General features: G+C 42.1%; 3 protein-coding genes across 12 annotated transcripts; 2 read left to right on the top strand and 1 right to left on the bottom strand.

Annotated features, from left to right (window-relative positions):
• Positions 1 to 2,016: 2,016 nt before the first annotated feature.
• On the top strand, positions 2,017 to 64,163 carry PLCD4 (phospholipase C delta 4). 4 transcript variants are annotated; one of them, XM_042453667.1, is made up of 17 exons: positions 2,017 to 2,148; positions 26,054 to 26,194; positions 30,839 to 30,891; positions 32,563 to 32,805; positions 35,545 to 35,773; positions 38,303 to 38,432; positions 39,896 to 40,127; positions 40,515 to 40,716; positions 43,101 to 43,245; positions 44,659 to 44,811; positions 45,285 to 45,464; positions 50,208 to 50,364; positions 51,738 to 51,854; positions 52,730 to 52,908; positions 58,654 to 58,789; positions 61,424 to 61,573; positions 62,974 to 64,163. In XM_042453667.1, exons 3-17 carry the CDS (start codon positions 30,870 to 30,872, stop codon positions 63,075 to 63,077), a joined length of 2,379 nt encoding a protein of 792 aa, XP_042309601.1. In that variant the 5' UTR covers positions 2,017 to 2,148; positions 26,054 to 26,194; positions 30,839 to 30,869; the 3' UTR covers positions 63,078 to 64,163. The 4 variants fall into 4 exon arrangements, with proteins under 4 accessions (XP_042309601.1, XP_042309615.1, XP_042309595.1 ...); XM_042453681.1 differs by having other exon boundaries at positions 32,647 to 32,805; XM_042453661.1 differs by having other exon boundaries at positions 26,054 to 26,190.
• An 8,879-nt stretch (positions 64,164 to 73,042) lies between these two features.
• On the bottom strand, positions 73,043 to 92,384 carry ZNF142 (zinc finger protein 142). 4 transcript variants are annotated; one of them, XM_042453607.1, is made up of 10 exons: positions 92,367 to 92,384; positions 90,961 to 91,048; positions 90,064 to 90,366; positions 88,719 to 89,438; positions 86,718 to 86,996; positions 85,018 to 85,830; positions 83,544 to 83,721; positions 77,847 to 81,084; positions 75,341 to 75,446; positions 73,043 to 73,547 (listed from the first exon to the last, which is right to left on the bottom strand). In XM_042453607.1, exons 3-10 carry the CDS (start codon positions 90,272 to 90,274, stop codon positions 73,063 to 73,065), a joined length of 6,030 nt encoding a protein of 2,009 aa, XP_042309541.1. In that variant the 5' UTR covers positions 90,275 to 90,366; positions 90,961 to 91,048; positions 92,367 to 92,384; the 3' UTR covers positions 73,043 to 73,062. The 4 variants fall into 4 exon arrangements, with proteins under 4 accessions (XP_042309541.1, XP_042309549.1, XP_042309558.1 ...); XM_042453634.1 differs by lacking the exon at positions 92,367 to 92,384 and adding an exon at positions 74,306 to 74,352 and having other exon boundaries at positions 73,411 to 73,547; positions 90,961 to 91,789; XM_042453615.1 differs by lacking the exons at positions 90,961 to 91,048; positions 92,367 to 92,384 and adding an exon at positions 91,079 to 91,788.
• Positions 92,385 to 93,555: 1,171 nt separating this feature from the next.
• On the top strand, positions 93,556 to 104,663 carry LOC121923391 (mitochondrial chaperone BCS1). 4 transcript variants are annotated; one of them, XM_042453791.1, is made up of 9 exons: positions 93,598 to 93,684; positions 94,153 to 94,171; positions 96,993 to 97,391; positions 98,960 to 99,099; positions 99,301 to 99,495; positions 100,667 to 100,730; positions 101,947 to 102,116; positions 103,458 to 103,575; positions 104,275 to 104,663. In XM_042453791.1, exons 3-9 carry the CDS (start codon positions 97,072 to 97,074, stop codon positions 104,525 to 104,527), a joined length of 1,260 nt encoding a protein of 419 aa, XP_042309725.1. In that variant the 5' UTR covers positions 93,598 to 93,684; positions 94,153 to 94,171; positions 96,993 to 97,071; the 3' UTR covers positions 104,528 to 104,663. The 4 variants fall into 4 exon arrangements, with proteins under 4 accessions (XP_042309717.1, XP_042309725.1, XP_042309707.1 ...); XM_042453773.1 differs by lacking the exon at positions 93,598 to 93,684 and adding an exon at positions 93,704 to 93,970; XM_042453783.1 differs by lacking the exon at positions 94,153 to 94,171 and having other exon boundaries at positions 93,556 to 93,684.
• Positions 104,664 to 112,876: the final 8,213 nt, after the last annotated feature.

A 112,876-nucleotide genomic window follows, 5' to 3' on the forward strand; every position in this document is an offset into this window, starting at 1 on the left:
TAACCTTAGTACGCGCTCGGCGCGTACTTTACACCCGTTTGTAATGGGACTTCTTTTCCCACTGTTCATTTTCCTGCTCCTATCTCTTCTGCCAGACTGACCAACTACCCCTTTTAACTGTTGTTTGTGTCTCCTGGTAACTAGATTGCCACCCCCAAACTGAAAATGCTACACATAAGTGTTATACTCAGACCCATTGACACCTGCTTTATGTACATTTCTTTGCGCCCTTACATTGCACCAAGTGAATGGTGCTAGGAATATTTGGGGAGCAAAGGATAAACAAACAGCTTTCATCTGGCTCAGAGATGATGCAAGCCTAATTCCTTATAATAATAATAATAATAATAATAATTTGTTTTATTTATATACCGCTATTCCAAAGATCATAGCGGTGAACAGCAAGTAAGCTAATTCGCAAGTAAGCTAATTTGCCTCCAACAGTCTGGGTACTCATTTTAGCTCCCTCCTCGGAAGGATGCAAGCCTGAGTTGAGCTTGGGCCCTTTTGCTGGTCTTGAACTCGCAACCTTGTGGTTTCGAGTGAATGGCTGCAGTACAGGCATTTACCCACTGCGCCACCAGGGCTCCATTATGAAGCCTGAGCTGTATAGGACAGTTTGAAATTCAACCAAAGGGGAAGAGACACCTCTTAAATGGGATGGGGGGGGGGGGGAGAGAGCATGGGCTATTAGCTTGCAAAACCCATGCTTCTTTTAGCCATTCTTTACATACTCACTCTTATATGATTGTTAAACCTAATTTTTGCTAAAGGAACAGGATCTACGTACACAAGAAGGGATATCTGCAGCCATAAAAGATACCGATTATGCATTTCTATTCTGTATATGGAGATTTAGCACATGAATAAGGATGATGAAACATAAGTATACATGTGGTGAAAAGAAAATTATTATGAAATGAGCATTAAACTTGACACTGGAGGTCTTTGATGTAGGGCACAGCTGTGGAACCTGTGATCCTCTAGCTATTTTTGCACTTCAACTCCTATCAGACCCATCCAACCTACCTACTGATGAGGGAATCATAGGAGCAATAACTCATTATTGTCCAGAGGACCACAGGTCCCCCACATTTATCAAAGAGCAGTTCTGTTACTTTGTTTAGGGATCTTCAGTAAAGAAAGCAGAAGAGTTGTGGTTAGCAATGTCTTGTATATAGCTTGCTTGTGGTATATATAGCACAACTACATGTCAGTTTCTGTACTTGCTTTAGTTGTAGGTATTATATGTTTAAACACAGATAAAAATCTTCCTGTGACTACCTTTGAAAGAACTTCTTAGTCAATACAAGCCTATGCCATAATAAATTTGCCAGTCTGTGAGGTGCACTAGACCTCTTTGTTTATCTGATGGTACAGGTAAAACCAAGGGTGTTTACAAAATTAAACAACAAATTCTACATTCGTTTCCACCAGATTAGTGTGATGTGTCTCTTTTTTGGGCGGGGGGGGGGGGCAGATAGTCCTGCTGTTATTCACTAATGTATATTAATTCTTGAATGTAGGCCCATCTAAAGTAGCACATAGTTCAGGCAGAACTAAAAGGCTTATTCCCAAAAGCTGATATCAAGGGTCAAAGGCAAGCTTTCTGAGAATTTGCTAATTCTCTGCCTCTGGGAAATGTCAAGGCACTGTCAGAGCAGAGCTGATGGGAGCAGGCATATTGGATGATACTCCTCCTGGGCAGCCAGTCAGTTGGTGTGGGTAGCAGGAGAGGCTGAGTATCTTTGTTTGATGTCAGGACAGCTACCTCAAGAGCAAGATGGACTACCTACTTTATGGTTAACCTCAAGGGATAGGTTGATCTGTCTGAGCAGCTTTTTGTCTCCTCCAGCTCTCCTGTGCAAGGCTGATGAGCTTTGCCAGGTGGCTGTCTGACAAGTGAGCTTTTGGCTCTGTGCCTTTGAATAAGGAGGCAGGCAAAGCATTAGGCAGGGGTGAGCTGCTGTGAGCTTATTTTATTTTTTCCTTCTTGCAAGCTCAGCTACTGCATCAGTAGCTGAGTGCCAACAGCATGAAGTGATAAGGCAAAGCCAGAGTATCCAAAACAAGAGCTGCCATGGTGCCTCAAGACATGGAGATACTTTAAAACAGCATGTCCTGAAACCTGGGATCCTCTGTCCACCGGTAAGCGAATTATATTGCAAAGCATTGGTGCAATTGAAGAAAACTGAGACTTTTGCTGTACAGGGGGGAGGGGGGAAAGAGAGAAAGAACCAGTGTTTGAAGAGGGGAAAAGGGGAAATGCTTCATTTTCTAAAATGAGAGTAGCTGACTCAAGTATGCATGGAAATTACATCCTTTATTCTTAAAATCGTATGGTATCTCTGGATGTACAGGATTTGTTATAGTAGCATGATGGTAAAGGAAAGAAACTCTGGATGTGTTCAGGGGCATGATTATTTCTTCTATGTGCCTGAGGGAAAAACAGAAAACAGTTTCTGATTAGAAGAAGTTAAATTTTAATAAGGGGGGTACAGATACAAGCATGAGCTGATGAGTGTGTGTTTGGGTGTCACTTGAACTGCCACAAAGAGATGGAAGTGTATATGTATTTACCTCAATGGATGCTTGAATGCTGTTCTGTGGGTTCTAGGTGGCAGAATGTTGTGCACTGTATTCAAGGGTACTAGTTTAAAATAACTTTAACTAGATTTCTGACATGACTATGACAAAAATGGACAAAACAAAGTTCAGGTGATTAAGTGTCAGGTAGGGATGGGTTGAGTACTGAAAGAAGTCCCTAGCATCTGGGCACTGGGAATATGTCAAACAGGGTGAGATACTGAAGCACATCACAAGAGAACAGACAGTATTACATGGACCATTCCACAAGGAACAAGGTAGCAGTTCCTCTGAAGGAATACTTGGTTTCCATCTTTGTTTGCTCATATGTACATTTTATTGTTACTATGAGTGTGTGTTTGATTTGGTAACCTGAATCTGAGCCCCCATCACTAAATCATTGTCTCATAAAAAGCCATTTTTTGTGGAATTATATTTTGCAGGAGCTTTAAAAATTTGCAGTTTTGCTTGAGTGGTTGTTCTCAGTGGGTCATTCTGCTGGCTTCTCCATTTGTATGTTTCAAGAAAAGAAAATATTTGGGAGTGGGGCAAAGGGGGGGAAAGGTAAACAGGTCTGGTGAATGAGAAATGTGAGAGATGGGGAAAGGATTTTTCAGAGAATCAAGTCTGAGACAGTGGCGTCACTAGGGTTGGTGTCCCCCACTGCAGTAACTCATGGTGTCACCCCCCCCCCATTGACCTCCTCCCATACCACACGTCCACATCCATACAAAATCCTTAGTAATGTTTTCTGTACTAATTTCCTCATAAATCGTAATTCTCATATTTCACTGAATGTAATGGTAATAGTTGTAACATAAACAACGAGCAAAATTAAAATTATACTTCTAAATTACAATATCATACTAATAGAATAAATGTGTTTACATTTACATAGTTTCATGTGGTTAAAGTTAAAATTTGGTAAAATGTGGATTTAAAGATTTTTTAAAAAAATTAAATGTTAAAAAATTAAAAATTAAATTTTGAAATTTTAATTTAAAAAAAACCCCTGGGGCCTCTGAGGGCACAGATGACCACTCAAAGACACACAGATGTTTATCACACTATACTCTTAAACTGCTAGTATTCCACTTTGACTCCTCTAGCTGCCTCCTGTTGCATTCTGGGATTGGCAGTTTTAAGGAGGAGTATTTAGAATTCTCAGGCAGAGATCTCTGCCTGAGAATTCTAAATACCCCTCCTTAAAACTGCAAATCCCACAATGCAACAGGAGGCAGCTACAGGAGTCAAAGTGGAATACTAGCAGTTTAAGAGTATAGTGTGATAAACATCATAGTTACAGGTAAGCAACCTGTTCTTCTCTTCCCACTGAGCATCACCCCACTCATACCATCTCTTTAGCATTTTAAAAAGATACAGGTGAATGCCACAACTCGTTTTTGCAAAATGCAGATGTTTGAGGGGCAGTGGTGTCATGCCTCTTAGGGAATCACCTGGTATGGTCCACACCCCCCACAACCTCCCTAGAGACATCACTGGTCTGAGGGGATAGGGGAAGAAACTAAAACCAAAGAGTGCTCAAGGCAGGAAGAGAATATGAGTGGGGAATGGGAGTCCTGGTGGCACAGTGATTACATGTCTGTACTGTAGCCAAAAGTTTGTGAGTTCGATCCCAGCAGGGCTCCAGGGTCCACTCAGCCTTGCATCCTTCCACAGGTGACTAAAATGAGTACCTAGCTTGTTTGGAGCAATTAGCTTACACATTGTAAACCACTAAGGGAGGGCTTAGTTAACTGATAAGTGGTATAGAAATGTACAGTGAGTCTTTATTATCTGCTGAGGTTTGGTTTCAGGATCCCCCGTGGATAACTGAAGTCCCATTAAATATAATGACATAGCAAAATGATGCCCCTCATATAAAATGGAAAATCAAGGTTTGCTATTTGGAATTTATACTTTTAAAAAAATATTTTCAAGCCATGGATGCCTGAATCTGTGAATTAAAAAATCCATGGCTAAGGAGGGCTGACTGAACTTGGCTATTGATATTGCTATACAAGTTTTTTAGACTAAAAGAGAGGTAAATTTCCAGAGGGAAAGCTATGAGCATTACCAAAGGACTAGCAAGCTAAATGACTATTTGCTTGTAACTTGCAAAATTACTGTATATACTCATGTATAAGTCTAAAAATTTAGGTCAAAAATTGACCAAAAAATCAGAGTCAACTTATCCACAGGTCAATGTAAATACTGTATTTTAACTGTTATTTAAAAGAAGGAACCATCTCCTGGTGAAAAGCAAGAGTATAATCAGTCCCGGAAGCACTGCCCCCTCTACTCTCTCATCCATCCAGCCTTAAGAGTAAGCACAAAGAGTTATGTCTGCTGGAATTTTGTAAGTTCTTTGACACTGTTTTGCTTTGCTTCATCCTTTAGATCATTTGCTATAAGCTCCTAAGTTTTAACCTTGACTTATCCACGGGTCATATCAAAATCCATAATTTTGGCCCCAGAACATGTCCTCAATTTATACATGAGGTCGACTTATAGTTGAATATATACAGTAATGTTGCTTTTCAGTTTGTAAGCAAGTGTTGATGTTTCAGAATTCAGGTTGATCTCATCAGTGTTCATTCAGAAGTAAACTGCCTTTTTAAAAAGAAAAAGAAAAAAGTTCTAGCTATGTCCAGGTAATGGTCAGCACTGCATTGATTTCTATGAGCCAAGTCCCTTTTGTTCCTTATTTTACAGACCAGGAACTGAGCTTGCATATAGATGTGTCAATGATTCAGAATGTTATTGTTGTCTGTAACTGAACCCCAGTCTCTCAGATCCACAATCTAGCCTCCTGAGAGAAGAGTCCTGAGCACTTTATCCCTGCTCTAAGTAAGGTGCCTGCATCTAGTATGGAGATGCTGGGAAATATAGTTTGGCCATCACAGGAGAAGCTATTACCTCCCTGTAAAAATTAGAATATGATTTATGCTGAGGCAGGAATACATTAAGGTATTTGTAGGCTTCTTAAGCATCTTGCCCCCTTTATCACAGCTGAGCTCTACCTGAGCAATTCCTGTGGGGCCAGGCGCATCCCCCCCCCACTTTCTTTCTTGTGTGTGAGAAGGAGGGGAGCCAAGTTGCTCCCTCTTACAAGATTGAGATAGGGGATTGCATTACTTTGCCAGACCGCAAAGAGATTAAATGTAAACTCTGTGGTTTAGAATAAGTTCCTTGCAGCTAGTAGGGAAACAAGAAACAAAACAATTTAAGGGAGAAACTTGATTTCGAGTCGTAAAAATGAATTTGGCAAGCCATGTGAATTTGTATAAGAATCAATCCATAATAAATTAATTCTCCCTCTCTGTCTAGGTGAGGGGCATTCCATTTCTTCCTGTCCCGTAGAATCATAAAATCATAGAATCGTAGAGTTGGAAGAGACTACAAGGGCCATCCAGTCCAACCCCCTGCCATGCAGGAACTCTTAGGACCTTATCGCACTCACAATTTTAAACGTTCTGGGGACTGGAGGAGGAGGCTCATGTGCGCGCGCGTGCTGCAGAAAATGGAGTTTATTGCACACGAAGACGTCCTCCAAGAGGCCCTGTTCCGTCCCCCGGCGCGTACCCGTTCGCGTCCAGTACTGACGGGCGTGATTTTTTGCTGACGGAAGGTAATCTAGCCCACATTTTACAAGCTTGTTTGCAAGAATGTCATGGGAAACCTTATCAAAGGCCTTACTGGAATCAAGATATACTATATCCACAGCATTCCCTTCATCTACCAAGCTGGTAATTTTATCAAAGAAAGAGATCAGGTTTGTCTGGCATGACTTGTTTCTCTGAAACCATGTTGATTTTTTGTGATTATGGAATTGCCTTTTATATGTTCACAGACTCTCTGTTTAATGATCTGCTCTAGAATCTTAATTGGTATTGATGTCAGACTAACTGGACAATAATTGTTGGGATCCTCTTTTTTCCCCTTTTTGAAGATGGGAACAACGTTTGCCCTCCGCCAGTCTGCTGGGATTTCTCCTGTTTTCCAGGAGTTTTCAAATATGATTGCCAATGGCTCTGATATTACATTTGCCAGTTCTTTTAATACCCTTGAATGTAGTTCATCTGGTCCTGGAGACTTAAATTCATTTAGACTAACCAGGTATTCCTGTACTATCTCTTTACTTATTCTGTACTGAAATTCCGCTAATCTGTCCTCTGCTCCATTATCTCCAGGTTGAGGACCTTTTTCTTTTTCTGAGAAGACTGAGGCAAAGAAGGTGTTGAGTAATTCTGCCTTTTCTCTGTCCCTGTTAGCATTTTGCTTTCTTCTCCACGCAGTGGCCCTACCGTTTCCTTCTTCTTCCTTTTGCTGTGGACATATCCAAAAAAGCCCTTTTTATTCTTTTTAACCTCTCTAGCAAGTCTGAGTTCATTCTGCGCTTTAGCTTTTCTGACTTTACCCCTACACATGCTTGCTATTTCTTTGAATTCCTTGTGATTCCCCCTCCCCCTTTTCCATTTCTTATAATATGTTCCATTTAAAACTTAGCTCAGTTGAAAGTTCCTTAGTCATCTGTTCTGGCTTCTTGAGAAACCTCCCATTTTTCTTTCTCATTGGAACTGTTTGAAATTGTGCCTTCAGTATCTCCCTTTTGAGAAACGCCCATCCGTCTTGAACTCCCTTCTCTTTTAGTATTCCTGACCATGGAATCACCCCCAGTATTTCTATAAGTTTACTAAAATCCACTTTCCTAAAGTCTAAAATGTGTGTCTGATTATGCCTGGCTTCTCCTTTCCACTGTATAACAAACTCCAGGAGAACATGGTCACTTTCACCTAAGGATCCCACCACTTGCACCCTATTAACCAGTCATCCCTGTTGGTTAGGATCAGATCTAAAATAGCTGACCCCCTTGTTGCTTCTTCCACCTTTTGGACAATGAAATTATCTTCAAAGCAAGTGAGGAATTTGCTAGACCTTGAGGATTTGGCTGAGTTTGAATTCCAGCAAATATCAGGATAGTTTAAGTCACCCTTCACTACTACATCTCTCCTTTCTGAGTGTTTTTTCATCAGCATAATGCCGTTATCACTGCCCCTTTTGTCTCACCTTATGCTGTATTATTGATTTGCTTCAATGTGTGTGCGTGTGTGTAATGCTATTGCATGTGTGTAATGCACCAAGGGAGGGACAATCAGACCACACCCAATAATCAACTAATCAATCAATCAATCTCACAATGAAGTAGAATGAGACATCCACACTCAAATTTGTTACGGAATGATGGAGAGAAAGGGGTTCATTAACTGATTATTTTCAGCATGGAGAAAAACCCCACACTCTGTAGCCAAGGGTCTGATTAGGGGAATTTTATTATTCTTATTATAGAATCATAGAATCATAGAGTTGGAATAGACCACTAGGGCCATCCAGTCCAACCCCCTGCCATGCAGGAAATCCAATTCAAAGCATCCCTGACAGATGGCCATCCAGCCTCTGTTTAAAGACCTCCAAGGAAGGAGACTCTATCACCCTCCGAGGGAGTGCATTCCACTGTCGAACAGCCCTTACTGTCAGAAAGTTCCTCCTAATGTTCAGGTGGAATCTCTTTTCCTGTAGCTTGCATCCATTGTTCCGGGTCCTAGTCTCTGGAGCAGCAGAAAACAAGCTTGCTCCCTCTTCAATATGACATCCCTTCAAATATTTAAACAGGGCGATCATATCACCTCTTAACCTTCTTTTCTCCAGGCTAAACATCCCCAGCTCCCTAAGTCGTTCCTCATAGGGCATGGTTTCCAGACCCTTCACCATTTTTGTCGCCCTCCTTTGGACACGCTCCAGTTTCTCAATGTCCTTTCTGAATTGTGGCGCCCAGAACTGGACACAATATTCTAGGTGGGGCCTGACCAAAGCAGAATACAGTGGCACTATTACTTCTCTTGATCTAGACACTATACTTCTATTGATGCAGCCTAAAATAGCATTGGCCTTTTTAGCTGCCGCATCACACTGTTCACTCATGTTCAACTTGTGGTCTACTTGGACTCCTAGATCCCTTTCACACGTAGTTTCATTCAGCCAGGTGTCACCCATCCTATATCTGTGCATTTCATTTTTCCGCCCTAAGTGCAATACCTTACATTTCTCCCTGTTGAATTTCATTTTGTTAGCTTTGGCCCAGCTTTCTAGTCTATTCAGGTCATTTTGAATCTTGATCCTGTCCTCTGGGGTATTAGCTATTCCCCCTAATTTGGTATCATCTGCAAATTTAATAAGTATGCTCCCAATTCTGTCATCCAGGTAATTGATAAAGGTGTTGAATAGCACTGGGCCCAGGACAGAGCCCTGTGGGACCCCACTGGTCACTTTTCTCCAGGATGAAAAGGAGCCATTGTTGAGCACCCTTTGGGTTCGGCCGGTCAACCAATTACAGATCCATTTAACAGTTCCTTTGTCTAGCCCACATTTTACAAGCTTGTTTGCAAGAATGTCATGGGGAACTTTGTCAAAGGCCTTACTGAAATCAAGATATACTATATCCACAGCATTCCCTTCATCTACGAAGCTGGTAATTTTATCAAAGAAAGAGATTAGGTTTGTCTGGCATGACTTGTTTCTCTGAAACCCATGTTGACTTTTTGTGATGATGGCATTGCCTTCTAGATGTTCACAGACTCTCTGTTTAATGATCTGCTCCAGAATCTTTCCTAGTACTGATGTCAGACTAACTGGACGATAATTGTTGGGATCCTCTTTTTTCCCCTTTTTGAAGATGGGGACAAGGTTTGCCCTCCTCCAGTCTGCTGGGATCTCTCCTGTTTTCCAGGAGTTTTCAAAGATTATTGCCAATGGCTCTGATATTACATTTGCCAGTTCTTTTAATACCCTTGGATGGAGTTCATCTGGTCCCGGAGACTTAAATTCATTTAGATTAATAAGGTATTCCTCTACTATCTCTTTACTTATTCTGAGCTGAAATTCCTCTATTCTGTCCTCTGCTCCATTATCCTCAGGTTGAGCACCCTTTTCCTTTTCTGAGAAGACTGAGGCAAAGAAGGTGTTTAGTAATTCTGCCTTTTCTCTGTCTTTTGTTAGCATTTTGCCATCTTCTCCACGCAGTGGCCCTACCGTTTCCTTCTTCTTCCTTTTGCTGCGGACATATCCAAAAAAGCCCTTTTTATTGTTCTTAACCTCTCTAGCAAGCCTGAGTTCATTCTGCGCTTTAGCTTTTCTGACTTTACCCCTACACATGCCTGCTATTTCTTTGAATTCCTTTTTCGTGATTTCCCCCTTTTTCCATTTCTTATACAGTACATGTTCCGTTTCAAACTTAGCTCGGTTGAAAGTTCCTTAGTCATCCATCCTGGTTTCTTGAGACACCTTCCGTTCTTGAGACAGCTCAAATATTGCAAGAGGGGGCCTGCTACGACGACCCTGCGGAAATCGCCCTCCTGTCGTGTATACCAAAAGACCAGGAGATCCCAATAAATGGAGCTGAGACAGATTTCTAAAATTAATATACTATTTATTTATAAGGGGAAACTACACGCAATTCACTAACATATGCACACTCATACAAGGCTCAGGAAATCAAGAGTGGAAACAGGGAATAGTTCAAGGCAGTACTAGGGCTATACTTACTTCAGTAGGCTTCTTCAGGAGTCCAAATTGGATATGATGGGGATGGCATGAGGCTCAGTCACAGAATGACTAGGACAGGAGCCAGGAGCCAGGTCAGGGTTCAAAGGGCCAGAGCTTCCCCCTGAAATCCAGACTGGCCCAGTGAACAGGTAAATCTGATGATATTTATAGGCAAACTCTTGCTTCTGGCAAAGGTGCTTGATGGTGAGTACAAAAGGTGTTGGGTTGTTTGGCCATTGTAAACAACTGGCTTTGCTTTGTCTTGTTGAGGCACAGTGGTCTGACAACAGTGGGGGAGATGGTAGATGAGTTAAGTTAATCACTGGCTCATCAAGTGTGAGACCTAAAACAAAAAGTTTTTTTATGGTTTTCCCTTTAGCAACTCCCAAACCTCTCTGTGGGGAATTTCCAAAGTGTTGCTTCTCAGGGGTCTTGTGAGGTTCACTCATCTGCCTACCTGACCCAGTGCTTTCAGGATTATGGCTGCTAGCCTGGCAAGTCAGTTTGAGGTCATGAAGGAACTCCACACACACTCCAAAATTTATTAAAATCCATATGTGGTAACAACTCCAAATGACTGTTCACAACAGCACCAGGAGAACAATGACAACTATGTGATAAGGCTGAGACAAAAGAAGGGCCAAATCACTGCTATGTGGATGAAATAGCATGGTGTGATAAGGACGAGATTCTTGCTATTCTGATCTTCTGGACTGTTCATTTACCTTACCCTGTCTGGAAATAACTGTACAATGATGGCTTTTTCTAAACTTTTGTGGATAGGGATAAAGTCTTAGTGAGGAACAATCCTGTTCATCTCCATACCAATCACTGTGACTTAATATATTATGGCATGTTCATGTGATAATTATTTTATCACTCAAATATCTTTGTGAGAGCAACCTCTGTGGGATTAGTGAGCTTTCAAGTCACAACAATCCCTAACTGCAAGGGTGGGCCACTGTCGCTTTGGTGAAGTGGTTGGACTGCAGTTCCCAGCACCCCTCAAGACTGGCTTACTGTCTCAGCTAATGGAAGCTGTACTCCAGTTGGTTCACTATTGTCCAGCCCTGCTTCACAGGTTATTTCTTTATTCATTTGTTCCTGTGTTCTCCTATTCAACCACCAACTTTAGCCCAGCCTCCAGAGAAAGCAAAGCTCCTTAGACTGGGAGGAAAGAAGAAAACAACTCTTGCCACTGCCACTGTCTCGACAGGGGTTATTTTGTGCTTCTTGTCCTCAGTTTCATCCTTGAAATTATAAATAAATATGTAGTTGTCAGTCAATTAATTATTTGTTATCCTTTGATAACTTGCACTGTGACATCACCTGGATTAAAAAAAGCTATAATCAGCAAGAGGCAGAATCCCACTGAGTAATGGTTGCTGAAGGGAGCAACAAAAATGCAAGAAGGCTCTCTGGGTCAACCCAAAATATTTCACTACCTGATTCAAAGGAGAAGATGGCATAACCCCACTCTCCAGTTCAGCTGCATAAGCCTAACCAGACTGACAGTTCAGTCTTGTTTCAGGCACTGGGGATGGCACAGGATTTTCCATCTTGTATCAGCACAGCTGGGTCACTTTAGCTTATGGGATATGATGCCAGCTGCCTGGAACATAAAGTTCTGGCCTCCAAAAAAGGAGTGTGGCAAAGAAGCTGCCATGTCTTGCTCCTTCAAACCTTCAAGCATCTGACCTTACTTAATCTAATAGTAGGACTGGCCCTAAGGATTGTTGCCATGATATTTTGCTTGTGGTGGGCTTCCCAGAAGTCTTTGGACTGACCAGAGTTGGAAATAAGCTTCTTAAGGAGGTGGACCCTTGGTCTGATCTAGCAGGATTCTTCTTATATTGTAAAACACTTGTTAATGGTTGTTCTCCCTTGTACACCAGGCATCTCTCTAGCAATAAACAAAACAAAATAGGAGGCTTACACTGTAACTAGTCCAAAATAGGAGAAAAAAAACTGGTAGGTGTACTATAAATCACTAAGTCCCACTGTAAATAAATACAACAATGCTATAATATTTCTAAATGAATATGTATGTATAATTACTTGATTTGAATGAACATAAATTGATAATACAAATATTATATGATAACAAAAACATAATTGAAAAGTCCTAAACAAAAACACCTTGCAAGGATGTAAAATGCTGCAAAGACTAATTCTTCTATTTAGTCCATGATTGATAATGAGGATGAGTATCCCAATGATGCAAGTTCCAGTCTAACACAAATGGCAATGTCCCAGTGAACCACAATAGATCTCTGGTAGCCTCAATCAATCAACTTGTGAAGATTTTGCTGGGTTGGAATTTCAAAACTGTAGATACTCAAGGTGGTAGTATGTAAGAAGTGATTGAAGCAATGGTAGCATAAATATAATAAAGCTTGTTTTCTGCTGCTCCGGAGACTAGGACATGGAGCAATGGATGCAAAGTACAGGAAACTGAAGATGAATCAACAGTGCGATGCGGCAGCTAACAAGGCCAATGTGATTTTAGGCTGCATCAATAGAAGTATAGTGTCTAGATCAAGGGAAGTAATAGTGCCACTCTATTCTGCTTTGGTCAGGCCTCACCTGGAATACTGTGTCCAGTTCTGGGCACCACAACTCAAAAAGGATGTTGAGAAACTGGAGCATGTCCAAAGGAGGACAAACAAAATGGTGAAGGGTCTGGAAACCATGCCCTATGAGGAACGGCTTAGGGAGCTGGGGCTGTTTAGCCTGGAGAAGAGAAGGTTAAGAGGTGATATGATAGCCCTGTTTAAATACTTGAAGGATGTCATATTGAGGAGGGAGCTAGCTTGTTTTCTGCTGCTCCAGAGACTAGGACCCGGAGCAATAGATGTAAGCTACAAGAAAAGAGATTCCACTTCAACATTAAGGAGGAACTTCCTGACAGTAAGGGCTGTTCAACAATGGAACACATTTCCTTGGAGTGTAGTGGAGTCACCTTCCTGGAGGTCTTTAAACAGAAGTTGGATGACCATCTGTTGGTGCTTCAATTGAGATTTCCTGCATGGCAGGGGGTTGGACCTTGTGGTCTCTTCCAACTCTATGATTCTATAAAAGAAATTCCACCTAAACATTAGAAGGAACTTACTGACAGTAAGAGCTGTTCAACCCGGAACACACTCTGTCAGACATCTGTCGGGGTTGTTTCGTTGTGTCTTCCTGAATGGCAGAGGGTTGGACTGGATGGCCCTTGAGGTCTCTTCCAAATTTCTGAGTCTCTGATTTTGCTATAATGCTTGCATGCGTGCATGACAGCTTCTGTCAGATTATGCTCCTAGCCAAACAGCCTGTGCCTGACAGCAGACAGTCTGTGTGAGTGAGTGTTCCTGGGAAAAGCCAGATGTGCATGACAAGGATAACTCTTGGGGCAACTTATGTGGTTGTGCTGCTTAATGATATGGAGGTTCTTTTAGAAAAAATAATGTGAGGCATATGGAATGATCAAGAGGCACTAGCTGAGGGTTTAGAAAGACATTGTGGGAGTGGAGGGAGAGAGGAGGCCTAAATGTGAGCAACTAAAGATACCAGCAAAACATCAGAGAACCCACGAACCAGACCTGAGCATATTATTTATTATTATTGATTAGTTTGTGAAGGATGCATGGAAAAGACTGACTCACTCATGTATTTATATTCTTTGCATATCACATTTCTTGGCTGGAGCCCTGGACTGCATTGGGATTTACGGTTTTGCTTGCACCATCTTTATAATACTAAATGTGGCAAAAGAGTAACCCGATGCAAGACAAGGTTCTTGTACCTTTAAAACAGTTTCTTTAAGAAAATAATTTTGGCAAACTCAGCCATTCTTGTCCGTGAAGCACTGTGGAATGATAGTGGAACTCCATGATCTACCTGTTAAAGACACAGGAAAACGATAATCCTCGCAAAGGACTCAGACTGCAAGAACAGAGTATGAAGTGGTTATAATGTTGGTAAATGCTTGTCCTAAGAGCCATGCAATTTATAAAGGGATATCCAGGATTCATTAGGAGTTGAGGCTGCAATCCTGTGTATAGGCTATTGAAATCCTATTTAACTCTGGCAGATTTAAGGACCCAAAATAGCTTGTGGTTTGTAACCAGGGAATTTACAAATATATCACTCCTTCCTTCTAATGTTCAGAAGTGAGTGATGTTGCTAATTAAGCTAAAAGGGCATCATTGATCACAGAGGTGGAGGTATCAGCAGGTTACCAGAAAGCCCATGGTTTACAGCAGGTGTGGACAAGTATCCATGCATCAAGGCTTCACCCGTGTGTGATGTCACTTCTGGTCACCAATTTTGGCTGGTTTTGACATGTTTTTTGGTGAGCAGGTTCAGAGCTTGGGGGAAAATTTAATTGCTGAATTTAGAGGCAGTTTTTGTGTAAATTTACAGCGCTTCATAAATAAAGGTTAATAATAATAATAATAATAATAATAATAATAATTTGGGACTTGGGGGGGAGTTGTCCAAAGTGTGGCCTACTGAATCCCTATTCCTGTTTTGCAGGAGAAGAGGGCTATTAAGAGGTAGGATGCTCCAAAACAGCCTAATGTGAACTGAGCATACTCAATGATCATAGAATGTTACATTGCTGATTAGGGGAAACAGAGAACTGCATGTGAAGTGGAATCAAGTGTCCTCAGAAAAGCACATCATGTAACATTTGGTTGAAGTTCCCACTTGTAAATTTAAAAAGTACAGTAATAGGATAATAAAATGGAGCTCAATTCTGCTTTCCATGGCTTCATCCCATTAATATTGCAATTAATCAAATAGAAGTGAAAAGCATGTGGCTCAAAGAAACAGCATTCTGAGAAAGAATCATTTGCTGAATCATGAATTATAGCAATAGCAAGTACATTTCTATACTGCTTATCAGTGCACTTAAGCACTCCTTAAGTGGTTTACTGAATTTTATTTTTTAGAGCTGGGTCAAAACTAGCAATGTCATTTTGAATCCTGATTCTGCCCCCTGGGTATTAGCTGCTACTTCCAATTTGATGCAACTTGGATAAGCATGTTATCTGTTCCATCATTCAAAACATTTGCTTTCTTAGGCTTTTCAGGTTAGCACTGAATTGGGCTTAAATGCATTCCTTAGGAGAGGATGCCTTGTTCCTCCACGATCCTTCAAAGGGAGTCCCCCTTGTAGTTTAAATGACTCCTGGGGTGAGCAGAATGTGTTTTTCTCTCTGCTCCATGGGGAAAAGCAATATTTAGCTCCAGTGGGCAAGGATTTGTCCCTGCAGATTTCCTTCTATTGCTGACATCTTCTGGCAGCATCTACAGGCAAACTCTGGTTCTTAACAATTTATTAGTGCAGAGAAAACAAAGCTTTAAAATTATTTTTAAAAACACATAGGATTTTCCAGTATAATGGTGGGTCCCTTTCTTCCTTCAAGGGCCCCTTTCATTTAACCCATTCCCTTTTTCTTTAACCAGTTCCCCTTTACCATCTTGGACAGCTTATCTACAAATGGAATGTCTCCTTTACAAATTGAGAGAAAGATGTCACAAGACTAAAGGCAAAGACAAATAAGGATTTGTCCTTGGGAGACCATTAATGGTGATGCCTAATAATGTCTAATACTGTGTAGGTATGGGTATATCGAGAGAGAGAGAGAAGAGAGAGAGAGAGAGAGAGATCGAGAGAGAGATCAGAAAAATGCAAAGAAAATAAACATTGCTATGTACTGTATATGCATTATCCTACTTGTGAGTATGTATTTTCCCTGGAAAATGATTAACCATCCATTATGAAGCCAAGCCCTCCCTCCAGTCCATCTGCCTTGGTCCAGGCCTTGGAGGTAGAGAGGAACTGCTGGACCTCTTACCCTTTCCCTCCACCACTCCCTTCTCCTTCTGTGTCATGTCTTTTTAGATTGTAAGCCTGAGGGCAGGGATCCGTCTAACTAAAAAGATTGCATGTAGAGCGCTGTGTAAATTTACAGCACTTCATAAATAAAGGTTAATAATAATAATAATAATATGACTTCTATCCAAGAAGTTCAGAGCATATATCGTCTTTGAAGAAAGTTCAATAGTTCTAGAATCTCACAATTCATTCTTGTGAGTACTGCATATGAAATGTTTCACAGCATCAGTCTTTAATACAATTATCTTATTCATTTCCAAATTACAAGAGCCAGTTCTTAGGAATTTCTACTCATGGTGAAGGTGTGAGTTTAAATTATGTTCCCCTTAATGGAGATTTGGATGCTTAGATTGTACTGTTCTGATTTCTAAATTGTACAAGTAGAGCTAAAGGGCTATTTTTGGCTGCATTACTTTCCATAGCTGGCAAAGCTGGTAGGGCAGAAAAATGAGGCAGAGTGAGCCAGCTGTCATCAAATACTGGAGACGTGTGTGTGTCTTCAAGTTGCCTGTAGATTTAGGGCGAACTCGTGAATTGCATAGGGTTTTCTTAGGCAAGGAATACGTAGAAGTGTTTTGCCAGTTCTGTCGTCTACAGAACCTGGTATTCATTGGCAGTCCCCTATCCAAGTGCCATGTGAATCCAAGAACCATATGAAGATGAACCCCAAATTCTAAAAAGTAAGGTAGAAGCTACAATAAGAGAAACTAGTAAAAATAAATCATCAGGAACAGATGATATTCCAATTGAATTGCTGCAATCCACACAGATTGACTCAAATCTAGTGTTACCCAAAATATTTCAACAAATATGGAAAACAAAACAGTGGTCAACAGACTGGAAACGATCAATATATATCCCCATCCACAAAAAAGGAGACACAAAATACTGCAGCAACTATAGTATCATAGCATTATTTACAAAAGTACACTCAGAATTCTACAACATAGACTCCAACAACACATGGAGAGAGAAATTCCAGAGGTGCAGGTATGGTTCAGAAAAGAAAGAGGCACTAGGGACCACATTGGAAACATATGATGGCTAATGACACATACCACGGAATTCCAGAAAAAAATCAGTTTGTGCTTTATAGACTATAGCAAAGCATTTGACCGCATAGATCATGAAAAACTATGGAAGCCTCTTAAAAGTATGGGAGCACTACATCTTATAGCCCTGATGAGAAATCTATACTTATGATAAGTGGCCACTGACAGAACAGAATATGGAGAAATAGAATATCAATAAACAATTGGCAAGACTGCATTCTGTCACCACACTTGTTCAACTTGGGGGTCGTTCCCACTACAAAAAGCCTCGAATCCTGTTTCAAGCTACAGTATATGCCCTTAGTTCCCACTGGAAATTAATCCTGATGCTCATTTGATCGATTTCAGGGGAAATAAAGCAGAGCAAACACAAAAAGCCCGGGGGGGTTTGGTAGGAGTTATTTTGAGGTTCTGTTGAAAAGAATCGGTTCTGACACGATTCCTAACAGTGGGAACGCCAGGTCAGAATCTATTCTTTCTGAGGGGAGGAACAAATGGCAGAGGGGTGATGTTTTGACAGATCCACTGTTTTCCCCCTTGCAGCGCTGCATGTGCACTTGTGTTTTTTAAAAAATTAAATTGATAGAATATGTGATTGATAGAATATGTGATTGTTTGATTTTGTAACTACTTGCAAGGCAAATAGTTGCAAAATCAATCGATTGAAAATTTTATATATACAGTATTTTTTTTTAAAAAAAAAACATTGTCCTCCCATTCATCCTCCTCCTCCTCCGTCCTCCTGGTGCTTTCCTTCCTTCCGCGCTAGGTTTCCTTGCTTGCCTCCCCAGTGCCTTCATTCCTTCCCTGCTTGGCTTCCCCAGTGTCTGCTCGCTGTCTCCAGCCTTGGCTGCCTCCCCCCACTGGCTTGTGCTCCATCGTCGGCTTCCCCCATCCCCGTCTTGAAGCGGTGCAAATGGGGACAAAAAAAGAAAACCGATTCAAGTGGCAAAAAAAGATCCCCCTTTTTAGTGAGAACAAGGGAACTTTTGAAAATGGTTACAAACATGGAGCAGACCTGAATCACAACCCGTGTTATTCTGCCAGTGGGAATGAGCCCTTGTATGCAGAGAACATCATATGAAGAGCAGGCTTGGACACAGAAGAAGGAGGAATGAAGATAGAAGAAAAAATATCAAGAATGTAGGACCATGGTGCCAAACCTGTGGCATACGTACCCTCTCTGGCATGAGAAGCCATTTCTGAGGGCACACAATGGCCATAGCAAGCAGGGGTGGCTGGCAGGGCATGCGCGCTTGCCCAGCTCTTTGTTACAGCTTGGTTTACCTCAGGAGAACCAGGCCACAAAGGAGGGGCAGGGAGTATGCACAGCCGGCCCAGCTCTTTGCCACTGCCTGGTTCTCCCGTGGAAAACTGAGCTGCGACAAGGAGGGGCAGTGTGTGGCCTTTCTGAAGGAAGCCCTGCCCCTTCCAGCCAGAAGTCCTGCTCCTTCGAGTCAGAAAGCCCGCACCTTCTGAAGGCCTCCACTGCTGTGCTATGGGATTCTGGGAACTGTAGTGAGGTGTAATGAGGCCATCCATGGGGGTTTCTTGGCAAGGTTTTTTCAGAGGAGGTTTGCCATTGCTCTGAGGCTGAAAGAGTGTGACTTGCCCAAGATCTCCCAGTGGGTTTCATGTAGGCTTGCCATATCCCGCCTGTGGGCGGGACTTTCCCGGTTTTGGGCAGGTCCGCACGGTCCCGCCCCGGGTTGGCCCCGCCCCCGGGATTTCCCCCACCCCAGGCTTTGTTGCAAAGTGTGCAACAGCGGTGGCGGGGGAAAGAGAGAGAGGCCTCTGTAGGCCTCTCTCGTTTGGCAGGGAGGCTTCCCTCCCCTCTTTGGCTCCGGCTGGAGCCGAGGGAGGGAAAGAAGCCTCGCCTGCCGAGGCCAGACTTCTTTCCCCGCCTGAGCTCCGCCGGCAAAAATGGAGCCCAGGCGGGGAAAGAAAGCCTCCCTGAGGAGAGGATTCCTTCTCTGCCTGGCCTCCATCCTTGGTGAGAACAGAGCCCAAGCGGAGAAGGAATCCTCCCCTCAGAGAGGATTCTTTCTCCCCTGGGCTCCGTTGGCAAAAACGGAGCCCAGAGGGGAAAGAAAGCCTCCCTGGGGGCAGATTCCTTCTCCGCTTGGGCTGCCTCCAACGGAGCCCAGGAGGAGAAGGATTCCTCCCCTCAGAGAGGCTCTTTTTCAAATGTAGGACCCAAAAAAAAAAAGTCCTACATTTGAAAATTTTGTCCTACATTTGTCCCGGTTTAGAGGTCTGGACTAATGGCAACCCTAGTTTCATGGCCAAGCTGGAACCATATCCACCATCTTTGTCAGGGTACCTATAATTGTTAATGCACCCATTTATTTTCAAACAGTTGTGCCTTCAGCTTCCATTCTATGTAAAGTATATCTGTTGATTCATTATTCAGTAACTGAGTCAGCTTGTCTGATTCTATTGCTATATATAATTTAAAAATCCAGTTTTTCTTGTTTGGAATATCTTTGGCCTTCGCTATCTGAGCAAACACAATTTTAGCTGTTGTTAAGTAACAAAGTATTTTGCCAAATTTTCTTTCTATTCATTCTTCAAATATGTCTAAGAGGTAGCATTCCCATAACATTTGTATCTTGGTGTCCAAAATATTGCTTATCACATCATCAAACTTTTCCAGTATTTATTTGTCATCCAGCAAATCCACCAACACTGAAGGAAAATTCCCGGAACTTTACATTTCCAACAACTATTATCTGTCTTTTTGTATATCTTAGAAACTTTATCCAGAATCACAGACCAGCAAAACATGTTTTATAAAAATGTTCTTTTAAATTTTGAGAAACTGTATATTTTACTCCCTTATTCCATATTTTCTCCCATTGTGCCAGGTAAATAGGGTGACCTGTATTCCTTGCCCTGCTAATCATCTGATCCTTAACTACCTTTTCTTTCATATCAAATTTCAATAGAATTTTATATACAGTGCACCTGCGTTATACGTGGGCGTGTTATATGCAGCTTGAGCATATGTGATCAAGCCGCATAGGAGCGTGCAAGGTGTAAGTGGCGACGCATGCGTGCGTACCACCACACCGCTGCGCGCACGAGCCGCATTCACTTGAATGGGGTTTGAGCGTAGGCGGAATTTGCCTTACGTGGGGGGGGCGGTCTGGAATGGATCCCCCACGTAAGGCGAGGTTCCCCTGTACCTTCACACTAATTTTATTCTAATTCCCACACAAATCCTTCCTTAATTCTGTTTTGTCCACTTGAAAACCTCTAGATTTCTCATCCATTTTAAACCTTCCATAATTGCCTATATAGATATCACTGTAAATGTATACCTTGTTCTTCTAGGTCTACTTGAGATTTTAATATAAATGCCTTCCCCCCCTTCCCCCCCCCCCCAAAACTCTCTCATATGTTGATCAATTATCCACTGTTAAAGTTTCTCTTCTGTGAAAGACTTCCAAAGGATAAAACCAGAGGCGGATTTTGGGAGCAATTCTAATGCTGTATTTTTTTCCAGATTCTTAAAAATCCCTCTTCTTAAACAATTATTATTAAAGTCTTTATTTATCTCCATCACATTCCAAATATGTGTGCCAACCAAATTGAAGACCACCTCCTCCTAATGACTTCACCATTCTCAGAGGCAGCATATTCCATCGCTGAATAGCTCTTACTGTCAGGAAGTGATCTGGTCTATATCAGCACTGCTCATATGAGAGAGCAGGATTTCTTAGTATATCACTGCATGATTTGCAATAGATTTGCAGGGGTTTCTTAACTCCCAGCTATTTATAACAACCATTTTCTAACTTAGAATTGTGTGTGTGCATTTGTGTGCATGTCCACATGCACACAGAAGTCATAATTGTGTATAGGTCATTGGTATCTGCTTCTGGGCTCCCAAGCCACTTACTCTGACTGATTGGGGATCTAGTAAAAGGCATGAAATTGATGCTGCAGATCTAAAGTCGTCTTGTGTTTGGATTATTTTTCTTTGAATTAGGTGTTTCAAGGCCATTGCAACCTTCCAGTTGTCACATTGCACAGTGATCTCATCTATGTTTGGGGGTTAGTGCATGGCAAGGTTCGTGCCCTTTTCCTGTCCTTTCTGTTTGGGATATCTCTTCTGTTGGAGAAGTGGCTATGCTGTAAAAAAGGATGAGCTTGTGCATGGAGACTGCAACTGCTCATGGCAAAGTAGTACACTGGCCTTCTCTGCCCTCACCCTGCCTCCTGTCATATATAAAAAGGAAGAACTGTGTGTTCCACAGGCTTATATTTCATTCCAGAATGCCATTGCATCATTCTATTAAACACACACCCATGCTTTTGATGTGCCAGTGCGCTTCCTCAACCCACATTTTCAATGCCTCTATGCTCTTTCATTTCTGAGTGGTCACAGAAAAATGCCAGACTGCATTAGGATGGGAAGTGTTTGAGTTTTAAAAGGGATCATCAGAAAATGTCAGGTTTCTTTATAGATACAGAATGCACCAATGTTCCTTCAATTACCCACTCCTTATCCAGACTGGTGTATTGGTTTGAGTGTTCAGCTAGGACTCTGGAGATCAGAGTTTGAATCTCCCACTCAGCCATGAAAGCCCACTGGGTGACCTTGGGCAAGTCATAATCTCTTAGCCTCAGAGGAAGGCACAAGCAAACCTTCTTTGAAGAAATCCTGACCAAGAAACTCCCATGATAGGTTCATCATAAGTGAGGAATGACCTGAAAGCACACAAACATCAACAAACCAGAATTGCTGAGTTGGGGTGCCCAGGGATAATGTGGGTGTCCACCATAGTTAAAAGGAGAGGTGTGATAGTATATTATTAAATAGGCTTCAAACACCCCTTTGGATTCAGACAAGGCAAGGACAGCCTGGTGAGAGCCATGACCATTTTCTCTCTATTCTGAGATGGGAGCTAAAAATACATTTGGAGTGACTGTTCCTCCCTATCCCTTTGCATGCCTCCACACCTGCTCCTAACTAAGTGAGCCAGGATAAAGGTAATGATCTGAAGATTTTTTTTATTACCTTAGTGAGAATTATTGGAGGGCACCTGTTCCTCCGTGGAACTCAATATACTGTATTTTACTGCAAGGTTAGGATGTATGCTCCATGCTCTCCTGGTGCCATTTTGGCATGTGAGCATTCTCATGCCACACAAGCCAATGGTGTGTCTTGTGCACTGCGTCCAAATGGCGCAGTGCACAAGAGACGTCACCGTGATGCTCCAGGATGCTAATGGTGCTTTGGCAGCAGTGTGGAAAGGAGCTGCGTTTTGCAGCTCCTTTTTGGGGCGGATTGTTGTCGAGCGCGTGCAGTTACCATGGCAACAATATGGAGGAGAAAGGGGCAGTCTCTGGCCGCCCCTTTCTTCTCATCTGTACAACCCCTTTGTTTCAAGCACAAAACTATTAAAATATTGTATTTAAAGTTACCTTCAGACTATAAGATGTATTTGAAACATAAATGAATTTTGTGTTTAGATTTGGGTCCCATAGCCAAGATATTATGTATGCACTGTATATGCAAATTCAGGTACTGCAAAACAAATTTTTAAAAAACCCAAATCCCAAACATCTCTGGTCCCTAGCATTTTGGATAAGGGAGACTCAACCTGTAATTTTATCTTTGTTTTTATGACGTTAGTGTGTTTCTGGCTCTTTAAGAGAAGGTTTATAGAATTCTCTGAAAAATAAGATCTCAAGACAGTTGGTTTTGCAGTAGTTCCATTGGGCCACTGCTGTTCTGTAGAAGTAATTTTTGCTCAATAATTTGTTTGGATCTCCCTGGACTAGAGTTTCAAAGTGGAATTGCTGTACAGTATTGAGAATTTACAAATTTGCACAGGTGCTGCATCTGATCTTTTAAAGGACAATCACCTCAAGGGAAAGTTTTTTCCCTTTCTCCATCCCCATTTTAGATGTTTGGAGAGATATTTCAGTGGTGGCATAGTGATCTGAAAGGATCTAAAGACCTTAAAGGCACCAGATCCCATCTGATCCTTGAAGCTATGCAGGGTCAGCTGGTTAGTTCTTGGATGGGAGACCAGCAATGAATACCAGGTGCTGTAGGCTGTATTTCAGAGGAAGGAACTGAGAAAAGGAACTGAGTACTCCTTGCCTAAGAAAACCCTGTTAAATTCATGGCATTGCCACAGGTCGACAGGTGACTTGAAGGCATGTACGTACACACATACATAGCGGTCTGAGTGTTGGATTAGAACTCAAGGAGACCAGGGTTCGAATCCCAACACAGCCATGGAAACCCACTGGGTTACCTTGGCTAAGTCCCCCTCTCTTATCTTCAGAGGAGGGCAATGGCAAACTCACTCTGAACAAATTCTGCCAAGAAAATTTCATTATTATTGTTGTTGTTAGTGGCCCTTGAGTTGGTTCTGACTCATGGTGACCATGTGGATGAGGCATCTCCAAGAATCCCTATGCTCCACTGCCTTGCCCAGATCCTGCAAGCCCTTGCCCATAACCGTCCTGATTGAGTCTATCCATCTGGTTTTTGGTCTTCCTCTCTTTCTTCTATCCTCCACCTTTCCTAGCATTATTGTTTTTTCTAGTGATCCGTGCCTTCTCACTATGTGGTCCAAGTATGATAGTCTCAACTTGATCAACTTTGCTTCTAGGCCCATAGCAAGGCCTTTTGGGGGCCTGGGGCAGAAAGTAGGGCTCGATAAGGCAGAGCGTTCGCACGCTCCCAAGTCCTACTGTGCACCGCAGGCGCCATCTTGGCATACTGCTGTTTGGGGGCCTCATTGGCTGGGGCCTCGTGGCAGTGCCCCGGTTGCCCCAGTGTAGCTATGGTCCTGTTTGCTCTGAAGGAGAGCCATGGTCTGATCTGTTCAAGAACCCATTCGTTTGTCTTCTTGGCTGTCCATGGTATCCTAAGTACCATACTTTTCTCCAGCACCACATTTCAAATAAGGTTATTTTCTTTCTGTATGCTTCCTTTACTATCCAGCTCTCATATACATACATGGTAATTGGGAATACAATGGCCTGAATGATTCTGACTTTAGTGTTCAGTCTTTGCTCTTCAGTATCTTTTCCAGTTCTTTCATGGTTGCCCTTTCCATTCCCAGTCTTCTTATTTCTTGACTGCAGTCTCCATTCTGGTTAATGATTGATCCTAGATATGTTAATTCTTTAACTATTTCAATTTCCTCATTGTCTAGGCTGAATTTGTGTATTGCTTTTGTGGTCATTATTTTTGTTTTCTTTATGTTCGGCATCAGACCTGCCTTTGCGCTTTCATCTTTGACCTTCCTTATTTACAATTCCATTTCCTGAATGTCTTCTGCTAATATTTTGGTGTCATCTACATATCTTAGGTTGTTAGCCTGGAGAAGAGAAGGCTAAGAGGTGATATGATAGTCCTGTTTAAATATTTGAAGGGATGTCATATTGAGGACAGCAAGCTTGTTTTTTGCTGCTCCAGAGACTAGGACCCAGAACAACAACAACAACAACAACAACAACAATTTATTTGTGTTTCCCCGCCTCTCCCAAAGGATTGAAGTGGGGTTACAGACTACAATGGATGCAAGCTGCAGGAAAAGAGATTCCACCTCAACATTAGGAGGAACTTCCTGACAGTAAGGGCTGTTAGATAGTGGAACACACTCCTTCCTGGGAGTGTAGTGGAGTCTCCTTCCTTGGAGGTCTTTAAAGAGAGGCTGGATGGTCCTCTGTCAGGGATGCTTTGATTGAGAGTTCCTGCATGGCAGGGAGGTTGGACTGGATGACCCTTGTGGTCTCTTCCAACTCTATGATTCTATGATTCTAATGTTTCTTCCTCCTATCTTCACTCATCCTTTTTCTGATAGGTTTGCTTTATAGTTGCCATAAAATGACTTGAAGGCATACAACAACAGATATTTAAGTGTTTGGTCAAAAATATACTTTGAATTAATTATCTTTCTAATCAATCATGCTAAGAATAGGAATCAGTGTGTTTAAAACTAGAGCAGTTGTGTTGATGAATGCTAGCCTGATTTGCAAGACAAGAGAAACGATTTTACACTGGATCTTTTCAAGCTCTGTTTCAAAGTACCAATTCTCTTCTCTGCCTTTTCTCTATATTAAAAAAACATAATCTGTTAAATTGGTTTTACATTTTTGATAGGTTAATTATACTTTCATCTTTTAAACTGAATGAGGTTTTAGCTGTGTTTGTTTTAACTTTTATAAGCTGCCTTGATTACTGAACTAGCCTTGGGCAAGTTACAGTCTTTCAGCCTCAGAGGATGGCAATGGCATACCCCTTCTAAAGAAACTTGCCAAGAAATTCCCTGTGATAAGTTTGCCTTAGGATGGCCATAAATCAGAAACTACTTGAAGGCAAACAACACACACACTATTAGTATTGCTACTAACAGCAACAACAGGTTTTCCTAAGTGTATATACTTCAAGTGAACAAGCAACATGCCACTTCTAGATATGTTTATATTTACCCTTTATGCTTACACTGAAAATGGAATGCAGGTGAGGAACGCTGTACCTTTTAAAAAGTACGCACCTAGCAGATGCAATAATATTTTTAATTTCTTGAGTAAAGTTGTTGATTTGAAAAATTCATTTTTTTATTAGCATGGTTCCAAGAGAAATTAAGAAATGCCCTCAAAGCAATGGTTTAATTTCAAGAGGAAGAGATCACCAGTCTCAGGACAAGACTGGAGGGTGGACAGAAAATAATAAAAGAATCTACTGGCCTCTTGCCCAACCAACAAGGGCTGTCATACTGAGTAAATACAACATCTGGAGGGCCATACATGTCATATCCCTGGTTTGTGATTACAAGACTATGTTTCACTCAATTTTAAGATTCACTGAAATTGCTATTTTGAGAGTATATGCTATTTTCTGAATCACTACACCTATGTATAAATGTGTCTATAAAATTGCCTTTCTTTGTAGGCCTACCTGTTCGTTGATACCTGAAAGTACTTCCCTAATCGCACTCGATGACTGATGATGGATACTCCCAGCCATATGAATGTGTGTCAGTTTATTATGTGAAATAAATGACATTGCATCATCTTAAAGAGATTCTGGTTGGTATGAAGCAGTCTATAGCTGTTCATTTTTCTCCTTTCAGGGAACTGAATAAGTTTAGCAATTAGCAGTGCTTGCACGTCTGTCAGCTCTCCTTCTGCCTTTGTAAAGAAACAATTTATTTTACATTTGCCTCCAGTCCTGTCTCAACTCACAAAGAAACTGACCCAGTGAAAGACTTTTCTGGAACTTTCAGTTGCTTAGGAAAGTCAGAAATACACATGCTATGTAAAGCATAACATTTAAACTTCTTGTCCCATTTAGAGTACTGGGTCAACTTTACCATTGCCTTGTTCTACTGCTGAGAGAATGTGATCTGTCCAAGGTCACCAATGGGTTTCTGTGTCTTATCAGGAATTTGAATGCTGGTCTTCCAGAGTCCTAGTTCTGCAATACCATGTTGGCTCCTCACTGAATGAATTGCTGAACAGTAAATCAGATCTTGGGTGAATCTCATTGAATCAATGGCCCTACTGTAGTTGGGAAAAGCAAGTAAATTTAGGCTCATGTGTAATGCCAAACTTATTCTGATAGCTCAGTTTCATAGATATCTCCTGTCTTAAAAATCATTACTGACTTCTGTTTTGGAGTTTGAAAGCACCGAAATAACTTGGAAGCAAACATCCTTCCTGTTTGTTTCTAATTCTAAATACATGTTAAAGGAAATTTGAAAATTGCTACTGATCTGGTACTTGTGGCAAGTAAAAATCTACTTCTAAGTAACTGTAGGCAAAGTTTGTGAAATGGGAAAAACTGCTTTTCCCTCTTATTTCAGTCTTTTCCTCCATTCCCTCTTTCTGGTCTTTGTTGTGGGTTTAACAAAAGGATTGCTGTGTGTGGGCATTTGGTCCAGAGTAAGCAAATGAATAGCCCATCTCTTTACAAAGTTGGATTGAAGTGCAATCCTATACATGACTATTGAAAAGTAAGTCCATTGAGTTCAGAGAGACATACTCCAAATTAGTGGATATACAATCATAATACTAGGCAATGTGGATGCTGGGTCCTAAACAAGTTCATGAAATCATATGCATGTGATGTTCGGGAAGAGGTTGTGGGGAGGCCCAGGTTCCAGTTGTGTGTTTCTGATCAGGGACTTTGTATGAGCAGATTAGGCGAGGAGGAGGCAGTCTTAGGCTGGTGACTCAGAAGAAATTTTAGTGAGTGCAAAAATAATTATTATCCAGGATTTATTATTCAGTCAGCTTTCCATACATACCCATATATATATTTTTATTCACAGATTCAACCATCCACAGCTTAGATAGATAGATAGATAGATAGATTCCAAAAAGCAAACTTTGATTTTACCATTTTGTACAGTGGCTCCTTGGTATTGGCTGGGGTTTGGTACCAGCCCAGGACACACCCACACCCCACACCCCCGTGGATACCAAAATCCATGGTAAATACAATGGCATTATATAAAATAGCAAAATCAAGATTTTCTTTTTGGGATTTATTTTTTAAAAAAGCATTTTCAAGTCATGGATGCTTGAATCCGTGGCTAAAGAATCCATGGATATAGAGGGCCAATTGTATAACGGACACTGTTTTACTACCCCATTATATATAATGGGACTTGAGCATCCACGGATTTTAATATCTACAGGGTGGGGGATCCAGGAACCAAACCCCAGATGATAACAAGGACCCATTATATTTTACTGAACATTCAAGTTGTACCACAAAATGGAATTGTGGTTTTTTTTTCAAAGAGATATGATGGAAATGTGACAAAAAGACACTATGGCCATATCTTTACAAGAAAATTATGTCAAGATATTAGTTGTAAAGAAGATATTGGTTGTAAATAACTTCTGTAAAAATCCCAACTACATTTTTGGACCTTTTTCCTCAATACTAACTTCAGCTAAGGGGAAATCCAGATTGGGTCTGGAACCAGTAAGGAGTCAAAACAGCTAATGTTTCAGCCTGGGATATCCAGTCTTTTCTGCTCTGGATATCTATGTGGTTAAGAGTTCAGAGCAGGGAGTAATTACCTGCATTCAGAGTCAAAAATACACAGTTAAGATAATGTGTAGTTTGGTCCTTGATATTACTTGGAAGTGTAATAAAAACTGAAGAGGCCTTTAAAAAAACTGCTGGTGACAATGTAGGGACTTAAGAGGTTTTGGAAACATCCTTGCAACAGATTATAAACTATTTAATTAGAAATTATGAGCCTAAGATGTTTTTGTTAAGTAATTTCAGAAAATTAAGAACAAGGAGACAATTCTCTTTTGTTTGATTATGGCAGCTAGATTTTTATTTATTTTATGTTTTGTAACACAAAGTAATAGAAAGCAAACCAGATACTGAAATTCAAGAAAACTGAATGTGATGTGACATTTTGAGATAAGACAAGAACAATCAATCAATCAAACAAACAAAAAAGTAAAAACTACAGGAATGGAGGAGGGAGTCAAATGGAACATTCTAAAAAATAGCATGGTTTGGCTAGAATACTAAATGGAAGTACTCTATACGGCTACATTTTTGTAGGTCCTACCTTTGTATTTTAATCAACTGAAACTGATCTCCATAATTAGATGATATTGAAGCTGTTATTATTCCAGTGATACATTTCTATTTGGATTTGTGTGTTTTTAAGTACCTGCTGCAAAAGCAGAAGAGATGAAGTATTGCTATGTCTGTTAGCAAAACTAAGATATTTTTTGTCCTTTCTCCAGAAAGTGTAGTCCATGTTCATCTAGTTCAGTCAGTCAAAAGATGCATGCACAAGCTGATTTTTCCTATTGAAATGAATGTTCTGTTCTCAGTGATAATTTATTACTAACAAATCTATATTAGCTGTCATGGTCCACAGTGATTATAAATTGTGGAAGACAGCCTTACCTTTCATTTCTCTTTTCTGCACAGCCTCCAGTGTAATTATTATGCACTTGTTTCAAATAAAAATTTAAAAGAATTTTCCACCATATTTTAATAATTACTGATGTTATTTTTGTCAGACGCACAGGAAAGAGGAAGAATACCTGGGTAGGGACGATGTTTTTATAGCTGTTTTCCCACAACACCATAAATACCTAAATAATAATAATAATAAAGGAGGCTTTATTTTAAAACTGTGCATATCCTTTGTCTTAAGATTACATATTTTATTGTTAAAGAGGTCTTTATTTAAGACCCATTCATTGTAAGAACTGCAGACTGAAACCAAATGCTTCCTGGCAGTAAAATTGTGTATGTATGATGGATGAATAGAATATCTGTAATCTGTGTGGAGGAGACTTCAAAATCAAAGAGATTGCCCTGATGTATACAGGACAAGACACTGCCACCAGAACAGAAACAAAATGGTTCCCAATCAGCAAAGGGATCAGGCAAGGATGCATATTATCACCCCATTTATTTAAACTGTATGCAGAAAATATGGTACACATTACAGGCTTGGAGTCAGAGGAAGGAGGAGCGAAAGTAAGAGGAAGGAACATTAATAACCTAATATATGCAGACAGCACAATACTGCTAGTGGAAACCAACAAAGACCTAGAGCAACTACTGAAGAGGGTCAACAAGAAAAGTTCCAAGGAAGGCTTAATAGTGAACATTAAGAAAATAACAATAATGACCATAGATGAGCTACAAGAAATCATCATAGATAACAAGAAAATCAAAATAGTCTAAGGGTTCCCATACCTTGAATCAAACATAGATCAGATTAGAGGATGCAGTCAAGAAATTAGAAGATGGATTGGACAGGGCAGCTATGAAAGAATTAGACAAGATCCTAAAATCTAAAGCGATAACTCTGAATACTAAAATAAGGATCGTCCATGCCACCGTATTACCTGTTATTATATATGGATTAGAGAGCTGGACAGTGAAGAAAGCCAACAGAAAGAAGATAACGTATTTGAGATGTGGTGCTGGAGAAAAGTGCTGAAAATACATTGAACAGCCAAGAAGACAGACAAATGGGTTCTAGATCAGATCAAGCCAGAACTCCCCTAGAAACCAGAATGATTAAATTGAGTCCGTCATACTTTGGCTGCATCATGAAAAGACAATTATGCTAGGAGAGGTAGAGGGCAGTAGAAAGAGAGTGAGACCACATGCCAGACGGTTGGATTCAATCAGATGGGTATAATGGTTGTACTCCCAGTACAGCTGGTGGGCACTAACTTGAAGAAGGCTGCTTTACTCTTATTAGCAAATTTCCCCCATCATTTCAGATGGGAGACTTTCCCAACCCAACTGCCTGAAATTATTGTTCTAGAGAGGTTTTGGCAGTGGGGAGGCCAATACAGTATATCTAAAGCAAGAGTGGGAATTTTTTAGCCTTCCAGTTGGGCTGCAACTTCCAGCAGCTCTAGCAAGCATAGCCAATTGTGAGGAATGATGGGAGTTGTAATCCAGCAAATCTTCCCAGATCTGACTAAATACAGTGCAATTGTAAGCATCTCTTCCAAGAAGCGTGTCTTATTAAATTCAATGTGACTAATTTCTAAGTAAGTGTATATATAATATTGCAGACTTATTTTTTGTTGTTTTTGTTGTTAGCTGTTTAAGATTTTACCTAGGTTTTTTTAATCCTCAAGAGAAAAGATAGTTCAGTCAGGCCCACGATTATTCTACAATTGTTTTTCCTTTCAACTGCTTCTGTTCTCTTTTGTGTTGTAGGTAACAGTTGTGCCAACACAAGAAAAGAACCATGACTTTAGTACTTGGTTCCCGTGAGTACCGTATATTCTTCTACCTTTGGGGATTTACGGAGAATTAGCTGTAAGGGTTTAATGTCCCTTAGTCAAGATGTCAACAGTGAGGCTTTCTCAAATTACCCTGCACTCCTGCCCCCAACTCACTGAAAGCATGATTGTTTACACTTACCGTAAAATACAGGTGTTCCCTGGACTTTCCAGATCTGTAGTGATCCTGGGCTTGACTACCCTATTACTGCAGATATTGAGTCAAACTGTGGTAAATTCAGCTTAAGCGGCCATACTTTCCTCCATTCCAAGATTGCCTCATTGTGAAATGGCAGCCCACAAGTTAATTGCCCGGAATCAGTTTTGCCACATGTCCATGGCTGTTCCACTTTATTTTTTCTCCCTGTCCATCAGGCTTGCAAACATACAGTTTCACTTTCATTGTCACAATTTCTGCCTTGGTCCAGGAAATTCCTCTGCCTCCTTTTTTTACTGCAGGAAAACTGGTCTTCGGCCATTACTAAACGAAGGAGTTTATCATATTGGCTTTGCTCCTGCAATAGTCTGGGATGCAACTTGAAGAAAGTGCATCCTATTGCATTTCCCCGTCTCTGAGGAGTATGCAACCTTTTTGCAACCTGGGCTCCTCCGGGCTCCTCCTGCATGTTATCAAGAACAGGATTTTCTCATTCTTGAAAAGATGTGGCAGAAACCTAGGTTGCAAATGTACTGCATACTTCCTGGCAACAGGGAAATGCAATAAGATCTGCCTCCTTAAAGTTACATCCCACGTCTATCATGGGAGCAAAGCCAATGCAATAAACTTCTAAAGTAAACTAAGATAAGCAGTTAATCAGAGGTGTACAGATACAGGTATAAATATATACATATGAAGCAGATATACTAAAACCCAGTTATACACACAAATATAGCATCATTTAAAGAATAGCAAACAAGCCTCTCAAACTTCCTGTCTCTTGAGAATTTTTACTTTTTGGCAGAAACAGCATGTGACCAACTTTCAACAAAAAATCCTGAGAAAATTCCTCAGGTGCCCAAAAGCCCTGCACCCATCGTGAATTGGTCAGAATGTCATATGGGCAAATCTCTGCCAATTTGAACTGGCTGAGGATTCTTTTAAATAGCATAGACAAGCTGTCTGTTCTCTTACTCTTTCTTCCCCTCATGAAGGTCAAAGGGAGAAGTACATAAATTAGGGAAAACCAAAGAGAATGGGGAAAAAATCACAATGAAACAATAATAAATTAGCAATTAATCTTATAATCCCTTAACCAAAAATAAAATTAAAATGTTGGAAAAGTAAAATTGTTCTTAGAATCATAGAACTGGAAGAGAACACAAGGGCCATCCAGTCCAACCCCATTCTGCCATGCAGGAACTCTCAATCAAAGCATCCCCAACAGATGGCCATCCAGCCTCTGTTTAAAGACCTCCAAGGAGGGAGACTCCACTACTCTCGGAGGCAGTTTGTTCCACTGTCGAACAGCTCTTACTGTCAGGAAGTTCCTCCTAATGTTGAGGTGGAATCTTTTTTCCTGTATCTTGCATCCATTGCTCTGGGTCCTAGTCTCTGGAGCAGCAGAAAACAAGCTAGCTCCCTACTCAATATCCATGAACCTAAAACAGATGATAAAGAAGTGCCAGGCCTAAGGATGGTATTCCATATTTTGAATACAGGAGCTGATATGACGTGTGTTCCATTCTGGGTTGATTTCACCCACTTCATGATTTGGGATGCTATCCCATTTTTCTACTGCTCAGGTATTCAACTGGATGAGAACCTTGAACAGATGCAACAGGGGACAATGATGCGCAAGGTCAAATCTAAGAACTGGAAAAAACAACGGTTCTTCCTGTTGAAGGATGACTGCATGACTGTTTGGTACAAATCCAAGATGTCTGGCAATGCCAAATCTGCATGTGAGTTTGACTCTCTGATTTGTATTCTCAGATTGTAGCTGGGCACCTACAGAACTGCTTAATGAAGTTTGAACAATGCCATTTGTTGATATGATTCAGAATGAGAGAACTAAAAGACAACCCACAGTTTTTTAGCCCAGCTCTTCATATCACACTAAGTAAAGTGCTGGGCTGAATAACTCTGGATCTGCATCAGAGTCATGCAGGCTAATTTAAAGTTGTGCCAGGTATTATGCTATAGACATTTTCGAATATCAACATATGCACCTGATTTCAAAACTTTAGATTCTTTCAAGATACATTTTACATGTATGAGAAAAGTGGGGCAATAGGCTCTGAGATACATTGATCTTGTCTGTCACATCTGGCTGTGCAAGTAAGTGTAGTCCTATTTATGAAGTAGAGTGAAGCAGTGACCTCACTACAATATAAGACATCAATTGCTGGTGACTTCATTTTTAAATAAAACTATGTAAGGTTTTATTTAAATTCACAATTTACACTTTGGTTACCAAAGTATCTTTTACCCCCTCCCCAATGATTCAAAATATTGCAACCTCTTTATCAAGGAGAATTATGTATACTTGTCAATTGCCATCAAGTTGGCTTTGACTGATGACAACCCTATGAATGGCAGACCTCAAGGAACTCTAGCCATCAGGTCTTGCAAACTCAGAGCCATGGTTTTCTTGGTTGAGTCTATCTACCGGTAATATGGTCTTTCTCTTTTCCTACTGCCTTCAGCGTTAACAAGCATTATCATTTTGAGTCATGGCATTCCATGATTTGTCTAAAGATTTGTTGTTGTTGTTTTGTTGTGTAACTTCAAGTTGTTTTTGACTTGGTGACCCTAAGGTGAAACTATCATGGGGTTTTCTTGACAAGATTTGTTCAGAGGAAGTTTGCCATTGCCTTCTCCTGAAGCTGAGAGCATGGGAGTTGTCCAAGGTCACTCATTCCCAAGCAGAAAATTGAACCCTGGTCTCCAGAGTCAAAATCCAGTGTGCAAACCACTATGGAGTTTATCACACCAGGCACTTCTATTGCCCAAACGTCATCAAAATGGGGCAGAAGCATCCATGGTGTAATCGCGCCTGGTGCTACTGAAAGGAAGCGGAAGCATTTTCGTCATGGAATCGCCAGGGAATCATCAGGAAAACAGCCCTTTTCTTATTAACGATTTAATCCGTTAATAAGAAAAAGGCTGTTTTCCTGATGATTCCCTGGCGATTCCATGACGAAAACAGTTCCATTTCCCTTCAGTAGCACCAGGCGCAATCACACCATGGACACTTCCACCTTGTTTTGATGACGTTTGGGCTACAGACATGTCTGATATGATAAACTCCTATGAACCTTATCACACACAAATCCCACTCAGAAACGGGATTTTAAAAGTAGATAAAACTCACAAATGTGGGAAGCTTTTCAGACGCATTTGCATCAAACTGCAATAACGCGAAAATAAAGCAAATGGAAAGTGGACAAAAACAACACTTTTTTTACTTTTGGGAAGTTCCTGAAAGTAAAAAGGTGTCAGTTTTGTCCATTTTCTGTTCTCTTTATTTTCGCGTTATTGCTGTTTGGAAGAAACATCCTGCATTTGCAAGTTCTTTCTACTTTTAAATCCCATTTCTAAGCATGATAAGGTCCTATGTCAGATAGCCACAGTTTAGTAATTTTCGCTTTTCATGAGAGTTTATTTATTTGTTCTTAGACCCATTTAACTGGTTTTTTTGGCAGCCCATGGTGTCCAGAGTACTCTCCTCCAGCACCACATTTTAAATGACTTGATTCTCTTGTCACCTTTCTTCACTATTGATCTTTCTTAACCATACACAGAAATTGGAAATACTATAGTGTGAATGATGTTGACTTTGATATTCAGTAATATAATGAGAGTGTATACTACAAAGCTCTTGAATTTAGATATTTTTATTGTAAGCAGTGAAGTTGTATGTCCTTCTTCTGTGTGTTGCACAGTCTGTTGCAGTACGAGTAATGGGTGCTTCTATTTGTTATCCAGACACATTTTATGTCCTCTTGGAATTTCTCTGAACCCTCTGCTCTGCTGCTGTGACTTCCTCAGGATGGTGGTTTGCTGGGCAAAGCAGTCTTGCCTTCAACTAAAATTGTTATCACTGTTGGCTTATGCTGTCCACACTTTCATTTTTTTGTTTGTTTGTTTGCTACATTCCACTATTGATCCAACAAAAAAACCCAACAATATTTCTCTTCGTTCTATGATTCCATGATTCTATGATCTCTCTAAGTTGTTTGTTCTGTGGCACCTAACCTGCACCAATGATGTTTATCACACTGTGCTCTTAAAGAGCTACTATTCCAGTGTGACTCCTCTAGCAGCCTCCTGTTGCATGCTGGGATTGGCAGTTTTAAGGAGCTGAACTTCTCTGCCTGAGAATTCTAAATACCCCTCCTTAAAACTGCCAATCCCAGCATGCAACAGGAGGCAGCTAGAGGAGTCACACTGGAATAGTACCTCTTTAAGAGCTCGTCTGATAAACACCAATGACACTGTTCCTCTGCTTAGGTAGTATAAGAGCAGATGGATGGCTGTAAGAGAAGCGCTAAATAAACAAATCCATAAATAAATGAGTGGCTAGCTAATGATGCTTCTACTCCCTATGGGGACCAACCTGAGAAGTCAAGGCTTATTTCTGTAACATAATCTGAATTTCCTTCACAATGGCTAATTGTTCCTTGTTATCCTCTCCCAAGTCTCAGTGAGTGATGTGGAGACGGTGCGTGAGGGGCACCAGTCAGAGGTACTGCAAAGTCTAGCTGAGGAATTCCCAGCGGAGTGCTGTTTCACAGTTGTCTTCCATGGGCGTCGTAACAACCTGGACCTAATTGCTGGCTCAGCAGAGGAAGCTCAGTGTTGGATCCAAGGCCTGCAGCGCCTTGTGGAGATTGTCACTAACATGGATCAGAGGGAGAAGATAGATCAATATCCTTGCATATAGTCATCCACTGTTCACTTTTCTCCTATGCCTTTTTCCACAAAAGGGGATGTTGGATTGGATCTCAATGCAGGCTAGCCCCACTGAAAAACATGGAAGTTGCACTAAAGTTGGGTCCCATTGATTTCAATGAGTCTGTTCTAAATATTTCTAAGTCTGGATCCAAAAGAAAATCTGATCATGTTTACATGTCATAATTTCTTAATACTGTATACAATGTAAGGAAAGGATATAGTTTGTTGGTGGTAGTGTCTTCAATTTGTTACTGTCTTACGGCAACCCTAAGGCAAACCAATTACGGGGTTTTCTTGGCAAGTTGCTTCAGATGATTCCCCCCATCTTCTGAGGCTGAGAAAGTGTGACTTGTCCAATGTCACACAGTGGGTTTCCATGGCCAAGTGAAGATTTGAACACTGCTCTCTAAAGTCCTAGTCTCTACACCAAATTGGATCTCTCAGGATATAGCTTCATGGCATGCAAAAGTTTCCAGTTTCAGTTCCTAGTATCTCTAAACAGAGATGTAAAATTTCTGAAAATTTTGGAGTCACTTTTAAAAAAACAGTTTTTCCTCCCATTTTTTTCAGGAAAAAATTGTAATTTTTGGAAAAAAATTTAAAATGCAAAAATTAGCACTTTTTACAGATTGAAAGTTACTTTAAAGTTACTCTGTTACTTTAAGAACATAAAATATGACTATGAACTATTTGATTTGGCATAAAATTATCACAATTGGTATATTAAAATACGGTATATTCAAACAGTTACTGTAAATAGAATTTACTTTTATTTTTAAAAAATATATATTTGTAACAAATGGAGTAATAATCTACTGAACTTTGGTTTTGCTAGTTTATGTGGAGCAGGCAAAAAAAAAACAACTTAAAAAAACACAGAAGAAATCATCAACATTAGTAATAAAAAAAATTATATTTCCTCTCCACAGTATCAAATATACATAAAGCATCCATTCCCTTAAAAAGAATTGGGGGTGGGGGGTCAGGAGAGAAGTGTGTGGAAGGTACTAAGATTCAATTAATAGGCATGAATTTTAATCAGATTCATTTTCCAAACTCTGGGCTGCATCCACACTGCAGAAATATTCCAGTTTGACACCACTTTAACTATCATGACTCAATGCTAGGGAATCCTGGGAATTGTAGTTTGTTGTGGCATCATAACTCTCTGACACAGAAGGCTAAATTCTATAGCATTAAGCCATGGCAGTTAAAGTGGTGTCAAACTGCATTATTTCTGCAGTGTGGATGCAGTCCTGGTTATCAGTATCGGTTTCAGTCTCTGCTTCTGCTCTGTTATCATTACAGGATCATGAACTTCTAAAATCTGAAGGTGTACCTGGATTAAAAGAAGCTTCTCTACCCTTCTCTACCCTTTCTTGATTTAGTGTGAGTGTTCCCAAACGTAGACCAGATTCTTTCAGTGCCGCTTAAAGAAAGAAATGCATCTTGCTCTTGCATTAGAGAGTTCAGTTTGTAATCTAGGACTTGCTTATCCTCATTCAGTGCACAGAAATTAAAATAATCAGATTTTGTATGTAGTTTTTAGAAATGATTTGGAGAATATATGAACACCTTCTCTTGAAAATTTTATTCATCATACTGAAATAAAACATTCTGTAATTGGGTTTTTGCCTTTTTTTTAATTTCCCCAATTTTTTGTAAAAATAAACAAAAAAGGCTTCAGGGAAAAAAAGGAAAATACAGTGTCCCCCCCCCCCCAAAAAAAAACCACCCCTTTTCCTGTTTTTTCCCCAGGTCTTCCCATCTTTATCTCTAGGTAGGACTGGAGAAAGAAGTTTTCATGTCTGAAACTTCAGGGACTTTCTGCCAGCATGTAGAAAACACTGGGCTAGGTTGAACAATGATCTGACAATGTATAAAAAACTATGTTCCTATATTATGGTATTGTCCTCCTATAGCTTTTGCATCTTTCTCTTTACACTCTTCACAGTTTTAGCTGTCTTCATTTAATTACTTCTTTTTGTGGTACTTCCCAATCAATTAATTTCTTATGCCATAGTTCCTCCTGAAGTAACCGCCTACAGCATACAAGCATATCTTGCCTCAGTTGCCTTTTGTCTCTCATGATCCCATTAGGCATTAGTTCTTTCCAACCCTTTATTTTATATACCCTAGGTAACATAGAACTGCTGATACCAATTCTGGAAAGATTTAAGGATTTGCCCTTTCCATAAATGAAATTTATGGATGGGGGTAAAACCCCATATATAAAGTTGTACTTATTGGATGAAGATTTTTCTCTCGCCCATGCAGCTATCCTGCGTCCATGCTATTGGGTCAACCGTCAAGATGAAATTGGCAGTGGGGAATAGATGTTGGGAAGGATAGCTACAAGGTAACATGCTAGATTTCACAAGCTTCTTAACTTGGCAACATTTGGGTAGGCTTGTATACTATGACTAGATTATTTTATGCTTTGAAGACATAGCTCTGCTGAAAACTTCTCTTTTCCTTAACCTACATCTTGGACTGCTGCACATGGATCTGTGACTGGTTCCAGAAAGCTGATAAAGACAAGGATGGACGCATGAACTTCAAGGAGGTGCAGCACTTGCTTAGGATGATGAATGTGGATATGAATGAGGATCATGCCTACCGGCTATTCCAGGTGAATTTGGATAGTGATATGAAGAAAATATGGAACTGAATCATGTATATGGCATTCTTTGCTAATCCATCAAATGGTGACATCTAATTCTTTACACAGCCAGATTGCAACCATGATAAGCCTGTAGATCTACTACGTCTTCTTGCAGTATCTCGCAACATCTACCTCCAAACCTGGCTATTTGATCTGTTTGCCAGCTCTTCTCCCTCTCACCAACCTTGGTTGTGGCTAGTTGCTTACTTGAATGCATTGCCTGTTAATCTCAGTGATATAGGTTAGCCTTCCCCAGGCGTTTGCCTTCAGTACAGCAAACAGTCAGACCTCTGTATCCACAGATTTTTTGTACATGGTTTCAAACATCCACGGCTTAAATTTTTTATATATATATACCAAAAAGCAAAGCTTGATTTTGCCATTTTATAATAAGGGAAACCATTTTAATATCTATTGCATTTAATGGGACTTCAGCATCCATGAAATTTCATATCCACAGGGGAGGGGGGGACAGGTGTCCTGGAACCAACCCCATTGTATACCATGGACCCACTGTATTCCCTGCAGGTGAAGAAAGGAGATATATCTAGAAGGCGTTCATTTAAGGATAACTGATTTGGAGCGTGGGGTTTCCTTCTGATCACCAAATTTGCAGATCAGAAATACTCCAAAACATTTAAGACTTTATCCTTTTATCTAGTATATGGATGAATGACAAGAGATGATACAATTTCAGGAAATACATTACTCAGTTTTACTGCCACTCTTTGATGCAATCAGATCCATAGAGTTCTTAAAATAAGAAATGTGTGTATGTGCTTTCCAGTCTCTTGGCCATTTATGACAACCCCATGCATTTTGTAGGGTTTCTTAGGTAAGGAATCTTCAGAGGTGGTTTGCCAGTCCCTTCCTCTCAAACATAGTTGACAGCAACTGGTATTCATTGGTGGTCTCCCATCCAAGTACTAACCAGGGCAGACCCTGCTTAGCTTCCAAGATCAAACAGAATCTGGTGCCTTTTGGATATTTAGAGATACTGGAACTAAAAATATCATGTAAGACTTTCACTTGTGATAAAGAGGTGATTACGATGCAATTAAAAGTATTCCCTTCTGTTCATTCATATGCTTGGTATAAGTTTCCCATCTGTAATTGTTTAGCTACTGTGGGAATAGAATGATGAGATAAGGCTTTAGTCTGACCCAGCTCTTATTTCAGTGGTATACAACATTGATTGATAAAAGGCTAGGCTAATCATAAAGCAACTTCCTTGTCTCATAGTTGATCTCTTTAGTCAAGGATTATATTACTTTGGTGTACTAAATACCATCCAGTACATTGTTAGTGCTTTAGTAGAATCAGCAGTATGTCTCAGGGTTGCCCACAGTAGCCTTGGGATCCCTTCCTACATTGCTGTGATATTTCTATTCATTTTCTGTGCATTGGTCAGACCCCTCCCTCCTTTGCAGATGGCTGACAAATCTGAAACAGGAACACTAGAGGGAGAGGAGTTTGTGCTGTTCTACAAGGCACTGACTCAACGGGATGAGGTGCTTGAAATCTTCCAGGAGTACTCTGAAGATGGCAAGAAGCTGACACTGTTGGAGTTTGTGGACTTCCTACAGCAAGAGCAGATGGAGAGCAATGGCACCGATGAGCTTGCCATGGAACTGATTGACAGATATGAGCCATCTGAGACAGGTGGGTGAGGAGGAGAGGATATAGTGGAGAGCTGATGGATCCACAGTCTGGACCAATATCCAGAGTTGACATAGGTTGGCACTGAAGTCCTAAAAGAATCCAGTCTTCCAAGATCAGAGCTTTTAAACACTGAGAGAGGGCAGAGGTGTGTGCAGTTCTTGTCCCAGCAGACATCCACAAACTATTTACTATTGCCTTTGTCAGTCCATGACACTTATTGTCATAGAAACGGCAGAGACGGCTGCTTTTTCTTGGCTTGTCACAGTCTCCTGTTTCACTGGCTTTGTTTGTTTCAGCATTCTTGCTCCTTTGAAGCACCTTTGTTTCCTGGAGGCCCATATTCCTTGACACTGTTTTCTCTCCCTGTTGGTCCAATCTTTCCCACAGCCAAAGCTCGCCATGTTCTGAGCACGGACGGATTCCTCATGTATCTGTGCTCGCCAGATGGCTCCATCTTCAACCCTGAGCACAGGAAGGTCTACCAGGATATGTCTCAGCCCCTCTGCCATTATTTTATCTCCTCCTCTCACAACACATACCTGATGGAGGACCAGCTACGAGGACAGAGCAGCGTTGAGGGATATATCAGGTATTGCAATCAAAAGATAGAAGATACAGTAGTTTAGATACTCTGTCCTATGGGGGGAAAGATCACTGCCTGCTCTTCCTTGATCCTCTTTTGGCTTTAACCATAGGTTATTCTTCCTATGGGATCCAGTGTGTTGTAGTGGTTTGAGCACTGGACTATGACTCTAGAGACTAGGGTTCAAATCCTTGTCAGCCTTGGAAACCCAATGGGTTACCTTGGTCAAATCACATTGTCTCAACCTCAGAGGAAGGCACTAGCAAACTACCCTCTGAACAAATCTTCTCAAGAAAATGCTGTGATAATCTTGCCAAGAATATCCTGCCTTAAAGTTGCCATAAAACATAAGTAAACAATTTGAAGACACACAACAGCAATATTCTTCCTGTCCACAGGTTCATTTGGCCTCTAATTGTCAGATGCCTCTTAGACTGAACACCTCCCTGAGAAAGACTTAAATAACAGAACATTAGAGTTAGAAAGGATTTCTGAGTTTCCCTGTCAACCATCCACCAATGCAGGGAGTGTACACCTAAAGCACCCCTGAGAGATGGCCATATGTTTAAAAACCTCCATCACCTTTCAAACCAGTTTGTACAGCTCTTTCCCTAGGAAAGTCTTCCTAACATTTAGTCAGAATTACTGGGTGACCTTGGGCAAGTCACACCCTCTCAGCCTCAGGGAACAGCAATGGCATACCTCCCTCAAACAAATCTTGCCAAGAAAATCCCATGATTGGGTCACCTTAGGGTTTCCATAAATTGGAAATGACTCGAAGGCTTACAACAACCACAACAACTACATGCAAGTTAAAGCACATTAATCCACATAACCTGCAACTTCATCTTGCTATAGTCGTCTATTTGTCCATGCTAGTTCACCTTTTTGCTGGCAACAGCAGCTGCTTCAGTGCCTCTCCAAGCCAAGCTATCTGTGTGACAGAAGTTTCCTGTAGATTCCTGTGCCATCTTTCCTTACTGGAACTCCTACACCTTTTAACAGCTGCTAAGTGCTGAGAATTAAACAAAAGCTAATTTTTGTGAAGTCGAAGGCTTTCATGGCCGGCATCCATGTTTTTTGTGGGTTTTTCAGGCTATGTGGCCATGTTCTAGAAAATTTTCTTCCTGACGTTTCGCCAGCATCTGTGGCTGGCATCTTCAGAAAATGCTTTGCCTGGAAAAAGTTGGGTGTATATATACTGTGTGAGCTAATTTTTGTACTGCTTTCCTCTCTATCACTCCAGGAAGAAAAATGTACAAGTTGAATTTCTCACAGTCTTGCAACTGTTAAGGGCACAAGAATTTCTGCCAGAAAAGATATTGGCTACCCTGATCATGTTGTGAGCCTATGAGAAAAAGGTACCCACATTTTCTGGGTACACAGAATGGTCAGAATCCTACATTGCTTATCATAGTATAAATATTTGGTGATGGTGTTATATACTCAACTTTTATAATGAGTACCAATGTAGAGTAATATATGTGAATCCCCAGTGAATGTGATGACTATCAGTGCATTGTACAGATGCAATGCATAATGTATAAAGGCAGTACATAGAGACAATGCACATTCACATGCTATTATGTACTTTAATGCACTACAATCCCACATTCGCAATTCTGCTTATGTGTTGTCAGCTGGATATGACCTTGTGTATTCCACCCCCTCCTTCATTCCATGTGCGTAGCAGAACTTGCACCTTCTGTGTCACTAAGAAGATGACAGCCAATGTTTGTTTCCTGGCTTTAGAACTTGAAAACAGATGCAATGGGTACAGAGTTGCAGGACTGAGCTATAGTGGCACCTATTCCTCTCCAGGATCAAACTCTCAAAAGCGTTCTGTTAGTTTCACATAAATGCCAGCAGGTTACACCACAGGACTGGCTGACTTCCCAGTCCTGTAATGTTATAGAGGCACTCTACTCCCATGAGTCTTTTTGTACTTTGAAAAGTGTCTCTTGTACCCCACAAGTAATGATTTCATGGATAAACATGTACACATGAATGCATAGCTTTAAAAAAAATGGTAGCATCAGTGAAGCGTTGTCAGAAAGAAAAGGACAGATGGAAAGAGTTGCTAAAGCAATTGGTTCATTCTGCAATGGAGGGATCTCCTGTGAGAAATCTGTTTTTATATTATCTGCCTTCACCTTTCACCCATATCATTTACAATATCCAAGCACTAAAGTAAAAGCATAGAAAACTTTCATTTTGGAATGCCTGATACAATGACTGCTAATTCCAAGTGAGCACAGATAAGATGTGATGGACTTGGCAGTGTGCAGATGAAACACAAGAGGTTCCCCCGTGTTGGTAACAGGCCAACAGTGGAGAGTGCTACCTGGGCAGTAAGAAGGGCTCATTAGTTACCTTCTTTCCTCCTGCAGGGCTCTGAAACGGGGCTGCCGCTGTCTAGAGGTAGACTGTTGGGATGGGTCTAATGGGGAGCCCATTGTCTACCATGGCCATACCTTCACCTCTAAGATCCTTTTTCGGGAAGTTGTGACAACCCTTGAGAAATATGCATTCCGGGTAGGTTGTACTTTTTTGAAATAGAGAAGGAGGGGTCCCCTCATTGGGGAAGTGGGGGAAGAGAAGATATTGTAGAGGATGTATATCTATGGAACCAAGAGGGAGAGTTCAGTGCTTGTTCTATCATTAGACCTAATAAAATGACCATCCCAGGTAGCAAATGTTGGGAGCAGAGGCAGCTGTCAATATAATAATGGAATCATAGTGTTGGAAGAGACCTCAAGGGCCATCAAATCCAATCCGCTGCCACGCAGGAATACACAATCAAAGCACCCCCAACAGATAGCCGTATAGGCTGTCCTTAAAAACCTCCTAGGAAGGAGACTCTAACACACTCAGAATGTGTTCCACTGTCAAACAGCTCTTATTGTCCAGAAGTTCTTCCCAATGTTGAGGTGGAATTTCTTTTCTTGTAGTTCACATCCACTGCTCTGTGCCTTAGTCTCTGGAGCAGCAGAAAACAAATTTGCTCCATCCTCAATATGACATCCCTTCAAATATTTAAACAGAGCTATCATATCACCTATTAACCTTCTTTTCTCCAGGTTAAACCTACCCAGCTCCCTAACTTCACCATTTTGATCACTCTCCTCTGGACACGCTCCAGCTTGTCAACATCCTTTTTGAATTTTGATGCCCAAAACCCAAAAATTATGGTGTCCCCTTCTGCTAAAGTACAATTTTCCACCCCCACTGCTACCCACTAACCTAGCCTTTTGTCTCTGTCCCATGACAAGTGTTGAAAGATTTCAGCTGCCAGTCCAGTCAGCTTCTGTATGTGGACTGGGAAAGGGGTGTCATCTTGTCCTTTGCTTCAGGCAAAGTCTTTGGTCATCATCCAGACTGCATCCTGAAGTACTGACCCTATTCCCATCTCTTCATGAAAGGCACTTTAGAACACAGACTTGTTCCAACTGACTATGATTTCACTACAGTATTTTTAAATAGTGGCTTCATCCTTGCTCATTCCTAAAATCTCTAGGGAGTTTATCAGACAAGGGGAATTGGAAGTATAATCCGATGGCAATCTGAATGCAATCATGGGGTTTAACATTATTGCGTGATAGACTGCCACACACAAATTCGGGCAATGGCATGCTATTTTCTGGCAATGCAAAGCCAGTTCGAATGCAATGGGTATTCATGTAATTGTGCGAAACTAGTGACTTTAAGTGAATGCGTTCTGGCCCCACTTTCTTTTCATTCGAATTTAAGAGAAATTCCTCCCATTTAATAAATTCCTAGGAATCATTTTCTCTTGAGTAGAAAGAACTTACTGTCCTTCCTATGCTTCCATTCCCAGTGGCTTTTGCAATAGCCCCACTTCCTTCTTTCCCACTCTATTGTTCATCTTCATCCTTCCAGAGCCATGAGCCTATCATTGCCTCATTCTGCACTTCCTTGATCCCACAGGCTTCTGAATACCCTGTTATCCTATCTATCGAAAACCACTGCAGTATAGAGCAGCAGGACATCATGGCACAACAGCTGAAAGGAATTCTGGGAGAGCAACTCCTCCTCAACACTATTGATGGGCGAGTCCCCATGCAGCTACCTTCACCTGAGGTAAGGACATGAAGTGATGGTTCATCTTTTCTCAAACTGGGCTTGCAGATCTTGATAGCCCTGAGTGGATAAACATGTGTAAGAACACCTGTTGCAATCTGAACCATTAAAAAGGTGACCATTTTGATGGCAACCATTGAGTGGGTCCTTGTTGGTGGCTGCTTGAAAGGTATGAGATTTTCCAGGGGAAGCTGGGATGGCCTCCTCTCTGTTGTCCTTCCACTAGCAAGAAAAGACCTTTGTCTTCAGGTAGGATGTTGGCAGTTGATAGGTTACTGAGAGAGCTGGGGTGTGAGAATGTACTAGGAAACTTTTTCAGATGGGGGGTTGTTTGAAGTGAAGATGGGGTTTTACAAATAGACTTAACAAGGATGTGACTGGTGGAACTGGACTGTCTGGGGCAGGAACATCTCCTTCCTGTAATGCATGCTTTGTGCTGTTATGGTCCCCATGTCCTTCTTCTGCTCCTGCAGGAGCTGAAAGGAAAGATTATTCTGAAGGGGAAGAAGATTGGTTACCTGGAGGATTCTCTGAATGAGCAGCCAGATGAGATGCCAGAGCAGGAATATGGTGAGGAGGAGGCGGTGGAGGAAGAGGAGGGAGCAGATCCAGAGGAAGAAGCCCTGCGCAATGAAGACAAGAGGAAAGAGAAGGTTGGCTGGTTCATTGGTTTATGTATCCCATTTTACTCCAAATATTATAATAATAATAATAATAATAATAATAATAATAATAATTTATTTATAGCCCACCCATTCACAAGGAATCCAGGCAGGTTACAGCAATAAAAATACAGAGAATACAATAAAATAAGATAAAAGAGTATGACGTAATTCACAGAATTTACAGCTAGACTTGATGGATCTGGGCCTGTCTTTTTCACTCTCTCCCAGGTCTGAGGATGACAGTAGGTACGGAGGGAGGGTTCTTCTTCTTGAAGCAGGAATTTTATTTTAATTAATTTTAATTTAATTCTTCTCATTAAATTTAAGAGAAGAATTGGTGGACAGAGTGACGTAAGTCACAGTAAACGGGGAGAGGAACTAGGTAGGGAAGGCCTGCCGAAAGAGATAGGTCTTAAGAGCCTTCTTAAAGGCTGTAAGAGTAGAAATGTGGCGGATTTCCTTTGGCAGGTCATTCCATAGCTTTGGAGCAGCAGTGGAGAAGGCCCTCTGAGTAAGTGAGATTAGTCTAGATTTTTTTGGCTGAAATAGATTCTTCCCCAAGGACCTTAGAGTGTGGGATGGACAGTATGGAAGAAGGTGTTCCCTTAAGTATTCTGGACCCAAGCCATGTAGGGCTTTAAAGGTAATCACCAACACCTTGTACCTTGCTCGGAAACTAATTGGCAGCCAGTGAAGACAGGGACGTAGCCAGGGGGGGGGGTCCTTGGGGTCCGGACCCCCCCCTCCATTAGAAAAATGAATGGTGCGTGCTGCTGCACCACCATGTCCAAGCCCCATTATAATGGTGGAACTTAGTCTGGACCCCCCCTTCCTAAAATCCTGGCTACGTCCCTGGTGAAGGGATTTCAAAGCCAGTGTTATGTGATCGTTACGACGAGAACCTGTAATTAACCTGGCTGCCATGTTCTGTACAAGTTGAAGTTTCCGAACTTGGCACGAGGATAGCCCCATGTAGAGCACATTACAGAAGTCCAATCAAGAGGTGACCAGCGCATGTACTACTGTTTCAAGGTCTTCCAGTTCCAGGAAGGGGTGCAGCATTCAGAGGGGAGATGCCATCTTTAGTCACTGCATCAGTCTGAGACATAGAGAAATATATTTGGGTGTCCTCAGCGTACTGATAACACCCCGGCCCATGTCTCTGGATGATCTCGCCCAGCGGCTGCATGTAAATATTAAACAGCATGGGAGACAGGATGGCGCCCTGGGGGACACCAAATTTTAGTTCTCTTTTAGAAAAGCAACTGTCTCCCAGCGCTACCATCTGGAATCTGCCTGAGAGGTAGGACCGGAACCACCCTAGAACAATGCCTCCGAACCCAACTCTCTCAGGTGTTCCAGATAGATGCCATGGTCTATGGTATCAAAGGCCGCTGAGAGGTCCAAAAGCACTAACAGGGTCAAATTTCCCCTGTCAATGCCCAGACGGGGATCATCAACTAAGGCAACCATGGCTGTTTCATCTCTGTATCCTGCCCTGAAGCCAGTTTGAAATGGGTCCAGATAATCGGTTTCATCCAAGACTGCATGTAGTTGATTGGCAACCACTCTCTCGATTACCTTGCTCAAGAATGGCAACAAGACTGGCCTATAGTTATTTCTATCCAGGGGGTCCAGGGAGGGCTTTTTAAAGAGTGGTCTGACCTCTGCCACCTTAAGAAAAGAAGGCAGGGTACCCTCCCTGAAGGATGCATTGATTATATTTTTCAGCATCAGCTTGATTGTATTATCCCCCTGGACAGCCAGCCAGGATGGGCAAGGGTCAAGAGGGCAAGTCTTGTTTTTTTTTTCAGATTACTAAGGAGTTTGTCCATGTCCTCATATTTACCGACTCAAACTGATCCAGTCTAACAGTAATGGCGGGGGTGTTGGATGCCTCTCTCTCTCAAATATGGCACACAAGGCAGTTTACAGCATTGTTTAAAACTAAATACAGGCAAATCAATCATATTATTTAAAGAACATACCAACATAAAAAAACTGTTGCATTAAAAACAGCACTAAATTAAAAACAGTTTAAAAGCATTTAAAACATGACAAATGAGAGGAAAGTGCAGCACCTCTCTATAAAAAATATCCTTCCACAACAAGGCCCCATAGGAGGAGGAGGAGGAGGCCTTTGCCTACTAATGGAAAGTGTACTTTTCACCAAAAATGTATGGACCACCTTAGTGATCAGGTCTTAGTGGTCAGATCTACCCAGGAACAGACATTGTAGACAAATAACAGTCAAGCTATGTTGATTCAGCAGGAGTGCCCATAGTTTCCACTGCGAAGAGAGGGCAGCTCAGTACAGTTTTTAAACTACTTGGGAGTTAGCAGCAAGGGCATATCTTCCTATCATGAATCTTTCTTCATATAAGAGTCAAACTACAGGTACACACACACACACACACAAAGAGAGAGAGGGAGAGGGAGAGAGAGAGAGAGAGAGAGAGAGAGAGAGAGAGAGTATTACTTTACCGAGCACCTTCCAGATGTTTTGGACTAAAACTCTCATAATCTCACCACCAACCATATTATTGTTAGAACCATACGTACTATTTTTGAAAGTATAAATGTCAAAAACTAACTTTGGGGCCTCTTCCATGCTAAACGTGCAGGATCCCACTGACTTGTGGCTCTTTTCTAATTGAGAACATTCAAAGAAAAGCCAGTTATGGTGTTTTGTTTGTTAGAGCTGCCACCCTAAAAAATTTTGTTAATTGATGCCAAGTTGACTTCGGCTTATGACGACCCTATGAATGAATGACCTTCAAGTCACTATGGCCCTTATCACATGTGAGACTGCAACTCAAATCCACAGCCAATTCAAATTGAAGGAGAAGCAGAGTCAATTTGAATCCAAGGCAATTCACGTGATGAATTATCACACATGAAAACCGAAATAGTGGTGATTCCTGAGTCAAAGCGGACTGAGTGCACATTGTATTACAACACTGGTACATACCATGCGGATTCAATGATTCAAATTGGGGCCCTTGTGCATGTTCAGTGGGGCTCTGAACGCATCGTGAACCTTTGCACTTCTGAGGTGAAGAAGGGGGCCACTTCCTGGTTCCATTTTCACGTGAATGCTAGCCTCACGTGAAAGATTGCTTCACGTTTCTTCCTCCCTTCTATTTTCCCATCCCTTGCAGCCAAATTCAAACGGGTCCTCCGTGTCAGAGCCGCCATCAATTTCAGCCACATCTACATCTATCCTCCATGTCAGAGCCCCCATCCATTTCAGCTACATCTACATCTATCCTGTCACTCTCCTCATTTATTTCAGCTACGTGTACATCTACCCTCCTGTCATTCTCCTCATCTATTTCAGCCACATCTACATCTGTCCTCTGTGTCAGAGCCCCCATCCATTTATTATTATTATTATTATTATTATTATTGAATTATTATTATTAATAAAAAAATCTTCCACTCCAAAATAATCAGCATAGAAGTTGCAGGTTTACTTGGAAGTAAACCCTTTGGATCTGAAGGAGATCCATTTTGGGGGAGTGCAGAAATGATCCGGTTTCCCTTATTCTCCATGATCCCTAAAATACCACTTCCCTGGATCCAATTCATTCTCCTTCCCTTTGTAACAGTTGCCTTCTCTTAGGTTGCATCCGCACTGGGGTTTGACTCCACTTTCACTGTCCTGGCTCAGTGCTATGGAATTCTGGGAACTGTAGTGTCATGAGACATTGAGCCTTCTCTGCCAGAGAGCTCTGGTGCCTCAGCAAACTAATAACATTGTTGTTGTTGTTGTTGTTGTTATTATTATTTTAAAAATAAATTATTATTATTTTAAAAACTTTTTTGTTTTATTTTTATTATAATTATTATAATTATTCTCCATGCTCTCCTTCCCTTTGTAACAGTTGCCTTCTCTTAGGTTGTATCTGCACTGGGGAAATAATCTGGTTTGACTCCACTTTAACTATCCTGGCTCAGTGCTATGGAATTCTGGGAGTTGGAGTTTGTTGCTCCCCCAGCCTCCGATGGCCCCCTCCATTGCTCCCATCTCTCCCCCCAGCCTCCTGTTTCATTCCCTTCACCCCTGTCATCTACATCTAAATCTACCCTTCCAAGCACTGGAAGCAAATGGGGCAAAATTTCAGCACAGCATCATGGGAAGTGTGGGGCCTTGGAGGGTTGGGGGGGTGTACCAAAACAGAAGCAAAGTTGTATTCCACACCAGATCAATTTGGATTGAAATAGAAATGAGCTTGGAAACAATTTTTGTGAATTCACTTGTTACTGAATTCACCAAAATGACGAGTCACTTCGGATTCACTGTGGATGCACCCCGGAATGACCCCCCATAGAAAGCAATCACATGTGGTAATATATCACGTTATCACGTGAATTCACATCGTTGGACCCGCAGTGGCTTCGGATCAGAGCTGGAAAAACCTCAGTGTGATAGGGCTCTCGATCATCAACAGCCCTGTTCAGGTCTTGAAGATTCAGGGCTGTGGCTTCCTGGGTTGAGTATATTAATAAAATACTATTTGGGTAAAAGCCAGAAGTCTTAGAAAGAAAAACATATCTTCTTCCTGCCAGGAAAGGCTTCCTTTTCTGAATTTCCAATACCCAACAACAGAGGAGGTCAGCCAGAGGAAAAAAATATTGTAAATTTACTTGTAGTGTTCCTGTTCCTGCAAGTATCATTCCAATTCCAGTTTTGCAAAATTTGTAAATTACTTGCCACTTTCTTTTCAGAAAACGAAGCAATCTCTCTCCAAGGAGCTATCCGACTGCATCATCTACTGCAAGAGTGTCCCGTTCTGCAGCTTCCAGCACTCTCGTAGCCACTACAAGCCTTATGAAATGTCCTCCTTTGCTGAATCCAAAACCAGAAAGCTCATCCGTGAGGCTGGTGAGAAGTGTGCGCGTGTGTGTATGTGTGAAGCAGCTGGCAGGCAAAAAACTTAATCCAAACACTTGTGAAACTCAAATATTGCTATTTGCTCATCCCACTTTTCCAAGCAATTTCCAGAAGCACCAGATCAAGTTTCTTGTGGACAAAAATGCACTGACACTTACTTTATTTACAAACATACTAGCAGACAATGCAAGTGGACTTGCAAGCAGACTTGCAAACAGGCAGCAAATCCACTAACTTTATATCAGATTCCAAGACAGCACCTTCTACAGCCCACTTCCACCATCCCCACCACACAGCTTCCATCCTTCTTTCAACTTTAAACAGAAATTTCATAGTTTTATCCCTACATTCCAGCTCAAACTCTTTCTCTGTCCATCATCCCTTAGCTGGTAGTTGTCCTGTTTCTCAAGCATTAGTAGCCATTGCATTTCAAAGACTGGACAGAATTTTTTTATTTTATTTTTAAAAAGTATGCAGAAACATTATATTAATTATATTAAATTATATATTCTTCTCCTGTTAAATCCCCTGTTAGGGAATGCTGTACATAAAAGCTTGGTGATGATAGATTCATTCACAATAATCAGGATGATCAAACTTACATGTTGTCCACCCACCCAAAAATGTTATTTATTCATGCTTAAGTCTGTAGCATTGATTGGAGAGGAAAAACATTACAAGTTGAGTATCCCCTGTCTGAAAATCTGAAACTTGAAATACTCCAGAATTGCCTACATGGGTGGCTGAAACAGTGACACTTTTGCTTTCTAATGTTTAGTGTACACAAACTTTGTTTCATGCAAAAAATTATTTTAAATGTGTATAAAATTACCTTCATGCTATGTGTATAAGGTATATGAAACATACGTGAATTTTGTGTTTAAACTTGGGTCCCACCTCCAAAATATCACATTATGTATATGCAAATATTCCAAAATCTGAAAAAATCCAAACTCCAAAACACTTCTGGTCCAAAGTATTTCAGATAAGGGAGGCTCAATCTGTACTAATATTACCTTTCTGTACTTTGATGGCCTTATATTCAACAGGAACAGTGCTTAAGAATGCTTTGAAGAGGGAGGAATTTGCCCAGTAATAGATCAACTGGTCTAAGTGGCTTTTCCACCACTTACTTTCTCATCTCTCTGTCTGTGCCTGGAAGAAGTGGTTCTGTCTTCTTCAGCCTTTCCATAGGCCTGGCACCCATCTGTCCCATCACTATTTGGGGATAGCTCCCTGTTGAGAAAAACATAAAAGACACCTCTAGTATAAAGACCTCTTTGTCCAAACATCTTTCCAGCCCATTGACTTGACTGCACTGGCTACCCATGTTTTTTGACTAATGGTGTCATAATGTCCTGCAGGGAATGACTTTGTGCGCCATAATGCCTGGCAGTTGACACGCATCTTTCCCAGTGGCCTGCGAACTGACTCCTCCAATTACAACCCTCAGATTATGTGGAATGTGGGATGCCAGATGGGTATGTATTTTCTGAGTGCCTTCTTCCCCATGTCAACATTCTGTAGAGTAGAAGTCTCCATAATGTACTTGTTCCTAGTCTCAGAGTCAGCCCTAACATTGGGCAGAGTGAGGAAGCTACCTCAAACTGACAATTTTGTATGCTATGAAACAGAAGCAAATTGTTGGTAATTTTCATCTGCTGTTATTTTTACTGCAAGGAAATTGGAAAGGTGTTTCTGGGATTTTCTACGTCAGCTGCCAACATATCTCAGTTGCCTTTAGATGCTATTCACCTTCACTAGGATTATGAAGAAGGTGGCATTTGCTGCTACATATCAGTCAGCAAAGTATCTCTAGCCTACCTGAACCACTACTCCTATAGTAACTCACTGGTGCTTTTAAACCTTAAGACAGAGTTTTTAACCCTAAGGAAAATTAATCATCAACCACTTCAGCCATCCCTTTTTGATCACCCTCACGCCAGCTTACTGTATGGCTCATACTGGTTGGTCAAAGCACAAGAATTAAAGGTCTTCTGATCTGGAGTCTCTAACTTTTCATAACTTTAGTTATGAACTGTGTTCAGTGTTGCAAACTCTTGCAAAATAAAGCCTGATTGAAAATGGAGCTTGGCTGGCAGGATAACCTGCAGCACTAGAAAGGAAATGTTGAGGGGACAAGGTATTAAAATAATTATATAATTAGCACACATTACCAGGGAGCTATGGTTGAATAACGCTCATTCCACAATTAATAGTTGAGTTTGTAGTTTGAAACTTAATTTCTGTTCAGAACACATTATGCATGGATGGAGCTTGCAGATTTATCTCAACTGTCCTCTCATTTGTTTCCATCACTGTTGATCCTAAAGATATTCCTGACTCTTCTTTTCAGTGGCCTTGAATTTTCAAACAGCTGGTACAGAGATGGACCTGTATGATGGGCTCTTCAGCCAAAATGGTGGCTGTGGTTATGTGTTGAAGCCAAGCTTCATGAGGGAGTCAGAAACAACTTTCAGTCCTGAGAACCCCCAAAGCAGCAGTGACAGAAGTCCACTGAACTTAGTCATTAAGGTGAGCCCATGCTTTACTCTTCGTTGCTTTGAGAATAATTTCTTGAAACATTACGGTTAATTATACTGAGACCACTGATCTATCTAAATGGCTAGGTTGATGCTTTTCTGGCCAGTCTACACAGGCCTACAAATGCAGTTTAGGAGTTTAGTGCACAGCTAAATACTCTGCCTTACCTTGTCCAGTCTGAATCCTCTTCTGGGGTGCAGCTGGGTATTATCATATGCATTTGCTGTTGATTCTGCCTCATTCCTAAAACCCACCTAAAACCTGGCTCCCAGCCGCACTCAGCCAGCCAATTTGTAAAGTCAGGAGCTTTCCAGCTTTGCAAATCAGCTGGCTGAGTTCAGATCCTAGCCAGGATTTAGGTGGATTTTAGGCGGGAGGTGGCATTAGTGACAAAATGCATATGATAATATCCAGCTGCATTCTGGAAGAGGATTCAAACTGAGCAAGGTAAGGCAGATTATTTACCTGTGCACTAAACTCCTTAGTCTCACTTCCAACTTTGGCGCATTACATTTTTTTCCATTCCAGTACAGTTTCACAGGGTTTTCTGTTTGTTTGTTTGTTTTTGCTTAAAGGGTATAATTCAAGATGAAACTGACACAATTTTAATTGGTTGTTTTTGAAATAATCTAGGATTTTCTTTACTTTGGGGGGTAGGGGGTGTTCTGAGTCCCAGATTAGAATTTGAATTGATTTGATGGGGAGGTGCATATGTCAAGATCGGTGCCATTTTTTTCTTCGTTTACCATTTGTCTGCACATATTAATTAATTATATTTAATTTAATTTATATTGTGCCTTTTCCAAATGTGAGAACCAAGGTAGAAAATGGTGTGGAAATAGCTTAGGGCAGTGGTTCTCAACCTTCCTAATGCCGCAACCCTTTAATACAGTTTCTCATGTTGTGTTGACCCTCAACCATACAATTATTTTCATTGCTGCATGCAAATATATGTTTTATGATGGTCTTAGGCGACCTCTGTGAAAGGGTCATTCAACACGCAATGGGGTCCTGACCCACAGGTTGGGAATCACTGGCTTAGGGTGTAGTTCCACCTTATTCTCATACATGTAAGGGTCTGTTCACATATGGTGCTTCATGTTGCTTAGAAAGTAGGAAAATAAAGCCCATCATTGCTTTTAGCAGTGGGAGGAGTGGAGTCTGAAAGAAGAATGAAATCAAAATTCTCCTGTTTTGGGGGTATGGACAAACAGAAAGTCCAGCTGCACCTGCAGCTGAGCTGCCAACATTAGACATTTACAAGGAGGTTGCTCAGGAAATGATTATGAAGGAGAAAAGGTGGGCAGTGGAGAAATACTACAGAAAAGCAAAATGTATTGGAAATCATACCACTCTGTGTATGCAGTGGGAGTTGAGGCTCTCTTTGCACAAAAGCATCACCACTGTTAACAGCTATTATACAACACTGATTTTTCATCTGTTAAAGGGCTATAGGACAAGTTCTGATTTCTGCATGTTTTTGTGGGGAAATTTTGTGCTAAATGATTAGCATGGTGGGTTTAGCAACATTAAAATGGTAAGGGGAGCATGGCATTAACAAACTGATGGGGCAGATGGAATCACAAGTGACTAATCAAGTGAGAGGCACTGTCCCACTAGATGTGGTGCTATGCATATGTACATGTAGCCATGGAAAAAAGACTGACCCACTCCCCTGCAAAAAAAAAAAGTGCCCTAGAATGAAGAGTTGTGTGGTTCTCACACTTGGTATTTATATGGAGTAAAACAAGCCTATGTACCCTGAGGAGAATAATAATAATAATAATAATAACCCAGGTCAATTCCCAGGCAGGCTCTAATGTCAGCAAGGCCAAGGGCTCATGCATAAAACCTTTTATAGTCTTTCTGTTTTAAAAACAAGATATACAGGGAGTGAACCTAGAGCCTTCAGCATACAAAATTCTGCCACATGTTCCTTCTCAGTTTTTTTTTAAAAATAATTTTTGATTACTATATTTCTAGGCCTGAATGTAATTTGCATGGTCAGTAGTAACAACAGCAACAACAATAAAACTATTGCTGCAGTGCTTTTTAGGACAGATGGTTTTTGTGTCTTGTTACCCTCTTATTGGGGAGCCATTCCTAGAATTCAGGATGAGAGAACCTTTGGTTCTTTGGATTACTGTACCACAACTTGAATAATCTCTTACCATTGAACATGCTGATGGGAATTGTATGCCAAATTATTTGGAACACCAAAGATTTCCTGTCCCAGCTCTAAACTAGCCTTGTTTTATGTGGAAGATGTATATAATTCCTTCTAGGTCTTCTTCAGTTGAGATGAAGTTAACTGAGGATGTCAATAGAGACTCCCTTTGCCTTCCACCTCTTTTGTAAGGGTGAGCAACTCATGGTCCAGCAGATACTGCTCAGTTGCAGCTCCCAGTATTCTTCACCTTGGCAATGCTGGCTAGGGCTGATGGGAGTTGCAGTCTAGCCATAAGTTGCTGGCTTTGGTCTATGGCAACTACATTATCTAGTGATTTATTTCTTTATCTATCTATTTGCGAATATTTATATACCACTTCTATCCAAAAATGGTAAGTATTAATAAAATATACATAATCGACAAATACACAGAACACAACACAATTTTATTTTGAAGTCTAAGAAACAGACTAGAATAGAGAAGACTTGCTCAAGGAAATACGCAGTTGGAGTATGTCAAAGTTCTTATGGCATAGTAGTCTACATAGCTGATGCCTCTGCCACTACACTTGATGGGTAAGATGATCTTGAGATGTTGGCACAGTGTAGTTCCAGGTCTTTTGTTTCTTTGGTCTTATATTTCATAGTGGCCAGCTGTCTCTCTGTCTGTGGCCACCATTATGAACAGCATGGGTTGCAACAGGGCAAAGTGCTGATACATTACACATGCAACATTGATTGTTCTACTTAATGCAGATTACAAACTGTTTGCTAGTATAATGGCAAACAGACTTAAAAAGGTCTTGCAGTATATCATCCAGGCAGATCAGTGCGGTTTTCTTCCAAAGAGACATCTAAATCAAAATTTGCGAATTATTCTGGATGTGATCGAGCACTTTGACTGTAACAATGAGAGAAAATTAGCACTGATCTTCCTTGACTTAGAGAAGGCATTTGACAGCCTTGAATGGTCCACGATAATTAGAACATTAGAAAGTATTAAAGCAGGAAACAGATTCACCAATTGGGTAAGAGCTATATACACTAGACAATCAGCCAATGTAATTATCAACCAACACAGAACAAATTCCATCCCGTTGTTTCGTGGTACCAGACAGGGCTGTCCGCTGTCACCTCTGCTATTTATTTTGGTTCTAGAGTTACTATTAATTAATGTGAGAAAGGATAATGATATAAAGGGAGTCAAAATTAAAGGTGAATCTTTTAAGATAAGAGCTTATGCGGATGACATTGTAATTATGCTACAAGATCCAAGTGTTAGTATTCAAAAACTGATAGAACAACTAAAAAAATTTGAAAAGTTTTCTGGTCTAAAAGTTAATATAGAGAAATCCGCTATGATGACAAAAAATATGAATAAAGAAGAGCAGGAAAATTTATCACAGATTTCGGGATTCAGTATAAAAGATAAGGTTAAATATTTGGGAATTAACTTGACGAATAAAAATTCAGATTTGTTTAAGAATAACTACCAAATAAAATGGACAGAAATTAGGAAAGATCTAAATAAATGGCAAGATTTAAAACTTTCCTTACTAGGAAGAATCGCCGCAGTCAAAATGTCTGTTTTACCAAAACTATTATTTTTGTTTCAGGGAATACCAATAATCAGATACGAAAAAATCTTTAAAGAATGGCAAAAACAATTGGCTGATTTTGTCTGGGCGGGGAAAAAACCGAGAATAAAACTTAAAATCCTTCATGATGCCAAGGAAAGAGGAGGTTTCGCTTTCCCTAAATTGAGCTTATATTACGAAGCCAGTGTATTAATGTGGTTAAAAATCTGGATGACTTTACAAGACGAAAAACTACTCAAACTAGAAAGTACCGACATGAGGTTCGGATGGCATGGTTATTTATTCTATAACAAACTAAGTGTAAATAGAAATTTCAACAACCACTACATCCGCGCCTCATTAATGTCTACTTGAAAGAAATACAAGAATAGAATATCTCCTAAATGTCCAATGTGGCTCTCACCTCATGAGGCTTTATATAATGTAGATCCAAAAAGGGAAACAGTTTGGATAAAGTACAGAGATTTAATTGATGAAAAAGGAAAAATTAAATCTTATGAGAGGTTGAAGGAAGAAAATTGGAATATAGGATGGTTTCTATACAGACAATTATATCAGAGATATCATCTAGACAAAAAAGAATTTGGATTTGCAACTACCAATACAGAAATGGATGAAATTATTAGTCAATCAGAACAGAAAACACTATCAAAAATATATAATAAGCTACTAGAATGGCACACTGAGGACGAAGTTATTAAAGAAGCCATGGTGAAATGGGCGCAGAATTGTGGCAGAGTAATTGAGTTAGACCAATGGGAGAGAGCGTGGAATAAAAGGTTAAAATATTCTATGTCACAATATGTTAAAGAGAACTATTACAAAATCCTGTATAGGTGGCATCTGACACCAGACAAGATAGACAAAATTTATAAAACGGGTAAAAAGATTTGTTGGAACTGCCACAAAGAGACAGGCACCTTCTTTCATCTATGGTGGGCCTGTGACAGAGCAAAACTCTTTTGGAAACAAATGCAAGATGAAGTGCAAAAAATTCTTGGGATTAAGTTAAAGTTGAGACCTGAAATTTGGCTACTTTGTATGTTGGATGACGAGGTAGAAATAAAATTTGGTAAAATTATTTTTTACATGTTAACAGCGGCTAGATTAACCTTTGCAAGATTCTGGAAAAGTGATAAGGATATAGATATGAATGACTGGCGTATAAAAATATATGAAATGATGGAAATAGATCTATTATCTTCTAAATTGAAGAATGAAGACAACTCTAAATGGAGGACAGGTTGGGAAAAAACTATGTGTTATATGGAAAAAAAGTGGGGTAGAGTTGCAAACATGCTGTCTAATAAGGACATACCGATTTGAATGTTTAAATATTTTTTATTCTTGAAAAGCCATGGATTTAATATTGTGACTTTAGAAATTTAACTATATAATTTATAATATTGTTATAATACGATGGTATGTAAATGTTACAAGTCTGATAGATAAAAGGATAATCTTAAAGTGGATTTGGATTGTTTAAGTACAAATAATAATGAATACTACTTTATGGAGAAATCCTATTGTTTTGTAAACATTGATGTAATTGGTGGAATTTTAAGAGGGAGAAGTCTAAGACTACTGTATATTGAAGGAAAACTCCCTCAAATTAAGAATAAGCGTATGTAAGATAAGCAAATTTATAGTGTGGGAGGAAACAACTTAGAGCTTGACTTCCAAGGATACCAGAGTCACAGGATAATATAAAGAAGACGGTGAAGATTTCAGAGGAAAAGGGAATTCCAGTCAATAAAGGGAAAGGAATTGTGACTAAGGAGACACTACTAATTTAAGCTTACAAGACAAAGAAAAGAAGGGATTAGGAGAAACAATATTGTCTGATAAGAAAACTCTTTACAATATATTATGTTTTATGTATGTGAAGACAACAATAAAAACAAAGAGAGAAAGCAAAAAAAAAAAAACATTGATTGTTCTTATATGTTCATGTGATCTTCTATTCTAGGTTATTAGTGGGCAGCAGCTCCCCAAGATGCCCAACAGCAAAGAAGGTTCCATTGTAGATCCTCTAGTGAGGGTGGAGATCCATGGAGTCCCAGGTGACAATGCCAAGCAAGAGACGAAATATATTGATAACAATGGTGAGCCTATTTTATTGGCCATTGTAAGGAACAGCTGAGCCAAGAGTCATCTAGTTAGGAAAGGAAACAAAGATTGTGTTCTGAGTCCAAAACCTCACTCAGATTTTGTGTAGAGGAAAACAAATTTTGTCATGGGAATAAATTAAGGAAGCGTATCATGCAGCCCTGTAGATGTTGTTGGACTGCAAGTCCCATCAAGTATATCCAGCATAGCCAGTGATAAGGAATGCTGGAAGCGGCAATCCAGAAACATTTGGAGGGCTGCATGATTCTTGCTTCTTGATTAATTGATGCAGACTTAAACTGTTAGATATTTTTAACTTGTCTGAATCACATTGTGGCATTTCAGATTTGGGGAGTATTAAAGCTATTTTGGTAAGAACTGGTGTGGTGGATCCCAAGCAAGCACAAGGATAATCCTTGCCAAGAAAAGCCCAAGCTAGGGGTACCATAACTTCCATAAGTCATTTAAATGCACATAACAACAAACAATGTTGAACTAGGTTTGGGTAGACCTGGGTTCACTGTGGACCTTACCACACAGGGCACAGAAGTAGGGTCAGTTCGCATTGGTCTATGCGTATTTGCGTTATAACGCATCGTTCATTTACACCCACGCTCTCTGAATACGCTTTGCCGATTCGTATTCGCGTCATATCGCATTGTTCTTCCACACCTGGGCAGCCTTCCGAATCAAGGTTTTGTGAATCGGCCAAAGCGTATTCAGGCAAAGCAAGGCAAGTGCAGATTGGATTACCACACCAGCCCAATACAATGTGTATTGGCCGATGCACATCGGCATACATACACATACATACATACATACACATATACACACACACACACACACATATATATATACACACACACACACACAAACTGTGGAGCAGCCGAAAGTGTAATGCTGCATGTATATGCTTACACACACATCTCTGTGTGTGTGTGTATATACATATATACATACACATATATACACACATATACATATACACCCCCCCCCCCGACACAAAAGGTTTCTGCTTTATCTCGTTCAGTGGAAAAATCGCTCCCCAGCCCCGGCTGTTGTGCTAAAAGGGGAAAGGGCCAATGGAAGGAGATGGGGGAAATTCCAGCGCAGCATCATGGGAAATTTGTAACCCGGTGGTCTTGAGGAGAACCAGCGGATTGGATGTACACACCAGCCAAAGCAGCAGAGGTTTCGCACTGGCCATCAATACGGATCCCGTGAATCCACTAATTTTGCGGACTCGCAAAACGGAGGAGCCGGCTGCCTTCAGTTCGGAACCCTGCCATGAATACGCATTGGCCAAAGCGTATTCACGTTATACCGCATTGGTCAATACGTATTCTGAGCTCACAGGTGTGGAACACCAATGCGATATAACGCAAATACGCATCGACCAATGCGAACTGAGCCTACTTCTGTGCCCTGTGTGGTAAGGTCCATTCCCACTTCACAATAATCCTCACTGGGAGACTTTAGGCTAGTTCCTCCTTAAAGAGCTGGAGTATAAAGATAAGCTAAAAAGTGTTGAATGGGGATTGTTCTTGTGCTATTTTGTATTGTTTTGATGTATTTAGCGTAATATTTCCTCACATCATTAGCTGTACTGAAATGTTTTACCTTGAGAAGAGCTTAAAAGTGGGTGGGTGGGGTAATCCCATGGAGCAGAAGAGAGTACATGGAGGAACCAAATCCAAAGTGGGGGGAAAGAAAGTAAATACACCAGCTTTGGAGATGTTGTATTCTAGAAACATGTCAAGAAAAGAGGGGGTTTTGGGACCTAGCAGATTGAAGATTCTCCTGTTGTACTCACAATACTATTTTTTGCCCTTTTTACCATTGGAACTTTGATAGAGGAAGGCATGTGGCCAGTGAATCTACCAGAGCCACTAGGGGGAGGCTTCCAAAGGTGGGCAGCACATCTGCAGAGAGGAAGACCCACAAAATCCTGAGATGCCTGAATACTCTCACAGAATGTAGGATATCATCCTATTTAGCTGTCCTGTCTTTCAGTGGGTCACCATGTCTTGCTTGATTATTGTTTAGATGTCATTTTTGAAATGAAAGTGGAACTGTGCAAGAAGATAACTTTTAGGCCAGGTTCCCAGCTGTAAGACAGCTTGGTTTATAGGCATCTTCTTCACTTTAATTTGGCATTCGAAAAGGCAGCTTTAAAAGTTAGTGGTCACTTGTGAATGGAAATGTAAAGGGACAGGTGAGATTAAAAGATACACTGGAAGAAGCATATTAGGTAGAAACTGCAGCCATAGTGACTGAAGAAAAAAGAATCCTAGAGTTGGAAGGGAATCTTAAGGACCATCTAGACCAATACCCTGCCACGCAAGTATACACAACTAAAGTATTGATGAGAAATGGTCTTCCAACTTCTTTTTAAACACCTCAAATGAAGGCAAATCTATCAGAGAAAGTCCATTCCATGATCAAACATGATCCTAATATTTTGAATGGAATCATTTTTCTTGCAATTTAGTTCATGTCTTAGCCTCTGGAACAACGGAAAACACAGGGGTTTAGGAGAAAGTGCTGGGCCAAGCTGCAATGCAACTAGATGAGACATTGAGATCCTTTGCCTTGCTGATAGTCTTCATTTTCCTTATTTACCTGGGCAGGATTTAACCCACAATGGGGTGAGATCTTTCAGTTCCAAGTATGGGTACCAGAGCTGTCACTTTTGCGCTTTGTGGTGGAGGATTATGACAAGGCATCACGGAATGATTTTGTTGGGCAGTACACACTACCTCTTACTAGTGTCAAACCAGGTGAGTATATCCTCTCTGCATCATGGGTATGGGTCAAGATTGTCTTGTTGTCAGTGTTCAGCCAAGATCTGAAGATGAATGTAGGGTGAATGTCAGTGCCTTTAGCAAAACAGTAAATAGTCACCAGAGGCAGATGTTTGTGTATGTAAGGAAAATAACATAATCTACACCCTGCAATAAAGATTGTTGCTACTTAGCCTCACAGAATGGCAGCACACAGTTTACCAGCCAGAAACTGGTAAAGTGGTTGTCCCTAAAAATCTGAAAAACTCTTAGTTAAATTTGCTTTTTACTTGCAATTCCATAATAGCTCATTTTCCTCACACAATTAATGAGTTGATCTTTCCCCATGAGATGATGCTTAAAAATCATTTGGCAATATGAACAGAAGTGTGAATGGTTCTACATTCAAAAACTGCTGGCAAGCCAGTTTGTCTCTCTCTTTGGTATTTGGCTTCATTGTTATACTGTCCTCCTTACCTTATCCTGATTGCTGCTCTTCCTAGGTTAAGTAGCAATTATATGTGTTTCCATCTCTCCAGGGATTGGCAAGATGGTTGTCTCCAGTGAAAAGACATGTTGCCAGATAGCAATAGAGGACTATATAAATGTGATAGGTGAAATCTGGGAAATATCAGAACTGCCCAAAGAATAGGGATTCTGCACTCAGAATTTGTTAACCAGCTGCAGAGACCAGACAGGAAAAATTGTCTTTAGTGTATTGGAGTCTCCTTCCGTGGAGGTCTTTAAGCAGAGGCTAGATGGCCATCTGTTCAGAATGCTTTGATTTAGATTTCCTGCATGGCAGGGGGTTGGACTGGATGGCCCTTGCAGTCTCTTCCAACTCTACGATTCTTTGATTCTATAAGGATATTTCCTTCTGACTGTGTCATAGGAAGTTCATAGCTTGAGAACACTGCAGGCAGATGGGCTCAGGTTTCTGCCTGGCATCTTATGGTTTGTTTGGGGTTTTTTGTTTGTTTGTTTTTAAAATAAAGTTCTCAAGGAACAAGGCTAGGAACACACATCAGAGAGCTGCTACCAGGCCAAATAGAGTGTACTGGATTAGATGGACCAGTTGCCTGACTCAATCAAGTCTAGCCCTGCCTGTGAGGATGCTTTCTCAGATGGCAGATGTGGTTGGTACATAGCAGCAACAAGGTATTGGGGGGGGGGCATGTGTGCTACATGGCCTGTCTTACACCCCTTTAGTCTGCTGCCCTCAGGTACTGTGGAGGATACTTTCCTGTCATCAGCACTGAAGGATGATTCGACTGCTATGCTGGTTGGCTTTTGTTGATGGAATAGTAGGGGGGGCATGCTCTTGTCATAATGCTTTGGGCCAACTTTACTCAATACAAGGCAGCTTCAGACATTGTCCTATTCTCTCCTCCATTCAGGATACCGCCACATCCACCTTCTTTCAAAGGATGGTACAGGGATCCCACCAGCCTCAATCTTCGTCCACATCCGCCTTGGGGAGTTGTCAACTGAGAGCAAGTGAATCCCACTGCCACATCTCAAAATGTATCTCCTCCCTCTCTCCATCCCATTGTAGTTTGAAGAATGTGGGTGTCTGAACGAACCTCATGGGAGGATGCTATATCACACCATCTCTCTCTGTTCCTATGCAGAACTGGAGTGGACAGAAATGCTATTTTGCACTACTGGAATACTTACTTTAAAAAAAATAATTTTGTATAATTTTGCTGCTATATTATTTTTATTAGTTAAATTATTCTTGTTTGCATGGAGTCTAGCCCTAGGTCTGTCAATCCATATGGTTCTGTAACAAAATCTACCTCCATTGTGTACAGGAGATAGACCACTAGCAGCTTCACCTGGATATAGAACCTACCCCAAGGTGGAATGAATTTCCTTCAGTGTTGCCCATCAGTCATGCAGTTCCAAAGGGCATTTTCCACCTGTCCTCTAGGCTATCTAGAGATATCTTCTAGGCCTCATAAGGGCAAGAAAGTAAGTCTGGCTGGCTGGCTGCTATTTCTAAAGCTTGATCAGACACTAAAAGATTATGCTGTACTTACGTTTGACAATACCTGAAAGAAAATGCACAGGACCTCAGCTGCAGCTTTTGTAGCAACATCTTTGGAGAGATTTCTCTTCACCGCCTCAACCCACTTCCTTTATTCTTTTTTGGGGGGTTGGTGGGTTTTTTGTTTTGTTTTGTTTTTTGTTTGTTTGTTTTGTTTTGTTTTTTGGTCTTGTAGACCAGAAGAGACAGGAGAGAGAGAAATATTGGATTGGTTCTTTTCCTTGCAAACTGCAGATGAAATTGGGAAGGTCTTGCTACATTCCTTTCACTACAGATGAATATACAGTTGTTTTCTTTGCCTCTTATCCTACTAGTGAGCAGCTAACAGTGAATTCACATATGCATGCTGAGCATGATGCCATACATGTAGGATACAAACATTATATATCCAATGATACCCACAAGTAACTAACAATATTTCTCCTGTAGAGACAGTTTACATCTTCCGTTCAAAGTCATTAAGTGATATCTGATCTCTCTCTCTCTCTCTCTGTATGTGCCTTCAAGTCGCCTGTTGACTTATGGCAACTCCAAGAATTTCACAGGGTTTTCTTAGGAAAGGAATACTCAGAGGTGGTCTTGCCAATTCCTTCCATTGGAATATAGCCTACAGCATATTTGTTGGTGGTCTCCCATCCAAGGCTGACCAAGATCAGATGGGATCTAACGCCTTTAGGGTATTTAGGCCCATGCCTCATCTTTGCATGTGTAAATCAGCCCTCAGGCAAAAGCTCTCTTCCACTGACTTCTAGTCAACAGGATGGAAGAGGCACTACTCTTTTCACAGACCAATGGGATTGGCTTTCTATTTGTTCACCAAGAATATCTGGCAGCTAACTCTCTTTTCATACTGAAAAACGTAGATTAGTCCTGAAACAATCTATGAACATAAATTCCAACTGGGAAGAGTTAAGATGTAAAGAAGAAGGTGTCTTTTTCAATATGCAATGCGAACAGTGTCTTCTAGATAAGAACTCTTCCCCATAGGAGTGTCTTAACATTGTATAAAACCTTAGTGAAATCATTCCTGTGCTTCAGGGCATTTACAGTAGCTGCCTGTTAGCATGCGTAATTTAATACAGCCATACAAACTGGCAGCTGGGTTTAGCTAGTTACTCCAAGGCTTACCTCATAATAGGTGAACTCCCATGCTTTTGGACTCTTGCTGTTTCATTTGTTTAAAATTATAGTTAAAAACAAGAGCATGGTAAGCATCAATACAGGAGACAAAAGTATATATTTATATATATTTATTGTTTTATGTACAGCGCTGTGCAAATCTACAGCGCTATATAAATAATAATAATAGAAGCTGGTAACAGGTGGGCAGCTTCTGCAAGATATGTATTTTTAGGTGACAATGGTAGCAAGAATGGGCATAGAGGTCTAGTGGTTTGAAAACCTAAAGGCAAAAGACATCTGAAATAAAAAGTTAGCTGAGAAAAAGGAATTTAGAAGAGAATGGAAGGTTAATTTTATGGAGCATAGCTCCAGGACCCCCCCCCCCTCTCTCCTGTACTAGCAGAGGGACTCTGGGAGCTGTAGTCCAAAAAAGTAACATTTCCAAGCTCTACAACTCAGTAACTACAGAAACTGCCTCTGGATGGGCTAAAGCTGTTGCACTGAGCTTCTTGAAACCTAACCTAGGCAGAAAGAGCACTGTAGCCACAAAAGAAGTGGCAAAGTTACCCTAAAACCACCTTGTTTGGTCACAGCATGCGTACTGTATATGTACTGCAAGTACAATCTCTTTGCCTTGTTCCTAAACTCCATGACCCTCTAGCTCTTTCAACCCTTTTGCTTAACTCAGGTTAACTTTTACAGATGCAATATGTAGATCATTGCATGGAATGCCATTTTCCTCTAATACCGTCTCCTTTGTATGGGGCCAAGCCTCCACATCTACTTGTTGGTTTATTAAAATAAAAACTAGTTAAAAAGGAGTTTAGATGTTCATTTGGGGAGCATGTGTATTAGTCAGTGCAGGTTTACTGATATTCTGGCATTTTGTAAAGCTATAATTCAAGATTCTACAAAGACATGACTTCAGCAAAACTCCACAGACTTTTCTTTGCACCATCTTTAGGAGCACGCTAAAGTAGTTACGGGTGAAATGTGGTCCCAACTGGACTTTTTCTGAGGTGAATTGCCTCACCTGGAGACCTCCAAATGTATATACTGGTATTCACCTTTTCATATCAGTCACCTGCCCCACTTAACATTTAAAAAGGCCCATTTTTCATACCCAAAAGTGGACCATTTTGTTTTGCTGCAGACCATGTCCCCTGGGAGTCCTAGTGGCAGAGCATTATCTCCCAGACCCATCACAGTCATATTATGGTGTGAAAAGGGATGGTAGAAAATAGACATCAATCTTTGGTATTTGGGAGCATTTCCTTATCACTGCAGGAGATTTTGGTTGAAAACACACTGCAGAAATAATCTAGTTTGACACTACTTTAACTGCCCAGGATCAATGCTAGGGAATTGTGGGAGATGTAGTTTTGTGAGGCATTTAGCCTTCTCTGCCAGAGATAGCTGTGGTGCAACTATAAATTACAGTTCCCAGGGCTCCCTAGCATTGAGCCAGGGCAGTTAGAGCGGTCTCAAACTGGATTATTTCTGCAGTGTGCTTTGGACCTTTGTCATCTTTTAGAATCCATGTGCCTGTTGAATATTGAAATGCCTCTTGGAAATCTGGAAACCCATCTAAGGTGGCCTGGCTCACTTGAGGAGGATGCAAGTCCTCACAGCAAAAAGTAGTCAAGCTTATTGCAATTCATAGAATAAAAATTCCCTCTGCCCTTGTCAGGGCAATCCTTTGTTCTCCCTTGTCTGGTTGTTTCCTTGCTCTGCAGACAACCCACTTCTTCTTTTGTGTACTTTTTATTTCCCTGTGTCTTTTAAGTTTGTTCTGCTGGAGCAACAATCCTTGAACATCTCAGGTGTGCATTCAGTGCTCACTATGCCCCTGCCCCACCCGTTTCCATTACTTACAATATGGAGATGCAGTTGCCATTCTGCTCAACTTCAGGATTACCACATTTCTCTTCAGACAGGACTGTGTTACAGAATGGTCTCAGAGGAGAATGAAATTTAACCTATCTTCTCAGCATAGCTGAGGAAAAGCTGCTCCTGTTAAGTTTGTGCCTGTCTTGCACCTTGCACAGCGGTCCTTTCAGAAACAGTTCTACAATGGATTGCAATTACCTCCACTGATGGTGAACAAATCCTTCCAAATTCTGAACAAGCTTGCCAGGTTCTAACCTGTTGCTAGTATGATAAAGCAGAGGAGAGGCAGGATAAATAAACTCTTTCCCCCCTTTCTGATGTCTTTGTACTATGTTTAAGTGGGAACTTTTAGCCTGCCATCAGTTTTCTTTTGAAAAAGAATCTTATGCCCTTGGTACCCACAAATCAATAAAGGCAAGGTTTAAGTCATAAAGTTCCCTGGAAATCTATGAAATAAGCTCACTTACTACACTTGGTATTTCCAGTCAGTGATTTTACTGACTTATCAGGTAGGTTGCAACTTAAATGTCTGTCTGTTATGCAGCTGACATGCCAAAGGCAGGGGATTTGGATGGTAGCCCTCTGTGGTTCTAGCACTTTTCATATTAATATAAATATCACATTTATATGAATTCAACACACATTTAAGAAACTGCAACATTGCAATAATGAAGTCTGAAATTCCGCATAACTTTGAGGCTTCAGTAATGATATGAACTGTATGTTAACCGAATGTATAATAATCTTTCCTTTAAAAAATCACCCAGTGATTAAAGAAGTTTCATAAGACTAAAGCCAGAAATGGAATGTAAAATCATAATAATGAGAATAACCATTCTCCTTAAAGTAATGGGAATTGCATCTTCATAAGTGGATTTATGTATGCGGGAATTAGAATGACCACAGATGATTTACATAACTTTAAAATAGACAATGAATACATTGAAATAGTTCACGTTTTTCCACAGTTTGGCTCAATCATTAATCAGAGAGGAGATTGAAGTCAAGAAATCAAAAGACTATATCTTGGAAGGGCAGCTATGAAGGAACTAGATCCTATTGCTGGGGAAATTATATGGTCCCGCTATAGGATAATTTATGCCCATTTTTATAGACATGTCATTTTGGCGCATAATTGTGATTTATTTTAAATGCACACAGTAGAGGGCACATAAACCCCAGTGTTGGTACTTAAGCCTTCTTTTACTCTAAAATTCTGTTCTGTGCCATAAACCTAGGTGTGGAGTTTTTTGTACATGCCGTGTTGGCCTATACAAATGGAGTGGGGGTTAGTAACAAAATGTGCTTATTTGAGTTTCTATAAAAAACAGATACCTATTATAGCAACCACAAGGAACCAGTGCAGTGTAATACTGAGAGAATTGGAGATACAAGTCAGGTGCCCATTGATCCATAAAATTCACAGAATGATCCTGGCCTAGTTCCTGATTTACCTCAGTTATTGTGAAATTAAAGTAGGAAGATGAAAGCCATTTATGCTAGCTTGTGTTCTTTGGACGAAAGACACAATATAAATATACCAATAAATCAATGATATGCAACAACAGTTCCTCTCTGTGCCGCACACATTATGATATTAATGTTTCGTCTTAAGAGCAGTAGCTTCAACTAATAGGAACAGAGATGTCCTGGGAGCCAAGGGGTACATGCTGCTCCCAGCGTTATGTTCAGAATGAACATTCCCACCCCCGCACCCCAAGCATCAAGATCCTGGATCAGGAAGATATAAAGGTCCACTAGGAGAAATACACTACATCTCCTCTCAACTATCAACAACCCACCATTTACCTGCTGTAACTCTGGCCGTAAACAGGCATTTACTGGCTGATGAAGAGAGCAAGGTGGGAAGCATCCAGCTATGCGTCTATAGCTGGACACACATAGATGTTGCATCCTCTCAGACGTCTTTCACAAGTGCTGCAGGGTAACATTGCTGCATGTCCAGCTATAGAACATAGCTAGATACCTCTCTGCTACCTGGCCACTTTCCACCAGCCAGGAAACGGGCTGGGTTGGGAGTTGGGGATAGAGCAGGTACATGGTGGGTATTGGTGGGGGTGTTTTGTCATTGAACGAAGTCAATAAAGAATTCCAAACACCACCAGTGACTAGGGGTGGGAGGACATATACCTGCATAAGTAGCTATCATTTTCAGGAAAATACAGGATGGGTTTATGCTATTGACTCTACCTTTAGAAACAGAGAAGTGTGAGATTTTTTAGAAGCCACAGCACACTACTTTTACACCTTACAACTGGAAACCTATAAAAGGCTTAGTTTTGCATTGTCTACAAAATAATATAAATACTTGGGAATAATTTTCATAGAAAACTCTAAGGAAAACTGTATTTGTAAGATAAGGCTTACTTTACAAAAGTAGCTTGCCTTAGAAAAGTAAAGTCTGTGGTACAAAGCTTTACAAAGTACAGTTGCAATTTCCGCCTTCTTGTACAGCCTTCTTAGGCAGACACCTGGTACAAGCTTCTGCCCTTCAAGAGACTTTATCAAATGCTCTAATCCTCTAAGAGCTGGAAAAAATAGGTTACTTCAGAGCCAGCAAGATTGGCATGCTTTGCAGAACTGGGAGAGAAGAAGAAAGGGCAAACTCTCTCATCTTCCCCTAAACACACACAATGCATCAATAATTTAAACACTAGATCTTCTCTGTCAGTTATGAAATTCCGGTCAGCAGAAAGCAGCCATTGCAGATTTGAGCTTTCCAGTCAACTGAATATTCTGCAAGTGACTGGAGGATGATGGAACTGAAAGAACCTACTTCCCCTTAAAACAGGAGTGGGCACTCTAGAAGCTAGCTTTCTGTTCTCAAGCCCCTCCAGCCATTATAAGGTCTGCCAAAAATGCAAACAAAGAAAATACAGAAGTGGCTGAATATCCGCTTCTAGTTTTAAAAAGTTCAACAGTGCAGACTCTCTCTCGCGCACGCATACGCATACATACATACATACACACACACACACACACACACACACACACACACACACACCTACCTACCTACCTTATTTAAAGGACAATCTGCTGCTCCTGGAGGTTTCACCTTTTAGGGGCAGAAAAAGGCAGTCATTGGAGAAGGTTCCATGCAGACTTGGAAAAGGTTTGCATGCAGCCTGAGAGCTACACTTTGTCTATCCCTGTCATCAAATATAGCTGGTAGTAGAAAGTCCGGTGTACATGAAACCCAGGCTGGAGCTCCATGGATAAAACTATCTTTGTTCAGATAGAATCATTGGGTTGGAAGAGACCACAAGGGCCATCCAGTCCAACCCCCTGCCATGCAGGAACTCTCATTCAAAGCATCCCAGACAGATGGCCATCCAGCCTCTGTTTAAAGACCTCTAAGGAAGGAGACTCCACTACACTTCGAGGGAGTGTGTTCTAACTATCGAACAGCTCTCACTGTAAAGAAGTTCCTCCTAATGTTTAGCTGGAATCTCTTTTCCTGAAGTTTGCATCCATTGCTCTATGTCCTATTCTCTGGAGCAGCACAAAACAAGCTTGGTCCATCCTCAATATGACAAATCCCTAAACAGGGCTATCATATCACCTCTTAATCTTCTCTTCTCCAGGCTAAACAAACCAACTCCCTATGTCTTTCCTCATATAGGGCATAGTTTCCAGACCCTTCGCCATTTTTGTTCCCCTCCTTTGGATATGCTTCAGCTTCTCAACATCCTTTTTGAACTGTGCTGCCCAGAACTGGACACAATATTCCAGGTGAGGCCTGACCAAAGCAGAATAGAGTGGCACGATTACTTCCCTTGATCTAGACACTATACTTTTGTTGATGCAGCCTAGAATCATATTGGCCTTTTTAGCTGCTGCATCAACTGTTTCATAGAATCATAGAGTTGGAAGAGACTGCAAGGGCCATCCAGTCCAACCCTCTGCCATGCAGGAAATCACAATCAAAGCATCCCTGACAGATGGCCATCCAGCCTCTGCTTAAAGTCCTCCAAGGCAGGAGACTCCACCACACTCCGAGGGAGTTTGTTCCACTGTCGAACAGCCCTTACTGTCACAGGAAGTTCCTCCTAATGTTGAGGTGGAATCTCTTTTCCTGTAGTTTGCATCCACTGTTCTGCGTTCTAGTCTCTGGAGCAGCAGAAAACAAGCTTGCTCCTTCCTCATGTTCAACATGTGGTCTACTAAGACTCCTAGATCCTTTTCACATGAAGCCTCGTTCAGCCAGGTGTCCCCCTACCCTATATCTATGGCCTGTTACAGACTGCCAAAATAAAGCTGCTTCGGGTCTCTTTGGAGGTATGCTATTTAAATGATGCATGGGTCCTATGAGTCTGGAGGTCACGCCAAAGCCACACTCCATTCCTAAGCACTGGAGTGCAGCTTTGGTGCAGCTTCCGGATTCTTGGGATGCATGCATCATTTAAACAGCATACCTCCAAAGAGACCTGAAGCAGCTTTATTTTGGCAGTCTGTAATAGGCCTATGTATTTCTTTTTTTCCCTTTTTTGCCCCAGGTGCAGTATCTTACATTTCTCCATGTTGAAATTCATTTTGTTAGCTCTGGCCCAGCTTTTTAATCTATTAAGGTCATTTTGAATTTTCATCCTGTCCTCTGGGGTATTAGCAACTCCTCCTAATTTGGTGTTATTGGCAAATTTGATAAGCATGCCCCCTATTCGTTCATCCAAGTCATTGATAAAGATGTTGAATAGCACTGGGCCCAGGACAGAACCCTATGGGACCCCAATGGTAACTTCTTTCTAGGATGAAGAGGATCCATTGCTGAGCATCCTTTGGGTTCGGTGGATCAACCAGTTTCTAATTCACCTAACAGTTGTATTGTCTAGCCCACATTTTACTATCTTGTTTGCAAGAATATCATGGGGAGGATATGCTATGTTACCGGATTCCCTTAATCTACCAAACTGATAATTTTATATTTAAAAAATCAGATTACTCAGGCATTACTTGTTTTTGAGAAACCCATGTTGACTTTTAGTGATTGTGGCATTCCCTCCTAAATGTTCACAGACTCTCTGTTTAATGAGCTGCTCTAGAATCTTTCCTGGTATTGATGTCAGACTAACTGGACGATAGTTGTTCGGAACCTCTTTTTCTCCCTTTTTGAAGATCTGGATAACCTTTGCCCCCCTCCCATTTGCTGGGACAATTTCTGTTCTCCAGGATTATTGCCTGTGACTCTGAGATTACATTTGCCAGTTCTTTTAATACGGTTGGATGTAGTTCATCTGATCCTGGAGACTTAAATTCATTTAGATTAACCTGGTATTCTTTACTTATTCTGTGCTGCATTTCTCCTACTGTGTCCTCTGCTCCATTTTCCTCAGACTGAACATTCTTTTCCTTTTGTGAGAAGACTGAGGCAAAGAAGGTGTTGAGTAGTTTTGCCTTTTCTCTGCCCCGTTAGAATTTCTCCATCTTCTCCACACATTTCTATCTTTTCCTTCTTCTTCCTTTTGCTACTGACATACCTGAACTCCCTTCTTCTTTAGTATTCCTGACCCAGTATTTCCCTTAGTTTATTGAAGTCAGCTCTCCTAAAGTCTAGAATGTGTGTCTGACTATGCCTGGCTTTTCCTTTCCACTGTATAACAAACTCCAGGAGAACATGATCACTCCCACCTAGGGATCCAACCATTTGCACCCTATTAACCAGGTCATCCCTACTGGTTAGGATGAGATCTAAAATAGCTGATCCCCTTGTTGCCTCCTCCACTTCCAGCAAATATCAGGATAGCTGAAGTCGCCCATCACTACCACATCTCTCCTTTCCGAATGTGTGGTCATCTGTTCTAGAAAGGCAACATCCAGTTCCTTAGTCTGACTTGGGAGTCTGTAGTAGGCTCCGACAATAACATCCCTGTTGTTTCCTTCCCCTTTAATTTTTATCCAGATGCTCTGCACCTGATTTCCAGGATTTAAGTGCTGGATCTCTTCACAGGTGTATATCCCTGATATATAATGCTATTCCTCCCCCTTTCCTGTTTGGCCTATTCCTCTTAAAATAATTGGATAATTTCCAATAGCACAGCTTTGGCCTTCAGAAAATCTTGTAATTTATGTACCATCATTCTAGCACCAAGACCTTTTGGACATCTATCAAACTGCCTGCCAGATTTTGATGTCATTCCTTCACTTTCAGTCTGCACAGCAGGGCAACGAAGAATTCAGTGCCTTTGAAAATTGAATTGAGTCTAGAGATCCATTTATACACTCACATATTTTACATCCCATATACAGTTATATATATATAAACATAGACAAGTACACACACTTGATCTAGAGAGGCCTCCATTTGTTCCAGTGGGTTTGAAATGGAAGGCCTCCATATGGTCCCAGGGCTAGGTTTTCATCCATCTTGCAAAGCCGCTGAACTTTTTCCTTTCTTTTTGGTTTTGACTTAGCTGTGTGCGGATACCTGAGCCTCCCCTTCCTCTAAATTCTTGGATGAAATCTCAAGCTGAACGTCATGCAGATGGACAGCAAGTGTACTCGAGTCTTTGCCAACCCCCTTGCTAAAGTCTCCCTCTGTTTCACTGTGCTCAGGGTGGTGTCTCTGCAAATGTTTGATCACCTGAAACTTCTGCTTGGCCTTGTAACTGCAGTAGAGGCAGAAGAAGGGGTGTTCGTTGGTGTGAATGAGATAATGATGCCGCAAGCCAGCAGCCCACCGGAAACCGCGGTAGCAGACATTGCAAACGTATGGCTTGTCCTCACTGTGCTTCTTCAGGTGTGTCTTGAGGAGGAAGCGGGTCTTAAAGGCCTTCCCACACTGTTCACAGATGAAAGAGCGAGCCTCACGGTGGCGTGTCTCCTTGTGGATGCGCAGGGCATCTGCACGGTTAGTACAGTAGTTGCACTCGTCACACTGGTATGGCTTGACCCCTGTGTAAGAAGCAGAAAGCAACACACTAGAAATGTTGCTGAGGTTGATCATGGCAGACCATCCTTGTTTTCTACTCCCTGCTGCTCTGTGTTTTGACCCTACTATACTAGAGTATCATATACTGGATCTGAGCTTTAACAACTGGCTAACAAAAATGAATTCACTAGCCTGCAGGAACAGTTCCCAAAATGAAGCAACTGAGTGACAACAACAGCTTTCAACAGTGTAGTGCATTATTATTCATTTCATAATTACCATCATCATCTGGGATGTGGAAATGGCTGTAGAAAAACTACCATTTAGGCAGCTAACCTTAGTCATAGGCAAGTAATTGGTACAGGCCTAAATTACAGGTGACCCTCCATATACATGGATTGCTTATCCATAGATTCAACCATCCATGGCTTGAAAATATTCAAAAACTATATGAATTCCAGAAACCAAACCTTGATTTTGTCATTTTGTACAAGAGGCAATATTTTACTTAGCCATTCTATTTAACTGAACTTGAGCATTCGCATATTTTGGTATCTATTGGGGGTCTTGGTACCAAGCTCACTATTCGCAGAGTACAGAACGCACGGGGTTACATATGAACATCAAAATCAGTGTCTACAAGACTGTCCAGTGCTTCACTCATTCCTTCACTCTTTCTGTTTGGCCCCATCCAAAGTATCATTCAAAATAAAAATTTTGAGAGCCTAGCACATCTCATCCATGCTGTTTCATCCTTCTCGTCCCAACCTCAGCCTCTTACCACTCTACTGAAAGTTCAGCGCACTTCTGTTCCAGTCCCTCCACCTCCTATAAAGGTTGAATACAAAGTTTTTCAACAGTCAAACATATAGAGAAGCTAGGAGGCCTCTTTTTCTACTAGCCTGGCAAAAGCAGTTTCCAATCTCAAATGCCTTATTATAACATCCTCTGCCACCCAGTTAAAACCATTCTACTCACTTAGGGTCAAAACAAATGGGCACAAAGGGGCAGCTTGAAGCTGCAACCACCGAAAACACATTAGAACCACAGCAAACACACGCTGCAGCCCCACTCCGCACTGAACTCTGCCCAAATAGGAGTAGATATTTTTCTGCTACTATTTTGGGCCAGGAAAAAGCTGCTTTTGGCAGCTATGCCGCAGCCTCAGGACAGCTTCTTAGCACTTTGGCAGTGTGTGGCATGTAAACGCTGCACCGCCAAAGTGTCTTGAAGCTGTTCACATCTAGGTGGCTAGCCAGCTTCCAGGCATCTTGGGAGCATATGCTGTGTGAATGCTGTGTTCCCAAGCCACCCTGAAGGTGGCTTGAATGGGCCGTCTGTTCCGGCCCTTAGCCATAAGCTAAATACCTATGATATTAGCTTAGCTTAGGCCATACATTAAGACACCTGTGACAGAGTATTTTGGCTTTTGTATTCAGAGTAAGTGAAGTATCCATTAGGAATATTTTTCTAAATTATTCTAACCCTAAAACATTAGGGTTTTCAGACTACAAATGGCAACACAAAAAACTTAAGACTTCTGTGTGTGGTCTTGTGTGGTCACCATAAGCCTATTTTATTTTGATATTATAGAATATTTTTAAATGACATGAGCACAACTATACTCAAGTTATTACTTCTGATATTGCAAATTATTACTCAGGATGTTTGCCTATTCTCACTCCACTTCCAGCCTGCCTTTGCTGCTGCTCTTTTCTTCAAAACGCTTGATCAAGTCCTTCCCTCACAAGAGGGGTAGAGGCTGTATTTTCTGATCTTGAGTTCCTAGACACCTACAGTTCCAAGACACACATACCTGTATGCTTTGTCATATGGTACTTTAGCTGATTCACCCATTTGCACTTGTAGCCACATTCAGGGCAAAGGTACTTCCTCTCTTCCTTATGGATACGCATGTGATACTGGAAAGGACAGAAAACAATGGATCAAGAACACATGCAAACCACTAATTTCACAAATGTTTTTATTTTTTTTCTCTGAGTATCATAAACCTGATCCAATCTTAGCAATTCACTGGACTATTAAATCAGAGCCCACTCATCCCACTGAACAGCAATCACATTCTAACAGCCAACAGGAATATTAGCCATATTAGCCCTCTTCCATATGGACTATGGAAGTGACTACTTTAAAGGCATTCAGAAGCCACAAGAGAAAGCCCAGACTTACACAAAGCAGTCAGAGTATCCCTTAGCTTTGCTGGTTCAAGCCCAGTATAACCTAGATAACATTGGTTACTGGGCATAAAACAGGAGTTGAAATTGTACAGCCCCCAAACATTGTTGAACTGCTGCTGCACACTACTGGTTAGGGATGCTGGGAGCTGAAATCCAACATCCTCTGGAGGGTTACATAATTCCCACTATGGCAGAGTGTGATACAACATTGGGAAGACTGGCTGAAGAGTAACTGAGAAATGCAAGATTTCAAGACTGCAGAAATCAGAAAGCCTAAGCTAGAACTAGTCTTTCTGAAGCTGAAATAATGATGGCAACTAAGGTTTCATCATGGTCTACCTAGGTAGCAACTTGTTTTCTGCTGCTCCAGAGACTAGGACCCGGAGCAATGGATGCAAGCTGCAGGAAAAGAGATTCCACCTCAACATTAGGAGGAACTTCCTGACAGCAAGGGCTGTTCGACAGTGGAACACACTTCTTCCTCGGAGTGTAGTGGAGTCTCCCTCCTTGGAGGTCTTCAAACGGAGGCTAGATGGCCATCTGTCAGGGATGCTTTGATTTGGATTTCCTGCATGGCAGGGGGTTGGACTGGATGGCCCTTGCGGTCTCTTCCAATTCTATGATTCTATGACATCTGGAGACATACTATCTCATCAAGAGACAATTCAATCCTAAAGGAAGTCCGAGCCAAACTAAACAAATTAGAAGCTAAACCCAGAGTGCCTTCCAAAAGAAGAACACTTCTTAGCTAAAGTATTAAATTATGAAGCCATGGTCACTATTATTATTATTATTATTATTATTATTATTAAGCTTTATTTATATAGTGCTGTAAATTTACACAGCACTGTACATACAATCTTTTAATTAGACGGTTCCCTGCCCTCAGGCTTACAATCTAAGAAGACATGACACAAAAGGGGAAGGGAGTGGAAGATGGAGCCAGAAGCCTTCTGGGAAGGGCTCGGTTCCTTTGGGGAGGCCTGATGGGATTGGCCCACCCCCTCTCTCCCTCAGAAGCCAGGATGGAGCCAGATGCCTTCTGGGAAGGGCTCAGTTCCTTTAGGGAGGCCTGATGGGATTGGCCTACTTTCTCTCTCCCTCAGAAGCCAGGAATAATAATAATACCTAAGTAGACCATGATGAAACCTTAGTTGCCATCATTATTTCAGCTTCAGAAAGACTAGTTCTAGCTTAGGCTTTCTGATTTCTGCAGTCTTGAAATCTTGCGTTTCTCAATTACTCTTCAGCCAGTCTTCCCAATGTTGTATCACACTCTGCCATAGTGGGAATTATGCAACCCTCCAGAGGATGTTGAATTTCAGCTCCCAGCATCCCTAACCAGTAGTGTGCAGCAGCGGTTCAACAAAGTTTGGGGGCTGCACAATTTCAACTCCTGTTCACATGAGGAGGGGACAGGTGAGGGCAGACCATACTATCCATCAGCCAGTTTCTAGATGTCAGAGATATGCTCTGGCACCAGGAAGTAATGTGGCTAGAATAATGGATGGATAGATAGCAGGACTGTCAGATACAAACAAACAAACAAACAAACAAAAAATAGAGGTGCATTTTTCATCCACAAATTTCAGAACAAAATGGGACAAAACAGAGAGAAAAGAATTTTGGGCAGCTTTGATCTAATGGAAAATAATTCCTTGAACAGGGCTAGATATCAAGGAGGGGCCCTCTGGCCTACAAACGCCGCTTCTTCTGAACGAAATCCAGAAAATAGGACCTGGAGCAACGGATTCAAACTACAGGAAAAGAGATTCCACCTCAACATTACAAAGAACTTCCTGACAGTAAGAGCTTTTTCAATTTGGAACAGACTTCCTTGGTGGAGTCTCCTTCTTTGGAAGGTTTTAAACAGAGGCTGGATAGGGGTGCTTTGATTTTGTATTACTGCATGGTAGAGAGTTGGACTGGATGGCCCTTGTGGTCTCTTCCAACTCTATGATTCTATTGCAACTGACTGCATGTAAGCCATCTGTAGGGTCATGGGTAGTTTTCATTTCTGGGGAGAACATTTTTTGTACATTGCCCAGTTTCAAGTGTCCTGCGGCCATTCCCATTCCCACTCCCACCCCCACAACAACAACAACAAAAGCAGACTGTTCTCACCTTGAGGCGTGAAGGGTCAGCACAAGCATACTGGCACTGGTGGCATTTATAAGGCTTCTCTCCAGTATGGATGCGGATGTGCCATGTGATCTTTTGCTTGTTCTTAGTGGTGTACTTGCAGTCAGAGCACTTGTAGATGCGAGTACCACCATGGCTCTTCATGTGGTGGTTGAACACCAGCTGATGATGGCACCCAAAGTCACAGAAGGAACACCTGAGTGGCCTTTCCACTGCCACAGAAGGCTCGTGGGCTTCCAAGTAATGGCTTACCAGTTGCTGCCGCTCTTTGGCAGCAAAGCTGCAGATGCTGCAGCGATGACTGAAGTGTAACTTCTTATGCTCCTCCAGTTCCTCACGGGTGGTCAGAGTCTCCTTACAGGTTGCACACTCCAGGTGAGGGTGCTGCTTCTGAGCATGGCACTTGAGAGTAGCCTCACTGTGGCATACAAAGTCGCAGTGAGGACAACTATAGGAGATTTTCTCTTCATGTTGTCGCAGAGCGTGCTGCTTGAGAGCTGTTTCTGAACTGAAGCGGGCCTCACAGTGTGAGCAGGCAAAGTTCAGCTCCCCTTGGTGACAGCTGTTGACATGGCGGGTGATGTCATTCTGAATGTAGCCACTGTAGTCACACAGCGGGCAGAAGTGGGTGGGTTTCTTCTCGTGGACACGCAAGCGATGAATGCGCAGTTTGGAATTGGTGCCAAAGGTCTGGTCACAGGTAGGGCAGGCAATGCGGCCCACACCCGTATGCAGGGATTGATGGGCATCCAGGCGGTAGCGCCGAGTTGTGCTGAATTCACAGTAAGGGCACTTGTGGGGCTTCACACCTTCATGCTTGATGCGGATGTGCTGGCGCAGGCAGCGTAACTGCTTACAGGTGAAGTCACACTGACAACAAGCCAGCTGGGGCCTTGCACCATAGTACTTCCGGTGGAGCTTGCGGTGGAGCCGGAGGGTCGCAGCAGCCTTGGAGGTGAAGGAGCACAGCGTGCAGCGAAACTCACCCAGCTTCAGGCAGCCTCGCTTCTTGTGTGTCTTCAAGGCGCGTTCCTGATGGCATGTGAAAGAGCAGGTAGGGCATGAAAAGTGCCGCCTCTTCTGGAGGGTGAGTGGATGGGAAGGCATTGGCTCCATTAGCCCATCAGACTGACCAACCTTCCTGTGGCTGATTTGTCCATTCTCTTGCTCTTCTCCTTCCTCAGGGTGTGTGGTACCATTGGAACCTTCAAATGGCTTAGCAGGATGAGCTTCAACATGCCCTTCCAACTGATGGATCCTAAGGGCCCTCTTAGAGTGGAAGGGCTTGGAACACAAGGGACACCAGAACTGCTCCAGGCCACGGCAGACATCATCCACGTGGGAGCGGATGGTAGACACCCGTGAACAGATGAAGCGGCAGGATTTGCAGTGGAATTTGCCCTGCTCCAGATAGTATCTCTCTGAGTGATAGATAGCAGGACCTACCACAGTTTCTGGCAATTGCTCTTCCATTTCTGTTTCAGGGTCATCCTGAGATTGCTTGCCATGCAAACTGATAGCCATGGGCTGATGGTCAAGAAGGAGAGCAGCCACAGAGTCAGCATCAACAGGCCTCTCTCCTACTTCCCAAGAAACTTCTTGCAGCTTGCTCACTTCTGCCTCATCTAAGGCACCTATACCATTCTTCTTTACCTCAGCTATCTCCAAGCTTTTCTCACTGGACTGTACCCCAGCAGACTGGTCTGAGCAGGTTGCTTTCCCGCTGTTCTTCTTCATGAGAACTGGACACTTCTTAAGGATATGGGTATTCAGGCCTCTCTGCTGCTTGAAGATAGCCTTACACTCCTGGCACACCAAGGGATATTTCTTGCCTTGACAGCCACCTCTGCAGTGGACCAACATGGACTTCTCCTTCCTGGTGATATAGGAACATTTCTCACACTTAAAGACCCGACTCTCAGACTGAACCATCAACATCTGCACCCTCCCTTCCAGGACCAGGTTTTCTGCTTCTTCTTTGTCCTGCTTCCTTAGAGCTTTAAGCACTGATTCTGACTGGGAACTGTCTTCAGAAGTCAGAAGTTCGGTTTCTGGGGCAAGGGGTGTCTCATGGCTAGGACCAGGCTGGAGGCAGTCTTGCTTTAACACATATGAACAAACCTCCTGGACATTTGGCTCTTTGCACCCTTCTCCCTCCTGAGGACTGGGTGGTGCCTGCAGATGTTCAGAGTTCTGCTCTGCTTCGACATCCCCCAGGTTCTGCAAAGCACACTTATCACTAGTACTAGAACAAACATCTTTTTCCAACTCCAAATCACCGTCCCCATGGACCTCTGCCTCCTCCTCAAAGTCAGGAATATCTTCAAGACCAGGTTCACTATCTTCCAGAACAAGGGAATCCCTGGAGCCTAACACTTCATAGGCATGGCCCACCTCCCTGCAGTCCAGAGTCATGCCAGTCTCAGGCACAGCTGAAGGCATCTTTTCAGTCAGCTGCTCCAGAACTGGGTCTGAGTTACACAGTGGCTCCAAATGCAGGGTGCAACTAGGGACTGCCTCAATGGCACTATCTGGTTCTCTTGAGCTCTCAGAAGATGCTTTCAGGGAGAGCTGTTCCGAAAGGGTCCCATCTGCCTTACAATGGTCTTGCTCTCTCACAACTTCTTCTCTTTCCCTCTCAGTGTTGTTTTCATTGCCAAAGAGAGGTGTGATGAGTGCCTCCTGGTTGCAATCTTCCTCCTCAACCTCTGAAACCAGGGCTTTGACTTTGTCATGCCATGGCTCCCTCCCTGGCAGGGAAGGGATCGGCTCCAAAGGCAGTGCCATGGCAAGGTTATAGTTGAACAGCACCTCAGCAGAGGTGGCCTCCAGCTCCCTGCTGGCATAGTTCTCCTGCCAACTCTTGTCACCAGGTACATAACCATGGATCTTGCGCTTGTGGAAAAAGAGGCTTGTGTTGCTGAAGGTACGGTAAGGGCACAGGGCACAACGGAACTCTCTCTGCTTGGTGTGCTTACAGTTCTCATGGTTGAGCAGGGCTTGCTTGTATTTGGTCTGGTAACTGCAGTACTGGCACTGGAAGATGGGAGACTGGTAATCCTGGGAATGCTTTGCTTGCATGTGCTTCTGGAGCTCATACTTGCGCTTGCAAGCAAAGGCACACACCTCACAGATCAAGGACTTGCCCTGGTGGCGCAGCTTGTGGCTGCTCAGTTGGTCAGCCCGATGGCAGCGGTATGGACACTGGTTACACTGGTACCTGACACAAAAAGAACAGTTGATCACAGAAACACAGGCTGAGAAAGATCATCAGCACAGGACAATTTTGCACAGCTCTTTTAGATTTAGATATAAAAAATACTTTTTAGCCATCGTCATCACCCAATAGCACTGTAAAAACAGTTATCTGATCCCATTTTGCAAATTTAGGGAAAAGAAGCAGAGAGAAACTGCGCGTTCAGAAGCACCCAAAAGATTAATGTAAGCTTCCCTGTGGCAAACTCTGTGGCTCTAACCTCAGTTTGTGGCCTCTATCAGAATTCGGTTCCATGTCTAGGGATGTGGAATGGACTTATACTGTGTCTGGGAATATGGAAAGTCTATTTTCTTCTCGTTGGTTAAACACTTTATATATGCTCTCTGCCAAAGGCAATGAGGTGTATGCCACGATTGAAGAGCATATTATTTTTTTAAAAAAAATCTAAGAGAAATTTTGAAATGGTAGGAAATTGGTGGAATATATACTTGAAGGGATGTCATATTGAGGAGGGAGCTAGCTTGTTTTCTGCTAGGGACTAGGACCCAGAGCAATGGATGCAAGCTACAGGAAAGGAGATTCCACATTAACATTAGGAGAACGTCCTGACAGTAAGAGCTGTTCAACAGTGGAACACACTCCCTCAGAGTGTAGTGGAGTCTCCTTCCTTAGAGGTCTTTAAACAGAGGCTGACTGGCTATCTGTCGGGGATGCTTTGATTGAGATTTCCTGCATGGCAGAATGGGATTGGACTGGATGGCCCTTGTGGTCTCTTCCAACTCTATGATTCTATAATTCTAAAGCTTTGTACCCTTAATTCTAAAGTGCCACAATTGTTGCTCTTTATCAAAGTGAGGCTCAGGCATGAATAACAATTAAGAGCTTTTCATGTCTCTGAACACTAAGTATTAAATAAATCAATATCCAGAAATCATAGTGTCTATAGATTTTGGGACCCTTATAACATTTGCTTCCCAGCAGAATTTCACAAGTTTCAACAACTGGCAAATCTTGCATGCATCTTCCTAGATTAGATGATCCAATAACCGTAGTCCCAAATTTATGCAGTACAATTCATATTGTCATAGCTATTAGGATTCTTAGAAATCCTTCTTGTACTCCGTCTTTGCAAATGCCTCAACTTTTCCTTTTAATACATACTACATTCAGATTGCCAGCCTCAACCATCTCACATGACTATCTACCAGACAAGGGCATCATTTTGCAGTAGTACTGCAGTAGTATCTGATAGACAATGATCTATAATGACTCATGACAGAAATAATTTTTGTGGCAATCAGTGCCTTGGTAACCCTCCAGTACTACCACTGACACTGTGTTAATCATTTCAGTTATGATTCTAAAATCCAAGAATTCAGAAAAGTTACATTTTTGGACCACAATTCCCAGAACCCTCAGCCAATGGCCATACCAGTAGTGGGGACCTAGGAGTTGCAGTCCAATAAAGTAACTTTCCATAGCTGCTCATTACCTATAAAATTTTATCCAGCTTACGTCCAGACTATATTAAAGGCCGTGGACCTGAACAGACAGGCCAAAATAAAGCTGCTTCAGGCCACTTTGGAGGTATGCTGTTTAAATGACACACGCATCTTAAGAGGCCAGAAGCTGCACCAAATCTGCGCTCCAGTCCATATACAGTAAATGGAGCGTGGCTTTGGCATGGCCTCCAGCCTCTTACGATGCATGCATAATTTAAACAGCATACCTTCAAAGTGACCCAAAGCAGCTTTATTTTGGCCTGTCTGTTCGGGCCCTATATCTCCCCATATGAACCTGCAAGGGTCCTAAGATCTACAAGGGAAGGCTTTCTCTCAGTCCTGCCACCATCACAGTCCCACTTGGTGAGGACACAAGAGAGAGCCTTCTTAGTGGCTGCTCCCATCCTCTGGAACTCCATTCCATGGAAGGCTAGCCTGGCCCCCTCTCTGCTTTTCTTTTGCCAGAAGGCAAACATGTTTTTATTCAAGCAGGCTTTGAAGATAAAATCGTCAGGGAGGATTGTATATGGGGTGTATGTTTTAGTTATGATTTTTAACTTTTGTGTATTTCATGTAATTTTATACTGCTTTAGCAAGACGTTTTAATTGTTTTTAATTTTTTATTGTACAGTACAAAAATGGATCTTCATAAGCTCTAGCCTTCAGTGGCTTCATTTCAGTTGAATTTGTCTATAGGCTAGTAGTGTCACATGTTGAGGTTATGAACTAATAACTGCAGTTGTCATCATATTCATGTAAATGGTGAATTCAATCAACTCTCCTGCCCAGCCCTCTAATATGCCATCAGTCAGACGAAAACTCTCACTTTTGACCCCCAGTTATGTTTACGGGCCAAGCACATGCTCAGCTTTTCATGTGGACTATTCTGAGACAGCACCACAGTGTCCCAGCCTGTTCTTTACAAAACTGGCCTGAAGAGTGAGGAAGGTCGCTCTGTACCTGAGATCTCCGGTGTGCTTCCGCATGTGGACATTCAGGTAGTGCTTCCACTTTGTCACATAGCCACACTCCGTACACATGTAGTTCTTATCATCAGAGTGGGTCAGCATATGTTTGGAAAGGTAGCTCACATCTCGACAAGTGAAGTCACAAAGCTGGCACTTGTGAGGCTTCTCTCCTAAAGTTACAGAGCAAACCGGAAGCTGTGGATCGCTGGTCCTGCCCGTCATGCCCCTTGAGGTTAGCAGATTAAATTTAAAATGAGGTCCTACTTAGTCCCTTCAGAACAAAACAAATGGTGGCAATTCTTCACACAGAGTACACTGATATACTGAAAAATACATTACTACAGGACACAAGAGGCGGCCAAGATTTAATAATCATGCTCACCATATCAAATGTGGTACTGCCTTTTGACAAGTGTGTTGAGAGATTAGACTTCTTCTCAATTCTGAAGTTACTTAAATAGTTAAAAATAATCCTAGCAGTCATGTACCCAGAGCCTGGAAAAACTCGTTTGGGTGCTAACTTCCCAGAACCCCCTAACTAGCCTGGCTATACTTGGGTTGGGATTCTGAAAGCTATAGACCAAAAAAATTAATCTTTGAAATCCTGCATCCACAGATTCCTACTCCTTCCCTATTCCAAATCTTGAAGGCAGGCTAGGGATTGCAGCAGATGCAAAAACAGGTGTTCCTTTGCAGGGTCAAACTAATAAGTACTAAGCAACTTGGGACACTTTTATTCAGTAGCACTGAAGTAAAAGACAGGAAGTGTGGGCAGAGGAGCTGACAACTACATCAGCTGAAGGCATGCTCAACTATCCTAAACCCAAAAAACTAATGGGACCTTTAACCAACATTTAAATTATGATATTAAGGTGTGTTTGAAAAATCTAGCAAATTTGCCGAAATCTATCTAAGGTTTTAAGTACACAATCTAGATTTTACAGAAGCTCGGATAATATACGAAATATTTGCATAATGCCTAAATGGTGGGAGGAGGGTACTGGCATGCAGTGCCAAGAAGGCTCAGAAAGCCATGACTTTGTCTTCCATTTGCTAGGAAGACAAGTTTTGACTTCTGGACAAGGAACCAAAAAAGTTTTATCTTTTTAACACCCCTCCCCCCCCAAAGCCAAGACTGGTCAGGTAGCTGAAAAGTGCCCTATATCCTCCTCTGTAAAAGCACAGCAAGAAGAATGGATAAAAAAAAATCTAATATACAAATAAGTGACTGGCTGACAAACCTTATGGTGGAAAAGAGCACACCTATGGGTTAAGGAACTGCTCAAGCTCAATCCTGTTCAAAGACAGGAACAAACCGCAGGTATAGTGAAAGGCAATTCTCTGCTCAGGGCCACAAACATGCCTTTCAAAGCATGACAGGAGAGCAGAAAACAAAGACACAAAGCAAATAAGTGTATACAAGCAAGAGCTTCTCTAAAGATCATCAAGCTGGGAAGAATACTTGCCTGTGTGGAGCAGCATGTGCCGAATGAGGACCCTCTTGTGCGCAGTGGCAAAGTTGCATTCTGTGCACTTGTGGATCTTCTCACTGGCATGCATCTTGCCAACGTGGTCATGAAATTCCACTGAGTTGAATGTGGCAAAAGGGCAAAAGCTGCATTTGAGCTGTTCATTTCCTGGGTGGCCTTGCTTCTTATGCTTGCGGAAGACATGCTTGTTGGAACAAATGAAATCACACTGCTGGCAGTGGAAGGCATAGTGTGTCTTACGATGTACCTCCATGATTTCTGCAGTGGGGAAGAGCAGGGAGCAGGCATAGTACTTGCACTCCACGGCTTTAATGCCATGAGCCTCCCTGACATGCCGTAGGAACTCCTTGCGGTCCTGAGTGCAGTAGGTACAGCCCACTTGAAAACAGTTTAGTTGCTTGGGCTCTGCTTTGTGAGTCTTCAGATGCTCCTTGAGGGCATGGCTCAGTTTAAATGTTTCTTTGCACACAGGGCAGGAATAGACATCTGAATAGAAGTTGGATATGTCCTCGTGCATACTGGCCATGTGACGGTTGAGGGCATTCTTCTCCACAGAGCTGTAGTGACAAAGCGGGCAACGATGGGCCTTCTCTCCAGTCTCGCGCATCATGTGGATCTTCAGCTTGCTTTTGCTAGTGAAAAATTTCTGACAGTTTGGGCACTGCAACCTTGGATCAGGGAAGTGCAGGTGAAGGTGTTCCACAAGGTGAGTTCGCTTTTTAAAACAGCGCTTGCACTCTGGACACATGTGGGTCTTGAACAAGCATTTGGAATCCTCAGCTACATCTCCTACAATGAGAAAAAAATAAAAAAAAACTCATCTCAGTGTGAAGAAAAAAACGGAGGCCCTTGAAAATATGTTATGAATCAGTTTTGTCCCTCTCCCACTTCAAGAGAATAATCAGTACTTCAGCCTAAAATCTCTTTCTACCAATACTAATAAAAGAGTGGGTGTATTATACTTGTCTCCATGACAGCTCTGAAAAGTTGAAATCTAGACACCCGACCTCTGACATGCACACTAAAGGGACTCTGGGGTACACATCTCTGGGTTACTTTGGGCCGATAGACAGGCCAAAATAAAGCTGCTTCAGGTCACTTAGGATATATGCTATTTAAATGATGCATGTGTCCTAAGAGTCTGGAAGCCACGCTAAAGCCACGCTCCAGTCCTAAGTATTGGAGCCTGGCTTTGGCATGGTTTCTGGACTCTTAGGATGCATGCATCATTTAAACAGCATACTTCCAAAGTGACCTGAAGCAGCTTTATTTTGGCCTGTCTGTATGGGGCCTATGTTATCATAATGAATTAATACATTTTATTTAACAAAAATCTCTCTGTATCCTTCAATACCATATTTAGATACCAGATGTCTACAATATTCTCTAGAGTCAAACTTTAGTTCTTCACAAGGCCTCTTAACTACTGGTCCTCAAACTTTGGTCCTATAGGTATTTTGGACTTTGATTCCCAGAGGTGCCAGACAATATGGCCAACAGGTGCTGAAGTCCATGCATCTGGAGGATCAAAAATTGAGAACCACTGATCCATACAGCTCTACTTTATGCTCCCCCCTGCAGGAATCCAGTACTCTTAAAATGCTTTCTGTCTGGTTGCATTCCTTTCAAAGAAGTGTCAGAAACTGTTCTGTCTTTAAATGAATGAAAAACTATACCTTTGAGAAGCTGGTTCTGAGAGACCTTTGTTAACTCAGAAGATGCTTTCTTGCAAAAGTTTTCCTCTCCCTCTTCCTCCTCCTCTTCATCTCCTTCTTCTTCTAGTAATTCATCTCTTCCATTCCCAAGACTGTCTTCCTTGGTCAATGTCCTCATGTCTTCCGGATGCATATCATTGTGACCAGCATGAGTTCCCAGGCCACTCTCCATTTCTGTCACTTTCCAACCACTCTGAATTCTGAGGGAATTCTCTGCCTTTTGCATCACTTCTGCCGTTCCTAAAAAATAAAAGCAAAACATAAACCAGGGGCTCATTGGCTCTCAGATCAAAACTGAGATAAGAAAGGGATATCAGGCAAATACCTGAAACTCAAGTCACTTCTAGGCAAGAATTGTTTTGGTTCTATCATCCTGCCTCAATCATAAAAAATACTTGTTATCCTGACCTGTCGATGTTTATGCACCACTTTGTTCATCATTTGTTTTTATAATAGAAAATTTGTTAAGCAGCAGAAGCCAAAAAAGCTGAACAACGTCTTTTGGATTGTAGTAGAGGGAGGCCTCCATCTGGAATTATCTTAAAAGCGACTCTTTAATCAGGCAAAAGGAATTAGAACAGGATTCAAGAAAAGCATTTAGAGCTAGGCCAGGTGGAAATTATACCCCTGTATCTGACAGAGGGAAGATTTAACTTTAGATTGGAGTTCCCTGACAAAAAAAGAGGCTGTTCTTTCAAACCCTGATCCCGGAATAGCACTTGAATATTCTCATCTGCCTCAAAGCCTCTTTGCTACTACTGTTCTGTTCACACTCCTCTACCATCTTACTGTATTAGTTTTTCACATTTACAAACCGTAATACTCAAGTAGGACTATAACCAGTTCACCCTTATACTATAACTCCTCCTCTCCTATAGCTACTACCTTTACTGAAGCTGCCGCTATCACAAAAAAAATTTTGAAAAATTCCTTCTAAGACCCCAACCTGCTCCAGGTCTTGCCATACTAAAAAAAAACAAACCCTAAATAGATTTAAGACTGAAGATGTAAAAATATTGGTCCCATTGAGTTCCTCTCAGTCCCACTAACATTAATATCATGTCCTTTGCGTGTCAGGTTGTAAGGCTCTGAGGTTTTTTTTCCCCTTGCCATTAAGGGGCTATCCAGTGATGGCGAACCTATGGCATGCGTGCCATAGGTGGCACTCAAAGCCCGCTCTGTGGGCACATGTGCCATCACCCCAGCACAGAGTTTGCCAGAGTTTGTTACTAGAAAGCCAGAGGGACATGGCACTTTGCAATAAATAAGTAGGTTTTGGGTTGCAGTTTGGGCACTTGGCCTCTAAAAGGTTCATCATCATTGGGCTATACAGACCGCCCCTTCACTGGGCAGATTGGGGCCGCAGCAATCAGCAATCTCATGCTGCAGCCTGATCTGGCCTCTGGAGGGCACAAAAAGGAGCTGCAAAAAACTTTATGATGCCCCTTCGGTGCTGTATCACATGGATGCAGCACCAGAGGGGGATCACGAGGAGACCAGTGCATGCCAAAATGGCGCCCTGGGAGCAGGGTTTGGACATCCAGGGTGCAGATGCTGCACCCTAACTCTGCCCACAGGTCAGCATAAAGTGCCGGTCTGTTGAGCCTCATAGACTTTTTTTGTACAAATTCTTCCTAATTTATACAATGTTGTACGCATCCTTGAAGGCACTCAGCAACATAAATGGATTTATACCCATGTGCCTTTTTTAGATACATAAATCCTTTGTGTGTCTTTTATTTCTTTCACTGTGCTGCAGGCCTCACCAAATATGTACATTTCTGTAACAAGATTGCAAATCTGAGAAGGTGCAAAATGAACACTTTCATCAATAATTTCAACCAAGTTTTATTAAGAAGGCCACTGGAACCCAAACACTTAGGGCATTTGTTGACTGATGTAACTCCACAACATCCTCACCCTTCTCTCTCCCTCTATCTCAAAGCATATTCTCTCTAGTACCTGAGTTCAGAAGGAGATGGTCAGTCAGCTCCTTTCCTACTACAGCAGTGAAGCTGTGCTCAGCACTCTCAGAACCTGCACTTGTTTCCAGCACTGCTGTGGCTGCCTTTTCTTGTTGTGTGGCTTCATGCAAGTGGCTGTGCCTGTGCAACCCAAACTGCTTGGTGTTAGCACTGATGAAGTCACAACGGCCACAGTGGAATGGGAAGTGGCTCCTGCGATGAAACTCCATGTCTTCTCGGTTTTGGAACAGGATGGGACAACCACGATAGGTACAGGCAATTGGAGAGACCTGATGGATGTGCCGCATGTGCCCCCGGAGCTGCTTTCGATCCTCTGAGCTGAATTGACAATCCTCCACAGGGCAGACTGGAGCACCCTGGTGTTGGTGGTGATCCTTAAAGTGCTCCTTCAGTTCTGCAGGCAGGGAAAACTCCACCTGGCAAACAGGGCACAGGAGAAGCTCAGGGCAGAATTCTAGGTCCTGTCTGCTCCCATCCAGCATGTTCTGCACTGCGGTCTGGGGGACAGTTGGGTGTTCTGCAGCAACAGCCAGGTCCTGGCTTGCAAGGGCTAGAGGTAACCCTTGAAGCTGAGGGATGCTTGCAAGTTGTCCTCTGGAAATCTCAACACACTGATGCTCAGAAAGAAGACTAGGATCAGAAAAGCTCTGCCCACACCGTTCACAGAAATATAGTTCCACAACTTTAACTAAGACTTCTGCAAGAAAAACATAGGGATTTAAAAATAAAATAAAACCACTACTAAATATACTCATCCCTCCACATTTGTAGCTTTGACTTTTGCAGATTTGATTATTTACGGATTTTAGTAATATGTTCTCTTTAGGAATCTCTGGGTCGTCCAGTGCAACTCTATGATCAACCTTAACCAAAAGTTGCACTGAAGAACCTGGAGGTTCCTAGAGAGAACACCCCACTAGGCATTGGCAGCTCCTCCAAAGCAATTCTATATTCAATGTCTGGCGGATGTTGACCACAGAGTTGCACTGGAAGACCTAGAGATTCCTAGGGGTGCTCCCTCAGGTAAAAACATAAGTGTTTTTGTTATTTGTGGTTTTTCCGGAGGGGGAGGATGAAATTAATTTTAATTATATTTATTAAATTAACTAATTAATTAATATTTAATTAAAACCAATTTCCAGCCCAAAAAAGTTTAACCTATTTTAATTTTGGCCCTTACCTACTGCCATGTTGTGCAGGTCTGATTTACAGTATAAAAACCACAGAGCACAAAAAAACCCAAGCACATTTTCTAAGAAATAACAGCTGCGGAGTGGTTAATTTTTACATGGGTATGATGGCCTGACAAAAACGTAACATACCTGTAGTGTTATCAGGGTTGCTGAGAGACATGGTGTCAGCCATGGCTTCTACAAATATTTCAACACCAGATGTTTCTGCCCCTACCACAGAAGCCTCTGTTAACAGCAAGCTCTGTCCAACTGTAAGGTTCTCATTAGAGAGACCATGTCTGTCTTCATTGCCAGCTACTACTGGGCCAGGCAGCAACAGCTCCTGGCACAGAGCATTCATCTTGTCTTCTCCCACAGGCACTGTTGCTACTGCTGCTCTGCTCACTGCTTATCACTATGGTCTTGCTTCATGACACAAGAGAGGGAAAATTCCTGTCAAAAACAAATGAAGAAGGTACTATCATTGCCCTCCTGAAGGGAAGGAAGCAAGGATTAAACACAGAATTCTTCAGAAGAAATAGGCAAGTGGTAAACTGGAAATACTGGATAATAATTGTTATTATGCAGCAGAATTAGTAACCAGTTTCTCTGCAAAGAAACTATTTCACTGTATTACTCCTTTTCCCCTCCCACCCTAAATGCTACCTCCTAGGGTTCAACTACACTATAGAAACAATGCCATTCAATATCATTTCAATTGCCATGGCTCCGCCCTACAGAATTCTGGGGTTTGTATTTTGTGAGGCACCAGTACTCTTTGTCAGAGAAGGCTAAAAATCATGTAACACTACAAATCCCAGGATTCCATAGGGTAGACCTACAGCACTTAAAGTGGTGTCAAGTACATTATTTCTACAGTGTAGAGGCACCCTTGGACAGAGAATTCTTCCATGGATCCTCTCCTATAGGCTTCACAATAGCAGCTTGCAGGTAATCCCTTACAGGCAGCCCTAACTCTACACAAAGCAGATATGCAGCAATCTAATGCTCTGCCTAAATGGTTTACAAAGACAAGGAAGGGCATACATATCTGGCCTTCCTGTTTCCTCCTGGTGCGTTTCTGGTGCAGTCTTTCCACTGCTGAGCACCAGCTGTGAGCCATTCATGTCGGTTTCTGAGGTGAAAAAAGAGAAAAGGAACCCACCAACTTAAATGGAAGCCCAAACAGAGGACCTGAAGAGGCAGAGTGGCTGTGCACTGGCTTCACAAGATGGCCAGGGCTCAGCTTTGCTCTGGGGTCTTTCCTTTGCCAGCCACACACCTTCTGGTGGGCTGCCACCCCCAGACTCCCCCATCATGTTGTTGTTATGTCCCTTCAAGTCATTTCCAACTTATGGCGACTCTATTATGGGTTTTTTGGGGGGGGCAAAAATTGTTCAGAGGATGGTTGCCATTGCCCACCCGAGGCAGAGAGAGTGTGACTTGCCCAGGGGCATCTAGTGGGTTTCCATGGTCAAGCTGGAAATTGAACCCTGGTCTCCAGAATCTTAAAATCACACCCGTACACTCAAACCATTATGCCATGCCAACACTTATAAGCTTGTGGTGGCACCCAGTGAAATCCTTCCGAACCCAAATTCCTAGTTCTTAATCCTGGCTGTAACCGAGGTTTCCCCATCCCAGCGCTCTCCAGATGTTAAACCCCCAGCTAGCAGAAGAGTCAGCAAGGCAGATGGGGACTGCAGCCTGACAATTCTAGAGGAGGCAAGTTCAGGAAAAGCAGCTAGACTTTCCAAACCAGCCATGGAGGCCTCTTTTAGTTCACACACTAGGGTGCCTTCAAGTTGCTCCAGACTTATGGAGACCCTAAGGGGTTGTGGGGGTTTTTTTTGGGGGGGGGGGAGCAAGCTTTATTCAGAGGAGAGATCTTGTATCACCTTTGAGACTCACTGAAAGAAATTGTCAGCATGAGTTTTTGTAGACTTCAGTCTACTTCCTCAGATGCCTTTGGGCCAAATGCACCTGAGGAAGTAGATTTACGCCTATAGGAAAGCTCATGCTGCTGACTCCTTTCTTTCAGTGAGTCTTAAAGGTGCTACAAGATAGATACACTGATTTTACAGACTAACACGGCTATATCTTTGAATAATAATAATAATAATAATAATAATATGCATCTGAGGAAGTAGACTGAAGTCTCGTAAAGCTCTTATGCTGCTGAGTCCTTTCTTCCAGTGAGTCTCAAAGGAGCTACAAGATCTTTGCATTCTTCAGAGGAGGCTTGCCATGGCCTTCTTCCCTGGGGCCTTGAGAGTGGGGCTGGTGGGTTCCCATGGCTGGAGGGTGGGAATTTGAACCCTGGTCTCCAGAGCCACAGCCCAACACTCAAGCCACGCAGGGGCTCCTTCTCTAGCCTTCCCCTCCTTTCCCCTTGGCCCCCATCCCCTAAACCAGGGCCCCTTCCCTTCCCCACCCTCCAGGAAGACCCCCACCACAGCTCCCCGGCTTCACCGGCACCAAGCACTCGCCTCCTCCTCCTCCTCCTCTAGCCCTCTTTGTGCCGCCCGCCCGCTCCCCGCAACTCTATGGTAGAGGAGGACTGGGAGGAGGGAGGGACCACGGAGACGGCGGAGCAGAGCGCCTCCCTGTCATGGCCGCCCCAGGGAATGGGAGGGGGATAAAGGGGCAGCAGGGAGCATCAGCAGATGTGTCCTCCACTCTCTCCTCCTCCTCCCTGCAAAATGGAGGGCATTCAAGAAGAAGGGAGGGCAGGGCCTCATTAAAAAACACTCATAGGACTGTCAGCCCATGCTCCTGAGTCCTGCTCAAAAGGAGGGCATTCAAGAAGAAGGGAAGGCAATTACCAGATTGAAAACAAAAACACTGCTAGAAATGGAAATCCATGTTTCTCAGTGATGCTCACAATGGAGGACGTGGGGGGCTGAAAGGCAGAAAGGCAGGCAAGGGGCCATTGCAGTCCCTTCCTAGGACTTCACTGTCTTCTGCTATTACTTCTCCCTTAATTCTTCTTGTCTGAAGAAACACAAGTTTGGGAATCGCTGGTTTAAAGGTTAAAGGAAACAGGGCCAGGAAGAATTCATCTCCTCTTGAATTCGGAGATGCATATTCCAGGATGTGGCAAGTGGCTGCGAGGGTTGCATCCGCACTACAGAACTCATGCAGTTTGACACCGCTTTAACTGCCATGGCTCCATGTGAAGGGATCCTGCGATTTGTAGTTTGTCCACTGACAGAGAAGGCTAAATGTCTCACAAACACTACAGCTCCCAGGATTCTCTAGCACTGAGCAGGGAGAGTTAAAGCTGTCTCAAACTGGATTATTTCTGCAGTGTGTTTTGGACCATAATGAGAACTTGATAACTCAGCTCATAGCCTGCAGTCGCAGAAACAATCCAGTTTGACACCGCTTTCACCGCCATGGCTCATTGCTATGGGATTCTGGGAATTTCGTGAGACATTTAGCCTTCTCTTGTGAGAGAGAGCTCTGGTGCCACAACAAACTACAATTCCCAGAATTCCATAGCAGTGAGCCAGGGCAGTTAAAGCGGTCTCAAACCTACATTATTTTCTGCAGTGAGGATGCAACTATAGAGATGGAATGTAGGTGACGTCACTTCCGGTGCAGAGTTGAAGCTGTTTCCCTCTCTATAGAGGGCGAGTAGCAGCTTCCGGTTTTCAACTCACGTCGGGACTCAATTGCCTCTATGGGGACCATAGAGTCCAGACGCTCTCGTTTCCGGTCAGGTTCATAACCATAGAGACACGTGGGATAGAGCGGCGTAGTGCCCAGGTGAGTGGCCAGTTGTTGTTCCACCAGTTCAAGGGTTTATAATACAGGAATGTCAGCCGCAGCCTGGCCTAGTGGTTTCAGGGCTGGACTCTGGAGAGCAGGGTTGGAATCCCCACTCGGCCATGGAAACCTCTGGGTGTCCCTGGGCAGGTCACACTCTCTCAGCCTCAAGGGAAGGCAAAGGCAGGGCGAATGGATGTCCTAACCAGAGCAAAAGTGGACAAAATATGGGAGGTTTAGGGAAAATGTAGGACCATAACAAGATGTAAAAGCTAAAAACACTAAGGTAAATGTCAAGCTTTTTAGTCATGCTCAAAATGGAGGGCATTCTGGAATGCCTCCTGGACTGAAGGCTAAAGTAAAGGACATTATTATTATTATTATTGTTATTATTGTTATTATTGTTATTATTGTTATTATCATTTGTTATGTTGTATTTTCTTATATCTCACCTTTCTCCCAATACAGGGACTCAAGGCGGCAACAGGTCCTGATCAAATCTTGCTAAGGAAACCCCATGATAGCTAAGAACAGGCAGCATGGCGGAGTGGTTTGAGTGTTGGACTGCGACTCTGAAGAGCAAGGCTTGATTCCCTGCTTGGCCATGAAGCCCAGTGGGTCACACTCTCATGGCCTCAAGACGATGATGGCAAACCCTCTCTGACAAATCTTGCCAAGAAAACCCCATGATAGGTTCAGAAACGACTTAAGGCACACAACAACATGAACTTGAAGCTGTGAAAGGAAGCATGTCCAGGAGGGCCTCTTTTCAGTCTGCCTGCTAAGACTTCTTCCCTTCATTTTTTTAAAGGGGTGAGACAAGATGATTCATGGCAAAAGACAGTAATGGTCAGTAAGTTGAAGATAGAAGGGAAAGTGGACGATCGTACGGTAGACTCCATCAAGGAAGCCACAGTACTGGGTTTGCCAAATCTGAACAGAGCTGTTAGTACCTCATTCGTAGGATCAACAGGAGTCGAAGGAGGCTTGTCAGCACATAGCCAAAGCAGAGACATCTTAGAAAGCTCTGTAAAGTTCTAACCTTTACAGATGTATGTTTCTAGACAAGCGTATGATGATTCTCCAACATACAAAAAAAAAAAATTATTTATTTGTTTGTTTGTTTCATTTTTATGCCACCTTTCTTCCAAAAAGCAACCCAAGGCAGCTCTCAAGATAAAAACACTTTAAAACTTTACATGCTTTTTAAAGAAACAATTAAAATAACCTTGTTAAAGCAATATAAAATTAAGATTTTATGTGTTGTGTGTGTTGTGTGCCTTCAAGTCATTTCCAACCTATGGTGACCCTAAGGCAAACCTATCATTTTTTGCTTAGCAAGATTTGAGGTGGTTTGCCATTGCCTTCCTGGGAGACTGAGCAAGTGTGACTTGCCCACAGTCACCCACTGGGTTTCCATGGTCAAGGCAGGATTCAAATTCTGGTCTCCCAGTGTCCAATGCTGAAGCCACTACACCATGCTGGCTCTCTAAAATTAAGATTAGAAACATACAAAAGTTGAAACATAACTAAAATACCCACCCCATATAAAAGCCACCCTGTTACGATTTTAAAAAGCCTGCCTGAATAAAAATATCTTGGCTTGCTGGTGAAAAGAAAGCACAGAGGGGGCCAGGTTAGCCTCCTGTGGAAGGGAGTTGCAGAAGTTGGGAGCAGCCACCAAGAAGGTTCTTTCTCTTACCCTCACCAAGGATGGTGGTGGGACTGAGAGAAAGCCTTCCCCTGAAGATCTTGGGGCTCTAGCATTGAATAATAATAATAATACATTGAACCTGTTCAAGTATTATATTTTCCTGAAATTCCTTTCATTTAAAAAGAATTACATGGACTGTGGTATAAATATAATAGCAGTTTGGAGTCGGCCTGGGACATAGATGTGACTAGGTGCAAACGACCTGGAATAACTACTGGGTACTTTGGAGTTTTGAAAGGAACAAAGCTGACATGCAACACATTGCAGGCTCTTGCATATGGTGCAGGTTTTGGAATAGAAAGCAGTGATGATAGTTTCCACTTCATTTCCTCCCGTTTTTAAAAGCTGTGAAAAAGGCTCTGAGTTGAATTAGAAACAGTTATTATATTATATTATATTATATTATATCTGTGGCCAAGATCCTACATTGCCTAACATAGTGTAAGAATTTCACAAGTGGAACTCTGCTATGGCTTGCCACTTGTCACCTGCATTCTCCACCATACAAAAATAATGCAATGAAGGTGTTTGGGTATTTTATTTTCCTTTCATTTAAAAAAAAGATTACATATATATGTGCTGTAAAAATTATTTTTTAAATATTATTATTATTATTATTATTATTATTATTATTATTATTATTATTATTAACATTTATAGAGCACTGTAAAGTTTGCACAGCGCTTTACATAGTAAGGGTCAAATAAAATAAGAAAAAGAGTAAAAACCTGCTGGGTGGCATACAACCTAAAACAACAACACTAAGTAATAGCAGTTTAATAATTTTGCTGCAATAGTCCTCCTGAACCACTGTGGCTGGTAGGGAGCTGAAAGAGAATTGAAGAAGCATCTAATTATGACTGCATCTGTATTGCAGAAATAATCTAATTTGACACCACTTTAACTGCCATGGCTCAGTGCTATGGAATTCTGGGAATTGTAGTTTGTTGTGGCACTAGAGCTCTCTGACAGAGAAGTCTAAATGTTTCACAAAACTACAATTCCCAGAATTTCATAGCACTGAGGCATGACAGTTAAAGTGTCAAACTGGATTATTTCTGCACTGCCAATACAACCTATGAGTGGAGTTACCAAATTCTCATTGATTCAACGGATCTGCTCTAATTAGAACCCACAATTAAATTTGGTGTGGAGTTGAAGGCTTTCATGGCCAGCATCCATAGTTTTTGGTGGGTTTTTCAGGCTACGTGGCTTTCTTATAGTAGAGTTTATTCCTGACATTTCACTAGCATTGTGGCTGACATCTTCAGAGAATGCATTCTCTGAAGATGGCAGCCACAAATGCCGGCGAAACATCAGGAATAAACTCTTCTAGAACATGGCCACATAGCCCAAAAAACTCACCAAAAACAATTAGATTTGGGTCTCTGTCAGTTGACCTTTAGCATCTTTTTGGAGAGCTATGTGAGAATTTTCTACCTTTTCTGCTTAAATTAACTGAGTGTGAGACAGGATAAGGGAATATCAAGTTAATATTTTGCTACCTTTGAATTAAGCAGTCACGTGGATTAAGCATTTCCTACCTGGGACTGTTGACTTTTCATAATATATTTGTCTTTTGCTTGTCATCAAGGTTTTGTTGTGATATATAGAAGAAATGGCACAGGGTGCAGTTATTTAACACTGGAGTCTTCCTCACCACACTCACAACAATGCCCTTTTCAGACTTTGTCTTAACCCTCAAAGACAATCCATACTTCGGTGCAGGTTTTGGCTTGGTGGGCGTTGGTACAGCCTTGGCCCTGGCCCGTAAGGGAGCCCAGTTGGGCATGGTGGCTTTCAGACGGCATTGCATGATAACTCTGGAAGTACCAAGCAAGGACAAGAGCTATCACTGGCTGCTGAATTGGATTTCTCACCATGCCAAGCACACACAGCACCTGAGCGTGGAGACTTCTTACCTGCAACATGAGAGTGGCCGTGTCAGCACAAAGTTTGACTTTATCCCCAGCCCTGGGAACCACTTCATTTGGTAAGAACAGTGCTGGAAGTGTCTTTGGGAGTGGGAGAGGTTCTGTAAGGCAAAGGCAAAAGTAATGGGAGAGCATATGAGAAAAGGCACAGGACCTTATTGTTTCTGCACAAATTCTTGCAGAGGGGTTCTGTATGAAAAGATCAACACAATAAAGAGAATGGTTTCTGAAATACAGTACTCATTTTTTTTAACCAGGAAAGGAAGGCATTTTAAACAATCATCTTAAATTATAACGTTGTACAATAGGAGTTGGGAAAGTGTGGCCCAAGGGACAGAAACATATTTTTCCAAAAATTCTCTTAAGGTCCTCTGGAGAACCAGTATGCTCTCCCAATCCCCAACAGTTGCCATCCTTGTTGCAGAAGGATAAGGAGATACAGTTGCTGCAGCTGTAACATATGCAAAGATTAGGTACGATCACAACAATGAAACATAGCCATATGAGTAATAGTGTGAGTGCTCATCAGTGTGCTTCCCGAATGAGTCATATATTGTACAAAAGAAATTTAAATATGCTTAATATCATAGGATAATTAATGTGACATTGAATTCCAACAGAAGGTCCATTTGCTACTTACTTCAGCAAATATCAGTCAACACACTTGCTGAATTGTGCTATTGAGGCTGGAATCCTATGCATGCATATTTGAGAGCCACCAACTCAGTGCATTTTTCTATCAAATAATCATAGGATCAGTGTGAACCTTTTACTTGCCCCTGGTGGAGACGTATACTCCTCCAGTGTTAACGACTTTCTAGTTCACATCCTGGCCAATGGTAGAGCATGATGGGAGCAGAAGTTCTTCCACTTCTGGAGGGTCAAAGGTTTCCCAGCCCTGGCTGCTAGTCTGTTAGATCAATGGATCTACAGTCAAATGATCAATTGCAAGAAAATGTAGCATTGTTTAATACTGCCTCTGTTTCTCTGTGTTGCTGTTATTAATAATCTTGATTATATTATTATTAACCTATTATTATTTGCCATGAATTTTTTGTAGTGGAAAGAGAAGCCAAAGTGTTTTAAACATAAAGAGAAACTCAGTGCAGTACCCAGGTTAGGTGGTCTTTGTATCTAGTTTGGTCCCTGCAGTACTGTGGTGGTGTAAATGGAAAGCATCCTGTGCAACCTGTTTTTGCCTTTTCTGTGCTGCTTCTCTTATCTTCCAAAAATCCTCTCCAGGAGGTTAGGAGGACTTACTGAGTGTCACATGCTTATGTATGGGGTGTAGTAGCAGGTGGGACTTGCCTAAAATTGAGCAGAGGAACTTTTGTGCAAGCAGAGATTCCCAGGCTTGTATGTTGTGGTGGGACAGCAGAGAAAAAGAGCCAATAGTATCCATGCCATTGCCAGTACTACTTAATGTCTATGTTAGCTACCATGGAACATGGAAAATGCTGGGGCAGCCCTCAGTTACAGAGTGATGTTGGTGTGCTGATGAGAAGATTTCCATAAAAGAGGTAAGGATGGAGAAGCTAGCTCATGTGGCACAATAATGCTACATCTCAGGTTGTCCAGTTGTCTCCCCTTCTCCACTTCCTGCTCATACATTTGCTGTTCTCTTTAGGTATCAAAGGAAGTGGATCCGCATAGAACGAAATCGGGAGAAACAAATGATTGACCTGCAGACAGGCACCCCTTGGGAGTCTGTCACCTTCACAGCAGTTGGCAATAAGCGAGAAATTTTCTTCAACATCCTGCAGGAAGGTACAATAGCACCTTCTGATTATAGGATTGCTTAGAGCAAATTTTTTCCAAATCAACTTGCCATGGATGTGTGTGTCTAAACAGACAATCTCTGTCATTTATTCCACAGATCTTTCCCTGTTCCTTCCATACACCTTCCCATTTCTGTCCAAATGTGTAGGGTAACTTGTTTTTCATATGTCTTGCTCTTTTTCTCTTCAGCCAGAGAATTGGCTCTCAGGCAACAGGAAGGAAAGACAGTCATGTACACAGCCATGGGTGCTGAATGGCGTCCATTTGGATTCCCACGACGCCGGCGCCCACTCACCTCAGTGGTACTTGAGGAAGGAGTATCAGAGAGGATTGTGCAGGATGTGAAAGAGTTCATTGGTAACCCCAAGTGGTACATTGATCGAGGTGAGTGTATTTTTCAGGGGTTTGCCAGTCAGATGTTCTCACATCCTGAGCATTTCCTTTTGAGTTAAAACCAGGCTGTAAATGTCACCAAACATGGAACTAGCATTATCCCATTCATCAGCCAAGAAATACTACATTTGCTTTTCATTCCCAGGGCCTGATCCCTGTATCATCCCACCCAAGAGCCTGATCTTTGTTTCATCCCTTTGCCAGTCTTTTAAAGTTATTATCATTGCCTTATTCTTGATTTGGGCTCCTTACAACTTTTTTGATGCACATTAGTTCTTCTTTCAATTGTTTGGCTGTTACAGCCCTGGTCTATAAACTGTGCTGTTTGTTTGCAGTCCATCTTGTCTGTGTGCTGCCCCTCAGCAGCTCTTGTAATATAGGTGCTTGAGCATTGAAAGCTAACCAGTTGTGATTTCTTTTGGCTGCCCATAGTGGAACCTGAGCTAGTTATTTTCTGCACACCTAATTACTGGTCGATATAGCATGCATTTCCTGAATTTTCTGTAGCAGGGTTTTGTTTTTGATTTTTTTGCCAAACATTCTTCTCATTCAGGTTGTTCCTATACTAAAATTCCCAGATGAGGATAGCAGGGAATAAGTTATTCCATTAAGATCCTGTGCTGTTGATACATTTCTTTGACAACTGCTAGAATTGACTTTTGAGAGGCTGGACTCAAGAGGCCCTTTATCAGAACTACTAAGTGAATTCTTATGCACTTCTAAATGGTGTGATGGTAGCTCAAATTCTGTTTACTGTTTTTTTAAAAAAAATATTTATTTTATATCCCACCTTTTTCATAGCACAGGATCTAAGATAGCTTAAAAAAAACGCTAAAATGAGATAAAGCTAAAAACTCATTAATAAAGAAGTGAAAGCACAATTAAACAAGTTATTATATTAAAACACCACTGAATTTTTAAAAAGTGTAAAATTGTTTTAAAAATAACAGAATTAAAAATAAAACACACACCTAACATACAATGACTTCCTGCAATCAATAATCATTAAATGCCTGTTTTAATAAAAAGGTCTTTGGCTGCTGGAGAAAGGACAGCAGAAAGAGGACCAATTTAGCTTCTTGCTGAAGGAAATCCAAATGGATTCTAGAAAGCTGGGGCAGGTTAACTGTTTCTGTTTACTGATTAATCTCTTCATCCATAGGAATCCCCTATCGGAGAGGATATTTGCTGTATGGACCTCCAGGCTGTGGAAAGAGCAGTTTCATGTGAGTAGATGTCTTCAGTTTTCCTCCTAAGAAACTAGTTCCCAAAGCATTCCCTTCGCCTCCCAGTTTCAGTTCACATTGGTAGGAGCTTCATTAAAACCAGATACCAGTGTGCTGCTGAAAGGATAATGGCCTCTTGCTGAGATAGGCTTAAAAACATAACAATTTGGCAGGCTTAAAAACAGTAAGTATAGTTTTGTCTACCAAGAAGCACAGCTGATCATGCCCCTCAACTGGGATCCTTACTCTGAGTGTCCATGTGTCTTAGACAGCTGAATGCATTTCCAGTGAAAGACACACAGTTACATGCAGATCCAATTACAGCAATTTATCCATTTACTTTCACTTTGTTAGAATGTGCAACATAGAATTTTTATGGATTAGCCTGTGAAGCTAAGATTACATTGTCTGAAGAGCTGGTGTTAGAACCAATAATATGCTAGAGAAGAGGAAGTGCCTTGTCAAGAAGCTCCAAAAAATAGAGTGCAACATTACAGAGAAAAAGATGGGGAATAATCTTATTCATGGCAGTAGGCCATAACAGAGGTGATTATTTAGGCTTTGAACATTTCCACCATAATGGGTTTGTTTGTCTTTCTTGCTACTTCAAACTACCATACCAATAACCATTGCAAGTTAAACTAGACACAGAACTGTCCCATTCATATAGATCTAGTGTTTTGTTTTATCACTAAAGGGATCATGCAAGTAGGAGCAGAGCTGAACATTTCCAACAGTCTCTCCTCAAGGGCTTCCCCCCACCTTCTTCTTAGATGAGGACATTCCCCATATCAGAGTCTAGCTCAGGAAGACAAGTTTGGGGATGAGATGTGGGTGCAGATAAATTGCATGTGGAGAAAGATTTTGCACTCCTCATTCTTTCAGATTTTGGACTATTAAAATCAGATTCATACCCCCTTCCCTACATAACCCTCTCATTCCTTCTGCCACTCACTTTAATCCCTTTCTTTTGCTTTTTATTTTATCTTTTGCCCACCTTTGCATTGCCTCCAAAATGAAATGAAGGCATATTATGTTCCTCTCAGCAGTGTACCTCAGAGTACTGAGAGACAGTAGAAGATAAATACTCTTCCTGGGGCTCTGTACCCAAACAGCAGGGATACTTCCCTGTTACCCAGGATAGGAAATATTGTCCCTCTCCTTGCACAAAGGTTTTCTTTACTGCAGTGAAAATAAAGTTCTCTCTCTATCACAGCACAGCTTTGGCTGGAGATTTAGAATACAGCATCTGTCTCCTGAGCCTGAGTGATCGAAGCCTCTCAGATGATCGTCTCAACCACCTGCTGAGTGTAGCTCCTCAGCAGAGCATCATCCTCCTGGAAGATGTGGATGCTGCCTTTGTCAGTCGGGATCTTGCTGCTGAAAGTGAGTGGTTGGCAAACAGAATCCTTCTCCATTCTGTAGTTCCAGGCTGCCCTCTTCTGCCTCCTCCTTCCCTGTGTGGCTTTCAGTGTTCATCTCACACAGCATTCTGTGGAGATATCCTTAAGAAATACTGTCCAGGAGCAACTTTTCTTTAACTGTAGACTTTGGAGGTCTTTAAACAGAAGTTGTATGGCCATGTATGTATTCCTGCATAATAGGAGGTAGGGCTAGACTGTCATTTACAGTCTCTGCTAAAGTTATTCTAACTCAGAGATGGGCAACATATGATCCTCAGCCTATTTTTATATGGCCCTTGGCTTCATTCTTGAAGCCCTTTGCATACACTCAATTCAGACCTCTGGGAAGAGTTTGCTATCACTCCCCCAGAGCCTACAGAGTAGGTAGAGGAGAAAAGGTGGCAGAGAAGCAGAAAAGAGACAGAGACAGAGAAGAGCCAGCCCCAGTAACTACTGGCCTCTGCCTTGCCTACTGACAGCATGCAGTGCTTCCCAAGTGGATTAGTCCCAAGCAGATTAGTGTTTATCACCCCCACCTTAGGTAGGCATTCCTTCTCATTGGAATGGCATGGTGGGAATGGCGCTTGAATAGAAGCTTCCAAATGAAGCCAGTGTCTCTGTTATTCTTAAAGGATAGGCTACACCACCTTGTAATGCTAGGTGAATAGGCACTCAAAGGATAAAATATTAAGCTGTGATGCTTGTTGCTATCCTGTGAGCCATACCTTATCAGAGATGGGACACTGCCCTGGTATTTTTGATCCTGCATTTGCCCAAGGGAAAAGTTGGTCCCACAAGGAATCTTGATGCATTTTATTTTCAGGCACTGTGTTTTTGCTAGAGAAGTGTGCATGACACCTTCCTGCTTCACATTGCCTATCTTGCTTTGCCACCAGGGGTCATGGGTTTCTGTGACCACTGCATAATCTGCATTGCAGATTACAGTTAAGGAAAATCTACAGTTAAGGAAAATCCTACCCATTTTGATGGCATTTTGGCTGGATGGTGTTCTGCAGGCCATTGTAAATCACTTAAAATTGACACTAACGCTACAATGCGGAAACAGTTGTAGTTGGGCCATATTCTTTTCCACTGGGAGACTATAAACTAAGCATGAGGAGAATGTGGCCCTCCAGATATTGAACTCCACCTTCCACCATTCCTCACCATTGTCTGTGCTAGTTAGGGTTGATGAGAGTTGCAATCTGGTCTGCTTTCCTGTGTCTAGGCAGAGTTTAGGTCACCCTTGCTCATGTCACCTATAAGGACATTTCTCCACTTACCTGTTTCTCAGCAATCTTTCTGGTCTTGTGTTTCCTTTTAGATCCCAGTGCATACCAAGGCATGGGACGCCTGACTTTCAGCGGTCTTCTCAACGCGCTTGATGGTGTAGCTTCCTCTGAAGCCAGGATAGTATTTATGACCACCAATCATGTTGACAGGTAAGAATGTTAACAGAGTGGCAGAAGTTGTCACTACAGTCACCTGTTTGTTTTCGGTGGACAGTCTTGTGGCCCAACTAAGATGGTTCCTATGTACAAACAACAGCAGTTCTATCTTCCTTAAGAAGCTAAGTGAAAGACATTAAATAAAAACAGAGAGGGGAAAAGAGGCAACAGTTTCCAGCCCTATAGAGTTCCTAGCTGTTCTTTTCACCATCTTCCCAACACAGTATTCCTTCCAATATTGATTTATTCTTAATGGAGGCATCCATTCAGGAACCCTGAATGGGTTCCTCCCATTAAGAACAACATTCATTCCACACATCCTCCTCAATAAAATGTACAAACATACTGCTAGGAGAAGTGCAGAGTGGTTTCTCCACCAAAGCTAAAACCGCACTTTGGGTTGTGCAGTTGGGTTGTGTAGCTGGGGTTAAAGAAGTACAGATTCATGCTGTTTCATTTCACTTTGTAAGAACACATTATTGCCCATCTTGAGTTTCCAAATAAACATAAAATTAAAGCTCAAATAAAAGAAAAGAGGGAGCTTGTTTCTTAGCTGTCTTCCTAATTTGGATTTTTGGGAAGAACAGTGTGGCAAGATCATATGTGTTAAGTATTGTATTAAGTGTCTTGTGCATCAGGGAGAGCCATGTTTGCCAGCTGATGATTCATTGATCTTATTGTCATTCCCTGCAGACTGGATCCAGCTCTGGTTCGCCCTGGCCGGGTGGACCTAAAACAGTATGTGGGACATTGCTCACAGTGGCAGCTTGGACGCATGTTCCAGAGGTTCTACCCTGACCAGCCAGCAGCAATGGCTGAGCAGTTTGCTACACAAGCCCTCTCTGTCTCTGAACAGATCAGTGCTGCACAAGTGCAAGGCCACTTCATGTTACACAAGGCAGATCCAGAGGGAGCCATTCAGAATTTGAAGACTCTTGTATCATGACACTGAACCAGCACAGAGTAAACTTTGTGCATAACATTTCTGGGAGCAGTGAAGAGATATTCGCGATGCTGATTGTGAGAATGACCTCAGTGAGGTTGTCTTTTTTGTAAAGAAAATAAAGAGTATGCCAAACTAACCACACCTACCTGTCTTTTAAAATAAAAGCAATGGAGCTCAGATTGAGAGGTTTTTCCTCAATTCCTCTCCTCAATTCTCCCCCCCCCCCAACTCAGAGAAGCCCATTCTGTAGGAGTGTGCATCTTAGTAGCTGCTTCTGTATCACAGGCATAGGAAAGAGGTACACACACAACTTTGGCTATTCTGGGGCATATCAGCCCCTTTCAACCAACGCTCAGCATCCAAAATGTATGCACATTGTGGGTACAAAACTAATGAGAGAGTCCTCCATTTTTTTTCTTTTTTGGTGGCACAGCCAGCCAGTCTCCAAGAAAGGGAGCATGGGTACAGCAAAGCCATGTGCACAAGTAGGCACATGATAGTGTTGCAGAGAAAGAGGAGCTAAGAGTGGTTCAGTTTTGCCCCCTGACAGTTTATTTGTTAATCAATCTTAAGAGGGTGATGTATAAAGAGGGAGCAGAGCAGAAGAGATGTGCTATTTTAATCTAGCCATAAACTTTGATCTAGCCATCTCCATCAACTGCCCACTGGAAACATTGTGAACACAGAAGTGGACAAGTGCCTTCACCTGAACTTGCCAAAGACTTTCCATTTCTGCCAAGGAGTTGCTACTCCCACTGTCAGTCCTTAGAAGACCAAAAATAAATTACTTTGATGTGCTGTATCATCTCTGGAAAATCTAATCTGGTAGCCATAGGAACTCTGTGGGCTGCTGACAGTTGTAATTTTGTATGGTTTCTTTAGCTGGAGATCTCATAATTAAGCCCTACATAGAATTACAGTTAGCATAAATTCCTTGCACTGGTGACTTGGAGACATGCCCCATCTGCCTTGGGGGAGGCTATGATGGCTGCCAGTACATAGTTTTTCAGAGCTGGCCAGGTTCCCAAAGTCTTGGGGTGGTATGGGGAATCTTTCTGAGCACCTACAATGTCTAGTTTTCTCAGAGCTGGACATTTGGACCTCAGCTTTGAAAAACTTTTTGTCAGTTGATTTCTATGGTTGGTCTATTTCCACAGGATGAGCAGCATTAATAGTGGGGTGACACTGGCTGAGAATTATGGCAGTTGCTGTCAAGCACATCTGGAGAGCATCATGTTGGAGAAAGCTGGGTAGGAGTGTCATAGGAGGACTGTGAAGACCCAGGTTGCATAAGTTCCTTGGCGCTGGTGGTGGATGCCCCTTCTTTGGAAGTCTTTAAGAAGAGGTTGGGTGTCCATTTTTCTGAGTGCTTTAGTTGTGCATTTCTGGATGGCATGGGGTTACACTAGATGTCCTTTGTAGTCTCTTCTAATTCCATAATACTAGATTCAAATTCACCTAGCTGGAAAGCTGAGGGGCCCTGTACTTTAAAGCTTACATGGTTGTGCCCAAACATTCTTGGCTGACTCATAGAAATGAAGGTTATGAATTTGAGTGATGGTTAACATGCTGATAGCACAAGTTTATTATGAATCCTAGTGAACATAGATGAGACTCCATTTATTGACTGTAGTAGAGATACATTCACGCAAAATCAGCCTCTAGAGATATTTGATGTGGTTAATGATCTTTGTAGAATACAGGGAGAGCAGAGCATGGAATTTTCAAAGGTGATCAGTTGGCTCTGTATTATCATGCTTGCTGACACTGATGCCATAGCTTTAACAGTCAGGGATGGATGGGGCTAGAACACCTTCTGGTCATGCTGTTGCTGCTACAGATAGTTTTCAGTTTATGCTACATGGGAATATGGACAAACTGCTAGGAGATTTGAGGTCTGTTGCATGTTCTCTGTAACTATGCTCTTCATGAGTAATAAAAACCAGTCAAGTTGGTTTTGGAGTTCAGGACTCCAGAGGTACTTAATGTCTCTTAAACATTTGAAAATCCTGACCCAACCTTACAAAAATGTAGATTTAACCGCTGTTAATGAAATCAAGCTTGGATGCAATTATCTGTGGTGACTGTTTTCCAGTTTCTGACCTCCTCTCCTTGAGCAGGTTGCTGGAAAAATTGAAAGCTTCTCCGCTGCAAGTGGATTTAGAGGGTATTCATTATTTGGACCCATTCCAATGTGTATTTCAGCCTAGTCTGGGGACAGAAACCTAATGGGCAATGTATAGAGGGAGCTTGATAAAGGTTGATGATGTACACTGAAGAGATGATTTATGCTGAGAACTCTTGGACTTCTTGGAATGGACACTCGAATGGCTCCAAGCAGTTTTATCCATATTTTGATACTGTAGTCCTTCTGGATCATCTTCCTAGTTTAGGCTTAGGGTGCAAGATATTTAGTGTGATTCTAGTCCTTTCAAACAGATCAGTTTTGGAATATGATGCAAAAGGACCTCTATTTTACCTAGAGATCAAGGTTCTATATTAACCCCAACAGTATTTTGCATCTAAGAGCAGTTGCATGGAGGTTTGGGCTACTTTATCAGCTTTTGCAGATGAAACCCCAGCACTATGTCTACTTTCCATCTATGAGACCCAGGGAACTGGTATAACACCTGAACAAATGTCTGAGTACAATTTGGGACAGAACTTTAAAAATAAATAAATAAAAATTTTATTTGTATACCGCCCTTCCATTGATCAGGGCGGTGAACAACATATTATCAATAACAATACAAAAGCACCATAATACAAAAAATACAGTACATGTATATTAAAACCAAATTAAAACACCGTCACCCACCCCCTATGGGGTGGGGGGGGGGGGGAAGACCAGCTGGAACTTCATTCGGGGAATGCAGATTGAAATAAGAAGGTTTTTAGCTCCTTCTTAAACTGGATCAGGGAGGTGGCCGAGCGGAGCTCTATGGGCAGCGTATTCCAGAGGGCCGGGGCGACGGTGGAATATGACCTCCTCATTGTGGAGGTTAGTCTAGCCCCTGGGACCCTCAGTAGTTGCTGCCCAGAGGTTCTGAGGGTGCAGGGCGGAATGTATGGAGAGAGGCGGTCCTTCAGGTATCCTGGGCCCAAGCCATATAGGGCTTTATAGGTTATCACCAACACCTTGTACTGTGCCCGGAAGCGGATGGGCAGCCAATGCAGATCTTTAAGTATAGGTGTAATATGGCTGGCCCTGGAAGTACCAGTGACCAGTCTGGCTGCCATATTCTGTACCATCTGTAGCTTCCGGGTATGGAATAAGGGTTGCCCCATGTAGAGCGCATTGCAGAAATCCAATCGAGAGGTTACCAGAGCGTGTACCACCATTTCAAGGTCTCTCTGGGCCAGGTATGGGCGCAGCTGGCGAATAAGCCGAAGCTGATAACAGGTGCTCTCGACCGTCGCATTCACCTGAGCTGTAAGGTGAAGCGACGAATCAAGAAGCACCCCCAGACTGCGCACGGAGTCCTTCACAGGAAGTGTGATCCCGTTCAGGACAGGTGGAACCACCGCCATTCCTGGACCAGGGGAACCTATCACAAGTACCTCCGTTTTCTCTGGATTCAGACTGAGTAGGTTTTCCCTCATCCAGCCCATTACCGACTCCAAACAGGCCACGAGAGGAGAGACGCCATCCTCAGTCACTGCATCAGTCGGAGACATAGAGAAGACTATTTGGGTGTCATCAGCATACTGATAACCCCACGCCCCATGTCTCTGGATGATCTCTCCCAGCGGTTTCATGTAAATGTTAAATAGCATGGGAGACAGAATGGCTCCTTGAGGGACCCCAGTTGTGAGGGCCCTCTTATCGGAGCACACGTCTCCCAGCTGCACCATCTGGAACCTCCCAGAGAGGTAGGAGCGGAACCACTGGAGCGCAGTGCCCCCGATTCCCACCTCTGCCAGGCGCTCCAGAAGGATACCATGGTCTATGGTATCGAAAGCTGCTGAAATGTCCAAGAGCACCAACAGGGACACGCTTCCCCCGTCGATGCCCAGACGGAGATCATCGACCAAGGCGACCATGGCCGTCTCAACCCCGTAGCCCACCCGAAAGCCGGTTTGAAATGGGTCCAGATATTCCGTTTCTTCCAAGATCGATTGAAGTTGGATTGCAACCGCCCTCTCGATCACCTTCCCCAAAAATGGCAGTAGCGATACTGGCCGGTAATTATTATGCATCAGAGGGTCGAGGGAGGGCTTTTTTAGCAGCGGTTTTACAGTGGCCAATTTTAAGCTGGATGGAAATTGCCCATCCCTCAAAGATGTATTTATAATCCGGTGTAACAGCGAGGTTACAGCCGGTCCCCCCTGAGCCACTAGCCATGAGGGACAGGGATCGAGAGAGCAGGTTGTCTTCCGAACACTTCCAAGGATCTTGTCCACATCATCAGTACTCACCAACTCAAACTGATCCAGTTTAATAGAGTCCACGGAGGCTCTGGATGCCTCTACCCTAGGTTCTGCTCTAATGCCGGCGTTAAGACCTTCGCTTATCTGAGAAGTTTTATCCGCGAAGAAGTTGTTAAATTGGTCACAGCAGGCCTTAGAAGGTTCAAGAATCTGGTTCGGGGTGGGAGGGAGCTGAGTTAGCTCCCTGACCACCCTGAACAACTCTGCTGGACGCGACTCCGCGGACGCGACACGAGCACCATAGAACGAGTTCTTAGCTGCTCGTATCGCCTCTCCATAGTCCTCCAACAGGCGGTCTAGGAGAGCCTTGTCGGCTAAGCGTAGGTGTTTCCGCCAGCGGTGCTCTAGCTGTCGCAGATCCCGCTTCCTTGCCCGGAGATCTTCTGTATACCAAGGCTTACGTTTGGAAGCAGGTCTGAGAGGGCGCTTGGGAGCGATACTGTGTATAGCCCTAGAGAGACCGGTATTCCAGATACCAGTCAGGGCATCAACAGAGTCGCCGTCACTTCCAACCATGTATCCCTCTAGGGCTTCCTGGAACCTTTTGGGTTCCATCAGCCTTCGAGGGTGGACCATCCTAATAGGTCCACCACCCCCAGGGGGGATCTGGGTAGAGACCTTGATTTTTGCCTCCACAAGGAAATGATCCGTCCATGACAGGGGGGAAATATTGGTTATTTCCGCCCACGGATTTTCCGCATCCGAACAAAAGACCAAATCCAGTGTATTACCCGCAAAATGCGTTGGACCCGAAATCAGCTGGGACAGGCCCATGGCCGCCATGGTATCCATGAATTCCCGAGCCGCACCGGATGGAACATAGCTGGCCGTGAGGGAGATGTTGAAGTCGCCCAGGACAAGTAGCCTGGGCGTCTCCAGCATCAGCTCCGTGACCAGCTGTGTCAGCTCGTTAAGGGAGTCCGTTAGCGCACGGGGTGGCCGGTACACTAACAGAATCCCTAGACTATCCCTAGCTTTTAGGGTCAGGTAAATACACTCGATAAAGGAAGTCTGCCGGATGTGGTTCTTTGGCATGGATGAGAGTGAGCAAGCTGAAGCTTAACCCAGACAAAACAAGAGGAACTGTGGGATGGGAATTCACCCCATCTGGATGGAAAAGAGTTTTGGACAGAACTGAAGAATGAAATGTATAACGCGAGGTCCTCCTTGACTTAACTGTAACATGTCAAAGTGCATATGGTGGTTGCTAGGAGTGTGCCTTTTGTCATCTTAGGGTAATAAGTGGCATGCTGGTCTAGAGAGTTCAGATCTAGCCTCAGTTACCCATGCCCATACTGATAGAATTCAGGGACATAGCAATGTTAGTCTGGAATATCAATATTCAAAAGGATCTTGTTGCAACGTTGAGATTTACTATATAAAAGAAGTTGTAGCATAAGCTTTCGTAGACTGGGTCTACTTCCTCAGGAAACTTAACTGCAAAAGAAGTTATAGCAAAAGCTTTCATAGACTCTACTTCTTCAAGAGACTGTGCGAAAGAAGTTGTAGCATTAGCTTTCGTATTTCCTCAGGAAGTAGACCAAGTCTACAAAAGCTCATGCTACAACTTATTTTGCATAATTTGTTTTAAATGTGCTACAAGATCCTTTTGCATGCTTGTACTCATACTATAAAATATACTGTAAAAAAAGCAGGCTTGGACATAGAAGGAGGAGTGAAAATGGAAGGAATATCAACAATCTGAGATACGCAGATGATACCATAATACTAGCAGAAAACCTCAAAGACCTGGAACAACTACTAAAAAAGATCAAGGAAGAAAGTGCAAAGGCAGGTCTATTACTGAACATAAAGAAAACAAAAATAATGACACAGAGGACCTACACAAATTTAAATTGGACAATGAAGAAGTAGAAATAGTAAAAGAATTATCATACCTGGGATCAAATATAGATAGAAATGGAGACTGAAGAAGATTAAGAATGGGAAGGACAGCTATGAAAGAACTAGAGAAGATCCTAAAATGCAAGGATATACAACTGAGCACAAAAGTTAGAATCATACAAGCCATTGTATTCCCTATTGCCATGTATGGATGTGAGAGTCGGACAGTTAAGAAGGAGGCTAGGAGGAGAATCAACTCATTTGAGATGTGGTGCTGGAGAAGAATGCTAGGGATTCCATGGACAGCCAAAAATACAAACAAATGGGTCCTGGAGCAGAACAAGCCAGAAATCGCCCTGCAAGTCAAGATGACAAAACTCAGGTTGTCATACTTTGGACATATCATGAGAAAGCATGAATCATTGGAAAAAACAGTAATGCTAGGAAAGGTAAAAAGATGGACTCTATTAAAGACACCACGAGTATGAGTTTGCAGGAGTTGAGCAGAGCTGTGGAGGATAGATGGTCTTGGAGATGTCTCATCAGCAGGGTCTCTATGGGTCAAGATCAACTCAAGGGCAGTTAACAACAACAATTTATACTATAGTGCATTCTCTGTGGGCCTTTGATTGAAGATGGTTTTGAAATTTCAGTGGAAGCAGAATGGGGCTGTCCGAAATGAGCTCTCACATCAGACAAAATGAGGCAACTGTCTCAGGAAATGGAGCATGAATGATGATGAATTACAAACTGCCTCACCCTCCACCTCCACCTCAGAGAGCTTTATTGGTCATTTTCCATCTGCGCCAAATGTCTTAGTCAGGAAGCATCTCATCTGGCTTTCCAGAGTGGAGCACCGACAGTCAGCATCTGGGTTTCAGAGCCAGTCAAATTCCAGGTGCCTAGCACTGAGGGATCCCATAGCTCCACACTGACAGCACCTGACTGAGGAAGCATTTAGGTCTGGCCAATTCTGCTAAAAGCAGTGCTGGCCACTTCATGCTGCTGGCAGCAATATTTCTCCCACCTCAGCTGATGGAGAAATTCTGGGTGCTGCTGTGACTTGAAATTGTGACACCACTGGTTCTGTCTCTACTGCACAGGCTCCTGGTGTGTCCTTGGTCTATAAAATTCCCTCTTCACTGAAGTGCGTGCAACCTCAGTGTTCAAATGGATCTAAAAAATAACTGATGGAAGACAGCTTTTTCATGATCTTTTCCCTTTTATCTTTGCAGTTTTAAGATTGACGACTCACTAAATAAATTGGCATTTGTATATATTAAGTGTGTATAACTGATGCTCCTCAGGTCTGTGCATATGAACACAAAAGGATTCACAGGATTTCCTGTGTTCTTGTTCTCCCACTTTTTATTTGTTGTTGTGTGCCTTAAAGTTATTTAGGATTTATGGTGACCCTAAGACAAACCTATCACAGGGTATTGTTGGCATGATTTGTTCAGAGGGGATATGCCCTTGCCATCCTCTGAGGCTGACAGAATGTGACTTGCCCAAAGTCACCCACTGGATTTCCGTGGCTGAGCAGAGATTCAAATCCTGAGAGTAGTCATTCAATGCTCAAACCACTACAACATGCTGGCTTTCTTACCACGCATTAGCATCAGTACCACAGAGAACTTTCCTTCATTTCTTCATTTTTCTGCTGGCCAGCCAGCCTGCCTGCCTACCTTCTTTCCTTCCTTATCTTCATTTATTCGAGCAACAGTGTCTTAGGCTCCTGGTGTTTTTCCACCATGTTTCCCTTGCCCCGGGAATCTTTAACCCAATATTATAACTTAAATGACCTAAACAACAAGAACAACAAACACCTCTGTCAGATTGTGAGGCATCTAGTGCAACATCTCACTGTGTTATGGCAGCCATAGAAGTGCAGACACTCTTTTATTGCTAAAGATTTTCATTGTCTGAGTCAGCAACTAACAGGATTGAAAATATGAAAAGTCCACCTTCTTTTATGGTAAAAACTGGCCCAAATGCAAGCATTGGCACATCTATTGTAATTAAGACTGGAGTGGTTTTATTTATTTATTTCATTTATATGCCAGCTTTCGCCCA

Source organism: Sceloporus undulatus, chromosome 1 (assembly GCF_019175285.1).
Source record: "Sceloporus undulatus isolate JIND9_A2432 ecotype Alabama chromosome 1, SceUnd_v1.1, whole genome shotgun sequence".
In the NCBI taxonomy this organism is placed as follows: Eukaryota; Metazoa; Chordata; class Lepidosauria; order Squamata; family Phrynosomatidae; genus Sceloporus; species Sceloporus undulatus.

Bases quoted from the DNA above. Each gene is read 5' to 3' on its own strand.
- PLCD4 (XM_042453667.1), top strand. From the start codon at position 30,870: ATGACTTTAGTACTTGGTTCCC. The intron at 38,433-39,895 runs GTGAATTTGGAT...CCTCCTTTGCAG, and splicing joins ATGCCTACCGGCTATTCCAG to ATGGCTGACAAATCTGAAAC. The intron at 50,365-51,737 runs GTGAGAAGTGTG...AATGTCCTGCAG, and splicing joins AAAGCTCATCCGTGAGGCTG to GGAATGACTTTGTGCGCCAT.
- ZNF142 (XM_042453607.1), bottom strand. From the start codon at position 90,274: ATGAATGCTCTGTGCCAGGAGCTGTTGCTGCCTGGCCCAGTAGTAGCT. The intron at 89,439-90,063 runs GTATGTTACGTT...TTTTTCTTGCAG, and splicing joins CAACCCTGATAACACTACAG to AAGTCTTAGTTAAAGTTGTG. The intron at 75,447-77,846 runs GTGAGAACAGTC...TGTCCTTTCCAG, and splicing joins CTGACCCTTCACGCCTCAAG to TATCACATGCGTATCCATAA.
- LOC121923391 (XM_042453783.1), top strand. From the start codon at position 97,072: ATGCCCTTTTCAGACTTTGTCTTAACCCTCAAAGACAATCCATACTTC. The intron at 100,731-101,946 runs GTGAGTAGATGT...TCTCTATCACAG, and splicing joins TGTGGAAAGAGCAGTTTCAT to CACAGCTTTGGCTGGAGATT. The intron at 103,576-104,274 runs GTAAGAATGTTA...CATTCCCTGCAG, and splicing joins ACCACCAATCATGTTGACAG to ACTGGATCCAGCTCTGGTTC.